At 41.2% G+C, this 144,179-nt stretch overlaps 2 long non-coding RNA genes across 2 annotated transcripts; both read right to left on the bottom strand.

Annotated features, from left to right (window-relative positions):
- Window positions 1-56,619: 56,619 nt before the first annotated feature.
- Window positions 56,620-110,311, bottom strand: LOC128314005 (uncharacterized). The gene is made up of 4 exons (XR_008295284.1): window positions 109,607-110,311; window positions 103,701-103,802; window positions 102,967-103,036; window positions 56,620-60,481 (listed from the first exon to the last, which is right to left on the bottom strand). It is a non-coding gene; the product is annotated as an uncharacterized LOC128314005 (long non-coding RNA).
- A 16,979-nt stretch (window positions 110,312-127,290) lies between these two features.
- Window positions 127,291-132,587, bottom strand: LOC106974785 (uncharacterized). Its single transcript, XR_008295282.1, has 2 exons — window positions 128,099-132,587; window positions 127,291-127,683 (listed from the first exon to the last, which is right to left on the bottom strand). It is a non-coding gene; the product is annotated as an uncharacterized LOC106974785 (long non-coding RNA).
- Window positions 132,588-144,179: the final 11,592 nt, after the last annotated feature.

Here is a 144,179-nt window from a genome sequence, read left to right on the forward strand (position 1 = left end):
ACCAGAAACATTCTGTATAATGGCTGTCCTGGTGTGAGAAGACATGGAGTAGAGTACCCAGCTGAACTTCAGTGGTGATGCAGCTTAACGAGAAATCACACTTTGCAGTTAAACACCTCTAGGACTCAGGAGGTTACTACAGCATAATTTTGCCTAATTGGACAGATGTAGGGTATTAAACTGTCAATGTCATCACCAGTGTAATGCCTTCAAACAGCAAAACCCAGTTCTCAATCTTGTCTAATAGGTATCATTTAGGTTGTTTGGCATGATGCAAACAAACCTCTCAGTGACTAATTGAACTTTGAACGGACTGTACCGTCAGAACGTTGATACATTTCATCAGCTCCCTGCTCAATTCTACAAAGCATTACTATGTGCTTATGCAGGTAAAGGTGTGTTGAATTCTCTAAGGAGCAGAGACTCAATGATGTAACTATAGGAGTCTTATTCATAAAAGTCACAGCTTGTGGCAAGTAAAATAAGGCCTTGGAAATTTCCACTGAATTGGGCCCCAACAGGTAATTGTTAACAAGAGAAGCAAATGTCCCACCTGAGTGTAAAAGTTGTGTAGGCAAAACCACAGCAGGCTCATGTTCCCTTCTCTGCCAAACCTGCTCCTGCTGGTCCATGGGCATCTGTCTCCTGGTTGTTGACCCTGAGCATTACCTCTGCTTATTGTTGGATTTGAGACCCTAAACTCATTAAGGTGCTTGGATATATATAAAAACTTTGCCAAAACCTTATTCCGATGAGTTGAACTAGGCTTGTTATAATGATAGGCATTATAAAATCAACACTTCTTCTAAAATCTGGTACACATAGATGCACATGCACACATCAACAATTAATTTTTAAAGAAATTAGGGATTAAGTGATATTGTGACTTATAATAAGAAACATCTATTTGGCCTTCATCCCCATTTGGAGCATAGAGCTCCTAAAATCCTTGGAAAATTCTAAGTGTTGAGAGCCACAGGGATGACTTTTTGTTATGTTAATGATGTGCTTTTGGACAACCACTAAGGATGGGGTTGCCAGGAAACCCAACCACATGAGTCCAAACCAGCCTCCACCTCCCTCTGGGGTGAAGGGAGGCTCTAGAGGTTGAATCAACTGTTAAATCAATAATGTAATCAATAATTTCTATGTAATGAAGACTTTCTATGTAGTGAAAATCCAAAAGAATAGGGTTAGGATACCAGCAGGGTCAGTGAACCCATGAGGATCTGAGAACATGCTTGCCCTGTGCCTCTCTTCCATCTGGCTGATCCTCAGTTCCATCCTTTCATAATGAACGGGTCATCTAGTAATGTTTTCCTGAGTTCTGTGAGCTGCTCTAGAAAATTAACTGAACCCATGGAGGGGGTCAGGGGAACATCTGATGCATAGCCAGTAGGTTCAGAAGAACAGGTAGCAACCCAGATTTGCGACTGGCATCTGAAGGAAGGTGAGGTATGGTCTTATAGGACTAAGCCCTCAACCTGTGGGACCTGATGCCACCTCTGGGTAAATAGTGTTAGAATTGAGTTGAATTCCAAGATGCTCAGCTGGTGTCTAAGAATTGCTTGCTGGTGTGGGGAACCCTCCCTCCCCCACACATTGAAATTGGGTCCCAGAACCTTTTTAGCTCCACAGTGAGCAGCTAAAACATTAGGAAGGTGAAAGTAATGAAGATGCAGAAACTAGGGAAGACTTGCACTAAGTCTTAAAAGATGGGTAGATTTGAAACCACAGCATTTACAGACATCACTATGCTGGCTATGCACACTTTTGGACCACTATTTAGTTTCTCAATATGCCCATCTTTTAGTTGCCAACTGATCAACAATAAACTAGGTCTTTATTTTAGAGTAAAGCAATTGCTTATTCCTGGGGGTGGGGGAGAACTTTGTAATATATATATGTCACACCCTATTAAGTGACCTTAGACAACACTCAGAATTCATTTGAGCATCAATTTCCTAGTCTGTGTAGTTCAGGACACTCCATCCCCTAACAGTCTGGTGATTTTCTGAGGACCACATGCTATGATCTTCTAGACATCTCTTTTCTTTAAAGTTACCACACACGCACAAAAAAAAAAAAAAAAAAAAAACCAAAAAAAAAAAACCAAAAAAAACAAACACAACTCCCATTACAATTGGCATGCTATTTATCCCTTTGGCCAAATGAAGAAAGAGAGAATAAAAAACAACTATCACATTTAAACGAAAGAGTTATCAGTCATTCTTGTATATTGCAGCTGCTTGAGAAGCCATAGGGCAAAGGCATTTATATGGAAGATAAGCTCATTGTGTTGAACAAATTAATGCTGGATTGTGAATTAAATGGCGTGTCTTCGGACAGTTAATTAGCTTTGTGCTGCTCAATTAAGTTTTGAAAGGACATGTTGTGTTTCTTGATGGAATACAGAATATACATCAAGGCTATTGCTGCTCTGGATCATTTCAATTTCAAACCTAGTGAAAATGAGCAAGAAAGAATCAGGGACTTTGTAAACCCACAAATAATTCAGACTTCCCAAAGAACTTGAATTTCAAACCGTAAATAGCAAAATAACACATTTTATTTTTAACCACATCTGGAAATCTCAACAAGCCAACAAATATGAAATTAGCTATAACTTTATTTTTTGTGATATCATTTACATTGAGAGCAAGTATTTTAAAAGTAAGGATGAACACTAAGTTAGAATGTCTTCTAGGCTCCATATAATTTTATTCTACAAACTGACATCACCAACATCCCTTATACCCTATATTGAGAGGAAAAATGTTTTTAGAGGAAGTGCTTAGGCTCTGGAATAAGAAAATGTGAAACAACTCGTTTCAGATTTTAAATCCACTACTGACCCTGGGAAAATTACTTAACCTCTGTCTGGATTTTCTCACCTATGAAATACGGTTATAATTCTTATCTTGTAGGGTTATTAGGAAGACTCCAGTAGTCCAAGAACAGTGTTAGCCCCAGTAAAACCTACTATCTTAGTTTCTTTTCCCTGCCCACATTGGTTGTAAATTGACCTAAATTCATGTGTAGGTTTTCTGTGAAATACGAGGAACCTCCATTGACTGCGCATATGTCTACTACTACAGATATATTGCCACCCGTTACTATGCTATAGGAAAAAAATTTTTTTTCAGATGGAATTCTATCAGTCATACAAATATAGTATGTAAACATAAAATCAATCCCACTTCCTGTGTCTGTAAACTTGGGGATGTCCCTGCTTCTCTCCTAGAGCAATCTGTCAAGTCCCTACAATGGAAAATGGAGCTCCCAGGCAGACTCGGTGGTGCTCTGAAAGCAGGATATGCTAATCTTCTCATCAGGTCAGGTGACAATGGCCAGGAAGGAAGGAAGACACAAGATCAAGATAAATCCAGACCTAGAACCAGACCTTGCATGGTGTATAAAAGGTTAAGACATATGTGTATAAAACACCAACAACAACACCACCACAACCATCACCACTACCAACATTTGCAAGACCCTAGTTTAATTGTTTCTTGCTAAACCCAAAACTGAGAAACTTGCTCTCCTATACTTCATAAATGCCCATTTTCCTTGCTAAACTTGAACTCACAGAGTTTTCTTTCCTAAATTTTCTTATCCTTAGACTATCCACTTCTAAGAACTGAACACTGAACATTTGTCTTGCTCCACATAACACATTCTTGTTTTGTTGTTTCTTTTTCTAACTTGGGAGAGTATAACCCCATGAAACTGTGCTAACACTAAAAAATAGGGCTGTTTCCCTTTCAGACACCCTCCAGCTAGCAATGAGCAAAGGCTCTTTTTAGCTCTACTTAGGTGGTCTTTTATTCCAGGACTCTTTTATTTCAGGGCACAAGTGATGCATTACTGAATTTTCCAGATTCTTATACTTTCTAGCCAGTCACATTCCTAGAACATTAATCATTACCCCCCGTGAAAAATGTCTTCTAGCACTCCCCAGGCAAATGAAACTCCCCAGTGTAGGTCAGAAATAGCAATGTTTGAAGCATATGAAGGACCCACCTCTGGAGCACGGATTCCCGATAAGATTTCTTCAGATTGTTAACCAGCTACAAACACAGCACACTGTTTATACCAAATGACCTTAAATGTGTGGTAAATAATAACAGCATTGTCAAGTTTTTCTAATCATACTTCACTTTGTGACATAATTTTTTTTTTTTAATTTACCTGATGCATAGAAACATAGCATGGCAAGGGATAGGAGACTGCATCTATGCATACAGACAAGTTTAAACAAAAGCAACACATTGCTTTAAAAATTAAAAAAAAATGACACATGCCAACTGAATTTATTAGTTTCATTTTCACTTGAGAAAAAGGACCACAGTGGCACATGCAGACAATGGAATATTATTCAGCACTAAAAAGAAACGAGCTATCAAACCATGAAAAGACATGGAAAAAATTTAAATGTATGTTAACAAGTGAAAGAAGCCAATCTGAAAAAACTACATATTGAATGATTCCAATTATATGACATTCTGGAAAAGGTGAAACTATGGAAACAATAAAAAGGTCAATGACTGCAAGGGGTTAAGGGAAGGATGAATGAGAATGAGTAAGCTGAGCACAAAGGATTTTTAGGGCAGTGAAAATACTCTGTATGATATTATAACGGTGTGTATATATCATGATGCATTTGTTCATACCTATAGGATTACCTCATTACCTAAGGTAAACAATAGACTTTGGATGATTATGGTACATCAATGTAGGTTCATCCTTGGTTAAAAAACAACAACAACAACAACAACAACAACAGTACAATTCTGGTGAGTGGCATTGATAAGAGTAAGAAGGGAAGGCTACCCATGTGTAAGGGCTGGGAATATATGAGAAATTTCTGTGTCTTCCTCTCAATTTTACTGTAAACGTAGAACTGCTTTAAAAAATAGTGTTTTTATTAAAGGGACTAAGGAGCCTAGCATGTGCTAGCAAGCCACAGGCTACATGTTGGGGACACCAAGAGGAAGATAGGGCCCTCCCTGGGAACACACAGGCTAGAACTCATGGAATCACAGATAATGTCCTGATCACTGCAGGAGTCACCCTTATAATGTCATTAACAAGTGGTGATCTAGCTGTGACTGAATATATTATAGGGACTAGAACCCATTTCTTTAGGGGTAAGCTAAGGGACCAGCTAATATGAGGGTTTTTGTTTTTTGTTTTTTGTTTTCTGAGTATCTGGTACAGATATAACATATTACCTTTCCTGGAGAATATATTTGCATTTTTATAACAGGTTCTTGTCTTTAGACTCAGGCATCATAGTTTGAATTTCAGACATGGTGGCAGGCCAATCAGAAGGCTATTTCTTCATTGGGGTGGAAAAGAGACCTATCTGTGCCCTTCCATTTTCATACTATGATTGGCTGCCTTTCCCATATGAAGGATTGATCCTGCTACCAAAGAATGAGTAATTATAAAGAATGAAACGCTTTTCTTTTAAGTCACAAAAATAACTATCTCCACCCTCATATCAGTTCCCTTCCTTCTTCTACTATAATTTATGAAAATGATTTAAAACTTTGGACTTTAGTGAATCCTGCAAAATCCAGTCTGCAATTAGTTCTGTATGTCTATGGTTTCCTTCATCAGAACAAATCATAATTCTTTGGAAGCAAAGTTAAGCCTTGGAAAAGATATGAATCTGCAAGCTCCCATTTTTAGAGAAATTAATTTATAAGAGAAAAAGACTTTACTATGATTTCCTAGTTAGAAAACTCCCTAAAATAAACTTTGGGGAAGTCGGTACAAGAAACTACCATCAAATTCCAACTCTCAACATTTATGACCAACTTTTACTATTACCAGGTGCCAAGGAATGTGCTGGGTGCTTTCTCACACATTAGTCCATCAGTTTTGGGGTAATCTTAGTGTAATGTAAGCTATGACAGTGCTGAGAATATTGTGTGAGGTAAAATCCTGGTCCATGGAATAATCTTTAAGAATCTACTTTGGGTCATTCTAGGACTACAATTCTTGCTTACCCCTCCTTGACTAGCATGGTGCTTTCCACTTAATGGTACCCCATAAATGCTTACTGAACTGAGCAAATGTCATATAAAAGCTAAAACTTTCTGCCTCCACTGTTCCTCCAGGTCTTCAGAAGGTTTATTAGAAGGCAGTACATGCTCTCCCTCAATGTCCTGTCTTGGTGATTGATGATATGGGAAATGATTAAAGATTCTCAAACTCGAGTCTTTAATATATTGGTAGTAATCCTTTCAAATAAATCACACGTAAGTAATAAGTTAAGGATGCCATTCAAAAATTACAAAGGAAGTCAAAACCTATTTACTGGGACTTGTCAGAATGGAGATTTATTCTTGTTATCAGAAATGTAATACAGACCTTCCTCAACTTAAGATGGGGTTATATCCCAATAAACCCAATGTACATTGAAAATATCATAAGATGAAAATGTGTTTACTACACCTGACCCTGAACATCACAGTTTAGCCTCCCCTACCTTAAACGTGTTCAAGACACTTATATTAGCATCCAACACAAAGCCTACAACACTAAGATGTTGACTATCTCCTACAATTGAATTCTGTAGCTGAAAGTAAGAAACAGAATGATTAAATGGGTATAGAGTGGCTGTAAGTGTATCAGTTGTTTGTCCTTATGATCAGACGGCTGACTGGGAGCCGCCACTGACCAGCATCAGGAGATCATCTGATGCCCTCATTCGTCACTATCCAGATTCAAAATCCCAAGTAGAGGGGTGCCTGGGTGGCTTAACTGGCTGAGCATGTAACTCATGATTTTGGCTCAGGTCATGATCTTGTGGTCGTGAGATCTAGCCCCATGACAAGCTCCACGTGCAGAACATGCTTGGGATTCTCTCTCTCCCTCTCTTTCTGCTCCTCCCTTGCTTGGGTGCACATGTGCTCTCTCACTCGCACTCTCTCTCTCTCTCTCTCTCTTTCTGTCTCTCTCTCAAAATAAATAAACACTTAAAAAATCTCAAGTGCAATTTCTACTAAATGAGTATCACTTTCGCACCATCATAAAATCAAAAATTATAAGTCAAACCATTGCAAGTCAGGGATGGTCTGTACCAGATCGTGTTTCGAACTTGTTTCTTGAATGACTCTTTTTTGTTGTTGTTATTTTGATGATAGCTCAGTCTTAATGAACATAACAGCATTTGGCAAGAAAACCTCTAAATCTGTTTGCAGTACATGAATTTCATTCTGCATTATCATATTGGTGTACATGGTCGCATCTGTGAGACCACAGAAAGAGAAACAAACAGCTGTGGAGAAAAACCACCAACCAGCCCTAGAGTAAGTCTAACTGAGTCTGGTTATTTTCTTGGTTTGCAGGTCAAATTAAATAACATAAAATCTAAACCAAATTGCTTGCCTTCATAGAAAAAGTCTTTTCCAGCCAAAATTTTAAGCTGTTTTAATAAAAGAAATTTTAAAAGTGCCATATTAGCAATAACTTCTAAGATTCAAAGATTCAAAGTTAGAAAATAGAACTTCTGCTCACCTGGAGTAGAAAAGGCAGACAATATCCCTGTCTGGAAAATTTTTGCAAAGATTTCTCTGGTCTAATCTTACAGTAGTATTTCATTATTTGTCACTATTCATTATTCATTTTTTAACATATATATTTGAGAGCCTACTATGTACCAGGTGCTGGGAACACCACAGTGACCCCAACCAGGTGAGGTCCTTCTCATCAGGGATCTAAAATAACATAGCATATAAAACTGCTGAATAGGTGATGTAGAGCAGAACCACTAATAGGGATTTGACCAAGACAAGGACATAAAGAAGGGACTCTTGGAAGAAATCATTAACTCTGGAGATGTGGAAATGAAACATGTAAAGAGCACTCTAGCAGAAGGAACCATAGGTACAAGACCCTATCACCAGAAGGAGCATGGTGACCACAAGGTTGACAAAAAGGGGACCAGGGTGGGGCTAAAACACAACCTGGGAGGGAGAGCATGGTATAAGGTGAAGTGGAGAGGGTCAGAAACCAGACCACACAGGCCTTGCTAATCTGTTTAAGAGTTTTGTCTTCATCTCATTAGTAATGGGAAGCCACCAACAGTTATCTGGAAGGAGATGTTATGACCAGCCTTGAATTTTTAAAGATGGTTGCAAGGGGGAGAACAGATTAGAAGGGGGCCCAGGTGTCCATTAGTGGGTCAGTGAAGAGGCTCATAGCTCAGGCAGAAGATGACAGTAGCTTAGACTAGAGGTAGCAGTAGCGGGGGATGGGTAGATTTGAGAGAATTTTTCCTGCCCACCTCCATTGCCCAACCCATGCCCTTCAACCCTCGCTTCTAAATAGCTTCACTTCCATCTACATTGATTTTCTTGCCTGCTTAATGTTCCCCACTGCAGGATCAGCTTGCTTTTAGTGCTGTACTTTATAATAAAGATTCCATGTGTATTTGTGTTATGAATGAGTAGTTCCCACTTTCATTATGCTCTTCCCTGCACCATAAAATTCTTCCAATTCAATCCATCCTACAATGTACCATGTAGGCATACACAGAGAGGTCACAGAACTGGCCAGTGGCCCTAAGAGCACATTTGGAGATTCCTTAAGGGTGGGGAAAGGGTTCCCCTAATTCCACCCCTAAGCCTCAACCTTAAACGCAAAGCCATTACGAGAATGAGTAGTCATAAGAAGGTTAAGCCTTCAGGAATGGATTTCATGTCTTTGAGCTGGGTGTTCTCCACAACACCTGCTACCATACCAATAACATCCATCTCATAAACCACCTTGACTATGATTTTCACAAGTTTTCATAAGTTGAATCTCTAGATTCTCAGATAGACTCTTAACATTCTAGTAGTCCATATACCAGACTACATAACACCCTTAATACTATGACATAACTCATAACCTAATAATGATAATATAAATATAAAACCTTCTTTAAATGGTCTTTTATCTGCATTACCTCCTTTGACATTTACAATAACCCCACAAGGTAGGCAAGACTGGGATTTATTCCCCAGCGGTGGCTTGAGGATGCAACCAACTCTTTCAGCCAATACTAACATGAGTAGTTGCTGGTCTGACTAGTTGGGGAGACTAAATGTGGCTTCCCTGGGAGACTTGGTCAACTCAACCCGAGTGTCTCAGACTGAGAGTATAAGCCATTTCCCTCACAGACTCTTCATCTGGAAGATGCTTGGGTTCCTGTGATATGTAGGAAAGTCTCATTTTAGCCATTTCACTTAGACAATGATCTTAAATTGGAAATAACGTTCACAGCTTTTTTCAAACAAAACCAGTTTCTTCTAATATTCAGAAATTATTCCCACTAGATTTTTTTATTTGGGCTGCTTACCACAAGGGAGATGCCTTCTTGGATTAATTATAGAGGCAGATGTGGAGGGTGGATGGCATGAAGATATCTTTGACACTTTCCACACTTTCTCTGACTAACCAAATTGAGAGAAGAAACCAAGAATTTTAGAGTTAAAAAGGTCCTTAGTAGATATCCAGTCTATTTCCTTGGCCCCTTGGTCAATATAACAGTGTACTTGCATGCATATGTCCAAAAATGTTACATCTGAGTCATCCTTTGGGAATCCAAAGATCCAAGCCATCAATGCTGCCACTGCTCAAAATACTTTGGAAATCTTTTCTTTGGGAAAAGAAAAGAGTCTTATAGACTCTTTAGAGTCTTTAGAGTCAGTTTATAAGCTGTAGGAAAAAGTGATAACTTTGGCTTAAAGAAGTCATGATTCCTTTCTGCCAGAATGACTTCAGACAGGGGCCCAAATGACAAATAGCATTCATCAATGAACAAATACACCCTCAAAGAATAAAGATTTGCAGCTACTAAAGGCCACCAAGGAAATGTGGCTATAGGTGTTGCAGGCCACAAAGATGTTCCCAAAAGGTAACAGAAGCATCACTCTTGTGGATACGGAGCCTCTAAGGTACCTTTGTTACTGAGGTCGTATCCACTTGGATGTAGAAGTCCTAGTGTCCCTACTTCAAGAAAATATCTACTGTCATGTCATAGTAACATTCTGAACCTCATTTTATTTCCACACCTTTCCAGGGTTCTGATCACTGTTGTCATCTTTCCTCTGCTTGCTCAACAAGGTATGCATCAAATAGCTTGGTCTACAAGACTGCATGTGGAAATACTTAAAAGAACTGTGAGGACAAGGATGAAATCACTGTGTAACATTTTACTCTCTGTGTTTATTAACATGTGGGAAATGGCCATACATTGCATAAAAGGATCTGACTATAACGACTAAAATATGTGACTCTTAAAATTGTCCACTGGCAATTAGCCCAGTATGTGGGTAACAGGGCTGGGGAGACAGGGAGTGTGAAAATTTTTCATCTTACTCAGGAAGCCATGATTTTAGGTGTTATTTTAAAAATAAGAAACAAAAAAAATAAATAAACTATACTTCCAGAATTTTTCAGGGAACGCATTTCTCCTCTGCTCATCCCATCTCAGTAAAAACCTAACTTTGGATCCAGTCATTTTACCTCTAAAACTTTTTGAAGAAATAAGCAAGAAATGTTCACACTTTACCTAAAAATATGCTTATCACAGAGATATTTGTGATCGAAAAAGTGAAAACATTTCTTTATAAAAATGAAGAGGGTGATTAAACAAATTGTTGTGTAAATGTTGGTATAATAGTTTGCCACTGCTACAAAGCATGTTTTTGTAAATGAATGACAAGAGGAAACACACACCCCCTCAGGTTCTAAGAAGCAGATGGCCCAAGATTCAAGAGTCTTTTCAATTTAGGCAGTCACCTTCCTTCTTAGAACCACTTGTGTCTCAAAATGTACCTACAACACTTTAGTTTATAGAAGTGATTGAGTGACAACACAGAGAGGCTAATGCCGTCAAAAGAGTTCAGTGTAGAATTTTTATCTTATTACTTAAATCTCTTAAGAGGACAGGGCACATCACACCATGCATGGCCACATTAGAAACCACCAGTTCTGGTCAGAAGCCCAAAGGGGTAAGTGGAAAGCATAGCCCTGAGCCTTCATTGTTTTCCATAGGAAACAGGTTAGGATGGACTCATTTGAATAATATCAGCAAACTCTGGGTTATAAAGGTTATCTATAGTTGCCTGGTTCCTAGCCCTAGCTGAGTAGGGCAGAGGACTCTTATCTCCTAGACTTTAATAGTCACATGGAGTAGGTGGTTCTGAGTGAGGGGTCTGGAATGGTTAGTTGGCAAATGAAAAAAGGCACACTCTTGGGGTGAGCCCTTTGGTAATCTCTAAGAATTGACTAGCCCTGGGCAGAGGGGGAGTCTCACCCTAGTCCGTGAGGCCTCAAATACCAGATCATCAAGAAAATGGAAAATAAGAAAATAGAGTTAACACAGCCTCTATGAATAAACAGCTACCCCCTGAACCTCTGGACCACAGAACAAAGTATGTACCTATCCTAGGCATGCATGTCTCCTTTTTAAGAAATGGTCAGACTAGATCTCTTGGCCTCCTTCAGGACACCATGTCCCCAGTTCTCCAATACTTCATGTAATATATGCAACTCTGATACGGTCTATGGCCCTTTGCCTTGTTGATTTGCCCCTGGATGAAGGAGAACCACCATTTTATTCATCTCTACAACCACCTCAGTTCCTTACACTTCAGACAATGTGTACCTTTTTGAAGGAGACGGTTCTTACCGCAACCATCCCCACTGACACCTGGTCGATTATAAAGGCCCTGGTATGATAGTTTTTCAAGAGAGAATGGGCACAAAGGGAACAGCATATAAGCTTCCAAACTGCCAAGACTTGTTGGACATATATACAAGGACGTGTGCATTACTCCCAGTTGAGGTTCCAAAGCTTTCAATATGCTCTATCACTCCAAACACAGTTAAAAGCCTGTGCTTAAAATAATTTTGCCAGATTACCTAGATCAATTTTAGGGAATGAGATGATGGAAAGATTATAGGGTGGAAGAAGGGCATGTTAGGGTGCAGTCAGAAGAATGATGGAAATCACCCCAAAATGGAGGACTGGGGATTAAAACAAACAAACAAACAAACAAACAAACAAACAAACAAACTTGTAACTGGCAGAGCCCAGTCAGAGCTCTAGAAATTGTATTTGTCTAACAGATGAGTGCTGCAGCCACTCTATGGGAACAGATGACATGGGAGAACATCATGTGTGATTAGGCCAATGCGGAGCCATTCACATTTGGAGGCTTGTTAGACAATTTCACATTTTTCTGGAGTTCAGCCAACTGATGGGCTGTGACGTAAGATAATCGGTGTCACTGATGTGTGAAGGTCCCGTAAGAGATGACAGGCAGACTGTGCAGAAACAGGCAACCCAGGGTCTCTGTGTATAAGCAGACAGAATAACATGTAATAACACGATGCCCATTTGCAAAACGACAGCCTGTTTCAGCAAGCTGACAGCAACAACAATTTTTCTGAAGTGTTGCTCTTAATGATTTGGAAGGGGGAAAAAAAGGAACTGCATTTTCTTTCTGGATGTCAATGATAGGCAAAGTGTGTTCCTGTTTTTCTGCTTAGGAAAAGTGGCTAGTAAGGGGAAATGGAAATATGTGTATGTTTTTAATGACTTTCAGTTTAAGAGCTTGGGATTTACCATAGGTAGCATGGGGAGTGCCTGTAATTGTTTTCCCTCTGCCTTTCTCAGCTCTGCCTCCACCCCCTCTCCACTGCCCCCTATCAAGCCAAGTTGTGATGGAGAAGCTCCCACTCATGATTCCCACCTTGTACATCTCCCATTCATGTTTCAACCCACTCGACTCTGGCTTCTCTGAGCTAAGGTCACCACACCCCTAACTGTCAGATCCAGTACATATATTTGTCCTACTTACATTTCTGTTGCATTTAAAAGACTCTATTGACATATTTCTAGTTTTAGGGAACTTGATGGTCCAAGGGGGGATTTTCCTATCATGAAATTAAAGATTTACTTCAGGCTTGGAGAGAAGCAGGGGCAAGAGGGCAAGAATCACCTTCAGTTCCAGTAGCCTGACGAGGCACCCACTGGAAGGGGCAGGAGGGCTGAGTATGGACGTGGAAAGCTAGATTCCCTGGAGGCCTTGGTCTATGGGGCAAGTATTACAATTTTCCAGAAAGATGGGACAAAGTAATCATCATCCTAAAACGTTAAATGCTGCATGTTTACACACACACATTTGTATTTCTTTTTTCAAAGTATTTTATTCCTTCTATGTAAAGGAAGCATGATTTAATTGACGGAGTCTGGACTATAAACTTGGCTAGAGCGTGGGATTGGGTTGCCTATTGCACATTTACTCATCCAAAAGTTACTGGTTTGTGTTTTGAAATCTGAAAATGCCCCTCAGTCACACAGTCATATCCAATTGCCATGTACCTAAGTTAAACATGTTCTTGTCCCTTTCCCTTTTTCCCCTTCCTTTTGGTAACTCATATGCCTCCCCTTTAGGAAGCCTTCCCTGCCCACCCTGCCCAAGCTTGGAATGGGTGACTATTACATAACTCTCTGCTTCACACTGCTGAAGAGCTTAAAAAGGACCATTAGGATTGAGTCAACTGAGTTTGTCTTGCCTGGTTGACTGCAAAATCATTGACAATGAAGATAGTATGTCTGCTTCATCTCTAGTGCCAAATGCAATGTCTGGCAACAAGTAGGCACTCAGTAAATTTTTGTGGAATGAATGAAGGAAATAGTATTATTACTAGCCAACAATAGCACTAGTTGGAGTCCATAAATGTTCTAAAACCAATATGCTGAACTGTCACATGATATGCAATGTGCAAGTGAAATTACTGAGCCATTAGGAACCAAGTATTTTAAAGCTGTGCATTGAAAATATGCTCAATACAGGAAAAATATAAATCCTAGGATTAGTTTAATGCCATTTGTCCTGATAATACACATCTGCTATCTGTCTTCATTTAGCATCATAGCAGTAGGTTACAAGAACACAGTTTGAAAGGGTGTCATATTCTTTAACTGAATATTCAATAAAAGTATAATAAAATTGAAATGCTGGAGTCCATAGGAAACATTGTATACTTTTGTTACTCATTCCACCTTAAAGTACAATCTTATTTTAAAATCATTTAAAACCATGTCTTCTGTTCTAATATCTCCAATAATGCTCAGTGCCATGTGATACAGATTGCCTGATTGTTCTGAGAAATTAGCACTCTTCCTTTGCAATATAAGAAATTCTAGGGGCACCTGAATGGCTCAGTTGGTTGAGCAACTGACTTCAGCTCAGGTCATGATCTCATGGTTCATGAGTTCAATCCCCGCATCGGGCTCTGGGTTGAGAGCATGGAATCTGCTTAGGATTCTCTCTTTCCCCCTCTCTGCCCCTCCCCAGCTCATGCTCTCTCTCTCTCTTTCAAAAATAAATAAACATTAAACATTTTTTTTAAAAAAGAAAGAAATTCTAGATATTTCATGAAAGCAGGCAATACATATCTTCTTGAGAAGGGCCAAAGGCACTGGTTATGAGAAAGAGAGAGTGGCTTATACACCCTGGAGCGAGCACTGGAAGTGATAATACATAAATGCATAGAACAAATCAGGATCAGTGGGGCTTCCAAGAGGTCACTCTCCCTCATCCCCGAGTCTAGTAGAGGGCACAGTCGGGGTGGTGGGGGTCAGTGGTGAGAGTCTTCTGATCCCTCTTGTTTCTCTAGAATTCTCCAAAATTATTTCTCCTTTCCTTCTACCTCCTTAACAAACCCTATAGGTTCTCCTGAGCAATTAAGCTTTAAAGAAACCAACACATAAGGACCAACAGACTGCTTCCATCCGCTACCCCACATTGTAGCTCTCCTGAATCAATGAAGCGCTGAGCCATTTGCTTGCAAGAAGGGGAGTGCAAAAAGGAAGACACATACCAATTAATATCTCAATTGAGATCAGAAAGCCACACACATAAGTTCACAGAAATGGATTTTTCGATGTCTCTTATAAAGCAAAGCACATAATCCAGAGCCTTGGTTATGACATGTGTGGGGGTTTTATTAGTGGTAAAGATGCTCTCCATGATTCTGAAGGTTTGCTTAATCCTGAGTGGCTGCCAGACTTCCAGGTGAGCATATGGAATCCTAAGCCTGTGCCTTGTCTTGAGGCTTTTGCTGAATGAACCAGACAGCCTGGCAGTCCTACAAGCATGATTAGGACCAAAGATTTCACCTTGTCTACAGAGGGTAATCAATCCAATTTGCTCACCTCCTGAAGTTATCTGCCCCAGCCACTGCTCTTTGGGAAGTGGAAATGAAGCCCTCTCATGAGTCCTGGGCATGATGGATTCTTCAGTAACTGACAATGACAGAATAAGGATAATAGTTGGGTGTAAACAGGGAACAAGCCACCCAAGCCGTAGCCCAGCACCACCACAGTCTTCTTTGTAGAATAACATGAGGAAATCTCACCTCAATTGGTAAAAGAAAATGTCAATCACTGGGGGAGGGTGATGTTTAAATCCAACTGCCTTTTCTTCTCAAACTGCCAGATGATTTTATCATCTTCCATATTAAGCTGGGAAGAGCTGACCTTTACAAAGCCTCTTGCAAGCAGAAATATTTAAAAACAATATACAAGTACCAAAGAGCTCAGTGTTACACATTCATGCTCTTTTCTGCTCTATGGAATTTGCTACAATCCCAGGTCAAGCATCTGTATCATGGTGCATCCCTGTCATTTACCAAGAGCCTCCTGTACACCCTGCTCTCCAGTTGGTGTGTTTGCAAATTCTAGTTCATGTAACCCCTCAGGTAGGAATTGTTATCCCGACCTCATAGTTGAATCATCTGAAGCTCAGAGGGGTTAACTAGCTTTCCCAACAGTTGGTGAGATTCCACCAGGCAGGAGTCATGCATGCCTGCAATTCTTTTTTTTTTTTTTTTTAATTTAAGAGAGAGAGAGCACTCAAGGGAGATGAACAGAGAGAGAGAGAGAGAGAGAGAGAGAGAGAGAATCTCAATCAGACTCCATGCTCAGCACAGAGCCCAATGCAGGGCTCGATCCCATGATCCTGGGACCAGAGTGGAAATCAAGAGTTGGACGCTCAACCTTCTGAGCCAGCCAGGCACTCCATGCCTGCAATTTTTATGGTGCCTAATCTACGAGACTATGATTGCACCTAGGAGACTTTTGATGAAACAGAGAAACAGGCTATTTTCCTTTCCCTTTCTTATTCTTGCAGATCTTCTGCCCCTCATCCAACTTTGGCAGCCATCTCCCCATGGTGATAAGAACATGTCCAACTTCATACAACCTAATGTGTCTCTGACCAAAGCTTTGATCTACCAGTTTAAAGTAAGCAGGACTGACCTTAGGGCCAATGTCCCTACTTCATTTGGGTCCCTTTCAGATGCTGGTTCCCTGTGTTCTCATTCTACCCCTTTCTCCATTACAATATGTAAGTGCTACATTGTCAATTTATCCTAACACACATGTGTGGAGTTAGAAATGGAAGGCTTTCAAGATTTTCTAATCCAACCTCTTTATTCTTTTTTTTAAGGGAGAAAATTGACACAGAGAGAGGTGGTGACTTGGCTGAGGCCACCAGAGATGAGGCCCTTCTCTCCGGCCCCAGCCCATTGCTCCAAGCTCACACCCTAGTGCTTTTCGGTGTATGTGAAAGACACTTTGTCGACTCTCCATGGATACCCACAAGTTCCCCCTTCTCTTTAAACTTGGGGAAAAGCATAAGACTTTGTTCATATCAAAGGGAATCTCTGACATCAGTCATCCAGTGGGAGAAATGTTTGCCTCTAAAATCACACCGTTATGAATCTTGTGTCATTATTGCTAAGTCAATATGAAGCACCTCTGGAGAAGAAGATGGACAAGCAGGAGTGGGAAGAACAGACAAGGGTCCTTTTCCATATATTCTCAGCCTGAACCCCAACCTCAGATCTATTCCTGGAGTTTCTATGTGGAAGATCTTATATCCCGATGTTGGCCTAGCAGCAGCACATCCAACCTCACCCCTAATCTGAAACATCTATCCCCTTAAAAACTCCCACATGCATGCAGCCAGAGCCTTTGGTCTTAACCCCACAGCTGCATGACTCCATCCTTAGCATGTGGCAGAAGATGCAGGAAGTTGGATGCACTTCTGAAAAAGGGAGAAGCAGGGATGGGAGGGGTTAGCTTAGAGCCCATGAGAAGTCACAGTCCAGGGCTAGAGAAAACAGGAAACTGCACCATTTGAGACTCTGGGAGTTTTATTTGCAAGTGTGAGCATGTACACACAACACACACACATGCATGCATGTGCAAGCATTAGAACCTCAATGATAGTTTATATTCATATGAATCTGTGCTTATGTCTGTGTGTGAGAGATTGTATATATGCCTGTGTGTTCGTGTGTTCGTGTGTGTGTGTGTGTGTGTGTGTGTGTGTGTGTTTGTGTGATGAGGGTGAGATGAAATGGAATTGGGAAAAGCTGTCAACCCTAATGCCATTATAGGTAGAAAAGGATTAACAAAAATTAGAGAAGAAATCCTTCCTCAAGGGGTGTGAATGTGTGAAGCAATGGGGTGTCAGTAGGAAAGACAGACTCTGACCTGAAGCCAATCATCTCACACTCCTGTAAAATGCAGACTATTATATTGAGTACCTCCTCAGGTCATTGTGATGACTACTGACTGAGTCTGCCCTGGGTCTGTCACACAGTGAGGGCCCAGTGAATGTTGGCCCTGAATGTGCTGTGGGGCAGGGGAAAGCAGTAAGGAATATGGAAGGAAGAGAACACATTGCCCCTCTTTCCCCTCAGACTTGAATAAGAATTAAAATTCTTCTACTATGTGTGTCTCAATATTTCACAAATGTTGTAAACAAACTCTCAGGAGCAAACTGTAATTTTCCCCTTCTTCTAAATGGTTTAAACTTATAGCAGCTGTTGCTGGTGGTCCCAGCCTGGAGAGCCTGCTCAGAGCAGACTGTTGGAGAGCCCAGGAACTCTGAGGCAGCGAGTAAGAGGAAACCCTTCCAAGGGAAATAAAGTTCTTACCAATCACTGCTAACTATGCCATGAAAGGGAGAACACTCTTTCAATTACCAAACGTCAGCTCTAATCCCTACTTATGAGCTCTAGATATAAAACGATGCAATAATTACACAATCTGCAGGGAAACTGATAAATATATTCCCAATACAAATGATTTACTGAGCGAGCCTGGCCACAGCCTGGCTTCACTCCTTAATGGAAGCTGTAAAAACAGTGCCCTGTGCTTTGATAATCACAGTGATTTCTTACAAACCACTGATTAAGCAATAGATGAGGCAAGCATTTTGGAAACCCTAAAATATCTCTGATTTGTTGGAGATCTCTCCAAAATGATTGCCAATCTGCTTAGATGGCCTATTAAAGAATCGTATAACCGTATGTCAGAAAAGACCTTTTACAATTGAATCCATTTCAGAGATAAGAAGAGGTTAAGTGTCATGATGAGGGCATGCAGGGGTAGAGCTGGGATGAAACCCAAATGCCCTGATTCCCAATTTTTTCCACAATCCCCCATAGACTCACCTATTAACAAGATATAATCAAATGTGGGCCATTAACCTCCATTACTTCCTACCGGAAAGCTAAGCTAATCAATATGTTACTGTCACCAGCAAGGTGATCATTTGGTAGCAGTTACTCTTGATCAGAAAATTAATGGGTTGGGTAATATGGAAAGAAACGTGCAGCCCATTCTACTCTTGGGTACAATATGGATAGGAAAGGCCAGGTGAGAATCAGAGTCTGAGTCATGGTATTTTCCCAGGAAGATGTTAGTGGTAGGGCCACATGGTTTTTCTCTAGTGAGATCTTTCAAGCTCTTTGGATACTCTAAGTAGTAAGAGGAAGTCAGCCTGGAGGTAACAAAGATTGTAAAATGAAGACTTTGAGATAAGAAGATTGAGACTGCAAGAAATGGTAGATATAGAGAAGCAACATGAAAAAGATTTGGAATAAAAGAGAAATATATTCTTAAGTCATGAGAAGGGTATAGATCAATGAAATACTTAAACTCATACATCATTATGACTTTGCAATTGAATGGTGGTAATACTAAACCATAATTTATGCTACTCTATTTTTCATTTAAGGTAAATAACTAAGACTCTCTGAAGCAGTGATTAGTAACTATCTTGGATGACCGATACTTTGCAAATGCAATGAAAGGTGTGGATCTAGTCCCCAGATAAGTTCACATCTACATATATATTTTCAGGGTATTCAAAGACCCTTTTGAAAGTTTATCACTGGATCCCGAGATATGGCACCTTGTGCTAGACTGAGAAGTTTAACCAATTATATAAGTAAAGGGGTGCCCAGGTGACTCAGTTGGTCTGACTCTTGATTTGGCTCAGGTCGTGATCTCACAGTTTGGTTTATGAGATCAAGACCTGACAGCTCAGAGCCTACTTGGAATTCTCTCTCTCCTACTCTCTCTGCCCCTCCACCCTCAAAATAAATAAATAAACTTAAAAAATTATGTAAGTATAAATATATTCCCCAAAGTCCTGAAGTTGTTTTAGCACTGAGTTTCTCAAAAGTTCTGTTCTAAAGTCCCCTTTGGTGAGAAGCTTCACCAACCTGAAATGGAGCCTAATGTTTATGTCCATCCTCAAAACTTTCAATATGTTACACTGTACATATTCTCAATAATCCCATGATATTTTAGCTCCCTGACCTCTCTCTTTCCTGAGGAAAGACATCTCTTCTTCTATGTGTGTGTGTGTGTGTGTATGTGTGTATGCACATGGGGGCATGTGTGTATATGTTCATGATAAAATATGCAAGGCATAATCTTTCTGAGGATCAGTTTTCTTTCTCTGTCATTTGTCTGATTTATCGCAGAGTTGCTAAGAAAATAAAATAACATCATGGATGGGAATATTTTTTAAACATTTATAAAGAACCATAAAAAATGCATGGCATTGTCATTATTAGTGTCATCATATTGTTATTATTAAGTGTGATACTTAAATGCAATTTGCAAGCCTTAGTTTCATTTCAGGAAATTAGTTTAAAATGTTTGTCCATTTAAATAAAGGTACTACACATTCCTTTTAATCACACTGGCAATACCAACTCTCCTTCAAAGAAGCTGGTCATTGCTTGGGTTGATTTTATGAGTTAACAAACAACTCTGTACCCCATAGGGCTGACATTCAGTGAGTTCATGGGGCATGGCTGTACTGGGTGTTAGTCTCCAGCATCTATTCTGAATGGTTGGTGCCCTAGTTGTAGTACTCATTAAATATTTTTGATATTACACCTGTCACCAGCTATGTGTGAGATACCATGCTGGTTGCTGCTGAGAAAAAAAAGGGGGGGATTTGTAAGACATGGACCACATTCCCAAAAAGAGAGGAACCTGACTGGGGAAACTCAGGCCATTCATAATAACACAAGGTGGCAGGTGGTGGAGGGGCACGACACCTGGATGGCTCAGTCCAGCAACTGACTCTTGATTTCAGCTCAGGTCATGATTCAAGGGTTATGAGATCAAGCCCCACATTGGGCTCTATGCTCAGCACAGAGCCTGCTTGGGATTCTCTCTCTCTTCCTCTGCCCCTCTCCCTGCCTCGTGCTCTTTCTAAAATAAATAAAGTGAAAAAAATTTTAATAAAATAAAAACACTAGGCACTTAGTATTTACTTCTGTGTATGAAGTATTTCATTAGGTCAGAAGAGGCAATCACTTCTAGAAGGGCTGATGAATAATACTCCATCAGTTGGGATTCACTGTAGTCCCAAAGAATGTTAACCCAAGGTTAGTCGTCACCTACCAGCTCTTTAAAAATGCACGCTGGGGCAGAGACAGAAACACTCCTGCCAGCAGTAAAAAGGGACGAAGAAAGCAAGAGTCTTTGCATTTTATTTTACAGATGGCTTCTCCTTCCTCCCCCTACTTCCAGGCAGAGATTTAATTAATGTAGAAGGGTAATTTGCAAAGTTCTTTAAGACCTCCAGCCATCAGGTGTCACAAGAAAGATAAGTGCTATGCCTACTGTATCTATTTTGGTGCTGTGGGTAATGCACCATTATATTAGATCAACGCGGTCCTCATTTCACGCTACCAATTTCTATTCTGTTAATTCTTTACTTAAATCTGCTAAGTACCTCTTCGTTTGCCTTACCACTGTTATAATTTAATATGTACAACCAGAGTTGGAGTTTAATTGTTTCTTGAGTGAGCTAAAATCCAATATTTGTAAAATGCATCCACTTAAATGAAACCCCAGCAAGGTTCTGCCTCTTCCTGTGGTCCCGTCTGTGATGCCTTCGTTCAGCTCCTGTGGAGCCTCCCTGCTTCACAACACTGATTGCATTAGCCCAAGAAGGCCATTGCCATTTGGGGACTGCCCTGTTGATGGCTCTGCATACCCTCCAGCCCTAGCCTCCCTGCTCTCTCCTTTGACTGAAAGAACTAAATGTGGCAGGAAAAATACATTAATGCATGAGTGTCACCAGCCTGTCCCCTTGCCACCCACTAGGGAGAATGTGGCTTCACTTTCTTGGATCAAGAAATAAGAGTCCAGCTGGATTTTCACCAAACTGAAGAATAACAGGAAAGAAAGCAAGAAAGACAAGGAAGCAAAGACATCCATGTGATCTAATAAGTGTCCTCTGAGCTGCAGCAGGAGGGGGAGAAACCAGTCTCCATATGGGAGCCAGAGAAAGGGAAGGAAAGGGAACAGAGCTTTGAAAATTTGGCATTGTGCATTGAAGGTAATCCTTCTATGGCATTTTCTCAAGACTGAAGTCAAGATCTAATTGCTTTTCAAGTATTATTATGTGCTGGACCAGAATGTCTTTGAGAGAGGCACCTCAAAGAGGATGGGCCTCAGGGGGGCTTACAAAACAGGCTCTTTGTAAAGCTAAAGCATATGTAAAGCATAATGCATTTTCATTCCGCATCTGAGGCACGGAGCAGCACAGTGATGGGGCCTTGTAGGACCTCATCCCAGGCAGGATTAGGCTGGCCGGAACACAGCGTCATCTGAAGCTCTTTAGGACAGATGTTCTCTCTCACACCAACAAGTTTACAAATCAGATCCAAAACAGGCTGGAACTCCAGAACATCCAGAATCATCTCCACATCTGTATGTGGCAAGAGAGACATCAGCTTTTCTCCCTTCTCATCAACTACCGCTAACCATTTCTAACAAATTGTCCCAAGGTTCCCCTCTGGAAAACTCTCCCACGTACTCATCTTTCTTCATTAAGGCCAGCCCTCTCCATGAGCCTGCCTATGTCTCTTTAGTGTACAATAATTTGTACTCTTTCCAAAAGCTGGACTTCTGTAGTTATCAGTTTATTGGAAAATTACTACATTGGAAGAAAGGCAATAAGGCAATAATATCCAGAGAGAATTAAAAGGTAGGGATGGTTCTACATAGAGTTCTAAAACATTGATAACATTGACCAACTAACTGAATCCGATACTCAGACAGGACCCCTTGCCCCTAGTTACCTGTGGCAAAATAATGGCCCCTCAAAGATGTCCACATCTTTATCTCTGCAACATGTGAATATGTTACTTTACATGACAAAGGAGAATTAAAGTTTCAGATGGAAGTAAGGCTGCTATTCACCTGACCTTGAAATGGGAGATGAACTTGGATTATCCAAGCAGGTCCAATGTAGAGAAGGGTCCTTATGAAGAGAGGAGGGAGGCACAAGAAAGAGGCCCAGAAAGAGGGCGGCATGGAGAGGACTTCACTTGCTGTTGCTGGATTTGAAGACAGAGGAGGAGACTATGAGCCAAGGAACATGAGCAGCCTCTAGAAGCTGCAAAAGGCAAGGAAATAGACTCTCCCCTAGAGTCTTGAGAGGAATGAGGCCCTGTGGGCACATTGATTTTAGTCCAATAAGACACACATAGGACTTTTGATCTTTGGAAATGTAAGATAGTAAATTTGTGTGGTTTTAAGACACTACGTTTGTGGTAATTTGCTACTGTGGCAGTGGAAAACTAACACAGGACCAAAGACCCCACTGCCCTGCCTTTCTAAGACCCCAGCCTCAAACCATGAGCACTGTCATCAGCAACTTAGAACTTGAGGAAATCCTTTTTTTTTTTTTGGAAAAAAAAATTGTTGTCCAAACGGGGCTAGCAGAGTTCTGTGGGGCTCAATAATACAGCTCATTTGGGGTATAAAAAGCTCTGTTGGCAAGCCTGGGAACTGAATTAGGACTGTTTTTTGAGAAAATAAACTGTGTCAAACAGCCTACTTTCTAATGAACATTTGGAATATTTGGAATTCCTCATATTGGTAAACTGTAGAGTGCCTGTGATCTGTGCTGATGGTTAAATGGAGCTGTCAGTTTCAGACTCTAGGCATGCAGGAGGCCTAATAGTTATTCATTGTTAAAAGTTTAAAATCCTGAAAAGAAAAATCCTGGTTTGTGATCTGGTCCAGAAAAACAATCTGCTTTAGCAGAGGCCTGCACACTGCATGACCTTAGGCCCAGACTGAATGCTTACTTAAGGAAAAAACAATATCTTGAAAAGCACATCACCAAGTACCTTATTGAGAATCCAAATCAGTGTATCACATTGCTCAAAAAACATACTTATATCTAAGGCTGTTTTGCAAGACAGCACATTGAACCACTCTTGTAAACTCTTCCTTAGGACTATAGAAGCTAGAATGTAATTCTAGACTCACATTTCGTCAGACAACAGGGATTGGTATGATAAAACATACGCCATACATTTTTGACACTTGGTGTTCAAATCAAAGCATTAAATCGATATTTAAAAGTATATCTTATTCTTCTTTTATGAGTAGCCTTAACTTATGTCTCAGTTTTCCTCAGCCAGATCCAGCTTTCATCTGCTGCCTCTTCTTAATTATTAATAATTCCCCCTTTCACGCTCAGAACTGTGCCAATTTGATGACAAATGATATGGTCACCACACATATAAAAGCTTCAGTTATAGTTGTCTCATAAATTTTATTTATTTTTCTTTTTTTAGAGAGTCTGCACAAGTTGGGGAGGGAGTGGAGAGAGAGAAAGAGAGAGAGAGAGAATCTTAAGGAGGCTCCATATTCAATGTGGAGCCCAATGTGGAGCTTGATCCTGTGACCCTGGGATCATGATATGAGTCGAATACAAGAGTCAGACACTCAACCACCTGAGCCACCCAGGCACTCCTCACATGCATTTTCTTAAGTCAGAGCACAATTCCTTGCAGTTTCCTCAAGGTCTGGAGAAACCTTCATGTTTTAGAATTGACTCCATGGGGGAAGACCAGGAACAGTGGGAAGAGGGTGTTAACTAAGCAGTAGATGATTTGGAGTATACACAAATTATATATAATATACATTATATAAAATGCACTGTATATAATGCAACTAAGTGCCAAAGCCATGCCTGACTCTGTGTGTGTGTGTGTGTGTGTGTGTGTGTGTGTGTGTATAAGATAAAATTAAACCCACTCCCCAGTCCTTCCAGTCCTAAATGCCAGCCCTAAGCTATGAGCCTTATCAGAGACTTGGAGCTAGAGGAAATTCTTATTCATTATTAGTAAGAAATTTAAGCATATCTTACAGAAAAACATTGTTGTCCAAGCTAGTAGAGCTCTGTGGAATCAATAATACAAATATATAATATATATACAATTAGATCATTTTATGTGCATAACATATAATTTATAGTAATCTCACATATTATACATTTTATATATAATGTGTACATATATACACACACATATACATATATATAATTTGACACAGTATGTCTAGGTGGCAAAGCAAAAAGCTAAAAGGTTTTGGTGAAGGTGACAAGAATGTCAGCTCTCAATATTTCTATACACTGGCAATGAACAATCCAAAAGTAAAATTAAGAAAACACTTCCAGGAGAGGGACTCAAGATGGCGGAACAACATGGAAGTTTTTTATGTGTCTCACGTCCATGAAATATAGCCAGACCAACACTAAACCATCCTGCACACGTAGAAAACTGATCTGAGGATTAACACAATAATCTGCACAACCTGAACCACAGAATTCAGCAGGTACATGGCATGGAGAGGTGAACTTGGGGAAAGAGAAGCTGCAGAGGGCAGGGAGGTACTTTTGTGTGCGGAAAGGGGACCAAGACAGTGAGGAGAATATGGGAAAAGCCCCCCTCCCAAAAGCAGCTGGAGAGAAAGTGGAAAATTGGAAACAGCTGCAGGGACTGAGCTAAAAAGGGAGAAAGGAGAAAGGAGAAAGGAGAGGGTTTAGATTCCATTAAGACTGTAAATAAGGGGAGTGCAGAATCTGCAACTCTGCAGCTAGATACCTAGAGGTGCTCTGGTGGGAAAGGTGAATCCCCAGGAGCAGAGAGGGGTCCAGGAGGTTCTTGGGCCACACAAGGAGAAGCAGTTCCACTGCTGGAAGGACACTTTGTAGAGGCTGTGAGGCAACCTGGGCCCAGCAGACCCCAGAGAACAGCCACATCCACTCGTGCTGGAACAAGGTCTTTAAGCATGAAGCCTGGTGCCAGATGTGTGCTGTAATTTTCTATAATCCCTGAAATGCTGCTGCTACACTATCTCACAAACTTTTTCTGGGGTGGGCTGGCACCTGGCCTCAGTCTCTGGGCATCGGCAGCAGCATGGTCCCGTGAACTTTCCTGGGTGCAGCCGGCATTCTGCCATTGCTCGGTGAGAGCCTCCACAGAAGGGAGTAATGGGTCAAAGCCACATTCCCTCAGAAGTAAAGGGCCAGGGAAAACAGCCGCATCTAAGACAAAACTCGGGAGAGAAGTACTACCTGGGGCTTGGTCGTGAACAGTGAAGAAGCAGGGAGTGGACAAAAGCTGAGGACAAAGGACAGGTGCGCGAATGCTGATGGGGAGAACAGAGCTCCAATACTAGAGACTGGGTAGCTGGGTGATGCCATTTCACCACTCCCCCATACGCGCATATGCACCTACAAGCGCCACAACAATCCACCCCAGTAAGCTAGCAGCACCATCTAGTGGAGAACGGAGCTGTTACACTAAGCCCCGCCCAACTGGGCCAACCTCACTCTTCAAGAACACAAGTCTCACTGCCTGCTTAGTTTATGAACTATAAGGCGCTTCATAGTCTGACTTCTAGGGGAAAACAAAGTAATTTCAGTCGTCCTTCAGTCTGTTAGCAGGTCCATCTATTCAATTTTTTTTCTTTTTTTTTCTCTTTTTCATTTCTTTTTCATGAATACAGAAAGAGGAAAAATTTACTTTTATTTTCAATTTTTATTAAAAAATTTTTTTCTTTAAATGTTTTACTATATTTTTTACTTTTGTGTAAATTTTTAAATTCTATTTTACTTCCATCATTTTTTCATTTGTGTATTCATTTTTTTCAAATTTACAAATGATTTCATTTTTTTTCCTTTTTCTCTTTTTCGTTTCTTTTTGTTGAATACAGAAAGAGAAAAAATTCATTTTTATTTTCAATTTTTATTAAAAATATTTTTCTTTATTTTTTCTACTATATTTTTTACTTTTGTGTAAATTTTTTCAAGTTCTAGTTTACTTCCATCATTTCATTTTAGTCTACTTCAGTGTATTCATTTTTCCAAATTTTCAAATGATTTCCATTTTTTTCTTCTCTCCCATTTTTTCTCCAATCTATCAAGCCACTTTCAACACTGAGACCAAAACACACCTAGGATCTAGCATCATTTATTCGATTTTGTGTGTGTGTGCATGTGTGTGCCTTTAATTTTTCAATTTTAATATTTTTTTAATTTTAATTTTTTTAATTTTAATTTTTTCTACCTCATTAATTCCTTTTCTCCCTTCAAAATGATGAAATGAAGGTATTCACCCCAAAAGAAAGAGCAGGAAGAAACAACAGCCAGGGACTTAAGAAATACAGATACAAGCAAGATGTCTGAACCAGAATTTAGAATCACGATAATAAGAATACTAGCTAGAGTCAAAAATAGATTAGAATCCCTTTCTGTGGAGTTACAAGAAGTAAAAACTAGTCAGGATGAAATAAAAAGTGCTATAACTGAGCTGCAATCATGAATGGATGCCACGGTGGCAAGGATAAAAGAGGCAGAACAGAGAATCAGTGATATAGAGGACAAACTTATGGAGAATAATGAAGCAGAAAAAGAGGGAGATTAAGGCAAAAGAGGACAACTTAAGAATTAGAGAAATCAGTGACTTATTAAAAAGGAACATCAGAATCATACGAGTCCCAGAAGAGGAAGAGAGAGAAATAGGGGTAGAAGGGTTATGTGAGCAAATCATAGCAGAAAACTTTCCTAACCTGGGGAAAGACACAGACATCAAAATCCAGGAAGCACAGAGGACCCCCATTAGATTCAACAGAAACCAACCACCAACAAGGCATATCATAATCAAATTCACAAACTACTCAGGAAAGGAGAGAATCATGAAAGCAGCAAGGGAAAAAAAGTCCTTAACCTACAAGGGAAGACAGATCAGGTTTGCAGCGACCTATCCACAGAAACTTGGCAGGTCACAAAGGAGTGGCAGGATATATTCAATGTGCTGAATCGGAAAAATATGCAACCAAGAATTCTTTATCCAGCAAGGCTTTTGTTCAAAATGCAGAGATAAAAATTTCCCAGACAAACAAAAATTAAAGGAGTTTGTGACCACTAAACCAGCTTTGCAAAAAATTTTAAGGGGGTCTCTCTGAGGGGAGAAAAGATGAAAAAATAAATAAATACATACATACATACATATATACATACATACATACCAAAAGCAACAAAGATTAGAAAGGACCAGAGAACACCACCAGAAACTCCAACTCTACAAGCAACATAATGGCAATAAATTTTTCAGTACTCACTCTAAACGTCAATGGACTCATGAATGCTCCAAGCAAAAGACGTAGGGTAATATAATGGATAAGAAAACAAGATCCATCTATATCCTGTTTACAAAAGACCCACTTTAGACCTAAAGACACCTTCAGATTGAAAGTAAGGGGATGGAGAACCATCTATCATGCTAATGGTCAACAAAAGAAAGCCAGAGTAGCCATACATATATCAGACAATCTAGACTTTAAAATAAAGACTGTATCAAAAGATGAAGAAGGGCATTATATCATAATTAAGGGGTCTATCCACTAAGAAGACCTAACAATTGTAAACATTTAGGCACCAAATGTGGCAGCACCCCTATATATAAACCAATTAATCACAAACATAAAGAAACTCACTGATAGTAATACCATAATAGTAAGAGAGTTAAACACCCTACTCACAGCAATGGACAGATCATCTAATCAAAAAATCAACAAGGAAACAATGGCTTTGAATGACACACTGGACTAGATGGACTTAACAGATATATTCAGAACATTTCATCCTAAACCAGCAGAAAATATGTTCTTCTCCAGTGCACGTGGAATGTTCTCCAGCATAGACCACATACTGGGACACAAATCAGCCCTCGGCAAGTACAAAAAGATCAAGATCATACCGTACATATTTTCAGACCATAACACTATGAAACTCAAAATCAACCACAAGAAAAAAATTTGGAAAGGTAACAAATACTTGGAAACTGAAGAACACCCTAGTAAAGAATGAATGGGCTAACCAAGCAGTTAAAAAGGAATTTAAAAAGTATATGGAAGCCAATGAAAATGATAACACCACAACCCAAACCTCTGGGACACAGCAAAGTTTGTCATAAGAGGAAAGTATATAGCAATCCAGGCCTTCTTAAAGAAGGAAGAAAGATCTCAGATACACAACCTAACTTTATGCCTTAAAGATCTGGAAAAAGAATAGCAAATAAAACCCAAAACCAGCAGAAGACAGAAAATAATAAAGATTAGAACGGAAATTAATGCTATTGAAACCAAAAAAACAGTAGAACAGATCAATGAAACCAGAAGCTGGTTCTTTGAAAGAATTAACAAAATTAATAAACCGCTAGCCAGTTTGATCAAAAAGAAAAAGGAAAGGACCCAAATAAATAAAATCAAGAATGAAAGAGCAGAGATCACAACCAACACAGCAGCAATAAAAACAATAATAAGAGAATATTATGAGTAATTATATGCCAATAAAATGGGCAATCTGGAAGCAATAGACAAATTCCTAGAAACATGTACACTACCAAAACTGAAACGGGAAGAGATAGAAAATTTGAACAGACCCATAACCAGTAAGGAAATTGAATTAGTAATTAAAAATCTCCCAAATGACAAGAGTCCAGGGCTGGATGGCTTTCCAGAGGAATTTTACCAAACATTTAAGGAAGAGTTAACACCTATTCTTGAAGCTGTCCCAAAAAATAGAAATGGAAGGAAAACTTCCAAAGTCTTTCTATGAAGCCAGCATTACGTTGATTCCAAAACCAGACAGAGACCCCACTAAAAAGGAGAACTATACACCAATTTCCCTGATGAACATGGATGTAAAAATCCTCAACAAGATATTAGCCAACCAGATCCAACAATACATTTTAAAAAATTATTCACCACGACCAAGTGGGATTTATACCTGGGATGCAGGGCTGGTTCAATATCCACAAAACAATTAACGTGATTCATCACATCTATAAAAGAAAGGACAAGAACCATATGATCCTCTCAATAGATGCAGAGGAAGCATTTGACAAAATACAGCACCCTTTCTTGATAAAAACCCTCAAGAAAGTAGGGATATAAGGATCATACCTCTAGATCATAAAAGCCATATATGAACGACCCAATGCTAATATCATCCTCAATGGGGAAAAATTGAGAGCTTTCCTCCTAAGGTCAGGAACAAGACAGGGATGTCCACTCTCACCACTGCTATTCAACATAATATTGGAAGTCTTAGCCACTGCAATCAGACAACACAAAGAAATAAAGGCATCCAAATCAGCCAGGAGGAGGTCAAACTTTCATTCTTCACAGATGACATGATACTCTATATGGAAAACCCTAAAGATTCCACCAAAAAACTGCTAGAACTGATTGATGAATTCAACAAAGTTGCAGGATACAAAATGAATGCACATAAATTGGTTGCATTCCTATACACCAACAATAAAGCAACAGAAAGAGAAATCAAGAATTCAATCCCATTTACAGTTGCACCAAAAACCATAAAATACCTAGGAATAAATCTAACCAAAGAGCTGAAAAATGTATACACTAAAAACTATAGAAAGCTTATGAAAGAAATTAAAGAAGACACCAAAAAATGGAAAAAGATTCCATGCTCCTGGAATTTAACAAATATTGTTAAAATGTTGATACTACCCAAAGCAATCTACATATTCAATGCAATCCCTATCAAAATAACACCAGCATTCTTCACAGAGCTAGAACAAATAATCCTAAAATTTGCATGGAACCAGAAAAGACCCCGAATAGCCAAAGCAATCTTGAAAAAGAAAACCAAAGCAGGAGGCATCACAATCCCAGACTTCAAGCTATACTACAAAGCTGTAATTATCAAGGCAGTATGGTACTGGCACAAGAATAGACACTCAGATCAATGGAACAGAATAGAGAACCCAGAAATGGACCCACAAACACAGGGACAACTAATCTTTGACAAAGCAGGAAAAAATATCCAATGGAATATACACACTCTCTTCAGCAAGTGGTTCTGGGAAAACTGGACATGCAGAAGAATGAACCTGTACCACTTTCTTATACCATACACAAAAATAAACTCAAAATGGATGAAAGACCTGAATGTAAGACAGGAAGCCATCAAAATCCTTGAGGAGAAAGAAGGCAAAAACCTCTTTGATCTTGCCCGCAGCAACTTCTTACTCAACATGTCTCCAGACAAGGGAAACAAAAGCAAAAATGAACTACTAGACCTCATCAAAATAAAAAGCTTCTGCACAGCGAAGGAAACAATCATCAAAACTAAAAGGCAACCAACAGAATGGGAGAAGATATTTGCAAATGACATATAAGATAAAGGGTTAGTATCCAAAATCTATAAAGAACTTATCAAACTCAACACCCAAAAAACAAATAATCCAGTGAAGAAATGGGTAAAAGACATGAATAGACACTTCTCCAAAGAAGACATACAGATGGCCAACCGACCCATGAAAAAATGCTCAACAGCACTCATCATCAGGGAAATACAAACCAAAACCACAAGGAGATACCACCTTACACCTGTCAGAATGGCTAACATTAACAACCCAGGCGACAATATATGTTGGTGAGGATGCAGAGAAAGAGGATCTCTTTTTCATTGTTGGTGGAAATGCAAGCTGGTGCAGCCACTCTGGAAAACAGTATGGAGGTTCCTCAAAAAAACTAAAAATAGAACTACCTTAGGACCCAGCAATTGCACTACTAGATAAATATCCAAGGGATACAGGTGTGCTGTTTTGAAGGGACACATGCACCCCCATGTTTATAGCAGTACTATCAACAATAGCCAAAGTATGGAAAGAGCCCAAATGTCCATCGATGGATGAATGGATAAAGAAGATATATATATATATATATATATATATATATATATATATATATATACACACACACAATGGAGTATTACTCAGCAATCAAAAAAGAATGAAATCTTGCTATTTGTGACTACGTGGATGGAACTGGAGGGTATTATGCTAAGTGAAATTAGTCAGAGAAAGACAAAAATCATATGACTTCACTCATATGAGGTCTTTAAGAGACAAAACAGATGAACATAAGGGAAGGGAAACAAAAATAATATTAAAACAGGGAGGGGGACAAAACATAAGAGATTTATAAATATGGAGAACAAACAGAGGGTTACTGGAGGGGGTGTGGGAAGGGGGATGGGCTAAATGGGTAAGGGGCATTAAGGAATCTACTCCTGAAATCATTGTTTCACTATATGCTAAGTAATTTGGATGTAAAATAAATAAATAAATAAATAAATAAATAAATAAATAAATAAATAAATAAAATTAAAGACTAGAAGAAAAAAATAAACATTTAAAAATTATTGAAAAAAAAGAAAAAGAAAACATTTCCATCTCCAAGAGCAACAAAAAGAACAAAATACTTAGAAATAAAATTTAACCAAAAAGTGAAAAACTTTTGCATTGGAAAACTACAAAAGATAATTGAAAAAAAAATTAAAGAACACCTAAACAAGGGAAAACACATCCAAAATTCATGAAGTGAAAGACAATATTACTAAGATAGCAATATTCACCAAAATGGATTTGCAGATTCAACACAATCCCTATCAAAACCCAAGTGCTTTTTTTTTTCTTGCAGAAATTGACAAGCTGATCTTAAAATTCATATAAAAGTGCAAGGGACCCAGAATAGCCAAAACAATCTTGAAAAAAGAACAAATTTGGAGGACTCACACTTCCCAAATTCAAAACTTACGACAAAGGTACGGTAATCAAGACTGCTTGATGCTGACATAATGATAGGTACATAAATGGAACAGAACTCAGAATTCGGAAATAAATACATACATTTATGGTCAATTATTTTTCATCAAGGTGCCAAGACCACTCAATGGAAACAAGTCTTATCAAGAAATAGTGCTCAAATGGGTGCCTGGGTGCCTCAGTTAGTTAAGCATCCAACTTCAGCTCAGGTCATGATCTCACAGTTTGTGGGTTCAAGTCCCATGTCTGGCTCTGTGCTGACAGCTCAGAGCCTGGAGCCTGCTTTGGATTCTGTGTCTCCCTCTCTCTTTCTGCCTCCTCCTGCTCATTCTGTCTCTCTCTGTCTCTCAAGAAAAATGTTTAAAATAAATTTAAGAAATAGTGCTGAAACAACTGAATCCACATGCAAAGGGATGAAACTGGACCCCTACCTCACACCATATACAAAAATTATATATACACCATATTAAAAGTATAGTAAAATATATCAAGGAACTAAATGTATGAGCTAAAGCTATAAAACAGATAAAAGCAGATGAGCAAATCCTTGTGACCTCAGATTCAACAATGTTTCTCAAACATGACATCAAAAGCACAAGTAATAAAAGAAAAAAATAAATTGACATTACCAAAGTTGACAACTTTTATGTTCAAAGGATACTTACTATGAAAAAAAAATGAAAAGACAACCCACAGAATGGGAGAAAATGGTTGAAAACCATATAACTGAAAAAGATCTAGTATAAATAAAACATAAAGAACTATTATGACTCAACAATAAAATAAATAACCCAATTACAAACTGTGCAAATAATCTGAATATACATTTCTCCAAATCACATATAAAAATGGCCAATAAGATATTACAAGATTCTCAGCATGATTAGTTACTAGGGAAGTGCAAGTCACAATCATGAGATACCATGTCGTATCTGCATGAATGGCTATAATCAAAAAGAGACAATAACAAATTTTGGTAAGGATGTGAAAATTTTGAAACTCTCACACATTGCTTGTGGAAATGTAAAATGGTGCAACCACTTTGGAAAACATTTTGGCAGTTCCACAAAAAGTTAAACATGGAATTACCATGTGATCTAGCAATTCCTCTCCTAGGTATATATCCAAGGGAATTGGAAGCATATGTCCACTCAAACACTTGTGCATTCACGTTTACATCAGCACTGTTCATAATGGCCAAAACATGGGGGAAAAACAAAATACCCATCAATGAATGCATAAACAAAATATGATGTATTCATACAATTAAATATTATCCAGCCACAAAAAGGAATGCGGTAGTGATACATGCCATAACATAGATGAACCTTGAAAATATTATGCTAAGTGAAAAGTGTCAGTCACAAAAAGTCAAATATTACATGATTCCATTTACATGAAATGTCCAGAAGAGGCCAATATGGACACAGAAAGTAGACGAGTGATCAACATGGTCTGTGGGGTAGGAAAGAATAAAAGTGACTGCTAACAGGCATTGATGGGATGATGGAAATGTTCTGGAATCAGACACTGGCAGTGGTAGCACAACTCCGTGAATTTACTAAACCACTGAAATGTATATTTTAAATTTTTTAAATGTTTATTTATCTTTGAGAGAGAGAGACAGAGAGAGACAGAGTGCAAGCAGGGAAGGGGCAGAGAGAGAGGAAGACACAGAATCTGAAGCAGGCTCCAGGCTCTGAGCTGTCAGCAGAGAGCCCAACGCAGGGCTCGAACTCACGAAATGTGAGATCATGACTGAAGCCAACACCAAGAGTCGGAAGCTTAACCAGCTGAAGCCACCCAGGCGCCCCTGAAATGTATACTTTAAAAGAATGAATTTTATGATTTGTGAATTATATCTCAGCTTTTTTTAAAAAAAGGAAAGAAATATGAATAATATCAGTATCTCTCTCGAAAGGTTGCTGTGAAAAGTAAAAAAAAATTTTAAAAAAGACATCTACGGCAGTTAGCACAGTGCCAGAATGGATGATACTAATGATGGCGGTGGTGGTGGGGTCATCATCTCAGGAAGTATTTTGTGCTACTGGCTTAAGGCCCAAATTTAAAACCCAAGAGTGATCCATCCGCATTTTGCTTTATTTTGTTCCCCTTTTATTTCTCCTCACACTCCTGTCCCACTGTTTCCAGCCTTTCTGGATCTGGTCCTAGTTCTCAACTCTTCTTTCCAATTCACTCTCATCCCACTCTCAATAATCTCTGACAGTCTTCTCCCCTGCTTTACTAGCAAAATTAGGATATGTCAAAACTGTCCCAAGTAGCTGCATCTTCTGACATACAGCACTAGCACAGAGACTTCTTCAACACCCACCCACACGACAAGACAGAAACCTCAGTTTGGGCGTGTGAAGAGAGGAGATAATTTTGGAAACTAGGAGCCTGTGTCATCATTTTAATGAAATAATAATAGATTTTTTGATTTGCACCCATTTGCAATGTTACTGTGCACAGGCAAGCTTCTCGGAGAAGGTGATCCATCAGTCAGCCATCCCATTGAGAACAGGGGAGAAACAAATCTCCACCCAGTACACATCATAAAAATGGAAATCAAGGAGACTGTTCATTAATGCAGATTAGTTTTAAGCTTGGCATGGCTTTGCTCTGCCGAGATGAATACATACAGGAGAAATTCTCAGTGGGCCTTGAGTTCTTTGTAATATATAGTCCTTATTACCTCACTGACTAATGAACCTTCAAGCTCAAGAGAAGCAACTTGTGATCACCATGTTTCCTGCAGATGGACCAGTGATCAGAGCTGCCTGGAACAGGCCTCTCCATCAGACTCTGTGCCCCGAGTCACGGCACCTCTGATCTATCTCTGCCATTCTGAGCTGGTGTGTTCTCACCAAAACCAAAGGAGTTTGTATTCAGGGTCTTTCAGCTACTTTTCAACCAAGCAAATGAGCACCAAGTAATCCAATTAGCTAATTAACAAAAGGAGTTAATGGCTGCAGATGCCCTAATATGATTCCCCCCCCCCCCCCAGTATCCAGAATGTATTTTCAATAGAGCCTTAAATCCCATAATCTGAGGGGCAGACTAACTAGGAAAATTTCAGGTTTTGAGAAAAAGCAATTAAAGATAGTGTTTTCTTTCTTCGAGGATGGGAGGAGCTTTTCAAATACTTCAGATCACACCATGCAGGCAGCACATACTGCAATCAGATTAGAGGTGCTTTTGACTCTGAACCTAACACAAGTGTATTCGACAGCTCTGAGCAGGCACTGCTGGTGGCAGGTAGACTGCCTTTTTTTTTTTCTCTTTCCCTTCCTTTTTTCCTTTTTCTCTCCCCACTCTGTCCCTCTCCCTCTCTCCCATTTTGTATTAGGTACCCTTAATGTGCCACTGTACTTCTTCTTTGTCCCATAGAATTTGATGAATAAAAATACAAACATTGCACAAAACAAGATGTGTGCCTTTCATGACATCAACCACCACAACAAAGGCAATCATTAGTGAGCATTCCTTAAATAGTAAGCCTAAAACCTGTGGTGTCCAAAAGTTCTTAAATGTGCCCACATATGAGTAAATAATTTTTGTATTATTTATTTTGAGAGAGACACAAAGAGAGTATGAACAGGGAAGGGGCAGAGAGAGAGAGAGAGGAAATCTCAAGTAGGGCCTGATGCGAAGTTCAAACCCGTGAATTGTGAGTTCATGACCTGAGTTGAAATCAAGAGTCAGTCACTCAACCAACTGAGCCACCCAAGCGCCCCTGTGTAAATGATTTTTAAGTGTACCTCCAATATGTGTCTATATTTATTTTTAAATTATATACATGTACTACTACTATGTGTTATATAAAGTACACTATAAACCTTTCAAAACATTTAAAGGAAAATATTAAAACAAGGGTCAGCAAACTTTTTCTTAGAACACCAGATAGTAAATATTTTAGACTTTGCAGGCCATATGATCTTTGTTACAACCACTGAACTCTGCCATTGTAGCATGAATGCATCCATTGACAATATGTAAACAAATAGGTATGGCTATATTCTAATAAAGCTTTATTTACAAAGACAAGTGGTAGGTTGGATTCAGCCCATTGGGCCATATTTCACCAACTCTTAAATTAAAACATAAATAATAGTAAAAGTCCTAACTACTTTTTCTATACCCATGCTGAACAATATGAAAAGAAATGGGATTATATTTAATTCACCAATTCTCAATTGCTATCCAGAAAATAATTTCCTTTTTTATTTCTATATACTGAGGCACAGGGTAAAAAACACAGCCAAGTTGAGATGCAAATGCTAAGCTTCAGGCTGACCTCACTTCTAGGTGTATAATTTATTCTACAAATTATATTTCTCATCAACTCTGTGGTTCAGATTTATGCTTCAATGAAATGTCAAATTACTATGTGTCTTGGACCTTTGGGGTTTCAGGCAAGTGATCAAAGACATAGACATCAAATTAGAAAATCCAAATGGACTACTGAAAAGTGAAAAATAAATTCCAGATAAGGTCCTAACACCCATGCATGTATATATGTGTATATGTTAAATTGAGTAAACAAATCTTGTCACCTTGATCTTTAAAAATGTTATTGCTGATGCTGTTGTGCTGAATCCAGTATTGTTCCTTGTTAATCTATACCTAGGAATCTTGGAAATTTTTGACAAATTATTAAAGTCATCTGTATTGAATCCAGTTGAAATGGGAAAAAGAAGACCAATGAATGTAACAGTGTTGGAGTATCAGGTACCAGTATCATCAGCACTGAAGATTTTTTTTTTTCTTGCTTCCCTGGCATAGAAAATCCTAACACCTCACTGGCATAGTTAGACGTCAGCTCTTCAACCGTCTCAGTAGAGCCATCTCTATGATGATTTAGTAATAATTTCACCAAACAAAATGGAAGCTATTTTAATCATTTTAGTCAAATTGAATGTGTCAAGCAGAAATACTATGAATAGAGGCAACACTAATTCAAGATTAAATCTTCAGTCCCAACAAACCCACATGAAGCAAAGAAAAGAGATCACATGGCCCAAGAAGATGCTAGCAATTAGGAAACTTGGTTCTCATGCAGTCTGAATACAACTAATTTCTTTTTTTTAAGTTTATTTATTAATTTTTAAGAAAGAAAAAGAGCATGAGCGAGGGAGGGGCACAGATAGAATCCAAAGCAGGTTCTGTACTATCACCACAGAGCCCAACGTGGGACTCAAACTCACAAAACTGTAGATCATGACCTGAGCTGAAATCACAAGTTGGACACTTAACCAACGGCTACCCAGGCATCCCCAAATACAACCAGTTTCAATGTTCTAAGCATCAGTTTTCTTATTAATATTATAATAAATACACGACTTACAGAGCTATTGGGAGATTAAAATCAAATAATATATATGAAAGTGTCTCAGAGTGCCTGACACACAACAGGTACTCAGTAAATATTTTAAAGTTTTTTTTTCCTTCTTCTTCCTTTATGTACTTCAATATTATCATCCCTAAAACAAACAAAAAAAATCTCTACCAAATTCATAACTATGAAATTCAAGAGATAGTTGATGAAAAGAAGTATCCTGTAAAATGGAAAAATGTAAGCTCACAGAGGATATGGGTAATATTAAAATTTACCCAAATTGTCTTGGTATACTGCTTCCTCCTCATACTCCACACAACATATCTTTTGGTCACCTGAAGAAAAAGAAATCCTCTACATCTCCCCTTCAAAAGAGTTTGCCCCAGGTTGATGCTTTCCATGCCTCCCCCTTTCCATGTCTATCAGCAAAGGCTCTTCCTTTTGCCATCTCAAACACCATACACAGAGAATACTATGCCCCAAAGACCACTTTTCCCTAAGCCTATCAACACCAGTCCTGACACACCCAACCCAAATTGAAGGTGATTAAGAACAACAAAGGAGGGAACCAATTCCTTCTTCTTCTTCTCCAGCATCTCAGGATATCAACACAAGTCTCCAAAGCATTTACATTTTCTACATGGAAGTTGTGCTAGCTGGTTATTCATGTAGCGTGACTTGAGGGAGAACAAATGACCTGAATATTCAAAACTGATTACCATACATGACTTAAAATCTCATCATTACCAATTTTTTTAGTCATGGATAAATTCATGAGATATTTCTGGTTTTCCAGTCTTTAAGAAACAGAGTAGGATTGTATTTCTTACTCCCGCCCTGTGGTTGGGTGTGGCCAAGTGACTGGTTCTGGCAAATGAGTGGCAATCGAAAGTCTCATGTGTAGCAGCAGGCTGGAGGATGTAAATGCCAGTGGGAATGCTTCCAGAGTGCTTTCTCTCCAAGGATACAGTGACTTGCACCATTCAAGATGGTGGCTGCTCTACAAACCAAGGTGAGGATACATTACCAGGGCCCACAAGCACTTCATGAGAGACATGTGGCATGAACATAAAATAAACCTCTCTTGTATCAGGTCACTAAGATTTTTTTTATTTTTTTTTTAATGTTTATTTTTGAGAGAGACAGAAACAGAACACAAGTGGGGGAGGGGCAGAGAGGGAAGAAGACACAGAATCAGAAGCAAGCTCCAGGCTCCACAATGTCAGCACAGAGCCCAATGCAGGGCTCAAACTCAAGAACCATAAGATCATGACCTGGGCTGAAGCTGTATGTTTAACCAACTGAGCCACCCAGGCACCCCTCAAGTCACTAAGATTTTGAAGTCATCTGTTAATGAAGCATAACACAGCCCAACCTGAGAGTTACTCCAACGAAACTAGCCAACAAGTTTCCCTGAAAGGCAGATTTTAACTCAATGTTATCAGTAATTAATATAAAAACAATTAATTAACAAATTAACCCTAGGAAAGAGCACATTTTTATAGAAATGAAATATAGATAAAGACCAAAATCATTAACACTCAATATTCCAACATATGGCATAGTGCCAAGGAAGACAGGACAGAGATAGACAGTATAGGAACTTCCTCTGAGCATATAATGGCCTAAGAGCTATAATATATCTAGATTTAGCAATTAGTATAATTATAATTGCAAATATTTAATGAGAACTTACTATATATTAAGCATTGTGCTAAGCACTTTACATCAAATGATACCTCATTTAATCCTTACAATAACCTTAGGAGGTAAAAGGCTATCGGAGCTTTATGTAGGCAATGAAGAAAGTAGTAAGAAGATAAATTACTTACAGGTCTGTCTAAAGTCAAACCAGTCTCTCAACAGATAATAGATATAAAGAGATAGATGATAGATAAATGGAAGGAAGGAAGGAAGGAAGGAAGGAAGGAAGGAAGGAAGGAAGGAAGGAAGACATAATTATAGATAAAAAAGCACATGAATCTTCCCTTATTTGGCAATATTGAATATTTGCATTGCAGATTCTTGCCAGAGAACATAACTTCAGGTTCTCTGTTCTCTGGTCTTTATCTAAGGCTCAATGATAAAAATAATCATTTTTCCCAGGAGACTGTCTGCAGAATATGCACTCTGCCCCTTCTCTGAAATGAATAGTTCTTAATAAATGGGAGCAGGGCACAGACTCCCCTATAAATCTTATTTTCCTAGAAAAATATATGTACAAAGAATTTTAGAAGATCCACAGAGAGCCCATTGAGCCTCATTATAAATTCCTCAGGGGAAACTGGTCACTAAATAGCTTTTTCTAGTTACTGTCTTGGGGCCCCTGGACTTTGTCTCTATAAGCATGCATTCCCAGTCACATGCTGGGTCCTTGTCCTGTTCCTGCAGAGGCCTGGGTTGAGGCTTGATGCAAAGGAATGCTCTGGTACGTGAATGTTATAGCAGTGCAGTTACTCAAATGATACGCCCTATCCAAAGTATCGGAGAAGATACAGACAGGAGGCATTTTGATGAACGTGATTTCTCAGCTCCAACAGAGGGTGTTGTCTTTGGCCTCCTCAGCATGAGGTCCAGCCAGGTCCAAGCAAACTGTATTCTAAACCTCTCATACCCCAAACATGCCATCTTGAAACACAAGCATAATTACATTATAGGATTGCTAAACCAAAGCACTACACTTCACTCCCTTAAAATGTTTCCTTTTAAAGGGCCAACATGCCTCCTGTCTAATCTTCCTCATACCAAATCCCACCAAGAGTAGACACCCACACCTGCTGATAGAGGAAATCCCTTTCTTGAGAAGATAAGTATCCGTGTAAGGTTAAGTGAGAAAAGCAGGTTACAGCTTTCCATGCAAAATGAACATCCACACCATCATTGTTTGTAAAAACAATGGGAAAAATACCAAAATGCTAAATAGCAATTATCTCTAGAGGGTGAGATTGATAGTAAGAATTCTGTTTATAATATTTTCTGGGTTTTTTTTCAAAGTCTCTGCATAAGCTTACATTTATAATGTTCATAATCAGAAAAAAAATGCCATAAAAAGTATGTGAGAATCATTAGCTCTTGCTAACGTCTTCAAAGACATTGTGAGCCCTTACAGTAGAGGCAGACAAGGGCTGAATATTTATGTGCTAACAGCTTTATGTTCATTATTTCATTTAATCTTCACAAAAGGACTATGTTATAAACATTATCCACCTTTTCAGCTGAAAGGGGAAAATCTGACATTTATGGAGGCTTAAGAAATGTACCCACAATCACATGGTTAGGAGATAGCAGAGCTGAATATTAAACTCAGGCCTGTCTGTCTTCTACAACCTCGACACTTTCTACTGTTCCTCAAATGATAGAAATAGTCAAACAATAAAAGTGGCATTTTACCTTCCAAGTCTCAGCCACAACTGGTGAAGAAACGGCTGTGTTTTGTGGACTGTGCCCATGCTGGCGGGAACATCGAAGCTTCTCCCCTTTGAACGCCAAGGCTGCCAACCCACTAGATACACGACTTCTCTCCATGAAGCGCAAGGAAGTTGCAGAACTTGAAGAAATGTGAGAACCGAACTCAGTAGTCAAGTAATGAGCCTTAACAAGTCAATAAGGTCACTCCCTGCAGGAGCAGACCAAGAGACAGCAGTCACCACTCCAGAATACAGGCTTCCATACAGGCCTGCCCAGCTTTCTGGTACTTTCCCAAAGTTTCCTGGACGAAAGCAATGTTTCTCCTCATTGCAGGGCCGGCCCGGGGCCCCGAGCAAAGCAGTACCTGGCTGGAATTTGCATCAGATGGCTGAGCGGCTGGCTCTGTGGCTTGGAGCCTGGGGCTTAGAGGCCCGGTTGGTGCTTCACTCCAGTTATCTTTCTGTGAAGAAACACTCTGCATAATTTACAGAGCTTGCACTGCTAATCTCTACCAGCTGTCTCACAAATGCCTGTATTGAACTAAAGTGAGGCTTCAGGGAGCTGGAGGAAGAGCCAGAAGAATTCCTTCTGATGGGTCATCTTTGACAGCTGTGACTTTAAAATAATGAGGCTTTGGAAGCATTCTGCAAACCCATGTGTTCATCAGGGTGTCACTGACTCCAAGAGCACTCTGATGCTTTCTCTCCCTTCTCAAACACACTCTATGATCAGAAAGAAACAGAAAAGAAAACCATCTCCTGACAGCACTAGGAATAGGGAGGGGTGGACCACTGCCCGATCAGAAATGCTTTACAGCCTTCCAGAAATTAAAAAGGGGATGGGATAGTTCTGGTCTGTAAATAGATGGATGAGGCCACAGCCCAGAATATGCTGAGAAAAGTCCGTGGAATGGGAGGTGAGCTTCCCCTCAGATGTGCACTTCTTCCATGACTTAGAGTATACAAATTTACCACAAACTAAGTGGTTTAAAACAACACCAATTATCTTGGTTCTTTGGAAGTTCAGGAGTCTGAAATGGGTCTTACAGAGCAACCAAAGGCTGTGTTCTTTCTGGAGGTTCTAGGGGAAATGTGTTTCCATGTCTTCACTAGTTTCTAGGGGCTGCCCACGCTCCCTGGTCCAGGGCCAAGCACCCTGCCAATGCTCCCGCTGTCATGTCTCCATCTCTGGCTCTGTCCTTACAGGCTACCTCTCACAATAACCTTTGTGATTATTTGGGCCACCTGGATAATCTAGGATACTCTCCCCATCTCAAGATCCCTAACTTAATCATATTGCAAAGTCCCTATTGCTAGGTAAGGCAATGTATTCAGAAGTTCCAGGGATTAGAATGTGGACGTCTTTGAGGGCCATTATTGTGACTAGTATATATGGTAAGGTGATACAGAGTGGAGTAAGAAGCAGGACAAAAAATAAGGCTTTAGATACAAGATAGTTCCAAGCAGCTATACAAGTTGGTGCCACATACGGTGGTCAGAACAATTGGTAACACTTAAATGCTTGCCCTTGGAATAAAGCTGGATAAACACTCTCCAAAAAAAATTGAACAGTCTGCCAGGGAAGGTCTAATTCCCACACAAAAGAGAAAGATGAAGAAGAACACACAAAACAACTAATCCCAGAGGAAAGAGAGATGGGGGGGCAGAGATTTAACGTTTTTAGTTAGTATCCTCACAAAGATGTTAAAAGTTTTACATTCATTAAACAAGAATAGTCTGCCATGAAAAGGGAGCAATTCTATAAATATTCTTAGAAAAGAAGATCGTGATTTTTAGAACAAAAATACAACAGGTAGCCTAGATAAAGCTGAAAACAACTTCAGATCCTAAGGCAGAGACAAGGGTACAAAATACAAATGAAATGGAAGATAAACACAGAAGGCCCAACCAACATCCATCTAACAACAGTTTCTGAAGGAGAAGAAAAAACAAATAACAACAATAACAACAACCAAAAACAAAAACAGAAACAAAAAAACACCACAGGAAAAATATTAAGGAGCATAAATAACCAACAAAATAAGATAAAAAATTTTTCCTGAACTGAAGAGATAGATGATTCTTCTTTTGAGAGAGGCAGATGAGTGCTGACCACACATCCTCACAAAACTATATGTGGCCTCAATGAGTGAAAAAACTCAGAAGTCTCCACAGACATAAATTTTTTTTTTGTTTGTTTAACCAAACAAACAAACAAAATGCCTCACCTATCAGGGAACGCAAATCAGTTTTCTTTTTCTTTTTTTTTTTTTAATATATGAAATTTATTGTCAAATTGGTTTCCATACAACACCCAGTGCTCATCCCAAAAGGTGCCCTCCTCAATACCCATCACCCACCCTCCCTGCCCTCCCACCCCCCATCAACCCTCAGTTTGTTCTCAGTTTTTAACAGTCTCTTATGTTTTGGCTCTCTCCCACTCTAACCTCTTTTTTTTTTTTTTCCTTCCCTTCCCCCATGGGTTTCTGTTAAGTTTCTTAGGATCCACATAAGAGTGAAACCATATGGTATCTGTCTTTCTCTGTATGGCTTATTTCACTTAGCATCACACTCTCCAGTTCCATCCACGTTGCTACAAAAGGCCATATTTCATTCTTTCTCATTGCCACATAGTATTCCATTGTGTATATAAACCACAATTTCTTTATCCATTCATCAGTTGATGGACATTTAGGCTCCTTCCATAATTTGGCTATTGTTGACAGTGCTGCTATAAACATTGGGGTACAAGTGCCCCTATGCATCAGCACTCCTGTATCCCTTGGATAAATTCCTAGCAGTGCTATTGCTGGGTCATAGGGTAGGTCTATTTTTAATTTTCTGAGGAACCTCCACACTGCTTTCCAGAGCGGCTGCACCAATTTGCATTCCCACCAACAGTGCAAGAGGGTTCCCATTTCTCCACATCCTCTCCAGCATCTAAAGTCTCCTGATTTGTTCATTTTGGCCACTCTGACTGGCGTGAGGTGATATCTGAGTGTGGTTTTGATTTGTATTTCCCCGATAAGGAGCGACGTTGAACATCTTTTCATGTGCCTGTTGGCCATCCGGATGTCTTCTTTAGAGAAGTGTCTTTTCATGTTTTCTGCCCATTTCTTCCCTGGGTTATTTGTTTTTCGGGTGTGGAGTTTGGTGAGCTCTTTATAGATTTTGGATACTAGCCCTTTGTCCGATATGTCATTTGCAAATATCTTTTCCCATTCCATTGGTTGCCTTTTAGTTTTGTTGGTTGTTTCCTTTGCTGTGCAGAAGCTTTTTATCTTCATAAGGTCTCAGTAATTCACTTTTGCTTTTAATTCCCTTGCCTTTGGGGATGTGTCGAGTAAGAGATTGCTACGGCTGAGGTCAGAGAGGTCTTTTCCTGCTTTCTCCTCTACGGTTTTGATGGTTTCCTGTCTCACATTCAGGTCCTTTATCCATTTTGAGTTTATTTGTGTGAATGGTGTGAGAAAGTGGTCTAGTTTCAACCTTCTGCATGTTGCTGTCCAGTTCTCCCAGCACCATTTGTTAAAGAGACTGTCTTTTTTCCATTGGATGTTCTTTCCTGCTTTGTGAAAGATGAGTTGGCCATACGTTTGTGGGTCTAGTTCTGGGGTTTCTATTCTATTCCATTGGTCTATGTGTCTGTTTTTGTGCCAATACCACGCTGTCTTGATGATGACAGCTTTGTAGTAGAGGCTAAAGTCTGGGATTGTGATGCCTCCTGCTTTGGTCTTCTTCTTCAAAATTACTTTGGCTATTCGGGGCCTTTTGTGGTTCCATATGAATTTTAGGATTGCTTGTTCTAGTTTCGAGAAGAATGCTGGTGCAATTTTGATTGGGATTGCATTGAATGTGTAGATAGCTTTGGGTAGTATTGACATTTTGACAATATTTATTCTTCCAATCCATGAGCAGGGAATGTCTTTCCATTTCTTTAAATCTTCTTCAATTACCTTCATAAGTTTTCTTAGTTTTCAGCATACAGATCTTTTATATCTTTGGTTAGATTTATTCCTAGGTATTTTATGCTTCTTGGTGCAATTGTGAATGGGATCAGTTTCTTTATTTGTCTTTCTGTTGCTTCATTGTTTGTGTATAAGAATGCAACTGATTTCTGTACATTGATTTTGTATCCTGCAATTTTGCTGAATTCATGTATCAGTTCTAGCAGACTTTTGGTGGAGTCTATCGGATTTTCCATGTATAATATCATGTCATCTGCAAAAAGCGAAAGCTTGACTTCATCTTTGCCAGTTTTGATGCCTTTGATTTCCTTTTGTTGTCTGATTGCTGATGCTAGAACTTCCAGCACTATGTTAAACAACAGCGGTGAGAGTGGGCATCCCTGTCGTGTTCCTGATCTCAGGGAAAAAGCTCTCAGTTTTTCCCCGTTGAGGATGATGTTAGCTGTGGGCTTTTCATAAATGGCTTTTATGATCTTTAAGTATGTTCCTTCTATCCCAACTTTCTCAAGGGTTTTTATTAAGAAAGGGTGCTGGATTTTGTCAAAGGCCTTTTCTGCATCAATTGACAGGATCATATGGTTCTTCTCTTTTTTTTTGTTAATGTGATGTATCACATTGATTGATTTGCGAATGTTGAACCAGCCCTGCATCCCAGGAATGAATCCCACTTGGTCATGGTGAATAATTCTTTTTATATGCCGTTGAATTCGATTTGCTAGTATCTTATTGAGAATTTTTGCATCCATATTCATCAGGGATATTGGCCTGTAGTTCTCTTTTTTTACTGGGTCTCTGTCTGGTTTAGGAATCAAAGTAATACTGGCTTCATAGAATGAGTCTGGAAGTTTTCCTTCCCCTTCTATTTCTTGGAATAGCTTGAGAAGGATAGGTATTCTCTCTGCTTTAAACGTCTGGTAGAACTCCCCTGGGAAGCCATCTGGTCCTGGACTCTTATTTGTTGGGAGATTTTTGAAAACCGATTCAATTTCTTCACTGGTTATGGGTCTGTTCAAGCTTTCTATTTCCTCCTGATTGAGTTTTGGAAGAGTGTGGGTGTTTAGGAATTTGTCCATTTCTTCCAGGTTGTCCAATTTGTTGGCATATAATTTTTCATAGTATTCCCTGATAATTGTTTGTATCTCTGAGGGATTGGTTGTAATAATTCCATTTTCATTCATGATTTTATCTATTTGGGTCATCTCCCTTTTCTTTTTGAGAAGCCTGGCTAGAGGTTTGTCAATTTTGTTTATTTTTAAAAAAACCAACTCTTGGTTTCATTGATCTGCTCTACAGTTTTTTTAGATTCTATATTGTTTATTTCTGCTCTGATCTTTACTATTTCTCTTCTTCTGCTGGGTTTAGGCTGCCTTTGCTGTTCCATGCTTCTATTTCCTTTAGGTGTGCTGTTAGATTTTGTATTTGGGATTTTCCTTGTTTCTGGAGATAGGCCTGGATTGCAATGTATTTTCCTCTCAGGACTGCCTTCGCTGCGTCCCAAAGCATTTGGATTGTTGTATTTTCATTTTCGTTTGTTTCCATATATTTTTTAATTTCTTCTCTAATTGCCTGGTTGACCCACTCATTTGTTAGTAGGGTGTTCTTTGACCTCCATGCTTTTGGAGGTTTTCCAGACTTTTTCCTGTGGTTGATTTCAAGCTTCATAGCATTGTGGTCTGAAAGTATGCATGGTATAATTTCAATTCTTGTAAACTTATGAAGGGCTGTTTTGTGACCCAGTATATGATCTATCTTGGAGAATGTTCCATGTGCACTCGAGAAGAAAGTATATTCTGTTGCTTTGGGATGCAGAGTTCTAAATAGATCTGTCAAGTCCATCTGATCCAATGTCTCATTCAGGGCCCTTGTTTCTTTATTGACCGTGTGTCTAGATGATCTATCCATTTCTGTAAGTGGGTGTTAAAGTCCCCTGCAATTACCACATTCTTATCAATAAGGTTGCTTATGTTTATGAGTAATTGTTTTATATATTTGGGGGCTCCAGTATTCGGCGCATAGACATTTATAATTGTTAGCTCTTCCTGATGGATAGACCCTGTAATTATTATATAATGCCCTTCTTCATCTCTTGTTACAGCCTTTAATTTAAAGTCTAGTTTGTCTGATATAAGTATGGCTACTCCAGCTTTCTTTTGGCTTCCAGTAGCATGATAAATAGTTCTCCATCCCCTCACTCTCAATCTAAAGGTGTCCTCAGGTCTAAAATGAGTCTCTTGTAGACAGCAAATAGATGGGTCTTGTTTTTTTATCCATTCTGATACCCTGTGTCTTTTGGTTGGCGCATTTAATCCATTTACATTCAGTGTTATTATAGAAAGATACGGGTTTAGAGTCATTGTGATGTCTGTATGTTTCATGCTTGTAGTGATGTCTCTGGTACTTTGTCTCACAGGGTCCCCCTTAGGATCTCTTGTAGGGCTGGTTTAGTGGTGACAAATTCCTTCAGTTTTTGTTTGCTTGGGAAGACCTTTATCTCTCCTTCTATTCTAAATGACAGACTTGCTGGATAAAGGATTCTCGGCGGCATATTTTTCCTGTTTAGCACACTGAAGATCTCGTGCCAATTCTTTCTGGCCTGCCAAGTTTCAAAAGAGAGATCAGTCACGAGTCTTATAGGTCTCCCTTTATATGTGAGGGCACGTTTATCCCTTGCTGCTTTCAGAATTTTCTCTTTATCCTTGTATTTTGCCAGTTTCACTATGATATGTCGTGCAGAAGATCGATTCAAGTTACGTCTGAAGGGAGTTCTCTGTGCCTCTTGGATTTCAATGCCTTTTTCCTTCCCCAGTTCAGGGAAGTTCTCAGCTATAATTTCTTCAAGTACCCCTTGAGCACCTTTCCCTCTCTCTTCCTCCTCTGGGATACCAATTATGCGTATATTATTTCTTTTTAGTGTATCACTTAGTTCTCTAATTTTCCCCTCATACTCCTGGATTTTTTTATCTCTCTTTCTCTCAGCTTCCTCTTTTTCCATAACTTTATCTTCTAGTTCACCTATTCTATCCTCTGCCTCTTCAATCCGAGTTGTCGTCGTTTCCATTTTGTTTTGCATTTCGTTTAAAGCGCTTTTCAGCTCCTCGTGACTGTTCCTTAGTCCCTTGATCTCTGTAGCAAGAGATTCTCTGCTGTCCTCTATACTATTTTCAAGCCCAGCGATTAATTTTATGACTATTATTCTAAATTCACTTTCTGTTATATTATTTAAATCCTTTTTGATCAGTTCATTAGCTGTTGTTATTTCCTGGAGATTCTTCTGAGGGGAATTCTTCCGTTTGGTCATTTTGGATAGTCCCTGGAGTGGTGAGGACCTGCAGGGCACTTCCCCTGTGCTGTGGTGTATAACTAGAATTGGTGGGCGGGGCCACAGTCAGTCCTGATGTCTGCCCCCAGACCACCGCTGGGGCCACAGTCAGACTGGTGTGTGCCTTCTCTTCCCCTCTCCTAGTGGCGGGATTCACTGTGGGGTGGCGTGGCCTGTCTGGGCTACTTGCACACTGCCAGGCTTGTGGTGCTGGGGATCTGGCGTATTAGCTGAGGTGGGTAGGCAAGGTGCACGGGGGCAGGAGGGGCAGGCTTAGCTCACTTCTCCTTAGGTGATCCACTTCAGGAGGGGCCCTGTGGCAGTGGGAGGGAGTCAGATCCGCTGCCGGAGGTTTGGCTCCGCAGAAGCACAGAGTTAGGTGTTTGCGTGGAGCGAGCAAGTTCCCTGGCAGGAACTGGTTCCCTTCGGGATTTTGGCTGGGGGATGGGCGGGGGAGATGGCGCTGGTGAGCGCCTTTGTTCCCCACCAAACTGAGCTCTGTCGTCTGGGGGCTCAGCAGCTCTCCCTCCCTTTGTCCTCCCGCCTTCCCGCTTTCTGAGCAGAGCTGTTAACTTATGACCTCCCAGACGCTAAGTCGCGCTTGCTGTCGGAACACACTCCGTCTGTCCGGCCCCTCCGCTTTTGCAAGCCAGACTCGGGGGCTCTGTTTGGCCGGCGAGCCGCCCCTTTGCCCCGGCTCCCTCCCGCCAGTCCATGGAGTTCGCACCGCCTCGCCGCCCTTCCTACCCTCTTCCGTGGGCCTCTTGTCTACGCTTGGCTCTGGAGACTCCGTTCTGCTAATCTTCTGGCGGTTTTCTGGGTTAGTTAGGCAGGTATAGGTGGAATCTAAGTGATCAGCAGGACGCGCGGTGAGCCCAGCGTCCTCCTACGCCGCCATCTTCCTCCCTCTTCCGCAAATCAGTTTTCAATAGTAACATTATTTAGAAGACAATGAGTCATGATTTCAAAGCTCTGTAGAAAATTATAATATTGAATCTAAAATTCAGATCGTCAGACAAACTATCTAAGGTGACGAGGGGGAAAAAATCAATACATTTTCTGACAGGTTTCAGGAAGTTTGCTCAGGAAAGGCATCTGGCAAGTTGCAATTTTATTTTAATGTACCTGGGAGTTACTGTCACAGAATAAAGAGACGAGGAAGGGGTAGACTAGAATATAGCTGCAGCAGACACCACAGCTAGCTCACCCAATACCCATGCCAACCCCCTTTCTGTGAGTCTGTATGCTACAGAGACAAAGGTCAGAAACTCCCCTTCCCCCGTTGTCAGTAGCCAGCTGCCTTAGGAGGTTAACATGGTATTTTCTGAGGCAGCTGGCTATAAACTCTCTTTCTTTCGTAACATCCTAGGTGCTGAGTAGCAGGCTACCGAGCAGAGGCATTTTTTCCCAAAATTCTCATTTTGTGCTTGGGAGTTTCTCCTGGATAAAACATTCACTCCTGGCCCTGTCACATCTTCTCTGAAGAACGTAGAAGTTCTGTAAACCACATATTACCCTGACATATATCACTTTCTGCTTAAATAAACTAATGTGGATTCTGTGGCCTGACTTTGGGGATTAGGAATAAGAGTAAGGAAGGTTAGGACAAGTGGCTGTTGCCTTCATTCTAAATGCTTCTGTCTTACTTTATTTTTTGCGATGTGCATGCATTATTTTCAATAGACATTGTTTTTTTAATTTTAACGTAGTAGTGGGCAAAAGAAATGAGGTCTTTTGTCTAATTCACAGATTAGCAAGCCCAAATGAGCTGAAAACATGTGCACGGTTCTTCAATTCACCAGTAACCAAAGAAATGTAAGTCAAACTTATGCTATGCCTGTTAAACTGGCATAAATTTGGACGGAACATACCTATTACAGGTTGAGATGTGGAAAAATTCTACTTTCAGGTGGAAGTGTGAAATGTTACAGCCCCTTGAGAAACCAATCTGGAAACGCTGATTAAAATATAGATTAAAAATTTAAATATATGTACTCTTCAATTCAGCCAACTCAATCCTAGAAATCTATCCCACAGAAATAAATAAAACCGCCAGAACTTAAAAACTTTTTGTTGTAATTGTTCCTCGTAGTAAACCCTAGTGTTAAAAAAGTAACCAATAGTGATTAAAAAATTGAAGAGATCAGGGTTCACCCACACTATACCTTTTAGAAAAATGGATCACCTATAACAGTTAATATAAGATATGGAGTTCCACAAAATGTGAAGTGAAAAATAACAAGCTCAAGAAAAGTGGAAGTCACCCCAAATACAGCATATATTTTCCAATCTCTCTGCTTTTGCTCACACTGTCACACTTCTATTTAAAACACCCTTCTTCCCTGACATCCACCTCTTACCTCTGCCTAAAAAGGCTTACCCATGTTGAATATAAATTAGCCTTACCATTTTAGAAGAGCAGTACAAAAATATGATTCAAAATATTCACCCAACAATCTTAAACCTCTGAATTTACAATAAAGAAGTAAATGTAAATGAGGCATATACAAGAAATTATATAATTTAAAAAAAGAAAGAAAGAAAACAATCCAAATGTTCATCACTGGGGGGAACAGGGCTAGTCAAATGATTTATGATTTGTATGCTCCATAATATATTACACAGCCGTTAAAAAGGATGATGGAAGTCATATCGATTTGTTAAAACATGTGGGACTTGCTGTGTAAGTGATAGAGGTCACTCACAGACAAACATGTTATGATTCAATAGCATAAAGTTAGGTGTATTTACCTGGACATATATTCATATTTATTTATAGAGAGATTAAGGATTTCCCAAAATATTTTAACAGTGGTTAAATTTGAATCTTTGAACTTGTGAGATTTGAGCTCATTGTAGTTTCTTGTGTTTTTTCATTTTTACATACTATTTTAATTTTTACCCAATTATATGTTATATTTTATAAACACAATAGTGCTATTTTCTAAAAGTTCCAAGTTTTAGACTGTCAAATTATGTTTAATAGACTTAATAAAATAATAACTGTCATTTATTGAGCATTTACAATACACTCAGTACATGCTAAGTACTTGTACCTATTTTAACTTACTTGTCTTCACAACAAACTTATTAGTCAAGTACACTTATTATCCAAATTTTATAGTGAGGGAAGTGAAGTATAGAAAGGTTATTTACTTTAGAAATTCAAACTTCAATATTTTTGAATTTTTCTAAACAGTTTTGAAATGACAATGAAAAAAGTTTTCCATTTATCAGCACTCACCCCATTATCTAGAAGAGTCAACTAATCAGGACCCTTTATTCAATCTCTCATTCCCTAAGCCATCTGTTTTTACCATGAAGGTTTAACTCTTTCTGTTCTTATCAATGTGCCCTCTCCCCACTGTATTTTCTGCCACCCTTTGAAGCACAGCTATGGTGAGGCTTTCTAGCATTGGCTATACTCATTTACACGCACCAGTATCTGTGTGGTTATAAAACTATCCTTTACAAGATTTTCCTTCATGCTGTGACACCCAGAAGGCAAAAGAAATATAATAAATGACTCAAAGTTTTAATGCTTAAAGGTTTGTCACATGGGAAAAAAATGCTCAACAAACACAGCAACCCAATACCCATGCACTTCACATTTCAGAGCACGCAATAGATGAGATGTAATTATTGTGGCTAATTGGTTCCTGGTAAAATGTCACTGAGAATAAGAACTCATTAATATATCATTTCAATCACTGGAGACACCAGGTGCTCTTACTCAGGGTCTGCTCCGTGGTATCAGTACTGACATCTTTCTCAGGGTTATTGCCCTCTTCAAAGGAGAAAATATAAACACCAATGTGTATATTATGATTTGGAACGTGTTCTCTACAGTTTCTGTAAAAAGTCATGCAAATTATCCAGCCAGGTAAACTTCTACATAATTCAGGGAGATCCATGTGAGATTTCTGTCTAAAAGCCTGGCCTTTACACATTAAGCAGGTGTGTGAGTTTGACAAATATAAATGCAGATGAGTAAAAAATACTATCTCTGGCTTGTCTTTATTAATGCTATTTTGGAAAAAAAATGTAATTTATCAGACTGAAAGAAAAGCTGTTACATCAAGATTGTCTCACAGGTCATGTTTCCACATCAGGGAGTTAAATAAGCCCTAGAGATTAAAATAATTCAGGAAAAAGTCCTAAATGTATTCCACCAATTTTTAACATCATCTCTTCTGCTCTCATGTACCTCAGTATCCATATAGCTCCCATATCTCTAAACACTGCATGTTGAAATGGGAATGAGAATGATGATGAAAATAATGAAGGAGAAGAAGGAAGGGGAGGAGGGTAGAAAAAGGGGAGGAGGAGCAGTGGGAAGAGGAGGAGACGAAGAGAAAGATGATAGTGGTGCTGATGGTAATGATGATAATGGTGGTGGTAGTGATCAAGATGATAGTGATAATGGTGAAGATAATGCTGGTGATGTTGATGATGAAGTGGTGGAGATGATGCTGGTAGTGATGCTGCTGCTGCTGGTGATAAAGATGATGGTGATAATGGTGATGATGCTGTGATGTTGATGATGATGATGGTGACGGTGAAGGTGATGCTGGTGGTGGTGATAGCAATGATGATGCTAGTGATAATGGTAAAGATAATGCTGATGCTGGTGATTGTGGTGGTGATGTCAATGATAATGATGATGATGGTGGTAGTGGTGGTGGTGATGATGATGAGATGATGATGGTGATAATGGTAATGATGCTGGTGATTTTGGCGATGATGACGATGGTGACAGTGGTGGAGATGCTGGTGGTGGTGGTGGTGGTGATGATGATGCTTATGCTTATGATGGTGATGGTGGTGAAGGTGATGCTGATGGTGGTGATGTTGGCGATGCTGGTAGGGAGATGATGGGTGCCTTCTTGCATTAGCCACAAGTACGCACTTCTAGGTTCCTAACATGCATGAGGACACTAAAAAGACAGTCATTGGAACTGAAAGAGAAACTACATTTCCACATGAGGCATTTCTTCATTTTACTTTCTAATTTAGTTATTATTTTTAGCAACCAATCTCCATATCACCTTCCATGAGAAATACTTCTAACATTTCCAAACTTGTGGGGGATTTTTAGCTAAATATATTCATCCTCAAAAAGGTGGGGGGAAGGATTTTCTCACCAGAAGACTGAACTTGCCTCTATGTGGAAAAGTTCCTTCCTGAAAAGCATTTGTGCTTTTCACAAAAATGAGTATTTATTAACATGGAAAATTGATTTTGAAATGTTGAGTAAAAAAAATCAGCTTACAGAATAGAATGGACATGAAAATCACTTTGTTTGGAGATATGACATTAATACATAGTCAACTCTGGGTTGTAGAATGGTAGATGATTTTATGTTCTTGGAATTTTTTGCTTTCCTACATTTTTCCAGACTTTTTTTTTTTTTTGCAATGAGCATGTGATACTTTTGTGATGAGATAAAAATATTCTTTTAAGCCTCTGCAAAGAAAGAGGACATTTTTTCTGGCTGTAGCTGGAATACTAAAACTGTAAATGGAATGCTTATATGGAGGAAGCAATGAAACCTGAAAATATAGACCTCACTTCTCTGCTAGAGCTGAACTTACAGCAGTAAAAGGGCTCTCAGGGAGAAAAAAAGAAATAACATGAAGTGTTGAAGAGGAAACACTTGCAAGGGTCAGGGAGAGGTGTCTGAAAGAGGCAGAGTTCATTTCAGCTCAGCAAATACTTATTTATCATCTTCTCCATACCAAGCAGTGAGCTCCACAGCAAGATAGAGAATCCGAGTGTTTAGAGAACCTACAGCCCAGCAGGAGAGAGAGCAGTGGAAGCACCTGACTTCAATGCAGTGGCAAGAGTGTTCTGCATAGGTGGGCACTGGTTCCCATGAAATCCCAGAGAGACCCTAAAAACCGGCATGAGGGTAGATTGCTCAGAGATATACATATAGAAGGTGAGCAAAACTAAAAGAGAGAAAGAAGTGAGGGTGTGTTCCAGGCAAAAGTAATGCCACTAACAAAGACACATCAGTGAACTGCAAGGTGGATTTGTGGAGCAACATACAGAGGCAGGTTGGTAGTGCTAGAGTACCAAGCAAGGCAGACAAGCTTATGGTGTTGGGAACCTCCACCCTTCTATATGAGACTAGGAAGGTTATAATTTAACTGGTAAGAATGGAAATCCATTCATGGGTTTTAAGAGGGTTCACGATGCTAGCCTTATATTCCCTCACCCTTTTGTGTTCCTGAAATGGCTTCACAAAAATACCCATCCTCCCCATGTGACCTATGCAAAACATGCCATCCACACTTTGTCATGACTCCAATAACACCATGGGTGCCTTCCTTGTTTGCCTTTGACAAGACTGAACATAGACGTTTCCCCTTTTGCCAGGCACAGACTATATTAGTTTCCGAGGGTGGCCATAACAAAGTTCCTCAAACTAGGTGGCTTAAAACAACAGAAAATTTTTTGTTTCACAGTTCTGAAGCCTAGAAGCTTGAAATCAAGGTGTTGGTAGGGCCATGCTCTCTCAAGGCTGTATGGAACCATCTGTTCCATGCCTTTCTCTTAGCTTCTAGTGTTGCCATCAATTTTGTAATTACTGGCTCAAAGATGCATCACTCCAATCTCTGCCTCTGCATCATGTGGCCTTCTCCCCTAAGGGTCACTATCTTCACCTCTTCTTGTAAGGACAGCAGCCATATTGGATTAAGGCTCACCCTAATGACCTCATCTTAACACAATTACATTCAGCAAAGACCCCATTTCCAAATAATATCACATTCATAAATACTGGTTTGGACCTCAACATATTTTTTAGGGGGACACCATTTAACCTAGACCCTCCAGCTTCCCATTCTTTATCTCATAAATGATTCAAGCTCTTTGTTTCCCTGAAACTAGCTAGCCACAGGGGAAAACAAAAACAAAAACAAAACACACATTACTTAGGCAGATTACTGACTGAAGCTTTCCCCATTTAAAATACAAACCCAACTATAAATCACGCATTCTGTAATGTCCTTACCCCTCCCTATAAAATTCTAAGGCAAATCCACATTCCAAGATACCCTGAGCTTCAGACCTGGGGTGCTTTCCTATTGCAACAGGCTGAATAAAATCAATCCGCTTACTTGTTCAGTTTTTGTCTTTGACAGTGAGTAAAAGGTCATAGTCAAATCCTCTCATGTATTTTGAGCAGCAACCTGCAGGTAGGCCATGGCAGCAAGGGCTGATAGTTGATGCTTGAACTCTGCTCAGCCCCGACCCTGCCACAGGACCACACCTGGGCTCACACCTTCTTTGCTAAGAACATCAGCTGCTGACAGCTCTCAGGGACAGCTGAGGGAATTGCCTTAGCTTATTCACTGTGTACTCTAAAGACTAGACAGATGTGGCAAGATAATGTATTCATGGTTTGTTTCTTCTAACTATAGTATTTTCCTTCTCTACCCTCTAGCAAATATAAAAAGGGAGCCAGGCCCAGTGTTGCCTTCTCTCGTGCATTTTTGTGTTGCAGAGGACAGAGGCACCCAAGAGATAGCACTCCCTTCCCCTATCCCCTTTTGTGTCCATGACCCATTGCTCAGTGAAGCGGTTAGGCTGAATGGTCCCAGAGCAATGGATGGGGCAGGGCATGTGGCAGCAACCATATCAAAAGCACCGGGGGGGTGCTTGGGTAGCTCAGTCAGTTAGGCATCCGACTCTTGATTTTGGCTCAGGTCTTGATCTCATGGCTCATGAGTTCTAGCCCTGCATTGGGCTCTGTGTTGAAGTGCTGAGCCTGCTTGGGATTCTCTCTCTCCCTCTTTCTCTGCTCCTCCCCTGCTTGTGCTCTCTCTCTTTCTCTCAAAATAAATTTAAAAAAAATTTTTTTTAAAAAAAAAGCATCTGGTATTTCTTTCTGAAAGAGCCTGGAAACGAGACAAGTTTTTCAGCCCCTTAAGGAGAGGTAACCAGAGTACCAGAGCTGGCTCAGGGATGCTGGGGAGACAGAATATTAAGAAAGGTGGCCGAGGGGCACCTGAGTAGCTCAGTTGGTTGAGCGTCTGACTTTGGCTCAGGTCATGATCTCGCGGTCCGTGAGTTCGAGCCCCGCATCGGGCTTTGTGCTGACAGCTCAGAGCCTGGAACCTATTTCGGATTCTGTGTCTCCCTCTCTCTCTGACCCTCCCCCGTTCATGCTCTGTCTCTCTCTGTCTCAAAAATAAATAAACGTTAAAAAAAAAAAACTTAAAAAAAAAAAAGGTGGCCGTGGGAACAGTAGCCAAAGACAGCATGCCACTGCTTGACAGGGAAGTAGTGTAGCCACCCACCTTCCAATAAACCTTGTAAATTTGAGCAGTGAGAACCACAGCCATCACAATGACGGGCTGTAGACCAGAGGGCTTTCTGCCATCCCCACTGCCCTGATCCTTGTTTGCCTGAGTGGAAATGGGGCAAACCTTCCAAACAGGATAGAGATCTAATTTCTCACCCTCTAGAGAGTTAAAGCTCACAGTCAGAATAAATTTGATTTATAAAAACAAGGTATTTCTCACCACCCCCCTCCAAGAGTGTGGACTAAAATTTTCACTGCTGTAGAGGCAATGTAATCCAGCCAGACGGCAGTATAAATAAGACAGCTGCCTTTCAGCAGCTGTGTCTCTCCAAACTGCAGCTCAGCGATCATAATTAAAACCCTCTGGAAATCCACTCTCCAGAGAACTGTGGTGGGTCACCTCTCCCAACGCCCTACCAACAAGAAAACGCTGCCTCTCTCCTCTTTGTTCCTCATTTGTCTTGTAAACAAGAAATTAAACTTCCATCTCTGGGCCAAGTTGACTTGGGTAACATAAGTGCAGGTTCAGTGGGTCTTTCCTGCCCCTGTGGGAAGTGGGGGGAAAGGCGTGGGGTATCCCTCCTCCCGGGAACCCCCCTCAGTTTCCAAACAGGTAAATGAGAATATTAGGAGAAGATAGACTCTCTGACCTACGTGGCAACAAGGAACCAACTGCTGGAGACGCTCAGGAAAGAAGAAGAGATGGTATTGTGGAGAAGGAGCCCTTCCCAGGAAACGTACTTGGGAAATGGGATGGTCCCCTTTTTTATTTGCTTTAACCTCTTCTGCTGTCGATCCTCTCAAAGATGTTGAAGTCCTATCTCAGGCCTTCCACAGTCCGAGTCACCGAGACCCCCAACACTCCACGCCCACTCCACCCATGGCATCCACTTGGCCCCTCTGCCTTCCTGAATTGCCCTTCCTGGTGCTCCCATATCTCTGGAATCAGTTTGCTGGTCCCTGTGGGGGCCCAGGGGCAGATGCCCTTCAATAGAATTGTGTGTTCTCTCCCTTCCTGCCCCCACCCTGGCAGCATCTTAGGACAACAACTCCCAGGGTTACTCAGTACTGTCAGTTACAAGAAGAGCCTCATCTGGACCATTTAGACTTACCTTTAAGGACAGAGGAAGTCCTGCCCATGAAATATAAAGGTTTTCCCCTTCTCCCAGTCAGAACTGACCACAGAGAAACAGAGAAGCAGCTTCACTCCTCTTCTCCACTGTCCATCTCCCTGTACCTGGTCTCTCTTGCTTCTTAAGAGCTGAGGTCTGGGCAGAGCCATGAGGGAAGGGGGTCCTCTTACATAACTCATGCTGTCCCCCTTTAACCAGCAACAGCCTTGATGCAACAGCCTTGATGGGACAGGTGTCCCACACCGGGGCTATGTGAGAGCTACATGAGGGCAACTCCATATGACAACTCTTTGGTGAGCACTTAAGACTGGGAGTTGTTGGGCTCTGTGCTGACACCTCAGAGCCTAGAACCTGCTTCGGATTCTGTGTCTCCCTCTCTCTCTCTCTGTCTCTCTGTCTCTCTGTCTGTGTCTGTCTCTCTCTCTCTAAAATAAACATTTTAAAAAAAGGTGGTGGGAGTAATCAGGTCATGTTGTTTTCAGCTTTGAGGCTTCAGTAGAAAACCTGAAATAACAGGAAAAATTTTGTATGTGATCCAGCTACATATTTGACTCCTCCCAATCCTTCAAAGTCCCAAACCAGCTCCTGACCTCTCCAAGACGCTTTCTGCCCTGACAACTCTGGCCCTCACTGAGATCTCCTTTTCTGGAATATCCAATGCACTTAATGTCAGAACAACACATTCTGATGAGTAGATATATTCTGTCTCATGTTGGTCTCCTGTTGTTTCTCCATGTTGTTCCCAATAGCACGGCAGACTTTTTGAAGGCAGAAACTGTGCTTTATACTTATTTTGTATCCCCTATGGCTTTTACCTCTTTGCTGCCAACATAAAGGTGCTCGATGCATATTTGAAGTGAGTTGAATTGAATTTTCAATCAGACACACACTGGAGAGAGAGAGAGTCTCGATGTGGCTAGGGGTGCAGTGCAGCAGCACAGAAGAGAGATTGCACACAAAGTTTCTTTCGAAATTTGGGTATTGTAAGATTGAAGAAGGGCTTTTTAAAGGTAACACGTGCTGTCATTGCTGGCAGCTGGGTAATGTTGTTCATACATCTCTGGGAATAATGACATGGGCTTAAGATCCAGTGCAGCGGATCCATTTGCACAGGCAGCCGCTAGCATGAGCACCGTGAGAGGGGATGATGGAGAGAGTGAGGGGATGACTGCCTTTCTCACCTCTGCTCAAACCTTCCCATCCAGGTTTGGTGACTAGACCTGAGTGGCAGACACCCAGATGTGGCAGGAAATCCCAGTGGGACCAGGTGCCATGGGTCAGAGAGGCATGTCCCCCTCCTCTCCACTCTCACATGCACACACGTGGAGGCATACACATCCCCACAGAGCATCAGTAGGGACTTACCTGCCAAATGCAAGTAACCAATAGGGGCTGAGCTAGTTCCTCTCTTTCCTTACCTTCATACCCCTTCTCCATTGGAAGGGAGTGTCTTCTGGAAAGACTATAATACTGCTCAATCCCCTCCAAGTGCTCTTTTATCCTTCTAACTTCAACATGTCTACCTTGGATTACTGAAAGAAGACCCCAAGGTCTCAGACCCCACCAGCTAATGAATTCAGAAATACTTTCCAGTTAAGATGACTGGACTGCACGACATCACTGGAGTCTCAGAGACTAGAGCAAGAGATGGAAAGCCATGGAATTCTCTTCCTTTCCTGTAGACCTATGGAAACTTTAAGGTGTGTGCAATCACTTGCTCCCAAGGCTGGTGGACTTAGGGTTCCTCAGCCCTGCGAGCATCTTATCACTTCCCTTGAATCTGGAAGCTGGGACCAAGGCTCTTATCTGCATTTCCTCTGCTCATCTGCACTTCCATCCCTGCCAGATGACAACAGCCATGCTCTCCTGGACTTACTGGAGCAGGAGGTCCTCCTACCACAGCCAGCCAGGCTTCTCCCCCTCACCCCGCTCCCAAACTTCTCCAGCTCAAAAGTTACCTTGGGGTGATAATAATATAAGACAAAATTGAAATTAATTTACTAGAGGTTGTGGGTCATTTAGATTCAACCAGTCATTTTTAGGTAGTACTCAAAACAGGTAGGGCCAAAGAGAAGGCACTGAGAACTTGCTTTACTACCCTTTGAGTCAGGTTAGCCTGGTCCAGTCCTACAAAGAAGGGCTCGAAAAGCTGACAGCAGAGATAGTTGGGGCACGTGAGTTGTATCTCTGCTTGGTCCTGTGGCTGATGGCAGTGTATTCCCAATGTAATGATTCTTTTTATGTGACAAGGAGCTGGAGAAAAGGATGCTGAGCAAAGGAGTCCATATATTCCCCATAACTCGAATTACTACAATGAATTGCCACATTACTCACCTTTGCACTGGACATTAATCACAAAAACAAAAAACTGCCGAGCCAGGGAGTTACAGAGGATGTGCTATTTCAGCCCTCACCCTGTGCCAAATGCACACAGCAGTGATGAAGTTTGTGGAGCTCCCCCTGCCCATCTGCTGCTAAACCATTAGCATCGAGGCTGGAGAGGCAAAGTCTCAGCAGGGACTGAGACAGAGCTGGGCTCTTCCTCACCTGAGAGGCCATCTGCCTTCAGAGGGTAATCCAGATCCTCCTCTGGCCCTTGTGCTTGCCATTCAACATGTCTCTATAGGCTCATGTCTGATTTTGCCAAACTCTGGAGGAGAACCTGAAATATTAAAAACAGCCATACTGTTTAATATTATATATATGTGGGGAAAAAAGAAACAAAAATTATTTATTTTATGCCACAGAAAGAGGTAAATTATTAACGTGAAAATGGAAATGACCAGGAGATAGATAAATATGATCTCATTTGTCTATGTATATGTTTTAACAAAATACACAATATTTTCCATCAGCTTGTGGAGACAGTCTCAAAGGTGACTCTAAGTAGGCTTACAGAAGTAATGTGTCTAGAACAATTGAGTTTGGGGCTAGGATATTCCTTTAACATGATTTCTGGAATTGCTTCCCCTCCCCCAGGTGGGCATCAGGTCCAGGGTCCTGCATAAAGCAGGGAAACAGAGTCGCCTGGGTGGCTCCGTCGGTTAACCATCCTTCTGTTGATTTTGGCTCAGGTCATGATCTCATGGTTCATGGGTTCAAGCCCTGCATTGAACTCTGTGCTGGCAGTGCAGAGACTAGTTGAGATTCTCCTTCTCTCTCTCTCTCTCTCTCTCTCTCTCTCTGCCCCTCCCCCACTCATGCTCGCTTTCTCTCAAACTAAGTAAGTATTTAAAAAAAACAATAAAGCAGGGAAACAGGGGTAGGGGGCAAGGTTAGGAAGGTGGTCATCAGTCACCTGTCTACACTGGCTCCACAAGCCACCAGTGCTCTCCCTGTCATGGTCTCTTCAGCTCCAGTGTACTGTTATCTTGTGGGCAAGGGAAGTTTGCCCTGGATCCCTGCCCTGTGCTCCTGACACACCCTGCAGTCATTTTCTCTGGGTCTTTCCAAGCCCCTACTTCTCTGCTAGGGAACAGGGCTTGATTTCCCAGTGTTCTGGCACAAATAGTCCTCTGCTCTTCCTCCTTCACGTCCTTCTTGATCCTAAAGAAAATCTTTCCCCCAGATAATATAAACTATCATATAAAGAAAGTACAAAGTCAAAAAAAAAATGTTAAGAATATTCCATTCCTACCCCTAATTAAAGGCAGACAATAGCATTTTGCTTTTCCTGAACCTAGATTGTCTTCAAAAACTAGTAAAATATAATAGACTTATCAAAAAAACTTTGACTTTTAATAGATGTCCAAATAACTTGTTCGTGTTTGAAAATAAATACTTACACAGAGTAAAGTGTATTTTATATCAAACAAGTTTGAAGAGCCATGTACTATAGCATTCTGTAAAATAAGCAAGACAAAAAGCTGGTCTTGTTTTGTTTATTTTTTTAAAAAAGCAAATACCTTTACATATATTAAGTATAATGAAAAATATGGTGCTATCAAGAAGAGAGCACTGAAACAGGCAGTAAATAATCTGAGTTCTGTTCCAGAATGGTCCACGTAGTTACTGTGTGAACTTGAGAAAATCACTTAGGCTCTCCTAGTACCACTTTCTTTATCTTTAAAATGGGTATCATTGTGGGGAGTGCCTCGGTGGCTCAGTTGGTTAGCATCTGACTTCAGCTCAGGTCATGCTCTCCTAGTTCACAAGTTCAAGCCCTGCACCGGGCTCTGTGCTGACAGCTCAGAGCCTGGAGCCTGCTTCAGATTCTCTGTCTCTCTCTCTCTCTCTCTCACTCTCTCTCAAAAATTAACATTTTTTTAAGTGCTTATCATTGTGGGGTGCCTGGGTGGCTCAGTTGGTTAAGCATCTGACTTCCACTCAGGTCATGATCTCATGGTTTGTGAATTCAAGCCCTGTGTTGGGTTCTGTGCTGATAGCTTGGAGCCTGGAGCCTGCTTCGGATTCTGTGTCTCCTTCTCTCTCTGCCCCTTCCCTGTTCATTCTATCTCTCTTTCTCTCTCTCTCTCTCAAAAATAAATAAACATAAAAAAAATTTTTTAATGGGTAGCATTATTGAGAAATACAATTCCTCGGAAATAGATCAAATGAAGCCCCAGCCATCAGAGCATTCTGGGTGTTTCCCCAAAGTCGACACTGGCTCTTGGCAAGTCAGGGAGACTCACCCATGCTCTCTCACTTACTCCTTTTCACAGTCATTTCCACACATCAACTGAAGCTTCCCTCTCAGAATCTTGCACCTTATTGCCTCCACGTCTCCCCTCTAACAGAGGAAAACAATTTGGAAAAACTTCAGAGAAAGACATTCGTGACTTTAATGTGTTAATCCTTGCAGAAAAGTTAAGATTTTTAAAAACAAACATCCTCGAGAGAAGACAATGCTGAACCCAGGGACTGGGATCAAAAACTCCACGGCGCCCGACTATAGAGCTTTAAATTTGAACACAGCGATCTTCCTGGCATGGCTCAAATCATCCAAGTAGGTGGCTTAGAAGTGAAATCATATGGAGCCCAGATTTTTTTTTCCTCACCAAAAAATCTCAGCTTCCAATTGAAGAGTAATTGAACAGAGTGACCTCAGGCTTTGTCTCCCAACAAATGCAGCTGTAGCAGCCAGCCTAACAGATGTGATTTACCAGCCTGTTTGACCAAAGCCATTATCATGGAAGATATTACTTACACGAAATACATTCTCTCTTAAAACAATAATCAGTATTAGACTCCTGTCACCTTCCCATTCAAACTGTGTAATACGCTGAGATGTGCTGGCTGATGAAATAAACGTAGAGGAGAAAGTCTTTGGAGCTTGTTTTAGTCCTGCCTTGCATGAGCAAGCTACAGAAGCCAGTAAGAGAGAAGGAAGGGATGGTCACTGGGAAGGTCATCATGAGGCAGGTCAGGGTTCACTTCCCTTTTTTTTCCCTGCCACCTTCACCCCTAGAATGTGTCCGTCTGTCTGTGTGGTTACTGGCATAATAACTCACCAGTTATGCCACAAGGGAAGTCCTTGCAGTTGAGAAAGGCTTGCAGTTGAGACGTTCCATCTGAGTCATTTGAAAGACCAACACTAATCACAGAGATGCTGGGTCCCCATCATTGACCTCTGGGGCAGTGGGCAGAGGCTTCCAGTGTTGACTACTTGGAGCAATTTGGTAGTAGAGCCAGAGAGGATGGAAGGTACAGAGAAAACCTTTTCTCAGAAGGAGAATTGACTTTGGGGAAACACCCAGAACGCTCTGATGGCTGGGACTTCATTTGATCTATTCCCAAGGAATTTTATTTCTCAACAATGATACCCATTTTAAAGATAAAGAAACTGGTGCTCAGAGAGCCCAGTTCACAAGTTCACACAGTTCTATCCTCTCTGGCTCTACTAGAAAGGCAGAGTCCAAGGGACTCCCAAAAGCCCATCCAAGGCCCTTCCTCTGAGTGTCTGTACCTCTGTACCCCTAGTGAGATAATGTTACCTATTCACTCTGGACACCTGCCCCTGACAGGGAGTGGGACTTAATGCAGGGTCCTACCCACTGTGGAGGAAAAAGGTCCTTGGAACCGGAAGACCGAGCTGCGTACAAATGTCAAGTACCCTATTTTCTGGCCTGTGACCCTCGACAAGTTCCATAATTTCTTAGACCCTCTTGTGTGACTGTCCCTTGTGAAACGGAAGTAACATTGTATGAGGGTTAAAGTGCCAGACTAATGGTTAAGTGGTTACCAAATTCACCCAACAAATATGTATTGACTGATAATTGCAGTTGGCACCTGGCATTCTGCATTTCTATGCTACCTTTATTTGCCAAAATAGTGGTATTTTGTTGGTATAAAACCATAAACTTTAATTTTTTAAGTTAAAAAAAACTTTAACCTGAAATATATCTGAAAAGTGATATAAGGCATTAAAGTCTTAATTTGAATAATCCAGAAAGCATTTTTCTCTCCCTCAGTAAGTGGAAGAAAATGACAATAAACAAAGCAAAGATTCTATTTCAAGAGTCCCACTCTGGATCAAAGACTTTCTGTGTAAATGAAATATGTACATGGAGGTGTTAAAATTAATACAGGTACCTCTGTGGTGGAAGCTCTATCTATACACAATGAAATAAAGAAAATAAGAACAAATCAGTGTATTCTTCTTTGAAACAAAACCTTCAGCTTGGTAGGAATTCAAAGATTGCATTCCCTGAACAGGAACAGTTCAAAAAGACCCCAACATGTTTAAAAAGAACTCAACATGTTGAAGACGAAGCAGTCAGAAGAAAATATTTGGAGTTAACTTATGACCATCTCCTCTGTACCCATCTAATAGGATCTCAAAAAAGGCGGTTTCATCAGCTGCAAAATTTTGCGCAAAACTCACTTGTCAATGACTCAAAGATGACAAAATTATTACACACTGTTATTTTCTTTTCCATTATGGATATTACCTAGCATTGGCACAATTAGGCATCTTAAGAGATCTTAACATTTTAAGAGATCTTTTGGTGAAGTTTATTTTAAAAAAATAGTCATTCTAGGACACCAGGATTACCAGTGAAGAGATAGAAAAGGAAAGAGAAAATGCTGAATCACCTTGGCAATCAGAACTAGAGATGATCATCTGGTGGGTGGTTTTCAAACATTTGGATTTGGATTTGAATTTATTTCTCCCCTCAGGAGAGTGACTCGGGATATATAATGAAATGTTTGGGTAGTTTAAGGAGAAAGCATCAGAGAGGAATGTAGATGATCTGGTGAGGAGCATGAAGCAGGGACAGGAGGAAATCAGAGTCATGACAAAAGGAATCTTTAAATTAGTCTTACTAAAGCTGTTGATTATTTTTCCTGGTTTGTAACAAATGCAACCAAAAAACCAACCAAACAAACGAAAAGCAGCAACAATATTAACAAAGGGCATGCAACATCAAACCAGATGGGCCTCAGCCCATTCCTAACCCTGCAGGAAGGGGTCCCACTTTCCCCCAGGAAATACTTGTAAAACAGCAAAGAAACAGAAGAACTAATTATAGGAAGATTTGTCAGAATTAAAGAAAAATATAAAGAATTTTAAACACATATCTATTTCTTTCCAGCAGTGACAGTAACATCAATGAGATCTGTGAGTGCTTCCCAGATCATTTGCCAAATAAAGATGGAGAATTTGCTATTGTTACTGAAAAAGAGTGATTTTAAATTAACCTATTATAGTGGAGATTTAAGTATTCCTACAACACTTATTTTCTTTAACACTTTAAACATTAATCTTTTTAAAACTTACAATTCTAGAGTAGTCATTACCTTAGACACTTGTTATTTTGTAGGAAGAAATTTAAACACCTCAAAATATCATCAACTCTAAATTTGATCATATCTAAATTCATGGGACTCAATACCAGAAACCTTTTTTAATAAATGTAATTCCAAAACACTTTACTGATATCGTGGGATTACAGTTGTTCTTACACCCCACCACTACAAGGAGATATATTGCAATTCAAACCGCTATAAGCAAAAGTTTCTTTTATCATTCATTCAGTAAGCAAATATCTATTGAGTGCCTACTATGTGACAGGGCCTTCTTGGGGTTTACATTTTACCTGGAGAAAGAGACAATAACAAGTCAGGGATTAAATATAAAGTACGTGTATCAAATGACAGTAAATTCAAATTCAAATTCTTTCCTCAAATGAAGGAAAGAAATGGTGTAAGTTTCTTGTTTTTAATAGGATGATCATGGGAAGGAAGACATCATTCACAAAGTGACATTTAAGCAGAGGTCTAAAGGAGATGAATGAGCAAGACATGAAAAACATCTAGTGAAATTGCATTCCTGCAAGTGCAAAGGCCCTGAGAGTGGGCTGGATTTGTTTCAGGAAGCCAGTGTGGCTGGGAAAGAGTGCAGTGGACATAGACAACCACTACCCAAAGGGTCAGCAGACAGCCTCAAGCTGTGTCTAGGTTGCAGAGAGCCACCTTCCACCAGGTCCCACCCTTCTCAGAACAGCATTCAGCTGATGAGGCAGGAATAGAGGTGCAGTCTTTGAGGCCTTACAAGAGGCGACTGTGGCAGGTCACATGTGCCTCCAACTTCCTTGTAGGCAGCCTGGAGTCTTACCAGGCTGCTTCACTTTGACTTATTTCTCTTTGGCCCACCCTGCTTCATCCCACTTCTGTCCATGGGTGTTAAGTCCTCATAAATATGAAGCCCCACCAATCCTGTCTCCAGTGTCTTCTTCCGGAAAACTCAGCTTGCCACAAGAGTGAGCCAGGAAGAGGATAGTTGGATGGAAGGTCAGAAAGCTATCTGGGACCTCGACTGTGGCTTTTACTACAATAAGAGCTCTGGGAATTTTGTAGCAGTGAGATAGCTTGCTTTGTCATGAATAGAATGGAGAAGGGTGAGGGCAAAAGCAGGATGGAGAGAGCACAATCCAGGTGACAGATGAAGGTTTGTACCAGGGAGTAGTGATGTGGAGGGGGCTTGGGAGAAGTGGCAGGATTCTGGATATGTTTTGAAGAAAGAGCCTTCAGAACTTACCGCTGAATTGGATGTGGGTGAAAGGAAAAAGAAAAGTTATGGGTGACCCCTCTGTTTTGGACTGAGCGACTGGAGGAAAAGAGTTGCACATTTGCAGAGAAGATCAGAAGTTCAGTTTCAGACTTGTGGCACTAGACACTTTGTAGACATCCAAGGCAAGATGCCAAGGAGACGGTGGAATTTGAGAGTCTGGACTTCTACAAGAAGTCCAAAATAGAGATATAAATTTAGGATCATCAGCATATGAATATGAAAGCCATGAATTGGAGAAAGAGTGAATGTAAATGAGAAGAAAAGACATCCAAGGACCAAACCCTGGACATTCATTACATTTCCATCCAACATTGACAGATTGACCAAATGCCCAAAGCACATGAGCAAACATGTGAACTAGGAAAGGTAAAGAGGAAACACACCAAGACAAAAGGGATTGCAGGTCCTCATCCTGTTTACTAAACAAGGAAATTCAGGTTCACAGGTGATACAACTCTACCTGATGCTTGGAAGCAAAGAGCAGCATATGAAGCAACATACCTCTGACTCTGGAGCCAAGGCATTTTCCTTAAAACAGCCTGCCCAGAATGGGTCCCCTAATCTTCATTAACGCAACCTTTATCAATCAAGTCAAAGCTTAATTTTTCTTGTCACTAGTAAAACTCAAGTTGTAGATCACCTAGAAGTATGACTTTTACTATTAATGAGCAAGTAGAAAGTATGAAGAAAAGTATGAAGAAAAGTAACCACAGAGCTCTAAAAATATATTCTCGGAGCACCTGGATGGCTCAGTCGGTTAAGTGACCGACTTCAGCTCAAGTCATGATCTCATGGTTCGTGGATTTGAGCATGGCTCGGGCTCTGTGCTGACAGTTGGGAGCCTGAAGCCTGCTTTGGATTCTGTGTCTCCCTCTCTCTCTGCCTCTCCCTCCACCCTCTCTCTCTCTCTCTCTCTCTCTCAAAAATTAATAATAATGCATTTAAAAAAATAAAAACCTATTCTCATTGAAAGAGAATAGTATGAATCATAATGCACATATAAGTTTTTTAATGTTTATTTTGAGAGACAGAGAGAGAGCATGAATCCATGTAAGTTTTTAATAGAAATCTTTCTCTTTCTATACCTACATTGGAAGGACAGATAAAAGGCAGGTATAAAGGCAGATGCAAAAAAAAAAAAAAAAAAAAGAGTAAGTGTCTTTAGTTGAGTGCTTCTCAAACTTACTGTGCAACTGAATTACATAGAATCTTGTTAAACTGCAGATTGCTTCAATAGGATCTGGAGTAGGGTCTAAATTTCCGCATTTTTAACAAGTTCCCAGGTGTGCTGCTGCAGCCTCTGGTCCACAAACCACACCTCCAGGAGCAATGCTTCAGTTAACATTATCTGATAAGAGGGTAAATTGACCATGTGGTAGAGGAAAAACCCCTGCAGACACCAGCTTATCAGGAGATCTTACATATTGGTTCACATTCACAGAGAGTGAAGATTTTGATTATAAGCAGAAAGATTCCAAGTGAATAATACCTGTACAAACCTGAGAAAACCAGAGTGAGAAATCATAACATTTTACCGAAGAAAAGATCAAGCAATGATTGGAAACAATAAGTCATTCTGTTAAAATTGTACCAAACTATGCAGAGGTCTTCTATATTTCTTTAAATTTTACAATCTAATTTAATCTATACGTTCTATTTAAAATATGTTCTATTTATAAAGGTAATGTTTATACGAATATTTTCATAGTGTACTTCAGTATTTGGGGTTATTTTTAGAAGAATAATTGGGTGGGGATGCTTTTCCTATTTTCTTTGCTTCAGTAGTCTCAACAGTTCTCAATCCTGACTGCACATCATACTCTGGAGAGCATTAAAATTGCTGATTCCCAGGCAGGTCCCACCCCTAGGAAATACGGTTTCCTTACTCTGAGGATGGGCTGTGGGCATCCATGAATTTTAAAGCTCCACAGGAGATTGTAATGTGCAGCCCGAGTGAGAACTGTTGAATTTAACCAAACCCAAAATAACTTGTGGGCTTCTTAAGACTATAACCCAGGAAACGCCACACACACAGTGGCAGAGTATCAGCAGGAAACAACTTCTGGAGACTAACCTTGCACACCTGAACTTACAAAGTTATAGCAAACATCATAAAGGATTAAGCAAATCCTTTGATCTCAAAAACTTCTGAAAATCTAGTCACTTCTCTTTCCTCTTTCCATTTTTCCAAATCAAAGTCTTCAGACAGATTATCTTTAAGCAGGTTTCAAAAGACTCCCACTGAAATTGAAATGTTGGTAGTTTCCAGCAGATATCAGAATGAAACTGATATGAAGAACTATTCCTGAAGTGTCAGAATTACCTATTGATCCTATGATGCTTCAAATTATACAGGACAAGGAAAAGATGGAAGGAAGGAAGGAAGGAAGGAAGGAAGGAAGGAAGGAAGGAAGGAGTAAGCTCCTTTAAGAGAACATTTCATTTTTTTCCTGTTGAGCTGATTTCAAGCAGAAATCATTAAAAAGTAATTTTTATGAGCACCAATTTCTAAGTCTAAGTCTAAAAGTGAAAGGGCAAATTAAAAAATAAACTTTATACCTCACAGTCCATATGGAACAGTGCCATAAAGATAGGACACTGGGAGTGCCCCGTACAGGTGAGTTTGCTCAGTTTGTTGAGAGACAGAGGGAAGATCAAGGTGAATTAATAACATCTCCATGTAAGTCAGTTCACTTCCCTCTATTCTCCAACTATTGACAGCACCCTTAAATCCAACCAGCATTTTAGAAAAGGTGTTCTCTTGAGCAATAGAGAAATGTAGTGAGTATCAGTAAATGGCTCATGGCAGATCTATCCCACTCACTGGAAAAATCAATCACCCTTACATATGAGCAATGGCACAGTTCCACCACAGTACCTTTGGTCCTTCTATCTGTTAACCAGGAAAACAATTTGCCTTTTTATAATGGAAAATCCAGTACGAATTTCACATGTAGGCTGCTTCTTCTTTCTCTTTGATTTTGCTTGGGTTTCCACAGGCAATCAAAGTGTGATATGAAGAGGACATCTGAGAACCATCCTGAGAGTTTACTCTTGGTTTCCCAAACAAGGAGCCACTGTGGTCCAGGGACTCCCCCTCTCCCAGTGTGAGGACCTGCACTGAGATTCACTTTCCACAATAGTGCCCTAGCCCTGAGAATACCTGATCATTGGCAGCTAGCTTTCTAGAATACCTCCTATAAGAAAAGCTGACACCTAGTTCCAGACTAACCAGCACCAAAGTAGACTATTTTCCCTTCACGGACAAAGTGACTATCCCAGTTAAGCTATGGAAAGGGGACACAACAGGGGGGCATGTTTCTTTCCTGGAACACAGACTCACCATGAGCCCAGCAAGCCTCTCTATGAATGAAAGAAGTATTAGGGTACCCTGTCTTCCCCTGCCAGCCCTGTAGTTTATCTCTGCCAGGCTTTCTAATATATCCATAGTTAGCTGGCAGATCTACAGTGGCCTCACCCATGTGTCTGAATGTTACCTGGCTTTTGACTGGGGTGCACCTCAGTTCTCTTCCACACAACCTCTCATTCTCCACTAAGCAGTATATTATTTTGCTAGGGCTGTCATAACAAAATACCACAGACTGGGGGCTTAAGCAATAGACATCTATTTCCTCCCAATTCTGCAGGCTAAAACCCTGAGCTCAAGGTGTCAGCAGCTTTTCTGTCTTCTGAGGACCTCCCTCCTTGGCTAACAGATGGCCATGTTCTCCTGTGCCTTCACGTGGTCTCCTGTGTATGTGTATCTGTGTCCTAACCTCTTCTTATAAGGACACTAGTCATACTGGATTAGAGCCTACCCTAGAGGCCTCATTTAACCTTAATTACTACTTTAAAGACTCTGTTTCCAAATATAGTCACATTCTAAGGTATTGGAGGTTATTCAACATATGAATTTGGGTGGGGGGACACAATTCATCCCATAACAGCTTACATGTGCTCATTCATATAGTGGTCACATGGTTCCAAGCACATCAAGAGAAAAAGTCCCAGTATACAAGCACTTTTTAAGCCTTTGCTTGTGTTGCGTTGCTTAAGTTCCATTAGCCAAAGTCAGTCTCAAGGCCAGAGTCAGTATAGAGTCAGTGTGGCACTATCAAAGGACTGGGATAGAAGGAGGGGAATAATCTGTAGGCATTTTTGCAGTCTACCACATGTTGTGATAGAAATAGAGAAGAATTGGGCTACTCTAGCCCCTGGAGAACTTTAACCTGGTAGGAGTATAGTTCAGATATCTCTTTGTAGAAAAAGAACTTCCAGTATAATAAAATTCATCCTAATAGGTTGTGACATATTACAGTGTCAGCATGAAAAGTCATCCAATTTCCCTATAAAATGAGAAAAGCAATCCCCACCCTTCCCTTCCTCACAAATACCTATGAGATCAAATGTGGAAGCTCCATGGAAGAAATATACTCAATCATCTATGAGTCCCCCTCAGTGATGTATTACACTGATCAAATCTGAAGTGTCTTAATCCAAATAATGTAGCTATTTTTAATCAATACCAAGTCATTTAATAGAGATAACGTTGCATTAGGTGTTGACCTATCTCCAAAATTTTCCCAAATACTGACTTTTAACAAGACATTTCAAAATACAGGAAGTCTTTCAAATGACACTTTGACTGTCACTGCTCCATTTCTGTCAAGCTAAGCTCTCTGTCCATTGGTCAGTAAATAGCATAAAATTTTCAAGGTCCATTTTGCCAATTCAATTTGAGTGGTGGTAGAGTCTTAAGAGGTTCAAAGAACCAATGAGCACAGAAAATGAGTTTTTTATAATAAATGCTTCATAGGAAAAAACAAGGTCAGACATCTATCTTTACCCAATCTATTCTTTTAAGACACAGCTCAAGTCTTTTCTGTTCCATGATACTTTCTCCGACAATGAGTGCCCTCCAAGATCTCTCCTTTTGAACTTCAAAATATTTTATTGAATGGGCTGGGTTTAATGGGAAGCAAGCAAAAACCAATTTTATTTTTTCTCACCTTTCCATAAGTTTGATTAGCACTGACATTCCTTATTACCTTCTTTGATAACATTTGGGGCAGATTCCTGCTGCTTTGGCCACTTTTAGACATGAAAATGTCCAGTGGAAACTAATCATAGCAGAACATCAATCCAGCCCAATCTTATAATCATGCAACTTTAACATAGGACAATAGGATATTCAAACTGCTATTGAATTAAAACTTCTCCTGCCCCCCATCTGGCACCTTCCTTGGCTGAGGAAGCATGTGATGAAGCATGGGGTGAAGCATGCGGTGAAGAAGAAGGAGAAGCAGTCACCTTTGCCACCCTGCCCCTCTTCTTTGCTCCACATCCTCTCCTACTTACTAACTGCTGCCATCGCTGAGATATGGAAATGGTGTCCTTCTGCCATTGCAGATGTCTGAAGCAGACGCTTCCTCTCCCGATGTGCTTTTGCTGGTTTCTGGGGATTCTCCGCTTCTGACTCCAGTTTTGTTACCTCATACAGTGCTTCTCCTCTGGCTGATTGCTTCTGACTCCCACTTTATTTCCAGAGATTTATCTCTCAGTTAGGGTGGTATCAACTCTCCAGATGATCTCCCCTGGCAGGGACCCAAACCATCTCCCTTCTGTGAGGCCATATTGCAGGAAATGTGCTCCTTTGCTCCACTGTCAGCAGGAGTTCACCATCTCTTTCTTGTTTCTGCTGTCCCAGGGCTGTTGGCCAGCCACAGCATCAGCCATCGGTATTTATTCACTTCAAACAAGAAGCAGGTATCAGTCTCTAAGTCTGCCAAACTCCAAGGAAAGTGGCCAGCTTTCTGAGTAGTTTTCTTGAAACTTCTCTTCATTTGGCTTAAAATCATTTAAATCATTTGGCATGAAAAGTACTGATGAGCAGTGATAGAAGAAATGCACAAAACCCTCTAGACTCCCTCCAAAGAAACTCCTTCTTTCAGCTTTTCCCTGAAGAAGTGAACAATGGGCTAATAAGACAGACCAACTGCACAGTCTCTGTACACACTCTGCCTAAGTGGCCAGATCTAGCACATAGCCCTGTGAGTGTGGATACCTGGTACCAGCTGATTTGTCCTCTGAAATCTTTACTGGAAGTCTGAGGCAAGTGACATCTAATGACTTGTTACTCTTCTATATGCATCGTTCTTGACAAGATTGCCTTATTTTACTGAGTACCACTATAAGATTAGCTGTATTTAAACCTTGGGAAGATAAGAGTTTGAAGAAAATGGAATAAATGAAGAAGAGACCATATTTTGTATTCTTGAGGTCCTCGCAAACTAGTGGAGACTGTAGTAGAAACTTTCTGGAATTATATATCAGCCCCATGGCCTAATGCCCCATTTCTTTGGAAACTCACCCCCACACCCCCTGATGGGCCACAACAGCCATGTTTGTATGGTAATGCTATTCATTAGGCATTGCTCACTTGGACCTATGGCTGACATCTTCCTCAAGATGAGCTAATTAGATTACTTTCTTGGGAGTTAAGGATTGGACTGAAAATCATATCAGACTCTGCAGCTGGAAAGGTAGGCATTTTCTACCTTGCAGAATAGAGAAGAGAAAATCAACCTACAGAGGAAGAGAGAGAATGGGGCAAGCATACAAAAATACACAGAAATGAGGGGAAGAGAGAGAGAGAGTCTGTGAACTTGGTTTCAATGACCTCCCTATTGACTCATTGCATCTCTGCCCTTTGGCTTATGATAATGCCTGCATCCATACAGGAATTCTCTTTCTCTCTCTCTCTCTCTCTCTCTCTCTCTCTCTCTCCCCTCCTCTCTCTCTCTTTTGCTTAAGCTAACTAAAGTTAGTTTCAGTTTCTAAAATCTGAAGTATCCTAAGTAATGGAAACATAATATATACATAAAAAGGAGTTGAGAACAAGACAACAGCATATAGGTAAAAGTGGCTGATCAGGAAAGACACCACAGAGAATCGGTATTTGGGGTGATCTTCAGAAGATGAGTGGGACTGCTATGGGGAAAGTGGGAAATAATCTAGGTAGAGAAAATAGGATGAGCATGGAAAGGAGGTGGAGAATTGAACATTTAGCTGAGGTGCCTAATATGTCAAGAGGAGTCACTGCAAAGAAAATTAGATGAAGGTCAGATTTTAGAGAATCTTGAAAGGCATGTAAGTTTGAAAGGTTTTTTAGCTGGAGTAACATGATAGGATCTGCGTTACCAAAGCTAATTATTATAACAGTGTTTAGGAAAAATTAGAAGATAAGGGGACTAGATATAGGGAAAGCAGATGAAAAAGGCTAATGGGGGGACCAGTCTAGGTTAGTGGGTATTGGAAGAAGGAAGGAAAAGTCCAGTTTGGCATTTTAGTTCTGGAATCAGAGTAAGGAGTGTGATGGTCCCATGGCAGAAACAATTCCAGATCTAAATGGTGCCAAACATGACCATGTCCTAGCCCATTTAATGAGTAGCTACTGCCATGGTACACTGCTGTTGAGCAAATTACATACATGCTGTAGCAGACACATGCTGTTTCCCAACCAGCAGCAGCTTCCCCTTTCTTTGGGGAGCAGCACTCCAATCTCTTTTGAGAATTTGGGTCAGGAAGCTTTTCTAAATTCGCATGTCTCTCTGTTACTGTAGAGCTTCAGATGTGATGCAGGCATCAATGTCTCTGCAATGTCTTTGTCATGTAAAGGGACACACAAGGCACGTTCTGACTCTGTAGCCCTCAACCCTAGGCTTATAAAACCCCCATCCTGGACTCACCTGTGTGATTCCCACCCCCAATCAGACAACACTGGTGCAAAGAAGGATCTGTAGGTATCAAATAGCTACCATAAAATTAGTCTTTTTATATGTTTATTTATCTTGAAAAAGAGAAAGAGAGGGGGAACACAAGTCAGGAAGGGGCAGAGAGGGAGAGAGACAGAGAGAGAATCCCAAGCAGGACTGACACAGGTTCAAACCTATGAATGGTGAGATCATGACCTGAGCTAAAATCAAGAGTCAGATGTACAAATGACTGAGCCACCCAGGTACCCCATAAAATTAGTCTTTAAGTTACCCCTTAACCTCTACTTAGTACTTGGCACGATCTAAAGGTGTTAGGCTACCTGGGATTGAATGTTGGCTCCCCCACTTACCAACTGGGTGACCCTGGGCAAGGTAATTAACGTCACCATGGCTCATTATCTTCACCTACAAAATAGGGATAACAGTAGGGTCTATCTGAAAATGATATTAGGAAGATTAAATATCTTAAAACTCACAAAGTGCTTAGGACAGTGTTTGATACATTGAGAAGGCCAAAAACATTAGCTTACAATATAAGAAGCACTTGAACACATTGGCAAGTTATTGTCCAAAAAGAGTAGCTCAGTTTCTCATTGCACAAGAGCTGAGACTGTTGTGTCTGGCACATTTTCTCCACATGTCCAATAAACAAGACTGCCCATAAGGTAATATCATCAATCTACTTAAGGTTATATTTGTACAGAAAATTCATCCTGGTGGGCCTATTCCAATGATACAGCTAAATTTGAAGTCAGAAATTTCGTCAGGATTATACTAAGATCTTTTGATGAATGAAGTCTTTGGCTGGTAACACCTGTTCTAAATTTTTTCCTAATAAATGATACATACCTTTGAGACTAAACCAGATTATTTTGCCAATATTTGTGACATCTGCATCTCTTTTTTTTTTTTTCTTTTAAGTAAAAACTGACTGTCTTGGGTTTGAATAACACGTGTTCATGTGCCAACACTGTTTCCCCCTCCCCCACCGTCACCCAATACCAATCCTATCTGCCAAGTTCACATGCTGCCTCAGACCTTTCCCAGCCCACAGGAAGATAGCCACCCTTACTCTTTTAAAGATAATAGGAAATAAGATCCGGGGCGCCTGGGTGGCTCAGTCGGTTAAGCGGCCAACTTCGGCTCAGGTCATGATCTCGCGGTCCGTGAGTTCTAGCCCCGCATTGGGCTCTGTGCTGACAGCTCAGAGCCTGGAGCGTGCTTCAGATTCTGTGTCTCCCTCTCTCTGACCCTCCCCTGTTCATGCGGTGTCTCTCCCAGTCTCAAAAATAAATAAACGTTAAAAAAAATTTAAAAAAAAAAAGATCCGCTTGCCACTTAGGGTGATTTTGTCAGAGAGATAGATCTAAAAATTATCACTCTCTCAATAGAATGGTGACTCTGTCTCCCCAATCACTTTAACCAACATTGCAAAACCCCCAAAATACTGAGAATTAGTGCTGTAGTCATTTACTGGGTAATCTGACTCTCAATGGACAGGATATGAAGACAGCCACTTTAATGAACCATATGAAGTTAACTATATGATTTCCTTAAAGTCTCTAGGCTCCTTCCTTATTATATCATTAGAAAGCCAAGGACTTGGACCTTGCATAGTACAGTGCAAAGAGTTCAGGGTAGGAGCCCTGGATCCAAGTCCCAGGCCTACCATTTACTTGCCATGAGATGTAAGAACAATACTACTTGTGCTGCTAACCTCCAGAAGGTTCCAGTAATGAGCCAGGGTGATCATTCATGTTTGTGCACATGCTTTGTATACCCTCAAATGCTCTGCTACCACAATATAGATTTCCCAACACTCACAGAAATGTCTTGGGTAAGATATACCTGGGATATGCCACAAGGCCTTATATGAGAGGAATCCATTAAAGCGATGTCATTCATGTTTAAAGACAGTGCTCACTCATGACTAAATGCCCCATTTAAAGGACCTTGAGGATAAGCTCCACTTTGAGTTTAGTCCCAAGGAGCAGTTATCATCTATCAAAATTTTATAGGATTCTTGTATCTGACAAGAAAATTATGTAACTTTATTTCACTTTTTTGGAGCCAAGATCAATGAAAAACTGTTAAATTAGCACATCTTAGGCGCCTGGGAACATCTATTCTTGCTGTTCCTTTCAAAGTGTGAGTTCTACTGTTATTTTTAATTTGACTCTTCTACATTATATTGAATTGTATCTGAGAGCTTCTTTCACAAGAAGAAGGAATGAAAAGGAGATATCAGTGATGACTGACTGAGAAGTATTTCCAGAAGAAAACAAATACATGTCTTGTAGGTCAGATAGACATTTACTTGGCAGTACTTTCCAGGGCTTACTTTTGGCACTCAGATTCTCTGATTTCATCTGCATCCAAGGCATTATGGCAACTTTAAGATTATCCAGGACAAAGGAAACAAAACCCAAGAAGCCCACATGAGTCCACAGCCCATGTAGGGGTCTCTCTCCACATGCTACACACTACCCACTACAGTCTAGTGGGGAAGGCCCAAGGCCGGGTCACTGTCTGTTCCCTGGGACTGAGGACAATTGGAGCAAGAGATCTCAGGGCCTACAGCAGCATGCTCTTTTTCCATGGAATTACTCTAAAGGCTTTGTAATAAAGTTAACAAACATGTAATGTTTACCCACTATGTGCCCGGATCACATTATAAGGAACACAAACGCAAATATAAGACACAATTTCTAATCCCAGGGAATTCATGGTGTGGCAGGGGAAGAGGCATATGTTGATCGAGCCATAATAGAGGACACGGTGGGATAAGAGATAGATGAGAAGCATAAATCAGGGCCGGAGGGGCAAAATGAGAGGCTGAGTGGTGGGCTCAGAAGTCCAACTGCTGCCTGGGCACAAATGCCTACTTAACAAAATGTGTGACTCTGGGCCAGACACTTAACCTCTCTCTCTGTGCCTCAGGTCCTTCATACAGTCGGGATAATAATACTACCTACATCACTGAGTTGTTAGGATGCCTGAATGAGTTAATATGGGTAAAGCACTTGGAACGGTCCCAGGCATATATTGCATGGCATGTTGGGATGAAAGAATGGCACTTTCGTTCATCCCAAAGAGACAGAAAACAAAGATAGTGACCAGTCCCATCTCCTTGTCAAACAGACAACCCTGGTAAATCATCTAATGACACTTGCTAGCAAGGAGACCCCTGGAGAAACAAAGCTCTTACTCCCCAGACTGGCCCCCTTCATCGTGCCACCTGAGAGACCACTCCACAACCACTGGGGCAATAGTGTGCATTATATGCCAAGCTTCATCAAAATGTTTTTAATGCTCTTAAAATTAACTCGAAGGATTCTTAAAAATTAAAGAATCGTTCAGTTTCTCTTTTGTGCAATAGCAAGCTTCTTCCCATTTACTTTTGGGATTCAACTTTCATTTAAAACTTTTGATAATCTAATGGTTAGTTTCCTTCAGTAACCTTAATTTTGCCTCAAATATAAGGGGAAAAGTCCTCATAGCATCCCCAAATAGCATCTAAGGAAGAGAAAAGTTGGAAAGAGAAAGTGGATGCAAAAGATTAATGTCTCTCTTTCCAAACTTTGCCCATGACCTGACTGTTCCTTACCCATAGGGAAAAGAGGCCAGAACCCCATGGCCATTGTATGGAGAACATCTTGGGAGCATCCCGACCTGCCTGAAGAGAGAGCCATGCTCATAAATGTCTGAGCATAATCAACTAGTTGTTGTAAGTAATAAGCTCTCAGGATCAGAGATAGATACACACACACATACATGCATAGATGATAGAAAATTAAGTAAATAATGTCTGTTTTTTAAGTCAAGAAATGTTTCATCACCCCAAATACTTTCTCCAATCCAAGATTTACTCTGAAATCTCACCATTAACATGCCTTTCAGTTAAGCCACACCCTTTACAGGCAAATTTAATAAATTTAAATATTCTTAAGATTGACAGTCCACTGTCTCTCTAACACCTGGGCCTGAACCCGGTCATCAGACTGCCTTCCTCCTGACTGGAGGAACAAGGATTCTGGAAGATGGGGAGTCTGCAGAGAGCCATAGCATGACCAGCAACAGAGAAAGGAGGAAGGCAGTGCCCAGGACGATTTCCCACCCTCACTATTTGGTTGAAAGCTGATCCTAGACCCCTGCCTTGTCCAGATATCATCCACTGACTTCATAGAAAGGTCAGGAAAAGATTTATCATTCAGTCTTTGTTTCTAGGCTTGTAAGTGGAATTTCAGAGAAGTGACATGTGGGAGGGAGATATGGTTCAATTGGTAGGTAAATCATAGCTTGGTTAGCATACTTTTTAATTGCCAGAAGAAATAAATGGTAAGTGGTTGAATTGCAGTTGGTGGTGACATTGCTCTGAACTGCTCAGGCTGTAGGAAAAGAAACAAGTGGGAAGGAAAATACCCAAAGAACAGCCTTGTCACGGGCATTTCCAATGCAACACAGCCAGCCAAATCAATCAGGGTTAAAAAAAAAAAAAAAAAAAACTGGCTAAAGGCCACCCTCTCATCAATCCTGGAAGAGAAAACCATAGCAACATATGTTCCCTTAAAAATGGAAAACAGCAATTCATTTCCAAAGTAATCATTTCTAGTGCCTGCCTCAACTTTTTATGCCTCTCTGAACTTCCTGGGTATATTTACAGAGCAAAACTTTCTTCCTGTGTGTGTGTTCATGCTGTGTTTTATTTGCATTGCAGAATATCACTGTAGCCCTCCCAGTCCTTATAAATTAAGTTTATTTTGAGATGAGAGGAATGGAGCAGAAGTAGTCCCTGCTGTGACTTAATGTTGTAAGAGTTTATTTCTTTGTTTTTCTTGGGAAACTATATTGATGGGGCAGGCGGGGGAAAAAAACCAAAGATAAAAAGTCTCCCCCCAACTCCATGTCTGTTTTGACTCTCATTTTTAAAAAGCAAATGTATCCAAATAATCTCCTTCCAGATGTACTCAGATCAAATCGGGACACTGGGTAATTGAGAAACAAGATTTCCATCTGCTCTATCAATTGAAAGGCAAAAAGTGGAAAGGAAAAAAAAAATTGAACCACTCCTCTGTTGCCTGTGAGCATTGTAAATGGATGGATAATTCAAGTGCTGGAGGACTTGGAAAGAGCTGAGATCCCTGAGTGACTGACAAGTGTAGCTCCAGGACAGCCATGCAGGGTGGCTGTTCTCCAAGTCTTTCTCCAGGGCCAGGGTACCACCCTGGTGCCCCACTCCCTTGACTGTTGTGTCCCCAGCACCCCACCCCACATTGGCCAGCAAGCATGCGTGCATGTATTCATCTGTTCAACCAATATTTGTTGGGCTCCCACCACCTTGAATTTCAGTTACTCATTTGAATTTCACCATGACTATGTGAAATAGGTGCGGGTAGGCAGCTCATTGTTGCCCTGAAATGTTATTAAGTCCCATACTCTATGAATCATGTCACATACCCTGCTTTGTCTTTCAAACTAGATTAGAAACTTTTCAAAAGCAGGAAGACTAGCTGCAAGGGCTTGTCTTTCATTGCTCACATTCTCTAGAGTGACTTCCAACAAAGAACACTGAATATAACAAGGAAAGCAAAATAAACCCATTAAAAAAAAAGGTAGATTTACTTCACTTTTAAATATAGGGATGTACCCAATAAAACAAATCTCAATCACTGGAAAGAAAACATTTTCTCCAGTCCTAGCCCTCCCTGTTTCTAGAGTCAGAAATACCACCTTTGGAGCAGATTGCTGCTCTCAGAAATGGCATTTGAGAGGTATTTCTGACTTATTTAGGTTAAAGCAAGTGCTTTAAGTGCTCATTCTTTCTGGAAGAATTGTCTAACCAGATGCCTTTGTCCTGGTGAAAAGCTCTGCAGTTGGAGGTAGAAGTCAGTCCAAGCCCTTCCCTGGTGGGTATGTGCATCTGTGCATTTACCCCAGGGCCTGGAAACCTTGTGACCAGAAGAGAAGTGCACCCACGACCCTGCCTGGAAGGACAGTGAGGCTCCCTAAAAGAAACTTACTACCAGCAGGAGCGTCACTCAGCTCAGACCCTGCTCCTTAGTTGGGACCTGCCTCTCCACTGAGGAAGGTGCTTGTGGAAAGTGGCCACATGCCATTTGTTGTAGACTGAATTGTGTCCCCTACCCAAAAGCCCCTAACCCCTACATGACTGTATCTGGAAATACGGTCTTTAAGAACTAGTTAAGGTTAAAGGAAATCATAAATGTAGGGCCCTAATCCAATAGGACTCTGGCCTTATAAGAAGAGAAAGGTCTCTGTCTATCCCTCTCTGTCTCTCTATGTCTCTCTCTGTCTCTTTCTCTCCACCATGAGAGAACAGAGAGAAGGTAGCCCTCTGAAAGCCAAGAAGAGAGCTCTTACCAGGAACCAACCCTGCCTGACCTTGATCTGGGACTTCCATCCTCAAGAGCTGTGAGAAAATAAATATCTGTAGCTTAAGCCACCCAATGTATGGTATTGTCTGACAGCCCACGCTGACTAATACAGGTACTGTCTATCTTATTTTGTTGATTAAAAAACTAAGTTCAGAAAGGTTAAGTAATTTGCTCAAGATCACATAGCCAGTAAGGGACAGAGCTAAAATCCTATAGTGCATTCTTCTCCTTTTGCTGAACTGAAATTCTGATGGAAAGCCACGTTTACTTTGATCCACACTGTTACAGGAAGGGGAGGTAAGCTCATTAGGCAGGCAATAATGAGAAATGTATATGCCATTATAATAGCCTTACATGGCCTGAAATAGTGAAAAAGCAAGGCTTACCAAAAATCCTTGCTGAATAAATAAATGAGTAAGTAAGTGAATGAATGAATGAATGAATGAATGAATTTCTCCAGGCTAGAGCTAGCAAGGCTTCATGGAAGAGGTTACAATTAGGAAGCTGGCATTCTTTCCCCAACACCTAAGTCTTCCCTTGGTGAACATTCTCCCCACTGTCAGATGTCATGAGGGTTAGTCCTTCCCTGGCCACACACCAGTGGACACCTGGGCTTTGCAGACTGAATGTCTCCTGCCTGTCCCTATAGCATCTTGTATGGCAGTGACAACAGACAAATATGTGCACTCTTCTGCTCTCCTTTTCCTGTGTTCACACTTTTCCTGCAATCCATGTAGAGGCTTCATACACTGAATAAGACTTTTTGTTTCTCTTTTTCCTTCATCTGTGCAGGAGGCCTCCATGTTGCCTGGAGACCCAGAGCTGACCTATAGAAGGAATGAAGACTTACATATGTTACTGCTAGAACAGCAGAAGAACTGAGACAAACAGGATGTGCCGTGTGCACAACAACAGCATTGCACAGGAAAATAGAGAAAGGAGGAGACCACACTACCCCCACCCCATTCTGCCCTCAGGGAGTCTAGGAGAGGGGCAATAGGAGGGAATAGAATGAGGTGTGACCTTGGGAAAAATCTGCAAGGGAGGCAGGACATTCTGACCTGGAGGGCCAGGGCAAGAGGAAGGGCTGCTCAGGAGTCAGGACCTGTGTGGCTAGCTCCAGTGAGTAGCAGGGAAATTAACCCAGAGAGTGAACGCCAAGCCACCACTGGGGGTCACTCACCGCTATTCACCGCTATTCAAGGCTCCACATTATCCAAGCAGGAAGCCCCATTACTGTCCATCTGATGGTGCTGGGGCAGGGCTTTCCACCCTTAGCTGCCTGTACTCTGCCTGTGGATTCTCCACCAGAGGGGGAGGAAGCACACTCACCTGGACCCCTCCCGGGCTGAGCCCCGCCCCTACTGCCTTCTCTGCTCTCCCCTTCCATTCAGCAATAAGATAGTAGCTAACCCATAGAGCTTACCGTGTAAGCTATACATGTGTGTATATATACATATAAATGTGTGTATACACGTATATATATCATTCGTACTTATTTACCCCTTACTACAACACTCTATGGCAGATACTAGTATAGTATCTCCAGTGTATGGATAAGCCTCTCTGTGGCACAAATAGATTAAATAAACTGCCTAAATTCATACAGAACTGAACATCAAACCTGGCTCCAGATCTCTGGTTTCAACCACTATTCAACATTATCTCTCATCACCCAAGATACATGTTGGACCCCTTGAAACAGAGGGTATGAATGTAAGAGGTAGTGGTTTGGGAAGTGGAAAGAGCAGACCGGCATGGTACTTCACTGAAGTCCCCCACCCCCATTACACGTGATCCACCCTCTACTTTGTATTGGACTGTCTGGGTCTATGGTCTAGCTCTCATAGTGGAATTAAACTCCCCCAGGTGAGAGTCCTGCCTTATTTATCTTGATACATCCTTCTCAAGGACAATACCCTCATGCATAAAAAGCTGAGTAAATGGTAAGTATATTTAATTACTGGAAGTTATTAACAAAAGCTTTAGGTTTGAGTATGTTTTGAGCACCACTCAGGGTCCTAGAGCACCTCTCAAAGAGGCACAGACAGATACGTCACAGCGCTCTCCTGTTTGGACCAATAACCAGTCTTTCATTCTCTAGAGAACTTGGAGGAAGAGACCAATTTACCTTTACTAATGTAAAGCATTACATTACATTACATTACATTTTATCTTTACATTTTAAAGATACATAACCTCAGTGCATCTCACTGATTCTGAGTGATAGGTAAAATTAAGTTATACCCTTACTATACAGGTAAAGAACCTGAGGCATTAAAGAGGTTAAAACATGTATCCAAGATCATACAGCTACTCAGTAGCAAAGCCAGAACTGTAAGGCTAATACCTATTTCCCAACTTTCAGTCTGGCATTCTTTCCTCTAGACCTGGAAGCATCCCTTGGACAGTGGATATATTTCTCATTCTCAGAATCCATAAGCTTTATCCCACAAGTACCTTTCTCAGGCTGCACACTTGCTGGAAAGGATTTGGGGGAGGCATTTCACATAGAGCCTTGCTAGCTAAGCTTTCCATGGGCCAGCAGCATCCCTAGGAACTTGTTAGAAATGAAGAACCTTTGGCCTATCTAGTATATATTGAACCTAAATCTGCATTTTTTTAAGTTTATTTATTTATTTTGAGATAGAGATAGAGGGGGGAGGGACAGAGAGACAGACAGACAGACAGAGAATCCCAAGCAGGCTCTGCACTGTCAGCACAGAGCCCAATGTAGGGCTTAAACCCATGAACTGTGAGATTATGACCTGAGCCAAGATCAAGAGTCAGATGTTTAACCAACTGAGCCATCCAGGTGCCCATAAATCTGCATTTTAATAAGATTTCTGGGTGATTTGTATACATGCAAAATTTTGAGAATCACCTCTATAGAACACCTGCCCACAGGGGCAATCAGCAACAGATAGAAGTTGAATGTTCTCAGGTAGATTCCATGAAAGTTTCATGGGTATTTTATGTAGCTGACCATATTCAGATACTGACTTGGTAAGCATCACCTGGTTCTCATTCACAACAAGCAGGTGAAGGAAGTGGAGCATACCTTGGACATGGACCTGTTAGGAACTTCAAGCAGCACCCACTGGGGGAATGCACAAATAAGCGCCATGTACCATGAGTCTCTCCCACATGAGAAAACTAGGGGAGGAGGGGAGCCTGGGTGGCTCAGTGGGTTAAGCCTCTGACTTCTGCTCAGGTCATGATCTTATGGTTCATGGGTTTGAGCCCCTCATCTGGCTCTGTGCTGACAGCTCAAAGCTTAGAGCCTGCTTTTGATTCTGTGTCTCCCTCTCTCTGCCCCTCCCCCCACCACCTTCTCTCTCTCTCTCTCTCTCTCTCTCTCTCTCTTAATAAATAAACATTAAAAAAAAAGAAGAAAACTAGGGGAGGGGACACCCATCTAGACACATATGCATGAATTTTAGGTCCATAAATAAGGTACTGACTGGCACCATTCTCTCACCGCTGCCCTGGGACACTGTGGTGCTCAATGTTCAGAACACACAAATCTAATTCTGCTTGGCATAAACCAGAAAAGTGACTCTGCATTACAGACGATGCTGCCTCAGCTGATTTCATGGATGTCTGTCCTCTGGTCAATGGACAAGTGGTAGGCTGAGTTGAATTCAGCCCCCTCCTCCCACCCCAATTCTCTGTCAGCTCTCATGCCAAAGGAAGTCTGAATCAAACACTATTTTTGATTTTTTATGAATTGTCTCTACAGGATGGTGTTCAGCCTATAACATGCAGAATGTTTTAAAGGACCAGCTTTTGAAACTTGTCTGGAAAAATTAAACATGCTGATAAGATTTTCCTCACCAAGAGAAGCACTTGCTAAACTGGTATGAATTTGTCCACTAACCTTAATGGTACCATAGTAGGTTGAATAGCCTTCCCCCAAAATTCATGCCCATCAAAACCCCAGAATGTGACCTTACTTGGAAATAGGGTCCTTGCAGATATAATTAGTGAAGATGATGTTATACCAGATGAGGCAGAGGTGGGCCCCAATCCAATGACTGGTGTTCTTATAAGGAGATGGATATTTGGGGGCACCTGGGTGACTCAGTGGGTTAAGTATCCAACTTCGGCTCAGGTCATGATCTCATGGTTCGTGGGTTCGAGCCCCGTGTCAGGCTCTGTGCTGATAGCTCAGAGCCTGGAGCCTGCTTCAGATTCTGTGCCTCTCTCTCTCTCTCTCTCTCTGCCCCTCCCCTGTTCAAGCGCTCGCTCTCTCGCTCTCGCTCTCTCTCAGAAATAAAGACATTAAATATATATATATATATATATATGTATATATATATATATATATATATATACACACACACACACACACATAAAGGAGAGAGATATTTGCAGATACACAGACGAACGTAGGTAAAAAGGTCATGTGAATGTGAAGGCAAAAATTGGAGAGATACAGCTACAAGCCAAGGAACCACCAAGAACTGCTGATAACCACAAGAAGGCAGGAAAAGGCAAGGAAGGATTCTTCCTTAGTATCTCCAGGAGGAGCATGACTCTGCCAACACTTTGATGTTGGACTTCAGAGCTTCCCAAACTGTAAGAAAATAACTTTCTGTTGTTTGAAGCCATTAGTTTGTGGTACTTCGTTAAAGCAGCCTGGGAAACTAATACAGTATCTAATAACTAATGTTACTGACATTATTTTGAGAGCTTGCCTCATGCCAGGCATTGCTCTGAGCATTTCACATGTGTTTACCAGTTTAATCCTCCAAGCAACCTTCTGAGGGAAACATGGTTCTTCTCACTTCACATAAGAGATATGCAGTTCCCTTGACCACATTTGTTACCCAGCTGATGGGTGCTCCAGCAGGTTCTAACTCAGATCCTACTCGGAACCTCCAACCGTGAGCTCTGAAAGGTGGGAAGAGACACTGAAGAGAATGTGTAGGCAAGAACTGGCATGGCCAAGCTCCTGTTCTGGCCATGCCCCACTGACAGTGAAAATGAGGACCCATGGGAAGCAGTTGAAGGATCAGGAAGCTTGGCCACCTAGTAGCAGAAGTTAATGCTATTTGGTTTCTGGGAAATTGGGTTATTAGCGAGGGTTCTCAATTAAGAAAAGCCCCCGTGTGCAAACCTAAGCTAAAAAGAACTGAGGGGCTGTGGTAGCGGACATTCTTTGGAGAACCAGCAGGGCCAAAGCTTCAAAGAGTACACCTAGGAGACCCATTTCACTCCTAGACTTGAAAGTGAGTGGACTTACAGTAGCAGCTGGGAGGAGTTCCAAGGAAAGAGTGATCTTGCTGAGTTCAGATGTTTAATTCTTTGAACATATTTCCCTTAAGTCTGTTATGGCATTTAAGAGCTGTGCTACTGTACAGTTTGGGTTGGTTGAAAGGGTGGGCTGGCTCTCTGGAATCTGTCAAATCTTTCATAGGAGCCCACTGATGAGCCACAAACTAGGAGGAGCTGGAATGCCACGTGGTAGCAGACAGTTCTTGCTGTAAAGAAAGCCTGAGGCTTTAAAAAAAATGTATAGAATGAATGTATCCAACACGCAAAGTCTATACAAAGGTTTCTCAGCCCTCTGGGTTGGTTTTTTGGGCTGGATCATTCTTAGTTGGGTGGGCGGAGTATGTCCTGTGCATTATAGGATGTCCAGCCGCATTCCTGGCTTCTTACCCACTGGATTTCCAAAAGCATCCCCATCCCAGTACAAAAATGTACCCAGAATAAAGTCATCCCCCTCCCTACCAAGAACCACTAATCTATATAAAGTAACAGAAAAATGCCACCATTCACTTGGGAAAGTCTTTGTATTTACAACGTTTGTTAAGCAGCTCAAGGGAGAGGTCAGATAGCACTCCCTTTTCACAATCAGTTCTACTCACATGCTCTTTTTTTTTTTTAATATTTATTTTTGAGAGAGAGAGACAGAGCACGGGCAGGGGAGGGGCAGAGAGAGAGGGAGACACAGAATCTAAAACAGGCTCCAGGCTCTGAGCTGTCAGCACAGAGCCCAACACGGGGCTCAAACTTGGGAACAGTGAGATCATGACCTGAGCCAAAGTCAGACGCTCAACTGACTGAGCCACCCAGGTGCCCCTCTGTTCACATGCTTTTAGCCCAGATTTGGCCAACTACCCAAAAATCTTCTCTACCCTGTTTCTTTCTTCCTTAGCTTCTCCAACACTACTCTTTCCTTACTTCCATTCCTAATGTTTCCTGTTCTCCTTTCCTGGCTCATTTTCCTCTGCTTGTCCCAAAACATTGATGTTTCATAGCTTTCATTCTTAGCTCTCTGGTTTGCTTTCCTTGGTTAAGTGTTACTTCCACATAACCCCATTTCTCATCTACACATTGACAACTGACTTCCAAATCCCTGTCTTTAGCTTGACCCTACTCTAAGCCTTAACTAAAAAGGACTAAACTAGTATTCTAGTACTCCCAGCTAGATATCTATATATGTTCCACAGATACCTCAAAATCAAATTATCTATGAAGATCCAAAATATTTACTGAAATTCCAAGCAACTTGGTCTCTATGCCACCATTCATTCTGATCAAAATTCCGTCAAAATTCTGAGAGGTCTTCCTTCTGAAAACCCCCCATGATGAACTTGTCACCAGGCACTATTATAGATTCTACTGTGGCTGCTTCCTCTGGTCTGCACCCCTCTCTCCACTCTGTCAGGACTGTAAACTAGGCCTCTCCATCTCTGCTCCCACTGTTGTTCAAGCACCATTCTAAAACAGTTAGGATCCACTCCCTGCTCTTCCTCCTATGCTTCTACTGCAAGGACAGGATCCATGATCCACCCAGGTACTCAACCCAGAAACCTGAGCCTCACTATTCACTCCTCCTCCTGCTTCCCATTCAACCAGTCAACAGAATAATCTTCGTTCTACCTGGAATTCATCTACTCCTCTTTCTACTCCTGCTGTCTTAGTCTCAGCAATTGTTACATCTTGCCTGGACTATTCAGTAAGTCTCCCTCACTCCAAAATTTGCCCCATCCACTTAGTATTACAGCAATCACTAGAATGATCTTTAAAAATAAAACGCTGCCACATAATCCAGCAATCCCACTTCTGGGTATTTATCCAAAAGAATTGAAAACAAGATCTTGGTGATAGCTGCAAGCCCACTTCACTGCAACATGATTCACAACAGCCTAGAGGTGGAAGCAATCCAAATGCCCATTGACAGATGATCAGATAAATAAAATGCCCTATATACAGACAGTGGAATATTATTCTACATTAAAAAGGGAGACCCCATCACAAGCTACAAGATGGATGAACTTTGAGGACGTTAGTCCTCAGTGAAATAAGCCAGTCACAAAAAGACAAATGTATGATTCCACTTACGTGAGGTGTCTAAAGTAGCCAAATATGTAGAAACAGAAAGTAGAAGAGCAATTACTGGGAGCTGGAGCAGGGGATGGGTGAGGGCTGGGGACAAATGGGGAGCTGTTGTTCAGTGGGTATAGAGTTCCAGTTTTGTAAGATGTAAAAGTTACAGAGATCTATTATTGTACAATATGTACACACTTAACACTACTGAACTGCACACTTAAAAATGGTAAAGATGGGGGCACCTGGGTGACTCAGTTGGTTAAGCATCTGACTTCAGCTCAGGTCAGGATCTCACAGTTTGTGAGTTAGAGCCCGGCATCGGGCTCTGTGCTGACAGCTCAGAGCCTGGAATCTGCTTCGGTTTCCGTGTCTCCCTCTCTCTCTGCCCCTCCCCTGCTTTCTCTCTCTCTCTCTCTCAAAAATAAATAAACATTTAAAAAATGATAAAGATGGTCAATTTTACTTTATGTGATTTGTAACACGATTAACAACTGCTTTAAATAAAAATCTGTTCATATAACTGCCTGTTGTAAACCCTTCCCTGGCTCACTCTCTTCTGGCGTTTGCAAAATCTGTCTGTTCCACTTGGAATGTTCTTCAAAACACCTCTTCCCTGCTCTGCTCCTGGAAAATGCTTCCTGGTCCTACAGGACAACTTCTCTCACCTCCCTCCTTTGTGATGGCATAACCCCTCAACTTACCCGACTGGGCACTCACACTAAGGAGCTGATGCCCATTTTCCATGTCTGCTCATCCTAAGAGACTGTGAAGTGCTCACACACAGGCACTTCAGTGTCCTTTACCTCTACGTCTCTGGAGGTGTGCATGCTGCCCAGCTGGTTTAGGAAGGCATTCATCAGATCCCAGTGCTGTGCCTACAAAGATTTCTGTTGAATTCTATTTTTTCCATTTTATCCTACCTGAAATAAATGTTTCCCCTGCCTCCCCAATCTGACTTTTCTGCCTTCTTTTTTATAGTCTTCTTTCCTCAGTAAACTTCCAATACTGGCCTGGTCCCGCATTGACTAACCTCAGGGTTTCCAATTTCATTTTCCTTATACTTCTGTCCCATGGTTGCTGGATCCCAAAGCTTTTCATGAATGTAGTTTCCATCAGACAGTATGTAGGATGACTCACTGAAGTGGAACAAAGACTCATTTGAACTGGGATCTGTTACAATAAAGCAGTGGCCACTGGGATTATTTACATACAGTTTGAGGAGTAATCTGCTGCTCTGAGCCACTGGAGAGATGTGTGACCATTTCTCCACCTCTGTTTTAAAATGTAGATTTTATTATTATTCCATTCTGGTGAGGCCAACACACCAGGACAGGGTGGCCATTGAAAAGATAGTTGGTTATTCACAGTTCCCAAGAGGAAGGGCCATGGGAAGAAGGACTGGGGCTGCCCAGGACTCAGAGGAAGTGAGGAGAAAGCATGGGTGAGAACTTTTCTCTTGGTTTTACCTGGAAGAAATGTCTGAGGCAGGGTAAGCAAGCTATGCACATTTAGGATTGGTTAGTTTGAATACTTGAAGTAGGCTTCAGGGCATAGGGGCTGTCTCTAGCCGCCTGGTACCTGGCCAGGTGGTGATTATGGCAGGGGATAGTATAGTGGCCCAGAGCGTGAGAGCCCAGTAAGGGAGGTGCAAGGGGGAGATGGGCTTTTGATGAGTTGGCTTACATGTGGAAGGTACAAAGGAGTTGTAGTTATCTTTAGGAATTGGCTTACCCTAGGAGGAACAGTGTGAGCCCCCACCAGCTAGTCTCCAAGATATCAGAGCATCATATAATACGGAAAATAAAAAACATGATTCACATACTTCCCAACACCAGAATCAGACCATGGGGCATGAAGTATGGCTGTGGGAGGACAAAGAAGGGGAAAAAATATGGATAATGTTACTATTAACATTGCAGGTAACCCAGACTAGAGCATTCCCTGACTCTTAAAAAGTTGGGAAGAAAAATTCTTCCAGCTACAGATTTAAAAATAGTCACTCACTTTCTCAGAAGCCAGCTTCTAAAACATTTACTTTAGATTTCTTTTTATGTGATGTGATAAATATACATTTTTTTCCCATAGAGAATATTTATGAAAACTTTTCTGGGAAATGTCTTTTCACTAAATATAGGGTCTCTGGAGACAGATCAGGAAAACAGCCCCCCAAATGTGCTGTCAATTGTGACCTGACAGTCTGAATTACCATATTTTTATATTGTAACTCACTTCCCTTAATGATATATATATTCTACTAATGGTGTGAAAGAGATAGAAACTGGCAGCTTTAATGGTGTGTGATGTATGTGCTCCCGAACCATTAAATGCAAGATTTTGCCTGAGATAAGAGGGAGCTCCAACTTGCCTTCATGTGGGGCATGGGCTTCAGCCCGACACTCAGCAGAGGTGACCTTTGGTGGTGAGGTGATATTGAATCCCATCTCCTTAGCGCATATTAAAGGTGACCACCCAGGCAGATTTGACATTTGGTAACTTTTGAACCTTTTATATGCCACTTTCTTTCTCCAGATGGCCTTCCCCTCCGCACATGTGGGTCCCCCCTCCCAGCTTTCCTTTTTTTCTCTGTCTCTTCCTGGATGAGGCTCTAGCCGTCAGCACTTACTGGAACTGATTGTCAATTCAAATGACTATACCCAGGGGTCATCCTACTGGAGGACAGGCATGACCACATGTGTTTGCATTTTGGAAACTGGGACATTTAAAATGAACCTAAAGTGCATTTGTACAAAAGAGTACCCAAGTGTGCCCCTATCTGGTAGCCCTTCCTGGAACCCAGGACACCCTGTCATGCTGACAGCCTGCAGTCTCCTCTGCCCACACAGAGGATGTCAATGCCTTCTCCCTTTTGGGCTGGACACTAGGAATGGCCCCAAGCTCCCAAGCTTGACACAATTTCTAGATAGAACACATCTGTCATAGCCACTTTCTGTGACATGCTGTGTCTGCCATAACAGAGACATGGTGGTGTTTGTGCCTTGAGCCCTATGAGTTCATCTGGGGCACTATCACTGTTACCTTAGCTTCTCTCTAAGCTCTGCTTCCTCTCTCCCCTTTCTTAGGACTGAAAGCTGCGAACCTGCCTTCCCTAATCCTATCGACCCCTGACTACTGTTTGGCTTCTCAACATCAGGTCTACTGTTTTGTTTTGTTTTGTTTTGTTTTGTTTTTAAGACAAAAATTACACAGACATTTTACATAAAAAAAAAAATCCGAAGGCACAAAAGGGATTACTTAAGAGAAACCTGACAGTTTATCCATCAAACAAGACTTTTGTCCATGAGACTAACCCAATATCTGCACTGGCCCTGAAGGAGAAAAGAAACCCTGGCTTTTAATCAAGAATGTGGACAAATATAGACAGCTACAGTAAATTAAAGGATTTTTTTGAAAGCTTCAATAAATGAAGAGATATACTGTGCACTTGTATGTGCAAACTAAATATCGCAAAACATCCAATGTCCCAAGGTGAAATTCAAGCTTTAATGCAATCTCAATCATATTCTCAAAAAAAGTTTTTCTTCAAACTTAGCACATATTAATTATGATGTTCATCTAAGAGAGATAAGAGATAAGTATAACAAGGGAAAACAACAAACAAGACTATTTAATTTCAATGGAATAAATAGTCCAGAATTAGACCATAGCCTAAAATCAGAATTTTATATGTAGCAAAAAGATGTCATAAATCAATGAAGGCAAAGGTGGACATATCTCATAGCTCTGGTTTTGCTGATTAGCATTAGAGGAAGAATTACTTTAGACCCAAGTAACATAATGAATAAATTTAAAATGAATAAGAAGTTAAATATAAAACTGCTACCATGAAAATATAAATATAGATACTCACATAACTGATAATTTTGTACATCTGGAAAGTTTGGAGGAGGGATGACTTTCTAAGTACAAATGTGATAGAAGAAATCACAGAGAACAATGAACAGATTTCTAGAAAACAGTTAGAAACACCTAACATCCAATGAAAGTTATTAACCAAAAGAAAAAGATTAAGCTGGCAAATATGATATAGAAGTGGCTGACATTCTTAGTATGTAAAAGTTCAGGCAACTTTCAATAAACACATTCAGACCCCAGTACATAAACTAGGAAGACAATGATATAATAAAATCCACAAACATGAAAGACAACTTTACCAATTATAAAAATAATGCAAATTAAACAAACATTTTATGTATTAAGTTAACTGAATAAAAGTCTAATGGTAATTTATATTGCTAATAATGATGCATCAAAAATATTGTCACCTACATTGCATGTAGCGTTTTAAATCGATACTATTCTTTTGGAAAGTTACTTGGCAATATATTTCAGGGACCATATGAAAGACTTGATAATCCTACTTTCACACAAAATATGGGAAAAGCTACACACATGGAGATGTTATCACAATATTATCTTGGTAAAAAAAAAGAATACAGAAGTAAACAAATGTCCAGTGATAAAAGAATAACTAAGCTGGTTGTGAAATTGAATTTTGAAACATCTCTGCAGACTCTTTCATCACCCAGCCAGCAAGACATATTCCTTTCCTTTGAATCTGGGCTGACCTTGGTAACTGGTTAGTGCAGCTGGAGGGGCACTGTATGAAGGTCATAGAAGACAGTACAGCTTCTGCCTGGCTGTTAGAACACTTCTGTTGGAGCCCTGAGCCACCACGTAAGAAGTCCTAGCATCCTGAGGTTGCCATATTGTGAGGGGGCCCAAATTAACACAAGTCATTTTGAGATGCTCTGGGACTATATAAAGAGAGATAGATACGCAGTCAGCCCCAAGCTGCCCTTCTGTCCCAGATCCAGCCACCATATGATAGCAACTGGTTGAACTTAAACCACTCAGACAAGTCTTTCCCAAGTCGCTGACACATGGAAGATAATACAATGACTGTTGTTGCTTCAGGTCACTAAGTTCTGAGTGGTTTGTTGCACAGCAATAGATAACTACAACAAAAGTCTCTATTACACAGAACATGAAGCAGCCATTAAAAACTTAATTTATAAGACTATATAAAAACACAGAAATATTCCTGTACATAGTATTTAGTAAAAACACAACACATAAAATTTTTGTACAATTGTAACCATCAAAAATACATACCAAAGGAGGAGGGGCCAACATGGTGGAGAAGCAAGGGGATCCGAAGTTCCCTCGACTCTCAAATAAAGCAGGGTTGAAGCCAAAGGGCTTTGAACTCCAAGAGTCCAGGAGACAAAAAGACAAGGTGGCTTCCAGGGACCCACCGGACAACCTGATGGGCCACAGGTGCGTGACTGCGAACTGGGAGAGAGAAAAGGAACACAGGGGAGGAATCCCCTTCTGCAGAGAGACAAAGGGAAGATAAAGAGTGGCTGGGGAAGCATAGGACTGTATCTGGACAAGAGGAAAACCTCAGACGGGAACTGAGAAAGATCCAATCTTTAACTGCAGGGCTTGCTGCGGACTGGGGCCAGCTTCCCAGATCGCACACCTGGGGAGGAGGGGTGCCAGCCCCGGCCTCGCGGCTAGGTCAGGGGCGCAGTCCACACTAGGAGAAAGCGATCCTCTCCCTGGAATGCTGTGAGAAGAGGGTTTATATCCGCTCGAAAGGCAAAGCCTCCCTGCGACCGTCAACCAAAGACCACATATGGGGCGGCACAGAGCTGCGCTTCCCCAGTGTCGGGGCACACGGAGCAGGAGTTTGAATCCCAACCTAGCTCCAGGACATGGGAGTCGGTGGAGCGGGACAAACTGCCTCCTTTTCACTCACTGCTCAGTGAGAACGGCTGGAACAGAATGGTTTGGGAAACCAGGTCAGGGGAGGAGAGACTGGCGGTGGCGGGGGGGGGGGGGGGGGGGGGGGGCATTTTTCTCCTCACAACCACCAAGGTGGGGTCTCAGGGATCTGACCTCGGGGCCCAGTGGAGGCGGGACCCGCCCACACCAAACCACACCCCTCCACTCAGGGTTTGATGCTGATGAACCAGGTGGACCTCTCCTCCAGACCAGACTAGCCGTGTTGCATTGCCTGGTTTACTTCTCAGACAGTTCTTATTATATAAATACACTCTTCCTTCCTTTTTTCCTTCTTATCTCTTCCCTCCTCTAGTCTGGTTACTCTGGTTGTTGGTTAAACAGACATATTTAATCCATTCTCTTGGTACGTGTTCTATACCTCCTTCTTTATTTTCCTTTCTCTCTCTCTGGATTAAGCTGTATAGTTTCTCTGTCTGGCCAATTCTATTTTCTTTTCTTTTTCCCCACCCCCTTCTTTATTTTCCTTACTCTCTCTGTGGATTAAGCCTTATAGTTTCTCTGTCTGGTCAATTTTTATTTTTTCTTTTTCCTAACCCCTGTAATTTCCCTCTTTGTATGACATAAGGCCTCTTCCATCAGCAGTGCCTCCACCCTGTTGTTTACTTGTAGCTGGTGTTTCTGCTTTTTTGTTTTTGTTTTGTTTGTGTGTGTGTTTGCATGTTTTTGTTTTCTGTTTGTTTGTTTGTTTTCCTTTCCAGGGCTACTTCAATGAAGAAATCAAAACACACCTGGGGGAAAGGTCCAAAACATCACTACGAGTTGAGAGATAAACTACCCACAGTCACAACAGAGAGCAAGTAACACTCTCCGAAACACAACTTCTGAAGGGCCAGGCCCTGGACAGTGTATGACCCCTCTTTTTTTTTTTTTTTTTTTTTTTAACGTTTGTTTATTTTTGAGAGAGACAGAGACCAAGTACAAGCGGGGAGGGTCAGAGAGAGAGGGAGACACAGAATCTGAAGCAGGCTTCAGGCTCCGAGCTGTCAGCACACAGCCCGATGTGGGGCTCGAATTCACGAACCATGAGATCATGACCTAAGCTGAAGTCAGACGCTTAACTGACTGAGCCACCAAGGCACCCCGACCCTTCTTTAATATATTAAGGCTCTTAGGTGCAGGGTATATAACAAGCTTTTAAACACATAAGGGACAGAAAATTAGCCAAAATGATGAAATGGAAGAATTCTCCTAAAAAGAAATTGCAGGAAGAAATGACAGCTAAAGAATTGCTCAAAACAGATATAAACAATATAACTGAACAAGAATTTAGAATAATAGTCATAAGACTAATCATGGGGCTTGAGAAAAGCATAGAAGACAGCAGAGAATCTATTACTGCAGAGATCAAGGAACTAAAAAATACTAATGATGAATTAAAAGTGCTATAAATGGGGTGCAAAATAAACTTGAGGTGGTCACAGCGAGGATTGAAGAGGCAGAGGGGAGAATAGGTGAATTAGAAGATAAAATTATGGAAAAAGAGGAAGGTGAGAAAAAGAGAGATAAAAAAAAACTCTGGATCATGAGGGGAGAATTAGAGAACTAAGTGATTCAATGAAACAGAACAATATCTGTATCATAGAATTTCCAGAAGAAGAAGAGAGAGAAAGGGGCCGATGTTGAACAAAACATAGCTGAGAATTTCTCCCACCTAGAGAAGGAAACAGACATTGAAATCCAGGAGGCACAGAGAATTCCCTTCAGATGTAACTTGAATCAATTTTCTGCACAACATATCACAGTGAAACTGGCAAAATACAAAGATGAAGAGAGAATTCTGAAAGCAGCTAGGGATAAACGGGCCTTAACATACAAGGGTAGACACATAGGGGTAGTAGCAGACCTATATACTGAAACTTGGCAGGCCAGAAGGGAGTGGCAGGAAATATTCAATGTGCTAAATAGGAAAAATATGCAGCCAAGAATCCTTTATCCAGCAAACCTGTCATTCAGAATAGAAGGAGAGATAAAGGTTTTCCCAAACAAACAAAAACTAAAGGAATTCATCACCACTAAACCAGCCCTACAAGAGATCCTAAGGGGGACTCTGTGAGTGAAATGTTGCAAGGGCCACAAAGCACCAGAGACATCACTACAAACATGAAACCTACAGATAACACAATCAGAAACATAAGCAATCTTATTGGTAAGAGTGTAGTAATTGCAGGGGACTTTAATATTCCATTTACAACAATGGACACATCCTCTAGGCAGAAAATCAATAAACAAACAATGGCCCTGAATGATAGGCTGGACCAGATGGACTTGACAGATATATTTAGAACTTTTCATTCTAAAACAGCAGAATATGCATTCTTCTCGAGTGCGCATGGAATAGTCTCCAAGATAGATCACATCCTGGGTCACAAAACAGCCCTCAAAAAATATAAAATAATTGAGATCATAGCATGCACACTTTCAGATCACAATGCTATGAAACTTGAAATCAACCACAGGAAAAAATTTGGAAAACCTCCAAATGAATGGAGGTTAAAGAACATCCTACTGAAGAAGGACTGGGTCAACCAGGCAAATAAAGAAGAAATTAAAAAATATATGGAAACAAATGAAAATGAAAATACAACAATCAAAACCCTTTGGGATGCAACAGAGGCAGTCCTAAGAGGAAAATACATTGAATCCAGGCTATCTCAAGAAACAAGGAAAATCCCAAATACAAAATCTAACAGCATGCCTATAGGAACTAGAAGCAGAAAAACAAAGAAAGCCAAAACCCAGAAAAAGAAGAGAAACAATAAAGATTAGAGCAGAAATAAACAATATAGATCGAAAAACAAAAAATGGGAGAACAGATCAATGAAACTAAGAGTTGGTTTTTTGAAAAAATAAACAAAATTGATAAACCCCTAACCAGACTTCTCAAAAAGAAAACAGAGAGGACCCAAATAGATAGAATCACGAATGAAAATGGATTTATCAGAACCAATCCCTCAGAAATACAAGCAATTATCAGAGAATACTATAAAAAATTATATGCCAACAAACTGGACAACCTGGAAGAGATGGGCAAATTCCTGGACACCCACACACTACCAAAACTTAAACAGGAAGAAATAGAAAATTTGAACAGACCCATAACTAGTAAAGAAATTGAATTAGTTATCAAAAGTCTCCCAACAAATAAGAGTCCTGGAGCAAATGGCTTCCCTGGGGAATTCTACCAGACATTTAAAGCAGAGTTAATACCTATACTTCTCAAGATGTTCCAAAGAAATAGAAATGGAAGGAAAACTTCCAGACTCGTTCTATGAAGCCAGCATTACCTTGATTCACAAACCAGACAGAGACCCCCACAAAAAAAGACAATTACAGGTCAATGTTCTCAACGAGATACTAGCAAATCATATTCAACAGCATACAAAAAAAATTATTCACCATGATCAAGTGGGATTCATTCGTGGACTGCAGGGCTGGTTCAGTATTCACAAATTAATCAATGTGATACATCACATTAATAAAAGAAAAGATAAGAACCATATGATCCTGTCAGTAGATGCAGAAAAATTATTTGACAAAATACAATATCCTTTCTTAATAAAAACCCTCAAGAAATTCAGGATAGAAGGAACATACTTAAACATCATAAAAGCCATATGTTAAAAGTCCACAGCTAATGTCATCCTCAATGGGGAAAAACTGAGAGCTTTCTCCCTAAAATCAGGAACACGACAGGGATGTCCACTCTCACCACTGTTGTTTAACATAGTGTTGGAAGTCCTGGCATCAGCAGTCAGACAACAAAAAGAAATCAAAGGCATCAAAAATGGCAAAGAAGAAATCAAACTTTCACTTTTCACAGATTACATGATACTCTACATGGAAAACCCGAAAGACTCCACCAAAAGACTGCTAGAACTGATACATGAATTCAGCAAAGTCACAGGGTACAAAATCAATGTACAGAAATCAGTTGCATGTTTATACACCAATAATGAAGCAACAGGAAGAGAAATAAAGAAATGGATCCCATTCACAATTGCACCAAGAACCATAAAATACCTAGGAATAAACCTAACCAAAGATGTAAAAGATCTGTATGCTGAAAACTATAGAAAGCTTATGAAATAAATTGAAGAAGATATAAAGAAATGGAAAAACATCCCATGCTCATGGATTGGAAGCACAAATATTGTTAAAATGTCAATACTACCCAAAGCAATCTACACATTCAATGCAATCCCAAACAAAATTGTACTGGCATTCTTCTCAAAGCTAGAACAAACAATCCTAAAATGTATATGGCACCACAAAAGTCCCCAAATAGCCAAAGTAATATTGAAGAAGAAAACCAAAGCGGGAGACATCACAATCCCAGACTTTAGCCTCTACTACAAAGCTGTAATCATCAAGACAGTATGGTACTGGCACAAGAACAGACACATAGAGCAATGGAATAGAACAGAGAACCCAGAATGAGTGAGTAAAGTAAGTCAGTCAGAGAAGGACAGGTATCTTCTGTTTTCACTCATATGTGGAGCTTGAGAAACTTAACAGAAGACCATGGGGGAAGGGAAGGGGAAAAACAATAGTTACAGATAGGGAGGGAGGCAAACCATAAGAGACTCTTAAATACAGAGAACAAACTAAGGTTGGATAGAGTGGTAGGGGAGAGGGAAAATGGGCATTGAGGAGGGCACTTTATGGGATGAGCACTGGGTGTTGTATATAAGCCAGTTTGATGATAAATTATATTTTAAAAATTAAAAAATTATGAAATAAAAATACATATCAAAAAGGACTAAAATGGAGTAAGGGCCATTTTAAGAGTTGGGTTAGGTCGGTAACATCAGGATGATATTATTGCACTAATGTCTAAACCTACTAAGATATTGCTATAATGATTGTGTAATTAATTAATGAGAACTACTTGTCCCTCAAAAGGAAAAAAAAAAAAACTGAGTCCCATCTTAAGATACTGGTTTAGCAAAATGAGAAAAAAAAAAAAAAGATGTTAGAAGCACAAAAAGACTACAGAAAAATTTGCCCCTTTCCCAAGAGTGATTATGAACTGGATTAAAATGCCCCAGCTCTGTCTCCCTTTGTTTCCAAAGTTTGAAGAGAGCTGACAAATATTTCCATGGCCGAATGTGTATGGCAGAATTTTTCTTTTCATTTCACGGCTTTTATTTTTAAGACAAAATAATATACAGGTATTTTGTACAAAATGCAAATGATGTAGAAATGTTTGGAATATCTAAATGAAAACGTGGTTTTAGGGTCATATCCCCTGGGACTAGATTAGAGACTACCTTCCACTCACATCTTGTAAACTCAAATGCTTCAGAAATGCACACAGCTTCTCGCTGCCCAGTGACATGCCAACTAGAGGGCGGGCACACACACACACACACACACACACACACACAAACACACAATATGGGATGATGGACTACGACTCCATAGTGGCAAATAAAACATCCATTTGGAAAAGGGTGACTCCAGCAACACGTGGCAGTCACTGGCTTATTATGGTTTTGTTAAATCCCACAGGGCAAAGATTGCAAAGGTGCCTTCTCAGGCCTCAAGGTAAGCTGGCCATTGGCTCACGTGGTACTCTGTGTGTATCCTTGGAGAACATGTAGGTTTTGGAGGGTGTGCTTTTCACTGTAGGCTGATAGCCCACTTCCTGCTGAGGCAGGTTTGAGATCAACAGCATTATTTCAGAGGTTGAACAATTACAGACTTTTGTGGATAAAGATAAGAGTTACTTATAGCAATAAAATTCCCTCAAAAATTTGCTAAGCTTCTTGCCCATTTAATTTTTCTGCACTCACTCTGGGCACAAGATCTTATCTTGACCTCATCTCTAGGCCTAAGACTAGAATGTAGAGGTTGGCAAACTTGTCCTGTAAAAGGGCTAAATAGTAAATATTTTGGACTTAGTGGGCCCAAAGGCAAAATCAAGAGTGTTATGTAGGGAGTTACATAGTAAGAGAGCAAACAAATGTGCACATTTTTTCTCACCTGTTTTAAGGTTGGGCAGGGCCATATGAAAACAAGTGGCCTGTCAGATTCACCTGATGGACTGCAGTTTGCCAGCCACTGCAGAGTCTATTATTCTTGGCCTGTGCGCTGCATACCCTCCCATTAATCTTCACAGTGGCCACCTTGAACCCATTGAGAGAGTAGGCATTAGAGCAAAGACAACACCCTACCTGATCTTTGTCACTATTATTGTTACTTTGCTTATGGTGATGCAGAGAACTCATAACAGAGGACACAAGAGATAGACCTACAGCCATGAGCTATATCCTGGTAAAGAGTCCCTATCAACCACTTCAGTTTGCAATACAAACGTCCTTGGTATTTTCAGCCCTGCCGGGTCCCCAGTATGACTGCGCTGTTAGTTGCTTAGATTGCCGGACACAGGTAGAATCCTATTTTAGCAAAGCCATGCTCCTTTCCCCCAATGCCTACAAGCTGTTAACCCTGGCCAGAGCACATCTCTTATATGGCAAGAGTATCAACAGACACCACACTGTAAAAACTTCCCACCAGTTCTCTAATACTATGGACTCAGTCTGCCCCTGCTCTGCCTCCCTGTGAACTCAGAGAAGAGTTTTTACTCTTGTTTTGCCACCGCAGACCAAGGCTTGCCAGCTTGTTAGCCTGTGATCTGTGTCTTTTCACCCACTAACTGACCACTTCAACTAATCCTATGCCACATGCTTAGGGGCTATTACTTGCAGCCTCTCACTTCAGGAACCAAATTCCATCTTGCAGCTATTGTATTTTTGGCTTTGATCTTACAGTCTAGGATTATTGCACCAGCTCCCAGGGAGCAGGATGAGGGAAGAGATAAAATCAAAAGGGAAAAGGGGCAAGCCTTTAAAACGTGAAGCTAAATGCTGCTTGACAATAAGTGGTAAAAAACAAAATTCCAAACCAATTAGTCTGACTCAGGAGCCTCACGTTCTTACCATAGGGTCACCCAGCTTCTATGTAGGTATACAGAGTGTGGGGGTGCCTGTCCGACATGCATACACATAGATTCTGGTGAAGAAAACAGCTATGGGCTTCTTCTCCAGTGGCTTTTGGATTCATAACATGTCTTAGCAAAATTATGAGACTAAGTTTGAAAAAATAAAGGGGAAAAAGGAAGTGATGGTCCATCAACAGTTGAATGGGGGGTGCCTGAATGGCTCAGTTGGTTAAGCATCCGACTTCAGCTCAGGTCATGATCTCGAGGTTTTTGAGTTCCAGCTCCACGCCAGGCTCTGCGCTGACAGCTCGGAGCCTGGAGCCTACTTCGGATTCTATGTCTCCCTCTCTCTCTCTCTCTCTCTCTGCCCCTCCCCCACTCATGCTCTGTCTCTCTCTGTCTCTCAAAAATGAATAAATGTAAAATTTTTTTTTAAGAAAACAGTTGAATGGGTACCCAAAATGTGGTATATATCCATACAGTGAAATATCATTGGTCATAAAAAGGATGAAGTACTGATACATGCTACAACATGGATGAACATTGAAAACATCAAACCAAGTAAAAGAAGCCAGTTACAAAGGACCACATATTATATGACTCCATTCACGTGAAATGCCCAAAATAGGGAAATCCACAGAGACAATAAATTAGTGGTTGCCAGGGGCTGGGGAAGTGGGGGATGGGGAGTGATGTGTATGGGTAGAGGGGTTCTCTTTGGGGTTCTAAAAATTGATTGTGGTGATGGTTGCCCAACCCTGAGAACATACTAAAAAACATTAAATTACATACTATAAATGGATGAATTGTGTAGTATGCAAATTATATCTCAATATAGGTGTTGCCAAATAAAAAGCCCAAGGTGACGCTGCAAGAGGAAAGTTAACACAGGGCAGTAGCTTGATGACACGTGAGCATTGCATGTGCTTGGAGAAATAGCTCATGCCATTAGTCACTCTAGTGAAAGAGTGCCACAGCAAAGCCATGCCCATGTTAGGAATCACAAATTGCAGTTACTGCCCTACAGATTAACAAAAGGAAAACAAAATGAAGATTTTTTTTTAAGAACTATGACAATCAAGGAGTGCAGGATGCATGAACTTTCCTTTTAAACCGTTAAAATATTTTAATCTTTGTTATAGACTAATTAACCATCCCTGACATGTTTCATGATTCAACATAGGGCCAAACATTCTGCACTTGCACTGAGAATCATATGAACAGGGAGAGCTTTCTCTAACTGTGCTGTCTCTTTAGGACAATATAGATGGTGCCAGCACTCTCCTCCACTCAGTGCCTGCCCTCACCTAGGCAATTACTCAGGATTCTACTTATTGTAGCATCAGAGATCCAAATGATCCATCTCCTCTTAGTTTATAGTCAAGCAACCATATTACCCTGATGTTCAGTGACTTTTCCAAAGTGATGAATCCAGTGGGAGCAGAGTTCCTTACCTCCCAGACCAGGATGCTTTAACCTATACCATGCTCAATCCCAAAATAGCAATGAACAAATGTTATGAAAATTTTCAAAGGTTAAGAAACTCAATTTTTGTTTAATTTATTATCCATTTTGAGAAAAAGAGAGAGAGAGCATAGGGAAGGGACAGAGAGAAAGGGAGAGAGAGAGAACCCTAAGCAGGCTCTGGGCTGTCAGTGCAGAGCCTAATGTGGGGCTCAAACTCACAACCTGAGCAAAAACCAAGAGTTGGACACAACTGACTGAGCCACCCAGGTGCCTCAGAACTCAATTTAATGTAAATATTCTCAATATTTAACCAAGACAAAAGTATTATTGTGGAATAAGAGGGACAAATAGAGGGACAAAAACGTATGTGTGCCTACTCACTCAGGCATCTAAGGAGGAAGAATTCTTGCAAGCCAGATCAGCCCCTGGGTTGTTCTGCAGTGTGGAGATTCTGGAAAGGGCAAAGGGAAAATGGAGAGAATAATTGTGTTTACAACCATCAGTTGATGGTTTTCAGGGACAGGGAAATGAGAGCAGAAGGGAAAGACTTTCAGAAGGCAAAGGATATTAAAAGGAGCAGCAATGGGAGAAAAACTATCTTAAAGAGGGTGGCCATGTATTAAGAACATACTAGCCTCTTTCCCACTTCAATAAAAAATTGATTAAAGCACTGAAATATTTTGTATAATCTTTTGGCCACCATATTGCTCCTTTGAACATAACAAACCCGCCCAAACTGAGCCTTGAGGTATTCTATAATTTAGTCAAGTTAAATTGATAATCAAATTATTCTATCAAAGTCACCTAAATAGTAATCAGGAGAACAGGGCTCTCAGAACCTCTTTTAACATACCATTTTTTTACTCTCAATTATTGCAGTGTGTGAGCTACAACTAGTAGTGAATATTTAGAAAGCAGAGAAGTTCTTACTCATCTTTGTATCCCCAAAGTACCTAATACTGCTTTTACATAGGTGTGAGCATTGTCAATATTTATCAAGTTAACAAACTATCTGAACTTTCTGATTATTCTCACATGTGAAAAAGACACAGGAGAGCAGTGCCTGGGGCTCTGTGGTAGAGCTGGTCGTTCTCCCCCAGGATCATCTAGGATACCTTGGCTGGTGTTGAGAAGAACAATACAGGCTCAATTTCCATAAAGTGCAGTCCTAAATTTTAGATTCAGGGATTGATATTTGACTTGTAATAGATTCTCTTCTGGAAAAAGAAAAGAAAGACAGGGAGCAAAGGGTGAGCTCAGAAGACCATTCCAGGAAATAAATCTGAATCAGAAGCACCAGGGAGAGGTTTTTTGAGAAGATGGTCAAAACACATCAGCCCAAAGATAACAAGAGTTCAAAAGATCCCAAGTTATTTAGTTGAAAGACAGTTCTAATGCTTTTTCTTGCATACAGCCTATCAGAGCTGAAACAAGTAAACTAGAAGACTTCAGACAATATCGTTAAAGGTATTTCCTTAGAAACCCAAGCTTGGAAATCCAGCCAGCTCTCAGTCGGCCAGCGGTTGGCAGTTCGATCTGTGAATCCAGACTAATTCTTCATCTCTTTGAGATCCCTGCTATCTGCTTTTTAACACTTCACCAACTCCCTCAAGCCTGGGAGGGAGCATAAAAAGAAAAACCAAAATGGTTCATCCAGGAAGCTGGATTATGAGGGCTTTTTTCTGTCCTCTGTCTGGAAAGTGGTATTTATCTCTAAACCACAATCTCTACCATTGACCAAATTTTAGGGCCTGTTTCTTTCTGTATAAGTCAAGTTATGCTAGATTGCACTACAATAACTAACAACCCCCAAATCTTAAAAGCTTAAAAAACAATAGTTTACTTCTCAGTATATGCAAGTTCTGACACCTTCCAGGTAGCTGTCTTGGGTGTTATATCACCTATCATCCCAACTTGTATGGTCACTGTAGAAGAGGAAGAGAAAACATGGACAACCACACCAGTTGTTCTTGTTGTTGTTTTTTTTTTTTTTTTTTTTTTAATTTTCTGGTATTCTTAGTTTGCTTCTTTAGAGTACAAGGATTATTTTCCTCTTTTTCCTTTTGTTTAAATTGAGATTTAACTGACATTTAACTTTATATTAATTTTAGGGGTACAAGAGAATGACTTGATACTTGTATACCGTGATATGATCATCGCAGTAATTCTAGTTAACATCCATCACCATGTGTAGTTACACATTGCTTTTTCTTATGATGAGAACCTTTAAGGTTTACTTCCTTAGCAACTTGTAAATAAGCAATATGCAGCAACATTCATTAGAGTCACAAACCAGTTCTTAAGCATTTCCCCCCAGAAGTGACCCATACCTCTCCCACTCACATTTCATTGACCAAAAAGATCACATGGAACATCCGTCTTCAGAGGCTGGGGAAGTATAATCATACTCGTTGTCTAAAGGCAGGAAAGCAGGAAATATTGGTTGTCAGCAATAGTATCTTCCACACATGTTCTGCTCCTAAATATTAAGAAGCCTTACTATTGTTTGCTATTTACTTTGATTTCTGAAAGCCTCAAGCATGGCAGGGAGTTCTATCCAGATGCTTGGGAATAAGAGAGCTCGAATGAACTACCTTGTGAAACACTAGTCTGGCCACCCTCATCCTGACCATCTTCTGACATCAATTACTTTTTCAAAGCTACCCTTCAGATGCTATGGTGACCTGCAGGGCTGTGTTGGCAGGGCACATTCAATAGGGTTCCATTTTAATGAGCCATCCTCAGTTCTTTCATCACTCCTTATAAGGGATGCCAAGCATCTGTACAACTAGAGAACATTGTATGACTTTGGAACCAAGTTTCAGAAAGTCTAAACTAATAACACTGTTAAAAACACCACCATTTCACACGCAGCATATTACAGACTGGAAGCTTGAGGCCCAGAAATGAAGTGACAAGTCGTAATTATGAAGCTAATACATAGCTGTTGTTTTAAGTTGTTAAATGTGTAGTAGTTTGTTACAACAAAATCGAAAACTAATACAAAGTGATAGTTTCCCAAGAGTATTTATATTTTAACTAGGCTCAAATTAAAACCTAATGTACTAAAAAAGCACTAGGCAATAAAAAGCTCTTGACATTATACAGTCACCCCCACAGGTCATTCAAAACAAAATTTAGTTTTTGAAATGTTTATATGTATGGTATAATTAAAGTAAATTTCTTACAGATTTTCTGATTTTGAGAATCTGGATCTTTCTACCAGCACAATATTTTTCTCCCTATTCTCTTTTTACTAGATAATGCACCATTGATTTTTAAAATAAGACAAGGAGCTTTAAAGTTAATGTCTAATTATGGAATTTCAGAACACAAGATAAGAATGGGGCACGTGGGGGTGCCTGGGTTAAGCATACAATTCTTGGATTTGGCTCAGGTCATGATCTCACAGTTCCTGTGTTCAAGCCCTACATCAGGCTCTATGCTGACAGTGAAGAGCCCGCTTGGGATATTCTCTCTCTCTCTCTCTCTCTCTCTCTCTCTCAAAATAAATAAGTAAGCTTAAAAATATTTTTAAAATAATAAACTTTAAAAAAAAGAATGGGGGCACATAAGGAATGCTTCCCTGGGGTCCAGAAACCATCTCAATCACACCTAGCCTTCCGGTCAGCAGGCCACCACCGGGTAACCTGATTTCATGGCAGCAGGCAGCAGCAGGTGTTCCTTTATTCTCCCCATTGGGTTCTCTCATCCTTCCTGTATTATTTTTGACCTGGGCTTCTACTGCCATCCCCTCCAGCTACATCAGAAAACTAAACAATACACATTGGAATTGTCAGATGCCTTTCAAATCATATTCAGGTTGCTTCCAAGGTGGGAGAAACCAGTGAGGCCAACAGACAATGCCAAGGCCTGCGACTGCCAGGCTCAGTTGCATGCAGCCAGCCAGCACCCCACTACAAATAGACCAGAGGCTACTGAGGCAACTGTCCCCTTCAGACCAACACTCTTAGCCATTGCTCGCAGAGGGCCCACTGGGAAAGAGGCAGGGAGGAGGGGGTGGGGAAAGAAATCGAGGGAGCAAGTGTGCACACATGGGTGAGAGAGCACATGTCAGGCCACCATGAAACAGAAACTCAATTCTACACACCTTAAGCTTCTGCAGAAGCCAATTGGGCCACCCTCAAAGCAGTCTGTACAGGTAAAGAGCAATGGCCTTGATATTGTTTGCTACCCATGACCCTAGGCAAATTGCTTAACTTTAAGCACCTTTTACCTTGTCTGTAAAATGAAGAAGATAAAAGTAGCTTCCTCAATGGGTTGTTTTGAAGATTAAATGAGTTAAAACACAAAGTTCTTCATCCAGTATCTTACAGAAATTTCTCTTTTTAACGCACTCTCTTTCTAACCTCTGCTAAAGTTGCTTTCACCATGAAAGGAATGAACAACCGTTCATCACCTCCCTTCCCATCCCGCCACTGTTCCCAAACACACTTGATTTGCTCACAGGACAAAGGTTGGTACCATTGTTGAAGTTCACTCTGTGCTTGGAAGAAGCAGCGTGTGATGTCACATCATCCTAGCTTTGTTTCAACAACTCCCCTCAGCCCCTCCATGACCTTCCTCTATTGCAGCAGCTAATTGATAATGGGTAGCTGATTTTTTTTTTCTTAATTTGGGGCCAAAGGCAATGGCTTCTTTTAAGTAATGGAATCATAGCTATGATAGTTAGGAGGAGGTCTGGACTCTGTGAGAAGTTGTGTCTCTTTCCCATTCCAAATTTCCCCTGGAATGAATCTGCTTGGCCCAGCCTAGCATAAACGTGAAATCCCTGAGTGCCAATGCCCATCTCGAGAGAGGAAATCACAGATTCTGCCCTGCCCAAGGCAGTTAGCAAACCCCAGGCCAGTACCCTGAGCTGTGACAAAAAATAATGAGATAAGAAAGAAGAAACAGGCAAAAGGATTGTGGCTTTAAGCTACGTAGTCTTAATTTAAAGAGGTGTCCAGCAAGCTCTCTGAACCAATAGAGAGAGTATAGGAGGGTTATGGAAACACAAACCCAAACAGTTTTTGAAGCCAACTGGCAGAGCTGCCCCATGCTGGAAAAAAACTACTCAGAAGGTCTTTCAATTTATAGTTCAAAAATTACATTCCCTTGGTCAACTTTATAACTTACCCTTTGAAGGGACTTTCTCTTCTGAGCCCTGTGCTAAGGATAAGATGAAAATAGTAATAAGGGATTCTAGTGAGCTCTTTGAACCCCATAGGTCTTGTCCAAATAACCCAAATGAGCTCCCAAAACTCTGAGTAAAGTTGTCTGTCACTCAAAGAAAGTCACAGATGGAAAACTCTAATTCCAAAACCCCCCACGGATAAGACAAAACAGCATATATATTACCTGAGCAACATTAAATCAGGGAAATTTTTCCCTATTTACTTTTCAGTGTAGAATTATCACCTAATGTCTAAACCTCATGGTTAGAACTTGTAGAGTTCTTCATTCCAAAATTCACTGGTTCCATTTGTCCACAAAGTAGTGGTAATATGCTCTTTCCCAAAGGGAACAACAGCAAGAACAGAAATGTAATTTATTTTTTATTGCTGAGTTGGGCTTTTGCAAATGATTTTTGCAGACATATATTTAATAGATTTTCAGGCATATTTTATTTGCTGAAAAATTTCCATGCCCCAGCATAATTTCAATTATTCAGTGGAAACCATAGTTTGGGGAATTGTTTCCAGCCACTCATTCAGCTCTTTGAATAAGCTATATATATAACTTCAATTGATTACTTTTTCCATTTGGAAATTAGCTCAGATGAAGAGGGATTAGGAGAGAATGTGTTTCAAATTCTTTTTCCTCCTACAATCACACAAGAATTCTTTGATTCCTTGGACAGCTTGGAGCCTGACTTTTGAGGTCACTGGGTCCTGAATGAAGTACAGGAGACAGAGGGTGTCATTGAGGGCACTGTGTCCCTGAAGATGCATTCAGCTGCAAGTAACAGAGGTTTGTTTATTCACAAAACAAGAAATCTTGAGATGAGCAGTCATTAGTTTTGGTTAGGGAGACAATGCCCCTGGTCAACATCGTGGGATGTTTTTTGACCAAAGATGGCTGCTACAAGTCAGGTCATCAAATTCATGAAGAAGAGTAAAGAGGGAAGGATCACTTCAGCATGTTCTGTTCTATTAGGGAATCAAAACCTTTGTCAGAAGCCTCCAGCTGATGTCCACATACTTCCACTGCCACCCTTGGTCCAAACCACCCTCATATCACCTTCTTGACTTCCAGTTTGTCACCACCTTCTTCCCCTTGACCTAATCTGGTCTTTCTCAATACAGTAAGCAGAGTGAGCACCTTCAAGTAGAAATCAAAAATAGCATCCCTCTGTTCCAAGCCCCAATAGATTCCCAATACACTCAAGAGTCATATCCAAACTTCTCAGAGGGGCTTAGATGGCCCATGTGATCTGGCTATTCGTTTCCTCTCTGATCCCCTCGCTGCCTGCACAATCCTTGCCCATTCCATGCCAGTCACACGGGCTCCTACTATATTTAGAAGGCCAGTGCTCCCCCCAATCAGGGCTTTGGCATCTACTGTTCCCTCTGTTTAGCATGCTTTCTTCCTCTATCACTATACGGCTGGCTCTCTCACCTCCTTCAGGCTTTGCACACATTTCAGCTTTGTGTTGAGACCTTCCCCGACCACCCTATTCATAATTTCAACTTCCTTTCTCCATTCCTTTCTGGATTTTATTTTACTGTTTTTACAAAGCATTACCTAACATACACACACATTTTATTCTGTCTCTGAAATAACTTTTGAGTGATCAGCAAATATTGTTTTCCATATGGATCTGCCCACACTTCTCCATTATGACAAATCCCTACCCTTCAACTACTTGTGAATGGTTGTAGCAAAACTGCTCAAATTAATTCTGGTTGTTTTTATTTAGTGAGCATCACGAAGATTGGTTAGAGCATTAAGCATAGGAAAAAGGGAAATAAATTAAAACAGCTCCCAAATGTTCATAGACACTTTATGTGTTACTTACCTCTTTAAATCTGTAAGACATCCCTGGAGGAAAGCGAAGTTCAGAGACATGGAATAATGTGGCCACACACCTTCAGCTGGGATGTAAGTCTGGGTGCTTTAGTCTCCAGGTTCTTTGTTCTTCCCACTGTACCAGGTGTCTCCTGATGGACACATTGACACCCCGATGTTTGCATCAGCAGCTGAGAACATGCCTTCCAGAAGCCTAGGGACACCAGCATCCTTTCTTGCCACCTTATGCAATTTTTTGAAAAGGGTAAGAAATAATACAAAAACTTTTTAATCTCAGACAAATTATAAGGGTAATTTCAGAGGTCTAGAAAGGCTACCCTATCCCCAACCCAAAATATGTCCCACCCACTTCCACGTTGCCACTCACTATTCCTTTAACCACAGTGAAAGTTTTCATGATTCTAAATCCTCACTGAACATGTTGAGCCTCACAAATTTCTCCTGAAAATATTTTGATTTTTTTTCCTATCTCACAGTTTGTTCACATGTCACAGGCCTTTGTGTGTTGTTCTTCCTAGAGCATAAGCAAATAAGAAGGAAACCATGCCCTGCACACCTAACATAGCACTTTTCCCCCATTAAATAAGTGTTTGCTGAGCAATTATAAAGTCAAAAATACAAATCTCCAGGGGACTGTATGTAATGGGATATCTGTGTTTGGAGCAGTGTGCTGGGGATAAAGTATGAGTGAGTCACACATACCTCAGTTTCCACCCTGGTTCTATCAGGAGCTGTTAGTGTCCACATTTGTAGGCCAGTGCCTGGTCTATCTTGTCCCTGAGTCAAAACCAGATTTAATGACCCTCGGTTATGGCTGCTGTTCTAGTTGAGAGGGGGTGGTGGTGAGGAGGTGAATGGCACCTGTTGGAAAAAAACTAGCTGAGAGCAGCTCTTTCGTTTCATGAAGGGCCAGTGGTTCCACTGAGGCATCATCTGAAGAGAAGGGGTGGCCTGGAGTTCTGGAGAGCCAGAGAAAGGCAGACAGCAGGACACAGCCCCTCCAAACCTGCCCCTAAGGAGTGAGATCCTGCAGCATAGAAGATAGTGACTGTTCTTTGAAAAGATACCCTGAGGCTTAGATCCATGCCAGGCTCTGCACTCATTCAGAACAAGATCCACTCAGATAGCAGAGGAAACCAAAATCATCACACCCTCATTCATGCAACTGTTTGAGGACCCAACCAGTGGCCTAACAGAAGCTGAGTGCTGCAGGCCCACAGAGTTACAGAGTTCCCTTTCTAAACACCATGCCTGCTCTCGCAACCATTTTCAGGGCGGCTGCTCGCCTGTCACACCTGTGTCTTGGGGCCAAGTGGCACAGCCAGCTTCCCACACCTCTCTGCCCTTCCAGACATTACTTGCCACCCTTAGCCTGCAGTGCAGTTGACTAGCCCCTTCCTTGACCCACCTCCCAGGTTCTACAGCAGAGAAGTTGCTAGCCTCCACATCTTTTTTTTTTTTTATGTTTATTTATTTTTGAGAGGGGGGGCAGGTGGAAGGGCAGAAAGAGAGGAGAAGACATGATCCGAAGCAGGCTCTGCACTGACAGCAGAGAGCCTCAAACTTGCGAACAGTGAGATCACGACCTGAACCGAAGTCAGACACTTAACCAGCTGAATGCTAGCCTCCACACTTTGTAGAGACCTACACTGTCAAGTATGGCTTGGAGGCCTTGAAGTGTGTGGGTAGTCCAACTTGAGATGTGCTGTAAGGGAAAAATGCAGGCCAGATTTTGATGAATTCATATGAAAAACAGTGTAATATATAATATATCTTTATATGGATTACATATTGAAACAAGACTGTTTTAATATATTGGGCTCAATAAAATATACTGTCAAAATTCATTACACCTGTTTGTACTTTTGTTAAGTGGCTACTAGAAAATTTTAAATTACTTTTGTGGCTCATGTTATATTTCTGTTGTCCAACACTGATGAGGACAATTCATCATATTATACTGTCATTATTTGTTTTCTTTCTGTCTCACCTACTAGACTAGGAGCCCAAGGAAGGGTGCCCTCTAGTTCCCAGAGAGAGGCTCTATCCATAATGAACATTCCACAAATGCTTGCTGAATAAATGAAATTATGACCAAACATACAAACAAAACCCTACAAATATTCAATGTTTCTGAAATAATTACAAAATCACTTGGAATTATATGCTATGTATTGCTGTTGAATGGCCACTGATCTCTTTGGTGTGGAGATGACTTTCAATACATATTGTTGGTATGTATTCCCAATTATGCCTACAGGTATAAATTAAATGAATATTCCAAAACTTCATTGAACCTTATACACGTGAACTTGAGCTTGTACATTTATGTTGTAGGTGAGCTGGGCAGGCTACTAATTTATAAGGTCTTGTAAGTGATGATTGCCCTTTCTCAAAATTTGGCTTAAGTCAGCTGTTCTGTTTATCTCCTTGGGTGATCCAAGTACCAGCAGCACAAGCATCACCCAGGAGCTTGTTAGAAATGCAGAATATCCAGTTGCATCCCAAACTTATTGAATCAGAACAAGATCTCTTGTTAATTGTATGTGCTTAAAATTTGAGTAACCTGAGCTATGCATTTTTCTCAACTCTAAGGAAGAAGGCCACCTGGGAACTTGGCTATCATTCCCTTCTATTCTTCACACATTTGTACACTTAAAATGTGTTGAGCTTTCACTTTGTGTAAGATACCATCCTAAGCGCTGAGATACGAGGATGAGCCAGACGCATGACTCTGGGTTCTGTGACTCATGGCAGAGCCTCACTGCATGAGGGAGAGTTGGGCACACTGGGTACAAGAGTGCCTGAGAGGCTCTGCAAGAGGAGCAACCAAGAATGACGGGGTCAGAAATGGTGCAAAATGGCCCCCTGTCTGGACCGAATCTACAGACAGCTGCTTCATGAATCATGCATGCTGAGGGCATCCAAGAGTAAAGGAAGCAGCCAATACTGCCCTTCCCTTCAAGAAGAAAACTTTTCCAGAATCTCACGTTTCCATGGAGACCCAAGAATCTGCCAAGCCAGCAACAGATCTCTGGTCCCCAGGCTCAAGTTCAAGCAAGCTTAATTCCCCTTTGTCTAGGTCTCTGGGGTAGTGTGAGTTTTCTTCCTCTGGGGGGACGTGGGTTTGTCAGTCTTGACTATGTGTTCCTGGTGAGCCAAATCAATTCAAACTCTAAGTTGGCAGCAGTCCCCAGACACTCTGTGGATGGTGAAGTGCAGTGAAGCCTCCATCCACTCTCACCCAAATAACCTGAAAATTCAACTACCAGAATTCTTTTCCTCTATTTCTACAAGTATAATCTCATTCCCTTCATTAGTCAAATTCCCTGAGCACCTATGGAGTTTACTATAAAGAATGCAGGGATGGCCCTTCCTAACAAGAGAAACTGATGTGAAAACAAGTTACAGCTTAAAACCTTCCCATGGCTCCCATTACTTCATACATGGAAATTGTAAGAAGTGCACAAAAGCACAGCCTACAAGGCTCTGACCTGGATGGCCCTGGCTCTTCTCATCCTTCCTCACTGTTCTCTAAACTCCAGCCATACTGGCTGCTTCCCCCTCCTCCTCCTCCTCCTCCTCCTCCACCCCCTCCTCCTCTTCCTCCCTCTCTAGAGCCCTTATCTGGAATGATCTTCCCTCCATCCTTCCTTTTGTGTAGTAAACTCCTATCCATCCTTCAAATCTTACCTCAAGATCACCTCCTTAAGGAATATTCCAGATACTGAATGGCCTGCATGCCCTGGGTCCCTGTTCTGTGCTCTCAAGCTGTTCTTCCTTATACTTTCTTCACTCTCCCTTAGAGTATAAACCTCTTTCCTACTGGTACAAACTTTATTCCATAGGTTATGGGAATCTGAAAATTTTCAAGCCAGGGAGAGATAAGATTAAAGTTTGGGGAAGGTGAATTCGGTGGCTGGGAGCAGAGTATATTAGACAAAGGGAGAAATTGCAGGCACAGGAAAGAGACTGGAATGATCATCTTTAAGTTTCCCAGGCCTAGGGCTGTTTTTAAAATATTATCTTACTTGTTCCTTACCATAGATTTATGGGGAAGGCATTGATACCCCCATTGTTTAGTTGAAGAGACTGAGACCATGAAGGGTTTAGCAACTTGCTCCAGAGGCCACAGAGCTGGTGTGCCCAGGCCTGCCTAGTATCTACATGAGTCTGTCTCCCAGGGAGGCTATCATAAATGTTCCTTTATGAGAAGATATGGAAAAGAAAGAACGGACCCAGCAAAGGTTGCAGGGGAAACTCAGCAGAGTGTATTGATGATTGTACGTGGGGACACTGAGGGCAGGGAAAGAAACTCATCAAAGATGACTCAGGTTCTCACCTGGCCACTTCCCTCCCGAAGTGCTCCTGACATGTCTCCTGGGTGTTCCCTTAGCACCCTGTGAATCCCCCTCTGAGAGCACTCATCAGGGACTTTTACAATTTCAAGTCTTCTCCACCAGGCCTGTGGGCACCACTGCTGGACCGATCCCCCAGTGAGGCAGACAGCCTATAAGCACGCAGCGATGTCTTACTACATGAATATGAGCCGATGAATAAAGGAAGAACCCTTCCTTTCCCTCACTGGGAAAGTGAGGATGCCAATGGCAGATTTACAGACAGAAACTCCTGGGGCAAAATGCCAAGCATCAGCCAGAGCAGGTGGGACAGTTCTCTGGGGTACACCCAGAGTGCTCACCTATGAGGAACTTTGTGACTTAATCTCACTAAAGAATGGGACTCTTCCAGGTGCCAGAGAGGTGAATTGATGGGGCAGGGCTGCAGCCATAGAGGAGACTCGACTCAGTTTTATACCAAAACTAGGTACAAAATCAATAATGCCACATTTGACAATCTCAGAGAATCCTTAGTGATTTGTCAGTGGGAACATTTGGCACTTGAAAAACAATTTATGCCACAACTTGTAAAACTTTAACATGAAGAATTGGTTTCCCTTGAGAGTTTGCAAGAATGTTCTACAGAGAGAGAGAGAGAGAGAGAGAGAGAGAGAGAATCCATATGTTGTTTCCAAAAATGGCATCTACCTCAAACTTTCTCTGTTCCACACCTGGGAAAGGGTCAAAGAGAACTACAGACCTGTGATCACCACTTTGTTCCCTCTGGAAGTTGTCAAAACTCCTCTCCACACTCTAGAGGAGTCTTAATATCTCCCACACATCTCTCTGTGTTGGCTGTAGTCACCATCTCCCCTCTTAAAAACACCATGCCAGTCACCTCCTTCTAATCTGCTCCAGTTCTTCTCCCCTCCTCATTCCTCCCTCCACAGTGTTAGTAGGTAAGTTTTTCTAAATACTGATCAGAAATCACAACTCCTGAAGCTGGCATTTATGATCCTTCATGCTGGCTGTCACCTCCCTCCCTGGACTGACCTTCCACTGAACCTCCCTTCACGTTCAGAGGCCACAGTCAAGCTAATTTCTAGCTCTTCCTGTATCCTGTGCTCTGTTTTCCAGCCATATTGTCACTTTCAACCCACTATGCCTTCTTTCAAGGACTTTGTCCAAAAAATCCTGTCCTTCCAGAATTTTCTCAAATGCCACTTCCTCTCTGAAGCTGATCCCAATTCTCTCAATGAAAATTAACCCCCCCTTTATATATGCCCACGGTACTTCCTTTTTATGGCTCTTAATATTTTTTCAAAAGATTGACTCATATTGTAGTAGGTTCCATGACAGTTTGTGAAACAACCCCCACTGCATGATTGTCTCATTTTGCATGATATGGTTAAGGCACAGCACATCAGCACATCAGTGGGTGGTTCTGATATTCTTTGCAACCTAAGAATTTCTGTATTTAATGGCCCTAATTAAAACTCTCAGCATATCAAAGGAATTTTTTAGACAAACAACCATTAGCTTTGGAAATTTTCACAATTTGTTAACTTTGTCAAGCTCAATAAACACTGGTTTGTTTGGGTTTCTTTTTTTCTTTTTTCTTTTTTTTTTTTTTTTTTTTTTTTCTGTTTACAAGAGTTCCAGGGAAAGCTTTGAAATCCTGAAACTTCCCCTATTTTTAGTGAAAATAGCATGGGCAATCATTTTTAAACATTTCTCTCTTTTCTTTCCTCTCCTCTCTCAAGTGAAAAAGAGATTCTATATAGTCTTTAAGGATAGCCAACTCAAGCATTCATTATCATTATTTCCTCTCTTTTGGATAATTCTTAGCTTACAATAATATGCTAGAATCTCCACATTTAATCACCTTCTCTTAACCTAGTTCCCCACTCCAGAAATGACACCAGCAAAAATTCTCAGAAAGAATTGTTAATATATTCCCTATCTCTAGTTTTTCTCTGTCTATTCTCTATTTTTAATTAAATTTATATTTACATTGCACTAAATATAAATTAATTGTGGAAAATTAGAAAATACAGATAAACTATGAGAAAATTCAAAATATTTATGTACGGAAACTGCTAAGCACAGGGTAAACTACATTTCTCAGCCTCCCTTGCAGTTCAGGTGAACACTTACATTCTCAGTGGTTCAGTGGTTCTCATGGTTCGTGAATTCAAATCCCACGTTGGGCTCTGGGCTGATGGTGCAGCACCTGCTTAGGATTCTCTCTCTCTCTCTCTCTCTCTCTCTGTCTCAAAATAAATGAACATTAAAAAAATTTTTAATTCTACTGGCTTACTTCCTGGTGAAACTGGTGAAAATTATTTTTTTGAGAGAAAGAGAGCGCACACGCATGCACAAGTGAGTGAGGGGCAGAGAACGAGAGAGAATCCCAGAAGGGGCAAAGGGAGGGGTGGTATCAAGAGAAAAGCGGGGCTCACCTGAAGGGGGGCTTGTGTTTTTACCCAAAGAGGGGCTTATGTGGTGAAAATTATGTTTTAAAAAACAATTATTCAGAGCCTTTGGTAATGGTCCTAAAGATAGAAAGCAAATGAAAAAAGCATCTATTCAAGAAAATCTATGAAAATTCAGGAAGAAAAATGAGTCTGTGGTATCTGAGCCAACACTGCTCCTTTCTTCTCCTTTCCTCCAGCTCAGTAGTTGGAAACTCAAACCCAGACTACTACAGCTAAGAGCCCAAGGCTCCTACTTGGGAGCAGGACATCAGTGTTTCTTATTCAGTCCTCAGTGCCTTACTGCCAAAGCTAAGTTTTTGGGCAAGTATGATCAAGAAGGTAGAGATTCCCTTTTTCCACCCAATTCCCACTCATGGAATGGAGGCTCTACCATAGAAGTGGCACATTGAGAACTCTGGGCCCTTATGATTCTTTCCTTGACTCATGAATCAGTGGTTCCCCACCAGGAGAAGCAACCTGAGAGGAGCCCAGGCTGCTGCCTCCTAACAAGTGCTCAGCTCCTAGAGTGAGGGTATCCTTCAAAGATGCTTGCCATTATCTCTACTCTCAGCCCCAGAGACCTGCCTCAGAGATTATTGCTTACAGGAAGAAGCAGGTCATAAAACAGATAGCTCCTAATCTCTCTTCCCAAAAGACCTGACTTCATTTGCAACAGAGCATATAGAAGTTCAAGCCTAAAAGTGCTCTCAAGAACAATGAGGACTGCAGTGAAAGACAATTGGAAGGAGATTCATGGATCAATGAAGATACACTCTAGACTGTAGGCTGGCTACTGAAGGAGAGAAATGAGAAATAACCCAGCTGGGACAAGCCTTCCAGGGATCAGGACAAATATCAGACACTAACCACCAAAACCATTCCTACAAGGAGCCACAATTTAATTGGATTTGTGTGCAGAGGAATATATACTCCAAAGCACTGTGGAAACCCTAGAGCAATCAGCTGGCTATTAGTGGAGCTTAACAGCTTTGTGTGAAAAGAGTAGAAGAAAGCTTTATCAGTATCACTACCATGAGGTGTCATCCTAGGATCTGGAGCAACTTCAGAGGATTAACATTGTGGAAAAAGTCAGGGAACATATTTTGCTAAAATAACCCAGCCAGTCACCAAAAAAATAAGCAAATATCAATAAGCCTAGCCAGTGTTCAGGGGAAGAAGACCAATACCCAGAGTTGCTGCAATATATTATCTAATATGTCAGTTTCCTATAAAAAAAAATGACAAGAAATGGGAAAGTATGACCAATAACAGGCAATAGAAACTGCCTATCAGAGAGAATAGACAACAGATTTAACAGAAAAAAGGTTTCAAGGTAGCCATTTTAAGAAAGTTCACAGAACCATAGGAAAGCATGATTAAAGAGGTAAAAGAAGGTATAGTAACAATTTTGCATCAGATATATAATATTAATAAAGAAATGGAAATTATCTGAAAGTGGAAATTCTGGAGCTGAAAAGTACAATAACTGAAAAAAGATAAGAATCAAATGACTAGAATCAGACATGACAGAGGGAACATTATTACCAACCCTACAGAAATAAAAAGGATTAAAAGGGAATACTATGAGCAATGTATGCTAATAAATTAGGTAATTTAGATGAAATGGACACATTCCTAGAAAGATACAACTACCTAAACTGACTTAAGAAGAAATAGATAATCTAAATAGACCTAAAACAAGTGAAGAGATTAAATTAGTAATCAAAAAAACTACCCACAAAGAAAAGCCCAGGCCTTGATGTCTTCATCACTGAAGCCTACCAATAATTTAAATTAGAATTAAAATTAATTCTTCACAAACTCTTCAAAACAATAGAAGAGGAAAGAACACCTTGCAACTCATTTTATGAGGCCAGTATTATCTTGATACCAGAACCAGGCAGATACCACAAGAAAAGAAAACTACAGACCAATATTTCTTATGAATATGGATGTAAAAATCTTCAACAAAATCCTAACAAACCATATTCAGCAACATATGAAGAAAGTTATACACTATGACCAAGTGGGATTTATCCAAGAGATTCAAGGTTGATTCAACACTGGAAACTCAATTAATGTAACACATTACATCAATAACACAAAACCAAGATTTACATGATCATCTCAATAAACACAACAAAAACATTTCAGAAAATCCAACCTTCTTTCAGGATAAAAACCACTCAACAAACTAAGAACAGAAGAAATGTCCTCATCCTGATAAAAGCATCCATGAAAAGCCTAGAGTTAACATCCTACTTACTGGTGAAAAATTGAAGGCTTTTCCCCTAAGGTCAGGAACAAGACAAAGATGTCCATTCTTGCCACTTCCATTCACATCCCGGATGTTCTAGCGAGAGCAATTAGCCCATCTGGGTTGCTGTGGATTTAGTGGCTTAAACAACAAATATTTCTCACAGTTCTGGAAGCTGGAAAATATAAGATTCTGTGTCTGGTGAGAACATGCTTCTTGGTTGAATGACCAGTCTTCTCACTGTATCCTCATTTGGCAAAAAGGACAAGGGAGTTCTCTAGAGTGTCTTTCATGACTGACCACCTAACCCAGACCCCACCTCCTAATACCATCACACTGGGGGTTAAAATGTAAACAGATAAACTTGAGGGAGATACAAACAATAACAGCACTTAGTGAAGAAAAATAAATAAAAAGAAACCATACTGGAAAAGAAGTAAAACTATCTCTATTCACAGATGACACAATCTTGTACATAGAAAACCCTAATGAATCCAATAAGAAACTATTAGAAATTAGACATGAATTTGGCAAAGTTGTAGGATACAAGATCAATACATAAAAATCAATCAATATTATCAAGATGGAAATCATCCCATGTAACATTGTGTGCTGACTATACTTAAATAAAAAACAAAAAATTATTAAATTAAATTAAATTTTAAAAGATGGCAATCATCCCCAAACCAATCTACAGATTCAAGGCAGTATGTGTTGGAACCCCAGCTGAAATTATACAAATTGTAGAAATTGACAAGCCAATTCTAAATTCATATGGAATTGCAAGGAACCCAGAATAGCTAGTAAATCCAGAAAAAGGAGAACAGATAAGAGGCATTATACTTCCCAATTTTGAAACTGACCATAAAGCAATGGTAATCAAGACAGATTGGTACCAGCACAAGATTAGACATGTACATCAATGGAATAGAATTGAGAGTCCAGAAATAAACCCATACGTAAATGGCTGTTTTCCACAAGAGTTCCAAGACCATTCAAAGGAAAAAGAATAGTCTTTTCAACAAATGGCACCAGGACAACTGGACAGCAACATGCAAAAGAATGGAACTGAACCTTTACCTTACACCATATATAAAAATAAATACAAAATGAATCAAAGACCTTAATGTAAGAGCTAAAACTATAAGACTCTCAGGAGAAAAGATAGAAGGAAATCTTCAAGACCTGGTATTTGGCAAAGTACTCTTACATGTGACCACAAACGCACAAGCAATAAGAGAAAAAATGAACAAATTGGTCAGGGTATGGAAAATAAAATGTTCATACACAGCTGGTGGGAATTCAAAATGATACATCCACTTTAGAAAACAATCTGGCAATTTCTCAAACAATCAGATATAGAGTGACCAATATGACCAACCAATTTCACTTCTAGATATATATCCAAGGTAAATTAAAATATATGTTCACCCTGAGGCACCTGGATGGTTCAGTCAGTTAAGCATCTGGCTTCAGCTCAGGTCATGATCTTGCGCTTTGTGAGTTCAAGCCCCACATCAAGTTCTGTGCTGACTGCTCAGAGCCTGGAGCCTGCTTCAGATTCTGTGTCTCCCTCTCTCTCTGTCCCTCCCCTGTTCGTGCTCTGTGTCTTGTGTTTTGTATGAATATAGTTTTAAAAACAAACTAATATTCTTTAATATGAATTTTCCATTTAATTATAACTATTTATGTCAATAAATATGTCTCATTTTCATTTCATTTAATATCTAGCACTGATAATTTTGTTTCATTACAGCTTAAAATCTTGGGTTTGTCAAACGGCTTTTTTTTTTTTCAGTTTTTATTTTATCATAGTAGTATCAATTTTTTTTAGCTTTTTTCCCCATCTTTTTATTATGTTTTTTCTGAAAGATTTCCTTAACTTTATTACACCAATTCTTTTAGCATATTTTACATTTCCAAACTTCTACCTTTTCTTCTGAATATTCCTTTATTAGAGTACCCTATCAGTTTTCATGAATGTAAAATCTCTTATGTCACTGAAAGTATTGATTACAGGTTTTGGAAGTTTTTGTCTGATCTCCTTATTGTCTGACTTCTGTATGTCCTTTTTTTTTTTCCTGTTTCTTTGTGTTGTTCTGTGTTTCATCATAAAAGATTCTTCTAAATATATACTCTTTATTGACTTTCTGTTCATGTTTAAAAACAAGGCACTAAAACATGACTAGAAGCTAAGTGTGTCAGAGCACAGCGTGCTCATTGGTGAGCTCACTGAGCAGTGAGGGAGTGGGTATCTGACTCCTTTGCTGTGCTTCATAGATGTCAGTATGTGACACTAGACAGTTTATCCAGGTAGATGTCCTCCCACCTCCTGGCCTTCAACATTTAGTTATGAATGCCAGGTTTCTGGTCACTGAGAAAGGCAAGGGTATGGAGGTTACTCCACCCGGTATGTAGAATTTCCCTTGATCCCCTTACTTCTGTGTGGCCACGCCAAAGCCCAGATCTTCTCTCTCCCATTCTCTCACCAGAGCATCTTTCTTCAACTCACTCTGTCAGTTTTCCATACAAATCTCTGCAGTGAAGAGTCTCTTATCTAAGTCCTTACTAGCGGCCATCTTACTAAGTCCAAAAGATATTTTTCTGTCCTCATCTCAGCCTCTTAGAAGAATTGAACACAGTTTAATATTACTTATTTCCAGAAAGTCCTTATTTACTCCAGAGCAAGAGATCTCTCTGCTACCTTGCAATCCATTTTCTATAATTTTTTGTAAATGTAAAACAGACATGTCATTCTCCTGCTTAAAATGCATGAAAGCTTTTCAACACACTAAGGAAGTATCTGGTTTCCTTACCATGACCCACAAGGCTCCACATCACCTCTCCCTGCCTACTCCTCCAGTCATCTCTAACCATCTTCTGTATACTCACTCTGCCCCAGACACCCTTGCCTTCTTTCTGTGGCTCAAACATACCAACCTGGTCCCCAGGGAGAGTTTTGCACTTATGTTCTTCCCTAAGCACTCTTCCCTCAGACCTTCCAGAGGCTGGCTCCTTCTCATTATTCAATTCTCAGCTCAAACTTCACGTCCTCACCCAATCCAGTCATGCAGCCCCACCACCATTACCCCAGCCACACTCACTGTGTCAATCTCTTCAGCTGTCACTATGACATTTAGAATTATGTGATATTATCCTGATTATTTTTCATTTACTCTCTGTATGAATTTCCCCACAAGAATGGAAGCCCCACATGGAGTGGTGCTTCCATGGTGCTTCCATGGTACTTCCATGGTGTTGTCTGTTTTTGCTCACAAGTGTCATCAAATGGTGCCTGACATGCAGCAGATCCTTGATAAGTGTCCACTGCTTACAGGAGTGAAATGTATACACAGACCTGTGCTAAGCCCTCCATGAGAAATCATTTCAGTACAGTTCAATGAAGGATCTATTTTCAGCTCAGACTATCACCCAGAAGGAAATCTTCCTAACAGAACAAATTTTAAATTCTCTTGACCACCATGGGTCCTAGAACTACTCAGCACCTCACAGAACACAGAACGTTTACCTAGATGCAGGAGACCCATCTCATACAACCATTTCTCATCAGTAGGAAAGCAAGCAACTAGCAAGCAGTAAAGTCTTTCAAATAAAATAGTTATGATAAATTCAGTACCTTAAGATGGAACTTTGGACAAGTACACAAGTAAATAATAAGAATTTCACAACAATAAGTGCAATATGTGAAGAATATCCAAAAGAGTCTAAAAGAGGGATTGCCCTCTTGGCCCCTCTGATTAGGGATTCTGGCCATTTTCTTAGTGTGAAAGAATTAAAATTTGCCACCACAATTTACTGTAAGTATTTTAGTTTTCAAGTTATATAAACATGCAAGGTGAACTATATAATAAAATGGTGATAGATTAGCCACTCTCAACACATTCTGACTTAAAGAAATTCTTTCAATATTTCATACATACAGCACACAAACAGGTGGACACTGCTGTAATTTCTTAAAAATCTGAACACTTTTTGGCCCTATAATTCCACTTTAAAGAAGTTGACCAAAGAAAATGATTAAGAATGTGAATTAATTTTTGACTATAAAGATAGTGATTACACTATCCTTTGATAATAGCAATCTAAATATCCAACAATAAGAGATTGGTTACAGCCATTTACAAAATTATTCCATGGATAAATATTTATTGGCAAGTAATGAGTTCATTAGGTTGAAAAAGGCAGGTTACAAAGCAATATGATCCCATCCCATTATATTTTACAATATTATATAATATAAATTTAAGAAAGAGAGAGTGAAAAAAAAACGAGTAAAGGGGCAAGGAAGGACATACACTAAACTGAGATTTTAAAGAAGTTTCTCTAGATAGAAATTTTACACAAATTTCTTTATGTGTTTTTTTTTCTTTATCCTAATCTAAATTCTTTTTTTCTTATAATAAATAGTTGTTAACACCGCAGTTTGAAAAAAAAAGCTGTAAGATTAAAATCAACATTTTGTTGATAATCAGAATGAGCACAATCAAGTAAGAAACACTCTTTAGTGTTTCTTAATAGGTTTATTCCACCTTCAAGTGCCATATATCATACACACATGGATGACAGCAACATTTCAGCCCAAAATAAATTGACAGAGCCTACCAGACACCTCCAATGCAGGTGTTTCCCAGCCCTTGCTTCTCCCTGTCTGATGCTCACCCCACAAAGCTCTCTCCGCATCTCTCCCTCTAGCATCCCATCAGTCCGTGCTTTCTTTTCCAGAGATTCCTGTCTCAGTCAGCTCGGACTGCCATAACAAAACACCATAGACTGGGTGGCTTAAACAACAGACCTTTCTTTCTCACGGTTCTGGAGGCTAAAAGTCCAAATTCAAAGTGCTGGCTGATTCAGTTCCTGGTGAGAGCTCTCTGCCTGATTTGAACCTTCTTCTGTCCTCACATGGCCCCTCCTCAATGCATGTAAGCAGGGAAACAGGTCTCTTTCTTCCTTTTCTTCTAAAGCCACTAATAATAAAGCCCCACTCATCTGACCTTATATAATACTAATTACCACCCAAAGGCTCCATCTTCAAATACCACCACTTTTGGGGTTAGGCCTTCAAAATATGAATGTGAGGGGTGGTGGGGTACAGCAGTCAATCCATAACACTCCTCTTCTCCTAATTACATATGGATGTTTTCCAGGGCTCTGTCCTGATGCCTTACACATTCTCCATCATTCACACACATTGATGGTTTCTTTTTTTTTTTTTAATCTCAAATATGTCCCAAGAGACCCAAACTCCAATTCCAGACCTCAGTCTCCTCTGAGTCCAACAAATGGTTCAAACTCACATGCCCTGAAGTGCCTATCATTTTCCAATCCTGCTTCTTCTACCATGTTCACCCCTGTGGTAGATGTATGGCAAGACCCTCCACCCATTTACCTGCACTGAAAGACTAGCATATGGTCTAGACTCCTCCTTTCATCCATAGTGGCTAAGAACTCTTTTGTATCATAAGCCTTGGTGGCCCCTGCCCATAGAAAGACATAAGGTACACAAGAGGTGTTCAGGCCCTGAAGCACTGGCAGAGAAAATGGGAAATTGCTCAATCCAGAATCTCAAGACTCAAAATTCAGAGCTTAACATGATAGGGGTGACCTATCTTTTGTGGAACTATCAGTGGCTCGAGGTGCTGATGTGGCTGGCCATGAAAGCCACAGCCCTTGGCCTCCCTGACCTGGTGGACACCTCACTGAAGTGGACTGGCAAAACCTCCAAAATACAGGACCCCTGTAGAAGCAAGGGAAGCACAAGAAGACCTTACTAGTATATCACAAATGGCATATCATCTGCTTACTTAAGGTTTGGTGAGCAAACAAGGTAAAAGCAGCCTTGGACTGAGTTGAAGTCTTCCTTCTCACAAGATTTGTCCTAACTGACATTGGTCCTGCAGGTTTTTAGAGCATGTCCTGAACTGCCTCTTCCCATTCCTCTCCCCTCCTTCTCCAGACATTTCACATACAGATCAAAGCTTAGCTCCTAGTTTCTCTCTTACTCAAATCTCTCCTGACTCAAAACTATCGTCTATGTTGCCCCAGGAACGGGTCTTTCCAACATGTAAATCTAACACATTTCACCCATTGAACAACCTGGGGTGGCTTCCGTTATCCCCTAGGGAAGGGATCCTTTATCACCTGGTTCCTGCTTGTCTGCCAACGCCTCCACACCTCATTCTTGCTCACTCTTGCCAAATTTGCCATTCCGGAGCAAGCCATGTTTCCTGTGTCTCCTCCAATCCTTGCACATGCATTCATTCCCACTGGGTCTCCCCATTCCCAGCCTCCCAGGTCCTTTCCCTCCTAAGAAAGTCCCTTCCCCACACCACCCCCAGAGACTTCTTCACACTTGTAGTTTTGAACTTAGACATAAATGTTCAATAAATATTTTTGAATGAGTTGACTAACAAAATTAAAAACAAATCAAAGAATGACTAGATGGCACCAATGATAATAAACATTACCTGTAGGGTTAAAATATGCTTCAAAAGTGCTTGGGAATCCTTGCGGCCATGGATATGGAACATTGGACTTGGGGGAATAAAAAGGTTAGGGAATTGGGGGTACCTGGGTGGCTCAGTCAGTTGAGTATCTGACTCCTGATTTCAGCTCACGTCATGGGATCGAACCCTGAGTCGGGTTCCTCACTGAGCGTGGAGCCTCCTTAAGATTCTCTCTCTCTCTCCCTCTTCCCCTCCCAACAGCTTGCACACACACTGGCATGCACTGCTTTTTCTCTCCCTCTCTCTCTCTCTCTCTAAAATTATTTTTTTTTTAAAAAGGGTAAGGAACCTTTTTGTGGTACATGGAAATCTGGAGAGTTGGGGTAATCCAAAGATGGAGAGACATAAGATACTGGCCTGAGGAGATTTGCAAGCTCCTGTATCATGGATTTGGTGATTTTCCAATAACCAAGAGAAGGAAACATTGGAGTTTTTCTTAGCAAATAAACCTACATTTCATTAGCAAATAAACCCACATTTCCTTAGCAAATAAACCCACCTTGCCTTAGCAAATAAACTCCAAAAAATGGCCCTGGGGAAAAAAATCCCACTGGAAACAACATCCTGTTAATCAGGGGCTCTGAGATGTGACCTGCCCAGGCAGCTCCTGGACCTCTTCTGCCATTTTATATTTCCTCTTTAATCAAATCCCTGGATGCTACAGTTCTCAACTTGCAGAGATTTAAAAGGCACTTTGATTAATGGACTTGATCAGTGTCCGCTCTTGTTTAACCATGGTGTTCTCCTCCACGTTTCACGTTTCACACCCACATAGCACCATTCCCCTTTTATTACAGGAACTGAAGAATGTGATGGCCTGCCAGACAGCAGAGTAATTTATGAAAAATATATTTTTAAAGGGAGAGTGTATTAAAACTTGAAAAGAACTCAGTGCCTGTTGCTATTTTAATTTTAAATAGGCTATGCAAATAATTAAATGTCAGGTCATATTGACACCATCAAATTTAGGAGAGTAGAGATGGTATACAACCCCAGAGTCCTAGGGAATATTAAATCAGATAAGATTTACCAGAGCACTGAAACATATCTGCTTTTGACACGAAATAACAGTATCGATTGCGTTAAAGATGAGCCAATTTCCAAAAACCTCTACCTGCTACAAATGTTTCCATATATACCACAATTCTTTAAAAAGAGATAAAAAGAAATCGAGATGAATTTGTAACTATATTTAAGCACTAAATCCCTCTTTGTGTTTTTTTATCTTTCTCAAGCCTCCTCTGCCTTACACTACTAGCCTATTTCAAATATTGACTTCCAGGAAAGGATGGATAAGAACAGCCAATATGCAAGGCTAAGGTAATGGATACTGCTCACCTTACTTTAGAACAGTTTAATTGGCGTATTTACCTGAACTTTGCTCATGGCTTTGTACATTTGAGTCTTAATCGGTCACACCAGTGTGCACTGTGCACTGTGGTGCAGATTTTCAAGATTCTTAGGAAAGTCAAAATCCTTTTAAAATGGTACTGAAAAACACAAGTGCTTAGTGAATAAATATTTCCTGTGGAAAGAATTGTATAATATCGTAGAAGTTCTGTGATGAATAAGACACTAGAAGACTTTTTTTAAATATTTATTTATTTTTGAGAGGCAGCATGTCAGCACAAGAGGGGAAGGGGCAGAGAGAGAGGGGACAGAGGATCCAAAGCAGGCTCTGCTGACAGCAGAGAGCCCGATGTGGGACTTGAACTCATGAACCATGAGATCACGACCTGAGCCAAAATTGGACACTTAGCTGACTGAGCCACCCAGGCACCGAGATACTATATAATAGTTTTGGAGAAAGGAGATAACAGCAGAAAAACGTGTCTTTTTCCTTTTAAGTTCTTAATTGGTGATTAAGGAAAATTCCTGTTTCTAGAATACCTAATGACTAGTCAAGCTGAATCAAGCGGAAAATGTCAGGAGGAAACTAGTTTTTCATCCAGGACTGGTTGGCTAGTGGCAACCAACCCTATGTTGACAAAAGCTTGACACTGGCATTGTGACTTGTCTATCCATTGGCCATGGCAGATATCACTTAACAGTTACAGCACGGGGCCATCAATTCCACATTTTTATTTATTTATTGAGTTTTTTCCTACATGTCAGCTCTCTAATAAGCACAGAGACATCGTAGTGGATAAGAGAGACAAAGTCCTTGTCCTCTTGGAGCTCACATTCTAGAAGAAGAGACAACACACAGGAAAGAAAGATCATTTCAGATAATGAGAGGTGCTAGAAAGACAGTTAAGCAAGGAAAGGAGCTAGAGTATGGCCTAGAGTGTGGGGGAGGGATGTCACTTTAGCTAGGGTGGTTAATGTCCTCTCTGCAGTCACCATTTGGGAGAAACTTGACCAATGAGACAGGGCCAGCCATGAGAAGATCTGATCCTCAGCACAGCACTCCAGGTGGCCATTAACAGTCAACGGCTGATTGGCTATGGATGAGCCCTGTGCAAGGCATGCTGGGGGATATAGAAAAGCCCAAGGTAAAAAGCATTCCATTTAGGAACATTAAACATCACATGATTCTGAAACAGGGTATGGAAGGCAGACTTGGAATACATGGATGCTAGTCTTCGTCCTAGAATCTTGGTTTTTCCTCATCAGTAAAATAAGATGGACCAAATGGTCTACAAAATTCCTTTTAGAGCCTGTGGCCCATAATTCTAGCTAAAAAGTGAAGTAGGATTTTAGACAATTGGAGAGATAGGGTAGATTAAGTAGAGAAGCCCTTTTGTGAATGGGGTCATTTGAAGAGTCAGATGAGAAATAAGATATAACTATTGCTTCTTGGAGGCTTCTTGGTGATTTCAGAAAAAGCCATAATCAGCCCCTAGTTTTTCAGTTTCAACTGCCACAATCCAAAGCAGTTCTCACCTTGACTTCTGCATGAAAATTAATTGGTATGATCTTCTCAGCCATGCACACATTCAAAATCATCAATATACGAATATGTCATCTGGTCATCTCACAACACAAAGGGCTGCACAAAGGCAAATCACAGCGCTGTGGAATAAAGAGGAAAGAGTTGTCAGGGATTCATATGAAAAAATTCACCTTTCGCTGCTGACTGACAACAGGGGAGCCAGCACAGAAGTGCCATGGGTGAGAACTATCGGCTTGCATGGTAATGATGGGTCTGGATCAAGACTCAGGTATGAGCTAAAAAAATCCTGATCTTGCTTCACAATGGCATTAAAAACAGGTCCCAAGTGCATGAAAATATCCCCTGTCTTACAGGCAATAGTTCAAGTTAGGGTCATTAGCCATAACACAAATACTTACATGTTATTGTGATATTGTGAGTTTAGATAATAAATTATTGAAATTCACTTTGTGGGTACAAAGTGCTTCATAAATACTTAATCTCCAGAGAGACTTCAACTTAGAGTTACGCACCCCATTTGTGGACTTCTCCTTATCCAAGTTACTCTGGGTCCCTGTTCTCTTTGTAAAAATTTCGTGTGCCCCACTAGCCTCTTCACAGTTCCCACTGTGGCTGATGGATACTGGCTTGGATCTTGCCATCCCAGCAAACCAAGAGATCCAGGACAAGCCAGGAATGGTCTTTTGAGTAACTTCCAATTCACAAACAGGCCCACTGACTTATTATTTCTTGGTTTTTCCATGCTCTAAAGCAAAAATGTAACTATCTCTGTGACTTATCCCAGACCACAGGGATGGATGGTTTCATGCGGGGATGCTTTCTCTAGAGAAAAGCTCATACTACGAATCCAGCGCTTTGGGCCTGCAAACTGTTCATCAGGCACCTTAAAGCCCCCACATCTCAACCAGGAGCTAAACAGGAGGCTAACCAGAGGCTTGCATTCTCTGGGAATATATAAGACAGGGCAGTACAGACATCATCTCTTCTACCTCCGTCTCTAAAGCAACAGTTCTAAAAACACTTCCTCAACATGGTTTTAGCCTATACTCTAGAGACCCTTTAGGGCCAGGATGGAGTTGTATTGGCTAGAGAATTCCCCATTAGTGATAGAACACAGCTGCAATACTACTCCATCTTCCTGGTCCTCAAGCTTCTCATTTGTAAAATGAAGGTTTGCATCTGTCTCTTAAGGCTTTAACATCCAAGGTAGCCTGGTTTGTGGATAAGCCTGCTAGGTGTCCAAAACTCATTTCTGGAGCTTACTGTTGTACAGCCTGACCTCAGTTCACTTGTTTATGTTATAAAATAATGCCTACCTCACAATGTTAACTGTAAGAAACACAATTAATTAAGCATGTGAGTGTTAAACCGTAGTGAGCTGTTTTACCTTATGTAGCAAGACCTCTTACCTAACCATCCAGCATAGTTCTCTCCCTATGGAGGTCCTCACTAAGCACTAGATTGATTACTTGTTGGACTTGAGCTGAGAACAAAATTGGACCCTCAGCATATGCCAAACCCTGTTTGAATGAAGAGTTTAACTGGACCATCCTTGTTGAAGGTGGAGGTCCCAGGCTAATACCTCCCAACTCATGAAATCTGGTTAGAGCAGCCAGGCATGCAATAAGAAGGAGCCATGTTAAGAAAAAAGGAAAACCAGGCACCCAGGACTGAGTATTAAGTGCATATGTGCATGTTCCATTATTTTCATGTCTTAAGATAACACCATTTTATTATATCTCATGACTTTGTGGGTCTGGAATTCAGGCCAAATTTAGCTGGAGGACCTTTCAGTTCCACATGGCATTAACTGAAGTCAATCTGTGATATTCGGATGGTGAGGATACTGGACTGAGAGTCTAAGACAGTTTCACTCATATTTTGGGGGCCTTGGCAAGAATGGCTGGAAGGCTCAGCTCAGCTGGACTATCAACTGGAGCACTTGAATGCAACTATGACAGCATGGTGGTCTCAGGGTAACCACAATTCTTACACAGTAAGTTGGAGTCTTGAGGGAGTTTTCTAAGAGACCAATGCAGGAGCTGCAAGGCTTCTTCCGACATAGCTTTGAAAGGCAGGCACTGTTGTTTTGGCCACATTCTATTGGTCTGCTGGTTCTATTGGATGATTAAGGCTGGTCCAGATTTCAGGAGACAAGTATCTTGAATTTACCTCAATATTGAGCCTCAGTTCTGCTGCATAGAACCAGGTATGGTATGACCTCTTTCATCTTCTCATCCTTTCCATTGTCACCACCAATGTCTTCATCATGTAATGAGAAAGCCAAGACTGAGATGTCACCAGGGCAACAGAAAACCCCAGCAAGTAAGGACAAAAGGACCCTCTGAATGGCCACCATCTTGAAATACCTGACTATGTCCAGCAAGCTTTCATTAGCCCAGAACCTAGAATACCAAAGATCTTCCCACATTCTCTGCTCTACAGAGATGAAAACTGTCAACAGGAGGCTCTCTGGAGACTGGCACTCTCCAGGAGGCTCTCTATCACCTACTGTTGATGGCAGGCATCAATGTGAAGGGAATGAGTCTTCCTCAGAGAGGACAAGAAAATTGGGCAGTTGAAAGGCTATGTCCCTTTGCTGCTGGTAGCCATCATGCAAGAGGGACCCAAGGCTCCTCAGGGCTGTCAGGGTGCCAAGCCCTCTCCATTAATATTATCATCCAGGGTCTTACAACATAAGTTTAATTTTTCATATGCTGCATTCGTTATGGGCTGGCTGTGGCTTTGTTCTGTGCCATCTTTATTCCAGCACAGCTAATGGGAAAGCAGCTTCTATCTGGAACATTGTCAGGTGTCATAGCAGAGGGAAAGGTGAACACCATGATTCTTAACCCTTCTGCTCAAAAGTGGCTCCTGTCACCTCTGACACTCACATGTCATTGGTCAAAGCAAGTCAAATGTAACACTGAACACAAAAGGACCAGGATGTAGAGCCCTCCCACCACAGGGAGAGGCCCTGCAGAGAAAGGTGCCACAATATTTGGTAAATATTAACATAATCCACCATAGTCTGTACTCTGCACACCAAACACGCATTTCCCTACCCTGCCCATCTAAGAGGACACTTATCCCTCCCCAAGGGAGACAACCCCCAATTCCCCTGCAGGTGCTGCTCTGAGCTCAAAGTCCAGGACTGGTGCATAAGGCACAAGCACCGCTATAGAAGGTTTGGATGTGCCTGCCTCCTTTAGATGGGGGACACCTGAAAAATTAAGTCACTTGCTCCCACACACAAACTCAATATTCAGTTAGGGACAGGGACACAATTAACACTCCCATTGGGAAGTGGATGCATGGGAAGTCATTTACCAGTCACTGACCCCCCCCCCCCCAGTAAATCTGAAGACCCACTGGGCAGGTATGGTGAGCAGCCCCTTGTCCTAAGGGTGGGGCACATTTAGCACCCCGATTCTTTTCCCCAACAGAAACTCCCAGTCCACTCTTCTCCGTGGTCCTTGGTTCTGCCCACTGAGAGGTCCACTTTTTCACAGTCCTCCTTTGCCTAATCTAAAAAGGAATATGGTCTCCTTGGGTGCTAAGCAGAGCCCTCAGCCTCCCCCCTACCTATAAAATATTGGGGGAGCCAAAGTTTGCTTTAAATACCAAATGGGTTCAGTCTCTTTTACTCCAAGCTGGTGGCTTTTGTTTGCCCATAAAATTCTCTTAAAATGTTCATTTGTTTTTTATATATTTGATTCTAGTCGGCCTCCAGGACCAGGAAAGATAATGGTAAAATGACTATTTTTGCTTTAAGCTCCTCAATTTGGGGTTGGTTTGTTATGTAGCTATAGATAACAAAACTGCAAAACAGTACAGATACCCAGGCCCAGGCAAAGCCAGTTGAATCAAAGTCGCTGGTGGAGAAGCCTGGACCTCACCACTTTGTTTCTGCAGGTGATTCTGTTGTTGCCAAAGGTTGAAAAACTGCTGCTCTTTTGTAGGTGGTGCCAGTGAACAAAAATAAAGGGTTACACAAACAGTCATCTTTGACTTATCCCTAAAAGAAACCCCCTTTTCTATTTTTTTTTCCCCATCACATTCACATAACAGTCAGATATAACCAAGTAGATAGTGACCAGATGGTAAAGGGTTGGAAGTTACATCATAGGAAGAAAGTAGGGGAGGGGGTGCATGGGAAGGGGTTTAATGCAGAGAAGAAAAGTTGACAGGGAGCATTTAGTTATCTCCCCATATTTAAATGGGTAAGAAAAGCTTTCTCTGGTTACTAGAAATCAATAGGAAGCCATTAGATAGAAATCACAAGGATAAATATTACAGTTGATATAATTTATCGTAATGAGATGGAGAATGTAGTATTTTCTTAGTAGCTCTTACCAGAATACGTAACTAGGGCAGGGATTTGAACTTTTCACAAATAGCCTGGAGTTCTCTCATTCTGTGCACATAACAGGATTGCCCTTCCTCACCCCTTTGAGGTTGGGAAAGACAAAATGACTCACTTTGACAAATAGTAATAATAATAATAATAATAATAATGTCACTGGAAATGTTTGTATATTCCAAAAGAAAACTTTGAGAGCCAGTGTGTAAATGGCCACGTCCCCTTTCTTTCTGTGATGTTTAAGATAGTAGATGGGGCGCCTGGGTGGCGCAGTCGGTTAAGCGTCCAACTTCAGCCAGGTCACAATCTCGCGGTCCGTGAGTTCGAGCCCCGCGTTGGGCTCTGTGCTGACAGCTCAGAGCCTGGAGCCTGCTTCCGATTCTGTGTCTCCCTCTCTCTCTGCCCCTCCCCCGTTCATGCTCTGTCTCTCTCTGTCCCAAAAATAAATAAACGTTAAAAAAAAAAAAAAAAGATAGTAGAGGCACCATTAATCTGGGTCCAGAATGAGGTCGTAAAGCAGACGCCAGATAAATTATAGGATTTCCAACTAAATTTGAAGTTCAGAAAATAATAAGAATCATAATTTTAGTATGCATTTTGGGGGGCATATGTATGCTAAAAATAAAATTATTGAGTATTTGAGGGTGTCTTGAAGTTTTCCTTCCTACTTCTGGCAACCCCACCCCCCAAAGCGATCCCCATGGGCCATGTAGCATTAGGAAGAATTAAACCTTTGTTATTCTAGGCCATGTGGACTTGCGGCTTGTTTGTTGCAGCCAAATAACTTAGCCTAAACTGACTTAACTACTTCCCATTTTTCATAAGAAAATATTTTGATGAGGCCTAAGCATAGCCCTAATATGTGAAAGGAGTAGGCAGCTTCTCTGCATAATAAGAGAGAAAACTGAGAGCTTCTGGAGGTAATATGAGAAGGGGAGATGGATAGAAAACTGTTAAAACAGAGCCTCAACCATCAGGGAATTTCTTACCTACTTGAAAAATAAAGTAAGAGAAAATGATGGTAGACAGTAGTCTTGAGGTCATAGAGGTCATTGTGGATTTAGGGTAGGCATGGAAGGACTTCATGCAAAAGCAGGCCTGCCTGACCGAGGGGTGGCCAAGTAAGTAGGAAGAGCTGAAAGCAGAAACACCCTGTGGGGAATCGGTAGGGCCAGGTCTGCTCTACGCCACCACCTACCAGCTTCATCAGTCCCCACAAGCCCCGGCTCAGGGCAAGGCTGGAGATAAAGCTCTAGGTGGCACCTGGACCCAAGTCACAGGCCTGCTCTAACGCTGAGAGACTACCTGCATTCCATAATGCTGATGTCAGTGGCCCGCCTGGGCCTCTGACAGGCAGGGGAATGGTGGTTGTGAGTTGATTTCAAAGCCAAAACCCAAACATGTTTGCTACCTTTTGTTTGACGCATCAGTGTTATAGGAAAGCTCCTTGATAGCAAGAGATCCCTCATTTCTATGTGTCCTCACCCTTAGCACATGGTGGGTGTTAAATAAACATAGATGCTAGGAGGCCCAATATTTTGAGACCCTCTTTAGCTGCTACAGCAACTCCTTTTGGCCACCAGGGGGAAGCACAGGGTCATGAACTAGAAACTGTGGTGGGAGTTCAGAATCCCGGTGGATGTGATTCCCATAAACCAGGTGGTAGGGGAGAGCCCAGGCTCTGCCAGCATTTTCTTGGGCCCACAGAAAAAGGAAATAGACATTTTTTCCTATAAATCTATGTTCATCCATTTAAAGTGCTGTCCTTTATCTGAGATTTTCTTTCCCAATTTTTTACCATTAAAACATCCTTTCTTTTATGTGGTAGGATTTTTGTTCTATTTGGCTATGTTTTACATTCTTATTTAACCAAATAAATAACGGCAACCTTCTGGTGTTCCAGAATGCTTGCAGTAAATGACTGTTTAGGTTTGTGCAATCAACGATTAGGAGATCCCTTAGTGTTGAATGTCAGAATCAGATGGGGCCCATGACAAAAATAGGGGAGCAGCAGATAAACTGCACCTTTGGGTCCCCCAGGCCTTCTTTCCTGCCACCCATTGCTCTTTCCTTTGTGGTCAATGGGCCAGCTCAGCGCCCTCCTGCTCTCTCCCTGTCCAGCCTCCTCCTCTAAGTTGAAACCTGTTTTGGGGACAGAATGTATCAGCAGCTTAGACATCAGTGAGAATTTAAATCACTCCTTTTCCCTCCCAGAAAACTTGCCTCACATGTCTTATCTCTGATTCCAGAATGCAGGTGTTTTTGGCTGCAGGGGGAGATACGAGAAGAGGATAAGGCAGTCAGCGTGGTGATAAAAATCAGGCCACCCAAGGGACTTGCAGATCCCACTCTGCTTTATTGGAGCGGCTACAAGAGCCACCCCAATGCAGGTAGACCAGTTCCTCGGACAGAGTGGCCCCAGTGCTTATTCTTCCTTCACCTTTTTGGAAAATCGTTTCAGTCACACCCATCAGTAAGCACTAACGGTCCTGATGACAGAGCCCTCTGTCCGTTGGACCAGTGCAGCCCAGGCAAGAGACAATGCCCCAACTCATAAAGGGCGCTTCAGTCACAAACCAAGATGTACTGCCCATAGTGCATTGTGGGATACAGTAGCATTTTTAGCAATGATTGTACCAAACAAACCAGCGAGCCTGCGCTGAGACCTGCCACGGCAGGGGCTGATTATGCTCGTGTTACGGGGATACAAAGAAGTATGAGACACAATGAGTATGAGACACATCAGAAAGAACAAAACAGCGGCGCCTGGGTGGCTTAGTCGGTAAAGCATCCGACTCTTGATCTCCACTCAGGTCGTGATCTCACAGTTTGTGGGTTTGAGCCTGGGGTCGGGCTCTGCGCTGACAGCATGGAGACTGCTTGGGGTTCTCTCTCTATCTCTCTCTCTCTCCTTCTCTGCACCTTCCCCACTCATGCTCTTTCTCTCTCTCTCTCAAAATAAGTAAATAAACTTTAAAAAGAATACTTCAAAACAAATGCCAGAGTTGAAAAGGAGATGACGACGTGTTTGGGAGACTTGGAAAGCCTTCCTGCGCTGGGCCTAAAATAACAGGTACGACTTAGACGGGAAACAGCAAAGGCACAGAGTGATCCAAGGGCCTGGGTAGGAAGTACAGGGCTGTGCTTGGAGCACGGGGCCTGGTCCAGTTTGGCCATAATGTCAGCCAGGGAAAACGAACACTAATGAATGACAGGAAGGCTTAGGCAGGCAGGGTGGCTTCAACCCCACGGCCATAACAGAACCCTCTGTGGCCTTGGGACTCAGTGACTTGAGCAGCCAATTTTAGCACACAAAGCCAAGCAGTAAGAAAAGTTTAATAGTAATGGTTACTTTTACCTTACCCAGTTTCTGTCGCAAGCCTCATTTTTCCTGATGTTGGAAATGTCATCTCCCGCAGTCCGGGCTCCCACTCTACATGTCCCGGCCCCGGCGGGCCCACCCGCGCTCAGCGGCAGTTTCTGTGCCCAGCATCTACAGCACCTCTCCCCTTCCCTGCTCGGCAGGGGGGACCACGCTAACTGCCTCTCCTTCATCCTCGCTGCCTTCGGGATAGCTGGCTGGGGCTGCCAAAGCAAAGCGCTACAAACTGGGGGGCTTAAAATGACAGATGTTTATCCTGCCACAGTTGTGGAGGCCGCAGGTCTGAAGCTGAGGTGTCAGCTGGGCTAGACTCCTTCCTGAGGCTCTAGGACAGAATCCTTCCATGCCTCTTTGTCGCTGAGGCACCTCCGTGCACTCCCTGAGAGGTGACTGCAAGCCCACGGATTTCCCCTGCTGGCCCTGTGCCTCTCCGAGGCCCCCGGAACTCTCTGGCCCTCTGCTCTGGGGCCAGGATACAACCCTCTCTTCCCTGAGGTCTTTACAACCCCCCTGTGCTCTACCCCAGCCAAGGGGCCTCAGGGCCCTCACCCTGAGTGCACACAAGCCCTCCTTACCCTTGGGGAGTTTGGCAGAAGGGAGATGAGAGTAAATGTGTCTCCCTGCTCAGAGGCCCAATCTCTCGTCACCGCAGCCACTGTCTCCTCTCTCCGCAACCTGGGAAAACTGTACTTATTTACCACATCTTCTCCCAAATCTATTGGCTAAGGCCTAAACTTCCCAACCTCCTCAGAAACCAAGAGAAGACCCCTTTCTAACAGAACTTTGCCTTTGCTGATGTAAGTCTCACTGGCTAAAGGGATAAGGGAATCTGGTAAGAAAACATCAGCAACAAAATGATTCATTATTTGAAAGTAGAACTGCACTTCCCCGAAGCACCCAGCTCACTGAGTGTATAAAGGTCTGGCCTCGCCCTCTGGTGTGTGCAGTCCAGTCAGCCAGGATCCCCAACCCCAGTGCGCCTTACTTTCAGTGCTAAGAGCAGGAAAGTAGCAGAGAACCCAGGAGACAGTGGTGGCTCCGCAGTAAACATCAGGTGCCTTCTCCGTCCAAGGACGCTGAGCAACCTGGGGAGACCACAGCTCAGGCCTTGGAACCCAAACTGTTGAACAATAAGGAAGTCTCTCCAACAAAGGCTTTCTTTTCCGGGCAACTGGTTACCATTTCAAAGCACCAGCAGCGCTTTGACTCCAGAGTGACAGCACAAAGGCATCTTTGAGGACTTTTACGACCAGGCCCACTCAGGGGCTAAACTCACAGTCCTTTGCTCCCCCAGAGACTTCTCTATGACTTGATTCCACATACCTGCACGTGGCTCTCCCCACCACCAAAAAGGACGCCTCGAGTTCTGCCCCATATTCTTGAAAATAAGAACAAGGTAACCGCCCCCACCCCCACCCTATACGGCTCCCACCCCGAGATTTGTTCCTATCAGCTTCTGTTCCTCTCGTGGCATCCAGGGGCAGGCATCTGATTCTGCGGCTTGTCGGCAGGGTGGGAAAACAACGCGGATTTCCACAACCTGCAACCTAATTTCTGGTAGGAAGGTACCATCTGGTGGATATTTGGGAAACTGCTCACGTCCTGCGTTTGAAAAGGAGCATCTGAGGGCAGCTTGTGTGGAGCATGCCAATGGCAATATTACTCCGAGACGGAATGAGACCTTCACATTCAAATATGGGCCGGTTTCCTAAACGTTTGACTCCACATACACACAGTATTCTTAGAACCAATCAGAAGCATCTAGAAGAGTCTCCTCTGTTTTCCGGACTTCTCCGTCCAGTTTACCATTATTCCAAACAGCTATTTATTTTCTGTTCTCTTCTTTTCAAAGTATAGTTCTTGCTTCCCTTTATCGTGGAAATTTATCTATGAGGGCTGTATCTTGAGAAATCTAGTCATACCTCATTCCATGAACACATTCACACAGTCAGTGACCCTTTATGGGGTCCTCTCCCCAGCTTCTTATGGCCCCTTCCTCTGAGATTCTGTCCTGGTCTTTATATCCTTGCATTGGTCAGTCACTGGACGTGGGTTGCCTAGCAAAGGCCAGAGCCTTGGACAAGGAGGCTCTCTGCAGCTGAATGTCTGCTGACCAGCCCCCTAGCAGTGGTGAGACAAGTCTTTCCCTAAGGGAATCCCCAATCTGTAAAAAATAGGCTGGGCTCCTAATACAATCTTTACCTACTTGTTAAAGTCTCATTCCCACTAAGAGATGGCATCATTTTTGTTGTCTTCGTTCTTAACATTTAGAAGCAATGGACATTGGCAGTTACCTGAAGTAAGTTAAAACCATCCCCAAAGGCCAGGACCTCTGTGAGGAATACTGTGAAGTCATCAGTATCTGTTCTATTTTCACTTTTGTTCCTTTGCCCCTTCCCTTCACTGTAGCCTCTCTCTATTCCTTTCTTCTGCAGTCAGAGTTTTGTTTTCTAGGGTAAGAAACAGGACAGACTGATTTATACTATGGGGTAAATGACTGCTAGCCAATCATTCCTGTCTAATGTAAGCTTCTCTATTCCTGTCATGGTCCAAACATTCATCACAACTGTATTTAGACAATCTTCTACCTGCTCTCCCATCTCTATTTCTTCTCTAGTCTACCCTGGCTATTGAAGCCACACTGGTCATCCTTAAACATCACTTTTGTCATGTCACTCCCTCATTCAGTGTCACCTCACCTCACTGACATGCCCAGTCCAAGGACAAGGAGCGCTGGACCAGGAGTCATAGACCTGAGGGGCCATGAGGATCTCAGCAATTAAGAGCACAAGAACTGGAGCCTGACTGCAGGGTGTGAGTCTCAGTTCCATCACTTACTGGCTGGACTTTGGGCAAGGTACCTGTACCCTTCTGCCTCAGTTTTTCTATATATGAAAATACTATTTAGGATGTGAAAATAGCATAACCTGCTGTGTTAGATTAGTTAATACACCTAAAGCACCTAGATTAGTGGCTGGCACATAATAACCATGTCAGTACTATTATTAGTACATAACAGTATTAGTACTACTGTTAGTTGTATTACTAGTACTACTAAGAGTAGCACTATTAATCACTGAGTTCCAAATAACTGAGTGACCCCGACCTTGAATAAACCACTTCATCTTGCAGAGGAGCTTCAGTTTTATCATCTTTAATTTTTTTTCATGTTTATTTTGAGAGAGAGAGAGAGACAGAGCTTGAGTGGGGGATGGGCAGAGAGAGAGGGAGACACAGACTCGAAGCAGGCTCCAGGCTGTGAGCTGTCAGCACAGAGCCCAATGCGGGGATCAAACCCACGGACCATGCAATCATGACCTGAGCCGAAGTTGGACGCTTAACTGACTGAGCCACCCAGGCGCCCCAGTTTTGCCATCTTTAAATTGAGGGCCTGGTGTCCCTCCCAGCGCCAGAATTTTGTTTCTCCCACCCTCTTCACAGCATCCAGGCCTGACTTAACAACTTTCAATAGCATATGATTGTGTGGTGGCTATAATGTTCAGCTCACCCTTATACAAGCCCTTGTTCAGACTTCTGCCAGCCTAGAATTGTCCATGCACCTCTCCATGTGCTGTCCATCTTCCCAAATACAGGACGAAATGTTGGTCTCTCCGATCTTCGTGTGTGCCTATGGAATCCAGAATAGCTTCTTCTATCTAGGTGTTCCGGAATTGTTTACTGACCAAATTAATGTCGAGCACCAAATGGTTCTGGCCACTTTCCAGCAATTTGTCTTCTCTGCCTCTCCCCCTCTGGAATCACTCCTCTAACAGAGGTCCTGGAAACGCTCTGGCTTTTTCAATTGCCAGCTTAATTTGCCGCCATCTGTCATAGAGTATGTGTTTCCCGAGGCCTGGAGCACATCTTACAGGGGCTTAGCTCTGTGCCACATCCATCTCCAGGCAGACAGAGTTTACATGCAAAGAAGCCCAGGGGCGTGGTTGGGGGCGGGGCCAGGGGAGGAGAGAAGGAAGGTGGGAGCTGGAAAGAGACGAACTGTATATGGCCTCCACTTTCCGAACTACCCTCACTCACTATGCACTGATAGAATTTAGGAATTGATTTCCAAACATTTGGAAAAATTAGTGTCCTTGAAGACAGAAATCTTCCCGAAAGATAGCCTCCTACATACGTTGTTTATTCTTTTGTCTGTTAACACCTATAACACCAACCACAAGTAGTTTGAGCTTAGGCCACAGTAAGAGAAGGAACTGAAAAAAGTCTTAGGATCCACAGGTGTGGGAAGGGAGGTGGGAGGTGCCTTTTTTTTTTTTTTCTTCTCGAGGGATCAGTGATAAATCTGTGATCCCAGATAAAGAAGCCAGTACAATATGAATGAGTGCAGCAACTTGGACCAGTGTCCTCCACCTAGAAGGTCAACAAACATATTTATGTATTTCAACCTGTGTATCTTTGGGCCTTTTACAGTACCCATACTGAGAACACTTGCTAGGGGTTTCAAAAAACATAGCATCCTTTTAGAGACATAGCCAGATTTCTAGCAACTTCAACCCTCCAGCACGCAACCAGGATCCTGGCACTCAAGTATAAAGGTCTCACTGTACCCCCACCTGATGTGCACCCAAGGAGTTACAGAGTCATCCTAGCCTGAACAAACTGTATGCTCACAGTATCAACAAAATGTATACTCACAGTGAAGTTCATCCAATCTTCTGGGAGCCCCTGTTGTGCTGCAGATAGGATTCTAGGAAGGCAAGTAAGCAGTGCTTCTGAGTATGTCCCAGGTTTGCCTTGCCAGCCTCCCCAGCCAATGCTACTCTCAACTGTTTATGCTGGGTAGTTCCGTACCTGATTAATCTGATCAGAGGACGTTTGCCCAGTGTCTCTTGCTAATACATCACAGTTGGGTTCCTAACCTAGAGTTTGCTACCACCTGCCACAATACAATAGAGACTACAGATTGTCTCTTGGGAGAGTGATCTCTACCATCTAGCCTTGAACAGTTGGAAGGAAGAGGTCTCCTCTATATGCACTGCTTTGAAATCCAACCTCCTGAACCCCAAAGAAGACATTTTATAAACTTCACTTACAGAGAGTAAATAGAACAGAAAATTCTTAAAGAGCATGCCATGCTGAGAAGCCACCACAGCTGGGATGCCCCATCCTCACCCAGGAAGGTCTCACCCATCCTCTCCTCTACTGCTTTTGGGAAAGAGGACTGACCCATCACTCTTCACAGCTCACCCGCTCCTTGGCACTTCCCACCCCATCGTCTCTTACCCCTTCCAGGAAGCTAAGTTAGACACACTCTCTCCTGCCTCCTTTGCCCAGGCCATGGGCATGCTCAATGCTTCCCAGAGAAATAAACCATGTGTCCTGTTTTCCAGCCTTTACTCCCAGCCCCCTCCTACCTCTGAGCTCCTTGTTACTCTTCTGAGTACACATTTCTTGAAAAAAACTATTTATAATTATTGTCTCTCTCAGTACCCACTCTTACTCCGCAGATCCTTGCAACCTGCTTCAACCCCTATTTCTCTTTTTAGAAATGTTTACTTTTGAGATGGGGGGGTGGTGGTGCAGGGGCAGAGGGAGCGGGAAACAGAGGATCTGAAGCAGGCTCTTCACTTACAGCAGTGAGCCCAACATGGGGCTCGAACTCATGAACAGTGAGATCACGACCTGAGCCTAAGTCAGACACTTAACTGATTGAGCCACCCAGGCGCTCCATTTTTCTTCTTAAGGTGATCCTTCAAAAGCCAGCAGTGAGCTTCCCGTTGGGAAATTTAATGACCAATAATGCTGTCTTCATATTGGTCAGCTATCTACAGCTTTGGCATCTCTGCCAGCTATTTCCCTCTCCTTTGTTCTCCTGGTTCCCAAGACCCTCCATTTCCCTACATTCTCGCCCTAATACCTTTGCCATGACTCCTTCTCCCTTTGACTCCTCTTCCTTGAGCCCTCTGCATGGCATCCTCTAAAGCTCTGTTCTTGCTATTTATCTCCTTAAACTTTCCTGGTTCAGATTTCAACACTCACCTCCTTGATCTTCATTCACATTCAGTCCTGAAGGTGCTATTGAGCTAGAGATCTCTACTTTCACCCACCTCCTGGGCAGTTCCATTGTTATCTTCCATATCCTCTTCAAAATCAACAGGTACCAAACTAACTCACCATTTTCCATCCTAGACCTGTTCTACTCCTATCTCTGCTATTGGCACCAACACCCATCCTTATCCTCAAACCGGTCATGTTGGTCACCCAGGCTAAACTGCTCAGCCCTGTCCTTCCAGGTCTCATGAGGTACCAATCTCCATGGATGCTGCCTCCACACCAGCTTTCTCCATCCTGTTTCCATGTTCCGCTCAAACTCAGACCCTCATCGCCTCTTCTGGGGATGACTAGGTGGCAGGCTAGTTTGTTGGAATATTAACCTATGTGTTTTTGTGTCGCCTTTCTGTCCTCTATCCCATGAAGATTCATCACTGAATACTTGGTGGATTCTTGCCTCTAGTGAGAGATTATCTGGCTTTAAATGGAGAAAACTCATAATGCCCTTGAAAGCAACATGGGGAAGGAGGAGATGCTTTTAAAAAAAGAGGAGAGACAGGGAAAGACTTAAAAAATAAATAAATAAAAGAAGTAAAATATTTAGAAGTTAAGCTTTCACTTTTTGCAGATGACATATTATACATGGAAAATCCAATAGACTCCACCAAAAGTCTGCTAGAACTGATACATGAATTCAGCAAAGTGGCAGGATACAAAATCAATGTACAGAAATCAGTTGCATTCTTATACACTAACAATGAAGCAACAGAAAGACAAATAAAGAAACTGATCCCATTCACAATTGCACCAAGAAGCATAAAATACCTAGGAATAAATCTAACCAAAGATGTAAAAGATCTGTAAGCTCAAAACTATAGAAAGCTTATGAAGGAAATTGAAGAAGATACAAAGAAATGGAAAGACATTCCCTGCTCATGGATCGGAAGAATAAATATTGTCAAAATGTCAATACTACCCAAAGCTATCTACACATTCAATGCCATCCCAATCAAAATTGCACCAGCATTCTTCTCGAAACTAGAACAAGCAATTCTAAAATTTGTATGGAACCACAAAAGACCCCGAATAACCAAAGTGATTTTGAAGAAGAAGACCAAAGCAGGAGGCATCACAATCCCAGACTTTAGCCTCTACTACAAAGCTGTCATCATCAAGACAGCATGGTATTGGCACAAAAACAGACACATAGAACAATGGAATAGAATAGAAACCCCAGAACTAGACCCACAAACGGATGGCCAACTAATCTTTGACAAAACAGGAAAGAATATCCAATGGAAAAAAGACAGTCTCTTTAACAAATGGTGCTGGGAGAACTGGACAGCAACATGCAGAAGGATAAAACTAGACCACTTTCTTACACCATTCACAAAAACAAACTCAAAATGGATAAAGGACCTGAATGTTGAGACAGGAAACCATCAAAACCCTAGAGGAGAAAGTAGGAAAAAACCTCTCTGACCTCACCTGCAGCAATTTCTTACTTGACATATCCCCAAGGGCAAGGGAATTAAAAGCAAAAATGAACTATTGGGACCTCATGAAGATAAGAAAGCTTCTGCACAGCAAAGGAAACAATCAACAAAACTAAAAGGCAATTGACGAAATGGGAAAAGATATTTGCAAATGACATATCGGACAACGGGCTAGTATCCAAAATCTATAAAGAGCTCACCAAGCTCCACACCTGAAAAACAAATAATCCAGTGAATAAATGGGCAGAAAACATGAATAGACATTTCTCTAAAGAAGACATCCAGATGGCCAACAGGCATGTAAAAGATGCTCAACGTTGCTCCTCATCAGGGAAATACAAATCAAAACCACACTCAGATATCACCTCATGCCAGTCAGAGTGGCCAAAATGAACAAAACAGGAGACTATAGATGCTGGAGAGGATGTGGAGAAACGGGAACCCTCTTGCACTGTTGGTTGGAATGCAAACTGGTGCAGCCACTCTGGAAAAGTGTGGAGGTTCCTCAAAAAATTAAAAATAGACCTACCCTATGACCCAGCAGTAGCACTGCTAGGAATTTACCCAAGGGATACAGGAGTACTGATGCATAGGGGCACTTGTACCCCAATGTTTATAGCAGCACTCTCAACAATAGCCAAATTATGGAAAGAGCCTAAATGTCCATCAACTGATGAATGGATAAAGAAATTGTGGTTTATATACACAATGGAATACTACGTGGCAATGAGAAAGAATGAAATATGGCCTTTTGTAGCAACATAGATGGAACTGGAGCGTTATGTTAAGTGAAATACGTCATACAAAGACAGATACCATAT

Source organism: Acinonyx jubatus, chromosome C1, assembly GCF_027475565.1.
Source record: "Acinonyx jubatus isolate Ajub_Pintada_27869175 chromosome C1, VMU_Ajub_asm_v1.0, whole genome shotgun sequence".
NCBI lineage: Eukaryota > Metazoa > Chordata > Mammalia > Carnivora > Felidae > Acinonyx > Acinonyx jubatus.